Genomic DNA, 144,179 nt, shown 5'->3' with positions numbered 1-144,179 from the left:
TCTATAACTTTGGGGTTATTTCTCTGAGGCAAGTGAGGTCTTTGCTTTCTCTCTAGGGGCAGTCAGTTTCTCAGGCTGTGAAGAGGCGTCTAGGTTTTTAGGTAACGCTCCACGGCTGCCTTTAGTGTGTTGGATAGGATCAGGATTGCGGTCAGTATAGCTTCCACATCCCCAGAACTTGTCCTAACATTCTGGTTATATGTATCAGGTCAGTTTTGAGATCCTACCACCGGATCATAACAGTACAGCAGGCCACAAAGTGTTAATGCAGCAGAAGAGGGAGAAGAGAAATCCTGAAGTCATTTTTTTTTTCTTCTCTGCACTGTGTTTAGCCTCTCTCCTCCCCTTAATCTCTGGGTGGTTCTGAAATCAGCTGCAGATATGGACATTCAGAGTCTGTCTTCTAGTGTGGATCATCTCACTGCAAGGGTACAGGGCATTCAGGATTATGTAGTCCGCAGTCCTATGTCAGAGCCTAAAATACCAATTCCTGAGCTGTTCTCCGGAGATAGATCTAGGTTTTTGAACTTTAAGAATAATTGTAAGTTATTCCTTTCTCTGAGACCTCGCTCCTCTGGTGATTCTGTTCAGCAAGTTAAAATTGTTATTTCTTTGTTACGTGGTGACCCTCAAGATTGGGCATTCTCTCTGGCGCCAGGAGATCCTGCATTGCTAAATGTGGATGCGTTTTTTCTGGCGCTTGGAGTGCTTTATGAGGAACCTAATCTGGTAGACCAAGCAGAGAAGGTTTTGCTGGCTCTCTCTCAGGGTCAAGATGAAGCAGAGGTTTACTGTCAGAAGTTTAGGAAGTGGTCTGTGCTCACTCAATGGAATGAGTGCGCACTGGTGGCGATTTTCAGAAAGGGTCTTTCTGAAGCCCTTAAAGATGTTATGGTGGGGTTCCCCACGCCTGCGGGTCTGAATGAGTCAATGTCTTTGGTCATTCAGATTGATCGGCGTTTGCGGGAGCGCAAACCTGTGCACCATCTGGCGGTATTTTCTGAGCAGAAACCTGAGCCTATGCAATGCGACAGGATTCTGACCAGAGTTGAACGGCAAAACCTCAGATGTCAGAATGGGTTGTGCTTTTACTGTGGTGATTCTACTCATGTTATCTCAGAGTGTTCTAGGCGCACAAAAAGGTTCGCCAAGTCTGTCACCATTGGTACTGTACAACCTAAATTCATTTTGTCTGTTACTTTGATTTGCTCTCTGTCATCCTACTCAGTTATGGCCTTTGTGGATTCAGGTGCCGCCCTGAATTTGATGGATTTGTCATTTGCCAGGCGCTGTGGTTTTATCTTGGAGCCTTTACAATTCTCTATCCCACTAAAGGGAATTGATGCTACGCCATTTGCCAAGAATAAACCTCAGTACTGGACCCAAGTGACCATGTGCATGACTCCTGCACATCAGGAGGTGATTCGCTTTCTTGTGCTACATAATTTGCATGATGTTGTAGTGTTGGGTCTGCCATGGCTGCAGGCTCATAATCCAGTCCTGGATTGGAAAGCAATGTCTGTGTCTAGTTGGGGTTGCCAGGGAATTCATGGCGATGCTCCTTTGGTGTCAATTGCTTCTTCTACTCCTTCTGAAGTCCCAGAATTTTTGTCGGACTACCAGGATGTATTTGATGAGCCCAAATCCAGTGCCCTACCTCCTCATAGGGATTGTGATTGTGCTATAAATCTGATTCCTGGTAGTAAGTTCCCTAAGGGACGACTTTTTAATTTATCTGTACCAGAACATGCCGCTATGCGGAGTTATATAAAGGAGTCCTTGGAGAAGGGGCATATTCGCCCGTCCTCGTCCCCTTTGGGTGCGGGGTTCTTTTTTGTGGCCAAGAATGATGGTTCTCTGAGACCCTGTATTGATTATCGCCTTCTAAATAACATCACGGTCAAATTTCAGTACCCCTTGCCACTGTTGTCCGATCTGTTTGCCCGGATTAGGGGGGCCAGTTGGTTCACCAAGATAGATCTTCGAGGAGCGTATAATCTTGTGCGCATAAAGCAGGGCGATGAATGGAAAACAGCATTTAATACGCCCGAAGGCCATTTTGAGTCCTTGGTGATGCCTTTTGGGCTTTCTAATGCCCCCTCTGTGTTTCAGTCCTTCATGCATGACATCTTCCGAGAGTATCTGGATAGATTTATGATTGTGTACCTGGATGATATTTTGGTCTTTTCTGATGATTGGGAGTCTCATGTGAAGCAGGTCAGGATGGTATTTCTGGTCCTGCGTGCCAATGCCTTGTTTGTGAAGGGCTCTAAATGTCTCTTCGGAGTCCAGAAGATTTCCTTTTTGGGCTTTATTTTTTCTCCTTCTACTATTGAGATGGATCCAGTCAAGGTCCAGGCTATTTATGACTGGACTCAACCTACATCTGTGAAGAGTCTTCAGAAGTTCTTGGGTTTTGCTAATTTTTACCGTCGCTTCATCACTAATTTTTCTAGTGTGGTTAAGCCTTTGACGGATTTGACCAAGAAGGGTTCTGATGTGACAAATTGGTCTCCTGCGGCTGTGGAGGCCTTTCAGGAGCTGAAACGTCGATTTTCTTCGGCTCCTGTCTTGCGCCAGCCCGATGTCTCTCTTCCCTTTCAGGTCGAGGTTGATGCTTCTGAGATTGGAGCAGGGGCTGTCTTGTCGCAGAGAAGCTCTGATGGCTCTGTGATGAGACCATGTGCTTTCTTTTCAAGAAAGTTTTCGCCTGCCGAGCGGAATTATGATGTTGGTAATCGTGAGTTGTTGGCAATGAAGTGGGCATTTGAGGAGTGGCGACATTTCCCCTTAACTCACCGTTATTATTTGTGGGGGGCTGTCTATAACTTTGGGGTTATTTCTCTGAGGCAAGTGAGGTCTTTGCTTTCTCTCTAGGGGCAGTCAGTTTCTCAGGCTGTGAAGAGGCGTCTAGGTTTTTAGGTAACGCTCCACGGCTGCCTTTAGTGTGTTGGATAGGATCAGGATTGCGGTCAGTATAGCTTCCACATCCCCAGAACTTGTCCTAACATTCTGGTTATATGTATCAGGTCAGTTTTGAGATCCTACCACCGGATCATAACAGGTGTTTACAATGTAATAGTGACTGGACCTTTCACCAAGAAATGAAAAACTTCCCCTTCCTAGCCCGAAGACCCAGTTGCGCACCTAGGTGTGTGTGCTTAAAGAATGAAACCGAAGAGAGTGCAAATGTGCCATCAGGTTTAGGCACACCATGGCCACCACCTCTGGAGCACTTTTGCACTTTGAGATCTCAAATTACACCTGACCGGACCCCCTTACGGAAAGCACAACTAGTAAAGGAAATTAACTTATATCTTACTGGGAACCACTTGCTTTCAGTCATAAGAAGCATGCAGGAAGTTGTTAAAATAGTAGTCCTTAGAACTTCGATGCGCTGCACAGTGAGCTATCAATGAAAGGCCTGGGAAGTCATCACACATGAATGATGACAGTAACAACTCCCTGCATACCCCCATGACTAAAAGCAGGCAGCTCCCGAGAGGATATAAGTTCATTTCCTTGCTGTAGCCATAACCGTACTTTCAGTGAGGTGACCAGGCATAAATTTAACGCTAATCACCTTCAGATTAACCCTATATCTGCAGGTAAATAGCATTTTTGCACATGGCAGGGTCCCTTTAACAATTTTTGGGTCTTACTGCAGACAAGGAAGAGGGGGGAGGCTCCTGCTGCATTTAGTTCTCATGCAGTCAGATACAGAGGACATTGAGGTGGAGGAAAAGGTACCTGTCTGATATAATGGGACATATAAAAAAGATGTCCCCAATTCATCAAGACTGATGATTTTCTCGCTGGTATTGATGAGGGGGCATGGTCAAATTAGATTCTCCTGATTCATGAAGATGTGCACCCCTCTTCCGGAATCAGACCTGCCCTTGTTGGATTAAGATTTGTGGAGTAGCGAACGTCACAAATCTGACGAGTGGTGGTTGCCACACTCCATCCTGACCCAGCTCGGCCAACTTTGGGCGAAAACAACATGAGAACTTCAAAAGTTACAACATTTTACCGCAGTCTCAAGTTGTACCAAAGTTATGCAACATTTCAAAGCTTTTTAAATGAGAATACTGGAGAAAAGCTTTGATGAATCGGGCCCGATGTCTGTGCGTCTGTTTTCATGGCAATATGGGTCCGAATAGGATGAAAGGAAAGAAGGAGTTTAGAGGAGTTTTACAACTTCTGAGTTACAACGTACAAGTAGTGGTACTCCCAGATTTTGGCTATTGTAAGCAATCAGTGGTCTCTGCAGTCACATGCCTTACTACTGGCATCATTACTAAGCAATTGGAGCCAGCTGTACGACACGTGGCAGTAGAGACCACTGATTGGTCATGTGCCAACGTCTAAACAAAGACTGGTAGAACTTACATCAAAAAATGGCCACATATGCCCAAGAGACTCATCCGAGAGAATCTGATCAAACTCTGATCAAAGTCTACCCGCTCCACTGATGACCTAAGACTAGCATCCTCTATAATCTGAACCTCCCATCCCCGTCTGCAGGACTTCTCTCGTGCTGCACCATTATTCTGGAATGCACTATCCAGTTAACTCCAAGTATCCACATTTTTAAGCAAACCCTAAAAACAGATTTCTTTAGATTGTCCTTTCATCTCACCTCACTAATCTAGCGAATGTTCTCTCTTCCATGCACTCGGTAGAGCTTTTTACCTGTGTTTGTACAGATACTGGCTGGTGATATGTTATTTGACGCTCTCAATTTATTATACAGATGGGTGGACCATACACAATAAACACCTTCATTTTACCTTTTACTTTTCGCATCTCCCCTATTTCCTCATGGATTGTAAGCTTGCGAGCAGAGCCATCACTCCTTTTGCTATGCGTTGTTCTATGTTTTACTCTGTAAAGTCTTATTTTGTTTGTACAAGAGCCATCTGGATTGCTAAATGCTGGCACTCTAGAAAAAAAAATATTATTATATGACTATTTTTCTTATAATTATTTTTATGAGGGTAAGGATGTATGGACCCAAACGCTGGGATCTGCCAGGATGCGATTGTGTCAGAAGATATAAATTTTCTCATAATATCTTGGTATCTTTCTTCATCCTTACCAAACATCATAACCTTGAATGTCTGCTGATAACATCAGTGTCCTCTAGATGTTCCAATCCTGCATTTACAGATACCGTCTACTGGCGAAATCTCTGCGGTAGATCCTTGTGTCACCCAAGGGTTAATGTGTGTGATCAGTGCATGATGAGTGTGTGTGTGGGGGGCGCATCTACTGTGTGTTGTGACCGGTCACCTGAAGGGGCTGACCCCCTGCAGTGACACATCATTAGCGCATGTAACATCTGTAGCTGCAGTGTGAATTAATTCCAGTCTTTGTGGTGGGGCCAAAATATTATTCTAATGACCTTGTGCCAGGGGCTGGGGAGGAGCCGGAACGCAGGGTGGGGGGCACTGGATCACACTAATGAGATCCACCGGGAACCTAACTCTGTCAATCAGAGCCAATTCCTGACAGCAAGACTGGCATGAAACGCTGTCTGACAGCGAGCTGAGAGAAAGGATGAGAGAGATAGGGGCAAGGCGTAAAGAAAAAACAGGCAAGAAGATGGAAGGGTGTAAGGAAAAGAGACAGAGGTGGGGGGGATACAAAAATAGGAAACAAATTGGAGTAAAGGGAAAAGTGTCACACAAGAGGTGAGCTAGAAGAAAAAAAGAAAAATGGATGAAGCACACACAGCACCTTCACTGCGGCCATAAATCCTTGTGTACCTGTCAGGTGGAGGTTTACATAGTGAGCAGATTCCAGGAACACCTGGAGAGCCACGGGCTATCTATGGCCGATGGCTGATAATGACATGGCTTTTATTCAGTGGTTTATAGGAATTTCGATTTCCTAGAATATCAGTGGGACATAATGAAAGTATTTATTCCCAGGGTTAGCACCGCACCATAACAGTCCTAAGAACAGGTGCTCCATGTACTGTATATTAAAATATGGATATACCAAGGGCGGACATATGATTAGTGCAACCTGTGCAGCCTCACAGGGGCCCACGAGGTAAGGGGCCCACATCCACCTCCAAAGCAGGTGGCGCATTATGATAAGTGATTGGACGGCAAAGGGCCCATATACTGTTCTTGAACAGAGGCCTTCTCCTGTCTGGGTCCACCAGTGGGATTGTTTTATAGTAATAAATAGAGAAATAATGGTCTCTTTTAGGCTAGGGTCACATTTGAGAAAATTGGTCCAATTATGCTAATCACACTCTGATCAGGAGTTTGGTCACAGTGTGATTCTATTTTCTCAGGTGTGGAAAAGTGAAAATCAGACTGCACTCAGATGTCATCCAACTGTAGTCCTATGTTTTTTTCGGACTCATTGACTTGCACGGCCGAGTGCGATTTGATTTACGGATGCAAATTGTGCATGCTGCAATGTTTTCCTTGGAAAGATTTGGTCCGAGGAAATCTTTAGACATGTGCACAGCCACAACCCCATAGACTAACTTTGGTCCAAGTGTGATCTGATGTTTTGTTGGACCGAAAATACTGTTGACTGCATGAGCCCTTACTCTAATGCCGGCGTCACACTTGCGTGTGCAATGCAAGGAACTCGCACGAGTCTCTCTCATCAATACCCGGCACTCAGGACCAGATTGTGCGGCTCCATGTATTTCTATGCAGCTGAACACCCCATTACATAGTGCCGGCGGCAGTGCCGGGTATTGATGCGAGAGACTCGCGCAAGTTTGTCGCATTGAACTCCCAAGTGTGACCCCGGCCTTACACAGACTTTCTTTTTATCTGCTTTATTATGTTTTTGTTGCATTTTTGCCTTTGTTTTTGGTGGCTTTATTTTACATTACATTTTAAAGACACTTTCTTCTTTTCTTTTTTTAAAATAAGAATGCCTTATCTTAAAGGGAACCTGTCACCAAGAATAATGCTGTTAACCTGCAGATATGAGGTTAATCTGCAGGTGAACAGCGTTATGATGCTGTCTGGCGCCTTATTGCAGCTGAATGTAGCGGGAAGAAAATTATTATTATTTTATTATTATTTATTATTATAGCGCCATTTATTCCATGGCGCTTTACATGTGAGGAGGGGTATACATAATAAAAACAAGTACAATAATCTTAAACAATACAAGTCATAACTGGTACAGGAGGAGAGAGGACCCTGCCCGCGAGGGCTCACAATCTGCAAGGGATGGGTGAGGATACAGTAGGTGAGGATAGAGCTGGTCGTGCAGCGGTTTGGTCGATCGGTGGTTACTGCAGGTTGTAGGCTTGTCGGAAGAGGTGGGTCTTCAGAAAATGATCTTTATTCTCCCTGCCAGCATTCGGTACGGTATCGCAACAACACCAGGTGAGTGTTCTCACATTTCCTACCCTTCCGTTATCATCGGAAAAGACCCTATTGAGCTCTTTTGTCTCCTACTTCTTTCTTTTCCACTTAAGGAATCAGGCGCATCTTAAAAGTGGCTTGCACCTCCAATCTGGAGTAAGATTTTTGGTGTACGGTGAGCCACAGCTCGTCATGAATTAGACATGTCCGTTCCACCACTATTCCGCCCTGATTCCATCAAGCTCCAGAACCTGCATGAAAACACCAAATGTAGAAAAAATTTTGCACAACTTCATGTTGCAAAAGAATTTGGTGACTTTTCAAAGAGTTTTACGCAAGATTTCTGGTATCAACATTTAGCTCTAATTGACTTCTCCAGCAGTTCTATAGAAAATGAATGGAGCAGAGCTCAAGCATGAGCACCTACGCTCCATTCAAGACAGAGCTCTGCGGGGGAGGGATAACTGGGGTATCGCAATAGCTCAAGTATCCATGGCTATGACCACTCATATAGTGACAATTAGTTAGTTGTCAGTCGTTGTAACCTAAACTACTGCAATGCCCTGCACATGAGGTAAGCAACGTAGCTAATAAGGAGAACTATACTACATTTCTAATTGGAGGTATTTGCTAATATTATTATTATTACACTTACTACATATTGGATAGGATCTTGGAAATGGGAATACCTCTTTAACCTATTCCATATCCTGTGGATAAGAGGTGATACATTTTGTTTTTTTTGGATTACCCCTTCAGTAGAGATGTTACAAGCCCTCCATCACACTTCTACAAGTCAGTCTTTCCAACACTTTTCCTTTGTACTATTACTGATATCCGTATTATTATATGTTTTTAGTCTCTTCAACATGTCTGGCATTTTTAGTAAATTATGATGATATGCTATGTAGCTATTTTATCAGGATTATTATTATGTCTTCCTTTAGTTTATTATTATAGATGTTTTTCTGCATCTTGGTAGATCTAATTCACAATGAACTGCTCTTTTTTTAATTTCTTGAATTCTAGGAAGGGGCTGTAAAAAGAAGCAATGGAGCAGTGGCTAAGTACACCAATGTAAGCCTTAGTGAACTCTGGATGGCAGAAATTTTACAAATCAGCAGCCAGATTAGTTATACCTTTATACTGTCATAATTTACATACTAAAAATGATATGTTAAATTGGAACACCATCATTAGTTTGTACACAAATCTAATTAATTTGGCAGTGACAGGTTGAATAAAGGTTTAAGGGGTTGTCCAACACAGATTCAAAGTCTATGGCTTTGCTTTGTTCGGAATTTACCAGGACCACTGTAGATTGTGATTGACTGCAGCGGTCAGGTGACAAGAGAAGCGAGTCATTGGATGTTTCTCTTCTTTTCACCCAACCTAGCCAATCACAGATTGCAACGGTTTTACTTTCTTCAGAATGAAGTAGATATTGATTTCGGAGTGGGCGCAGACTTCCGGAGCTGCTGGCACAGGATTCATGGGGGTGAGGTTATCATGATGTTGATGATGCACATTAGGTTAAAGTTCAAGGACTCGTCCAGCTACTGTCACGCTCCACCAAGGAGGCAGATGGCGCACAGAGAGACGGATGGAAAGGAGAGCATTGCCACTAGGGAAAGATTAGAGAGGGACGCCCCTGAATTTTGCCCTGCGCAGCCCTGAGCTCCCTGACGTCCCTAGATGGGTTCTTTCACCCCATGCTATGATCATGTTCCTATCCCTGTCTTGCCCTAAGGGCAGCCCTGGCTAGTGTGCGGGGCAGCAGGAACGCTAGTTCTGCTCTATAACTCAGAACGGAAAGCGTTAAAAGCCAAGAAGAAGAGTTGCAACCAATGAACAAGGGAAATCTACCCAGCTAACTGGAAGACAAGGCAGACCCAACCAGTGCAGACGTGCATGTAGCCAAACGCTGCCATCTTCTGACTCCTGAAATAGAGGAGACCACTTTCTGCCGTGGTTTCCCGTGACAGCTACCTGATATGTAAAAAGGCAGTTCAGTAAATTTTGTAGGGCAGAAAAAAGGATCAGTCATGCTGGATTTCAACATGCCCAATCCTTTGTTCTCCCAGGAGATATACTGTGACCAGAAGTGCTAGGTTTTAATTTATTTCCCATCCCTGTTGAAATAAACTTCTGTGTTCTAATGGGAGAAGTAGAGATAACCATCAGCCATATGAGCTGACACCTATCTAATGCATAAGGTCAGCCTTCCCACATCACCCTGAAAGCTCCTAAGATAAGCAATTTGGGTTTTGTGTAAATAATAGGGGAATGCTTGCATTGGTGGTCTCCGACCTTAGGGTGCTTTCACATTACGTTTAGGCCCCCGTTCAGTGGCCAGCAATGAGACTTAGTAGACTTCATCTGGTTTTCTGCCTCCAGTAGGCATATTTGCCCGAAAACGATGCATGTCAGAGTGCACGTTCGCTCTGTCGGCACCATTATAGTCTATTGCCCCACCGGCGCATACATCCAAATTTTAAGTTTATTCTGTCAGATTCCATGAAATCCAATATAAATAAATATATATTATGTTCTATCACATAGTATATCACAAATATATTCTCTCCAAGAGACTTTGCTTCTCATGAACCATTGCCCTCTAATATACTGGCGACAGCCGCACTGTACACTGCCCTTGTGCCTATGTCTCTGGACCCTCACAGGTCTAATAGTAATAGTAATGACCTCCTTTAGTTATGGTCTCCATGTTAGATGGGGTCACCGACCTTCTACTGGTCCATAATGGCATTGCAGTGATCAGTGTATAGGCCCCAATACACATCAGATTAAAGTATGTTACTGGCTGGCTGATCATTATGCTAAAATATGCATTTTACTCCATACTGCCCATTATAATCACTCAACATGGCCATACATGTTCAGTGACACCCACCGAGCAACAAATTAATGATTTGTTTGGAAACATTCTTTAAAAGATTGTTCATGGACAAAAACAAATTCCATGAGCAAAAGATTTTTGTCCAAGTTTCAACTGAGAAAATCAAAGATGGCCGAATTAATTCAAACGATAGCGGTATGATCGGTTCACTAAAACGCTCGTTCATCCGTAAGATTTTTCCTGATGAGTGATCATGTACATTCAGATTTTCGATAGCTTAAATCTACAGCGTTTTTCAGATTTTTTGAGAAAGGTTCACCATTCAGGACCGAAACGTAGCCATTATTTGCTAATAAATCACCTTTTTTGCCATGACTTTTTGGATTGCTGCCTCTAGTTGTTTTGTGTCTGGGCGGTTTGGTCCTTGCCTGGGAGGCTTAGCGCCAATATTTCTCTCGTGCGGCTCCTGCTTTTCTTTTTATACAGAGTTTTGCTGATTTTTTGCAGTGTTTTAGACAACTATTTTAGGTGAAAATGCTGAGGCCCTTGCGGCCCAATGTACCCTTGAATTATTGAAAAGTTCACATAGATGGCGTTTTGGTTTGTGATATTTTGGTACCATTTTGCAGATTTCAGCATGCTCAGATATAGAGTACTTACTGGCATTTTTCCCATCCTATACAGGGCTTAAAGACAGAAAAAAAAATTCATGGTACAAATAAAACAAAATGAAAAATGTCACCAAGAATGGGAATATGCTTAAAATCCATAGTTTAAAAAGCTTGACAGAAAATTAAGCATAAGGGGCTCATGTCTAAGAAACCATGTGCTGCCATATCAGACCGATAGGATGCAATATTTGCTAAGAAATTCCCCCTAGAAAAAAAACTGACAGCCAGTCCAGCATTAGTGGTGGCTGTCAGTCAGTGCCGGGGGCGTGGTTACTGCTGTCCTCACTATGGACTGAGCGGTGACTGAAGCCGCACTGGCCCACCCTTTTGACTGAAAGGGCTCCTACTCACTTGCGCGAGACTCGGATGAGTCTCGCACGGCAATACCTGGTACTGCACCCGGCACTCAGGAGCGGAGCGTGCGGCTGCATGTATTCCTATGCGACCGCACGCTCCGATTTGAGTGCCGGCAGCAGCGCTGGGTATTAACATGCGAGACTCATCCGAGTCTCGCGTAAGTGAGGCTGTCGACACACTAGCAGCATTTGGTCAGTATTTTACCTCAGTATTTGTAAGCCAAAACCAGGAGTGGAACAATTAGAGGAAAAGTATAATAGAAACATATGCACCACTTCTGCATTTATCACCCACTCCTGGTTTTGGCTTACAAATACTGAGGTAAAATACTGACCAAATACTGCTAGTGTGACGGCAGCCTGAATAGGAGCCTAAAGCCTGAAGCTGCCGGGAGGGATAAAGTTCCTCAGAACGCTGTTAGCCCGCATATTAACCCCATATCTGCAGATTAATAGCGTTTTTTTACATGACAGGTTCCCTTTACATTCAATGCTTTACATTCAATGATGTGTCCTAATTAGTCATGAGCGAACGTGCTGGGATAAGTTGTTATCCGGTCATGTTCGGGCGCTGACAGAGTGTCTTCAGCGTGTTTGAAAGATATATTCTGCAGCTGCATGTCTCGTGGCTGTTCAACCTACCTAACGGACGATCTCGTGGCTGTTCAACCTACTTAACGGACGATCCCTATATGTGTTGTGGCTGTCGAACAGCCGGGGGGACATGCAGCCGTGGGGACTTGGACATAATATTCAAGTACGTCGAAGGCACTCGGTTAGCACATGAGCATGCTCAGATAACAACTTATCCCAGCACGCTCGCTCATCACTAGTCCTAATCCTTTTCTCCATATAGTGTATATTATTCACATGTGGCAAATTTGATGCAGAAATTTCTGCAACTGTCCCAATTCTTCTCATTAGGGTTTGTTGAAATGTAAACACATCCTATTGAGATGGATGGATATTTTTCATCTGCCGGAGGTACTGCTTTACATGCCGTGAATATCTCTTTATGACTGTGGACACAAACAGCATTTTCAGAATGTGCAAATGTCAGTCGTTCCGGCTATTCCAATCAGGCAGCTCAGCATGAACCAACCCAATGCTCCGACCTATGGCAAGACATAAAAAAACAGGAATAAGGAAAACTAATGCTTTAGGGTAAAACACAATTATCGGACGTAAGCCGTGCTGCATTTTTCCATGCAGTCTATGGGGGCCTGCGCCGGGATGCATTTTTTTTTACATGTTTGGTTATATTGATTTCTCCCCAAGACCTGACTACGTGCCATATTGAAGTCCAGTGTTGGCGGGGTCTGCTGGGATCTGTAGTTTGTAGGCCGAGTCGTTCCTGACACGAGATATTGATGACTATACGAAGAAAATGGCCTGGAGATAAGTTCTTTTAGTGGCCCATCTCCTCAGAGTGAATCTCTCAGTTTGGATTTTTTACTTTATAGAGGAAGGTAAGGCAATACATGAGCAGGATTCCCACCGCCCGGCTCAGCGGGTGCCAGTTCTGACTAATGAGTTCAAGATGTGTCTAGAGGTGTTAGGATTAGGCCGTGACAGAGCGCAGCCTGCCCTCTGGGTGTATTTTCTGCGGCTCCATGTCCTGTTCACCTCTTCTGTGATAATAGGGAGGTTGGGTAATTTATAAATGTATATTTATGTGATTATGCAAATGTCGGACGCTCCCCAGAGATCTAACCCGGCAACTGCCGGCCTGTTACATGCCATTACCATTCTACTGATTATTCCACTAATTGTGCTAACGATCTCTTTGCGGCGCGGGGAGAGTTAATTCTCAGATTCTGTAAGATGAATGGATCCTTTCCATTAACCACTCCGCTGCCACCGGTTGTCATGTCACGCACGGCGGAGGAATCAGAAGGCAGAGCACATTCTCCGGCTCTTGGACCAGTTCAATCAGAATATTTCATGTGGCCTGTGGGACCCTGTGATGCTCGGCTCCCCAATCCTTCCATCTGCCTGACGCTTTAATGATAAATTCATGAGTGTGTGAGCCACTGTGACACGGTGTATCGTTGGGATGGTGGGTGGTGTTTGAAGCCCTCGCCATTATTTACCCTTTTTTTTTGCTGTCTCTGTACCTGGAATCTCAAACTTCTACTTTTATCTCCGTCTTTATTATCTTAATTATCCCAAACCACATACTTCGAAATACAAAACAGAATATGTAACCCCCGGAACTTCGGAACAGGTATATGCTCGTAATCCGTACCTAAAGGGGTCTTTCAGGAACAACAAATTGGCTCCTATGGTTATAAAATAATAAAATGGTAAACTTTATAATATGTCATGCTGTTTCTGTATGATTCCCACGCTACAGGTCCGCTCGCTCGACAGCGATGTCTACAATCCCTACATGATGACAAGACGTTTACGGTGACATAACGCAAAATAACCGCGGCTGCCAGTCACCACCTGCCGCAGTCATCACATTGCCGACAGTGACCTGCCCTGATAGTCACGTTCTAGTTGTACAGGTATTAAATACATACTTTCAATAGGAAAGATGGCTGGCGCCTTGGATCTCTAGGCACAGACCGCCAATTTCAATTATATCTGCTTTCCTAGGATGCAGTATTAGGGCGCGACCATATAAATCAGACCGCAATGCACGGACTGGCTGGCGGCTCTCCCGACCAGAGTATGACGACTATATTTCTATGTGGCTGTTATGCTTGGGTCGGGAGACCCGCCAGCCAGTCCGTGCATTGCGGTCCCATCTTATTCTGATTTACACGGTCGTTTGACTGCGCCCTTAGGTGAATTCACATGTTGCAGTAGTGTGCTGCAAAGTGAACCCCTAACAAAGCTGCTAATTAGAGCAGCAGCGCATGTGCGACTTTATCACATTCTCCAGTCTAGTATTGCCCTCAATGTAAGTAAGTTGAGAGTTTTCATCTCTTCTCATATTTTCATTTAAAGTTGATCTGTTACCAGCAAACTATGAAATAAATCTCGTATACTTGATGAGGCTGGTCTACTTACTTTGAAAAATCATATGTCAGAATTGCTGTACAATTCTTTATGAACATTTAATCGGTCGCCAACCACCTAGCCTGATTGACAGTTCCTCAGTGTCCCTCCTAGATATGTCCTACGTCCTATACGTTCCCTACTCCGGAGCTGAGTGTACCACAGTTACCATGCAGCACACACACATTAGCATCAGTTGCTCTCACACTTTACATTAGTTACAACACACTCTATACATTTCACATGTCATCATAAAACACAATAAAACCGCAGGTCAATATTCACTTTACGCACTTTTTTGTCTTCAGGGGCAGGTACACGGCAGTCCCTGTCACACCCTGATATGAGTTGGTGCTCCATGTTCCGTCCTGCTATAGGCACCTTGTCCACTCTTTGTAAGCCCCTATTTACAATCTTGATTGATTTTATGGCCATGTATCTACAATTCCCACTTTGTCACCTCTGTGTTTGCTTCAGATTATGAGAATGTGATTTGCAATTGAGACATCCTTATTAAGAGGCGTCCCGTGGTGTCCGGCAGGTGGTTAATAATGTTTGTAACCTGTTCATGGTGATAAAAGGTTTACAATAGGCTGCTGAGCTTCACAAACTGTGTGATTATTGATTGTGAAGAACTGTGTTCAGGATGGTCACCCTCCTGTGATCATGGCGAGATTACACCAGAGGGCTTTTCTGGCGGCACCTCATTACCACGTTGTAATGTGGTTAGGATGTGCTACCACTCAGGTGAGCAATGATATGTCGGCTCTATTAACTGCAGCAGATAAATAACCTTCAGCAGTTCTTCTCCTTGGTGGTGAAAGGACAATACATGGATGCCCACCCCCCTATGCTGTGCTTTTGTAGGTTGGTTTCGCCAAAGGCAAAATTCATCTAATGTCCTCCTGGAGAATACTCACATGTGCTTTGTATCTGGCCGATAGCCACATACGTTTCCTGACTATTTCTACAATAAAAAGAAGTCAAAGTGCACCTCATCGCTTTTATCTATCTTGTGCCACGTCATTGAGAAAACTCCGCAGATACAACCAAACCCACCCGTTACGAGGACAATTTGGAGATTTCTGCATCTGCATTGCATTACAGATGTGTACATTATGCTCAAGAACTACGAACCCCATCATTCTAGTTACCTCCCCAGAACCCCAGGAATTTGGGAAGCCCGTATGACAAACCCTCATAAAAGTTGTAACGTGGGCTTTGTTGGTTTTCACCTAATTTTCTAGAAATAGATATAAAGATATACAAGCTGCTGATGTGTTTATAAAGTTGACAGAAGATGGCAAAATAAGAAATCACATGTATTCTAAAAGTTACATGGGTCAGCAGTTCTAGATTTTGATTGACCTCCTATATAATTGATGAGTGCTTGTTATGGGCAGTTCATACACCTGTGAAAAGGACGCTTGAAACCATACTTGCCAATTCTCCCCAAATATGTGAGGCCACTTTGCGGATGAGATGGCCAATTTCCCAGTTGCCTCCTCAACCACCCGGAAAGCTGCATTTCCAAAAGGCTTCATAGACAAACCCTGGCATCCAAACATTTGGGCTGGGTGGGGGATGCATTGAGTGTAGATCGGACGTGGCCTGACAAAATTCAGAACATGACGCAATCAATTAACCTCCTAGAAAGTCATCATACAAAGGTGGTACTGGTTGTCCAGCTTGAACAATTTATTGCCAGGCCGGAACACTGTTACGCCCACTAGAATGGAGCGGCATGGTGCATGTTGCGGCTCTATTCATTCTTTATGAGATTGCCAGAGCACTGCACTTTGCTTTCACCGGTAGCTCAATAGGGAATAAATGCAGCCAACCTGATCTGTTAGTAGGTGAAAACTTGTTCCAACTGATCTACTCCTGTGGTCAGATGTCTACTGCTTCCATACTGCCATGATACAAGATATTATGTACAGTATATTGGAAGGAGATGTAAATAGATTTTGCCAAAAAAATACCATTTCTTTTTCGACACAGAAACAACAAAGGACCTGGCATTAATGGTATCCTAGCAGAGCAGCTAAAACTTGTTCAAAGAGCCGCACTAACCGCATTATGCCAGAAGATCTGGAGGACCTGCATATGACTAAAGGACTGGAGAACACCAGTTTTCATCCCACTATGAAAAAAGGCAACACCAGGAACTGTGCCAACTATAGAACAATTGCCTTGATCCCCCATACCAGCAAAGTGCCTCTAAAGATCATTCAGAAGCACTTGGGCAAATTCCTTGATGGAGAACTAATGCCCAAACTGGATTCCGTAAGAGCAGAAGGACCAGTGATCACATCACAAACCTGAGATGTTTCATAGAAAACATGAGAGAGGAAGAAGCTCTACTGTGCTTCATTGATTATGTAGCGCCCCCACTGCCGCAGGGCCGAGGGGTACCCGGTACCGGGCCCCTGAGTCTCTGTTCTGGGGTTGTCACGGTGGCTAGGCCCGGTCCGTGACCCTGCTGAGGGGCGTACAGTGAGTAATGGATGCGGTTGGTGGTGGTGGTGCGGTGCAGTAAATAACGAGGACACCAGGTTGCAGTCTCTTTACCTCTTTACTGAAGATCTCTGAGTCCTCAGTCCGGAATACGGTTCACCAGGCTGCGCAAGTCCGGCCGGTCCAATGGCACCTCCAGAGTTCTCCTTGCAGGTGGAAATCTGTGCCTACCTGCTAGCGCTGTGTGTTGCGGTCCTTCCCTGCTGTGCTTACGGAAAGTCCTAACAACTGTTGTGTCCGTTTCTTAAGTTCCCTCACAACTCGATTAGATGATGTTCTGCTAATCCTCCGTCCCTCCCTGATGTTACGGTTAGGACGGCACCCGTATGACGGGTAGGCTCGGAGCTCTTCCGGGACCCTAGAGTCGCCCCTCTCCACAAGTTGCCCCGCAAGACTGCATAGGTGATTTAGATGAGACAGCCCGCCTTAGACTGACTGTCCTGCCGTTGGTTTGAAGTATTCCCTGAAGCTGAATATAGTAATACTTCCTCGGCGTTCCGGCCGCCGGTTGTGTGCCTCAGTAGGATGTTGCCTCGGTCTTACAGCACGACTCCTACTGGTATTCTCCTCCTTGCTTTGATCTCGTTTCTCACTCAGCACAATATATCTCACTTCTATTCCTTTCTTAGGGCACCGCCGCTATGCTGAGCAGGCACGGTCCCGTGACGTTCCTTCTTGTAGCCAGGCCTCTGTCAGGGTCCCAAACCTGACAGAGACCCTACCGAATCTTCCCCCACAACACCCTCTGCCACCAGGTGTTGTCTGGTCCAACCCAGTCAGCTTTCTGAACTAACTTCCTGCCTGACCCCCAGTTTACCCACAGTGGTGAGGAGTGGCCTAATAAATAGCACCCTTAGCTCCCCCTGGAGGCCCGACTGTGAAATGTATTGGTGTCTGTGATACCTGGTCAGATGAACTCCTTCAGTGCCATCAGACGTACCATAGCCCCCCTTAGCGGCGGAGCCACAGTACTGCAACGACCAGGACTCTGGGGCGCTGCAATTATGCCAAGGAGGAAGAACCATCAGCAATCTGACATAAAATTTGCAGATGATCTTGAAGTTGAAAGAAGAAAATGAGGAGATGGGACTTTACCTCCACATCAAGAAGACCAAAATCATGACTATAACCAATGAGTAAGTTCATATGATGGACAATAGTTAATAAATAGGAGTTGTCGACAGCTTCATTTTTCTTAGGTCCCTCATTAATCATAATGGTAGTATGACAGCATAGATCAAGCACTGGTGCATGCATCCATGGTGAACATGGACTAAATATGTAAGGGCAAGGACTGCCCAATCACTATCAAAGACTAATCACTACAATTGTGTTCCCAATTTTGACATATGGTTGTGAGATGTGAACACATGAAAGAAGAAAAATTGATGCTTTTGATTTGTGGCGCTGGCGAATACTTTTTCAAATCCCATGGACAGCTAGGATCACCATCAAAGATGTTCTTGATAGTGAAGATCCCCAGACAGAAACTGCCCAAATTTGGACATGTGATGTTTGCAAATTCTTTATAAATGAAGATGCTACTCGGAATGGTCCGTGTTGTAAGGAAAAGGGAGCCTGAAGACCTGTTGGATGGACACTATCAAGAATGACAAGAGAATAAACATCAAGCAATTGAAATAAGCTATGGAAAACAAGGAAACATGCCAAGAAACAACCTATAAAGTATCCACTGACTGAATGGATAGGAATCAGAATAATTTATTTCGCAAAATGGATTCTTTTCACAGCTCCTATTCTATTTCCTTCAAGAACCATACCAAGTGCATACCAAGGATAAAGACATTGAGATGTGTCACCAATCTTTTGTGTTGGCAATGATGCATGAGCATGCTGAGGGTAAAATGGATAATATAAGGTGTACACACTGGTATATAGGGAATGCTATTATAAAGAAAATCACGAGAGTCTAATGATTCAATACCAAATTTCTCATATTATGCACAACAATAATGTTCTGCACTTCAGGCTGAGCTTCTACTGGTCAAAGGGTTGGAAATATTCCAGAATTTCCTTTACAGTCAGTAAAAATAGGGCACTTTTTACCCTTACCCATAAAAAAATTTGATGTGTCTGTGATTTTTTTTTCGGCTGGAAAAACTTGTACAGGTTATTGCTCCTGTAATTATCATCATTTTATGGTTCACAGTGAACGTGCGCCTCAAGTAGTCATGGGCTGGAGCTGTAAGAGGCACATGACACTGATACTGCGATTTTCCAAGTATAAGCACTAACACGAGCACCAGTATCATTTCACTGTCTATTTAAAGGCTCGTCCTGGGTTTAGTGCCTATCATGAAATATGACACAGTAGGATGTAATCAGCATTCAACAATACAAACATGGCATTCCGGTGCCTTGATATTAAATATAACATACACTTAAAGGGGTCATCCAGACTGACACGATGAATGCATCTAACTCGTGACAGGTAACACTGGAATGCTCTAAAGCAGTGGTGATCCAGAAAGGGTCACCCTTATCTTTTGGGGAGGGGGGTAGGAACCAATTGATTTTGCAATTTTGCTGCTTTTGTTTTTTCTTTCCCTTCTTTCAAGAGACATAACTTTTTTTTTTCTGTCGACATATTTGAAGAAGGGCTTGTTTTTTGCCGGGCTAGTCATAGTTTTGACACCATTCATTGTACAGTATGACGGGGGAAAAAATATCCTATTGGGGTATTAATGTAAAAATAAAATGCAATTTTTTGATTGTTTTTCGAGTTTTGCATTTACAAAGTGCAATAAAAATAACTTGGCACCATGATTCTTCAGGTCAGTATATAGCTATAGCTGCACTTGAGAGGAGTACCAAGATGGCTTCGACGGGGTCCTTCAGCGGACCCTTGGCTGTATGGTAACCCATCATAATGGCGATCGTACTAGTGATTCTTTAGTGATTGACAGCAGTATTTAAATAAAGAGCAGCAATCGTGGTTATCGCCGATAACTGCTGTTACTGGCAGGTGCCGGCTTTGTATTACAGCTCTCTATGGAGCGGTCACAGCTGCTGAGCCTGCATCCTTGCTGTGATGTACATGTACGGAATTGTGGGCGATGGGGTTAATGGTTGGGCACCATGCATGTAAGGCCATGTCTAATCTAGGGGAGCTAGGTCAATCATTTAGGGTTCACTAAGTAGTGGTTAGATCTATCCTGTTTGCCACTTGGTGGTGAAGATCTTAAATAAAATTCCCAAGGAAACGGCAATGGTAGCAACTTGAGGAATTTAGCCAAATCATGAATCTTCTCTGCCATAGATGTCACAACCAGGCGCTCTGATTGTGACCCATTTCGATCTTTTTGTAGGGCTCGCTCTTCTATGCACTGAGAAGCCGGATCTACTGGATCTATCTGTTGGAGACAGTTACTCTCTCTCACACATTTATGAGAGGAAACAATGTGGAAAAACAGACTGTTCCTCTACTTTCGAGCTAAGCGAAAGGTCTGGCTTGTACGGAACAAGCTTAATTTTTGCTGTTTGCCACCCTTTAAAAACTATCTCCACACAAAGCCAAAAACAATGGATTGGGATAAAAATTAGTCAATATAGGGTCCAAAGGTTCCTTTACATAGCCTGATAATCGGCCAAATGAGCCGTAAGAACTTTTATTCCCGGCTTGTGTAAACGATCTAATTAGCCGACAAGCGGAATGCTTGTTTCTTGGCTAATTGTATAATTTGTGCAAGCCTAAAATTGTGTACATCAGTTGCACCTCTCCCCTTGCAAACGTGCTGCTGACAATATGCAAACTGTATGGGTCCCCATATAGTTTGCATTGGCTTGTTAAACCTCTTTGTGCATATAGGCATAACTGTTCATCCATACTGGGATGACCACATGTGGAAGGGGCTCAGGAGCTGAACTTCTTCCATGTGTGACAGATGACGGCTGTATTACAGAGCCGCCATCTGTCTATAACAGTGGCGCCAATTGCTGCTATAAACCATTTACATGATGCTGTCCAGGAGTATGCACCCGTGGCCCTTGAGTCTAGGAGTCTCAATAGCTCCCTGTGGCCCATATGAAAAGACCATTGCTCTAAAAGACTTGCAATAGTTGGTGGCCCCATTGGATCTTTTGCATCGGGGCCCACGGCCATCAAGTTACATCACTGCTGCTATCAGTCTCCAACACCAGCATTTAAATGACGTCACAGCCCCATGATGGAGCCACAGGGCGCCAAATCGATTACTATTACAGCTAGGATCCTGTTGAAAGCCCCCACTGCTGCCATCTTGGTCCACCTCTCTAGCTTAGTTATATGATAAGCTTCAAAGGAGACAGAGATTTTCACTGTACAGTATACTGTAATACTGCGGTATCGCAGTATATAGTATAATATACTAGTAATCGAACAGTCGCAGTTCTCGTCTTCTAAGAAGTCTTGCAAAAAAGTAATTTTTAGAAATATAAAAAAAAGAAGAAAATATGTAAAAAAAAATGAAATAACCCTCAATTGTCCCATTAAAAATAAGGAAATTAAAACAAATAAATATATTTGGTTTTGCCACTGTGGCACCCCAGGAGTCCTGTTGCCACAGTTGCATTGCCTCCCTCACAGGGGGTGATGTCATGCCTGGAAGGAAGGAGGGATCCCCTTAGCAGGTAACACTTGCATGCAACACTTTCCTGACTCCAGACCAGAAGGAGGAGCTCTAACACCTGTTTTAGGGGAGCTTCCCTATAAGTTCTGGCCTGGAGGCGGGGATAGTTAGTGAGTCTTAGTGTGTGAGTCTGAGAGGAAGGAAGAGGAGGCAAGTGAGGAGAACCTGGGTGATTGTAGCTACAGCTGAGCTCACTCCAGGACTGAGCACCAATGATCAGACACCGAAGTCTTTTGTTGTGTGGGAACTGCAGGCCCAGCAACTAAAACCGGAGGGCAGAAGATTGCAAGTCTCCTGGTCCCAGCTGACACCCTGAGGCACAACAGCATACAAGAGCCCGGAGTCACCATGAGGGAGTGACACCTGGAACAGGCTCAAGCTGCCTGCCATGCGGGGGATGTTCTATTTTATGGACAGACAATAATAGGGCCTTGTGGAGAGCTTAAGGCATCAAGGACCTAGGGAGCAGCGCAGAGGGAAGGCCTCCAAATCCACCTGGCTAGGTGGATCCTGAAATGCTTCCAGGCTGCCCGGACCTCAATGATCACCTGTCACCAGTGCTCCGGACTGCACCTGCAATTAAAGGTAAAGAAACTACATTCCTTGTGTCCTCCAGTCATTTCCTGCACCCTCATTCCTGCACCCTAACGTCCACAATCCCTCATAAACTGTTCTGGTAGCCCTGGGGCCCTGTTCCACCTGTGGGGAGCCAAACCATCTCAACTGCAACACCATCGGCGCCAGCAGTCCCCTTAAGCAGCGCCGGCCACCCATTGCCGAACAACACAGGTGGCGTCACGTGAAATCCCCTATAAAGATTCCCTCATCATGTTTGTTGCGTGCCCAGAGCCACGGAACGGGTCGCTGCTGCCGTGACCACCCCTTTAAGAACCGTCCGACCCGGTTCTGAGTACCACACGGTCCTAGCGGGCATTGCAGCACGGCCATAAAAGTCCTATCTTTAAAAATATAAGATTTATTATCCTGATCGATAAACACAGTAATAAGAAAATAAATCAAAACGCCAGGCTATCACACCACACCTCTATAAAAATCTAATATATAAAGCTGAATGTGTGTATGTGTGTATGTGTGTGTGTATGTCCGGGATTGGCATCTGAACCGTCGCAGCTACAGCCACAAAATTTTGCACAGTCACACGTCTGGACCCCGAGAGCGTCATAGGCTATGTTGTGAGGTGAAATTTTAACCCCGCGCTTTCCAATTCACCAAACAATTTTGCCCCTATCTACATAATGGGGAAAAAGTGAAAGGAAAAGTGTTGGAGGCGTCGCAGCTACAGGCACAAAATTTTGCAGAGTCACACGTCTGGACCCCGAGAGCTTCAAAGCTATGTTGTGAGGTGAAATTTTAACCCCGCTCTTTCCAATTCACCAAACAATTTTGCCCCTATCTACATAATGGGGAAAAAATGAAAGGAAAAGTGTTGGAGGCAAATTAACAGCTGCCAGATGTGAACAAGGGGGACGTAAAGAATGAGAGCGATGGCGCCAAAGAGTATATACTGTACAGTTGCTAAGGTGGGGCCCCGACATGGGATAATCACCACACCACCACGGGGATATGAACACACACACAAAATGCGCCACACACTACCACGTGCTCGAACACATATATCACCCTCAGCGCACATTTCACCACACATACACCAACCTCGCCACATAAAAGTCGAAACACAAAAGTCGCCGCTCAAAACTCGCAACGCGCAAAACTCTCCACATGCAAAACTCGCCACACGTGCAAAACTCACCTCATGGAAAACTCGCCACACGCAAAACTTGCACACGCAGAAAAATTGCCACATGCACAAAAGTTGCAACACATGCAAAAGTTGCCTCACACAAAACTTGCACATACTCAAAAGGCACCACACATAAAACTCGCCATGCGCAAAACTCGCCATGCGCAAAACTTGCTGCACACAACTTGCTACACTAACCTGTCACATGCAACTCGACACACAAAAAGTTGCTACACGCATGTCGCCACACAAAACTCATCTCACAAAAGTCGCTACATGCATGTCGCCACATGCAACTCAACACACACAACTTGACACACGAAACTCGCCCTAAAACACACACAAGTCTGGTATTATCCTTCAAAAATAAAAATCTGATTAATAAGCAGACAAACTACAAGAGCAACAAATGTACCATATAGGAATCCGGCAGCTGTCAGTCACATGACCAGTCTATTATGTGTATGTGTGAGCTAATATATACTGCCAGGGGGTGGGCTTACTGTTGGCTGGAGATTTATCAGGCTGCCAATTTAGCTTACAAATACTGAGGTAAAAATACTGACCAAATAACGTGTGAACGAGGTCTAATACAGGAGGAGATGACATACAGATATATACTATATACAGGAGGAGATGACACACAGGTATATACTATTTACAGGGGAGATGACACACAGGTATATACTATATACAGGAGGAGATGACACACAGATATATACTATATACAGGAGAGATGACACAGGTATATACTATATAGAGGAGGAGATGACATACAGGTACATACTACATACAGGAGGAGATGACATACAGGTATATACTATATACAGGAGGAGATGACACACAGGTATATACTATATACAGGAGCAGATTACCTACAGGTATATAGTATATACAGGAGGAGATGACATACAGGTATATGCTATGTGTAGGAGGAGATGACATACAGGTATATACTATATACAGGAGGAGATGACACACAGATATATACTATATATAGGTGAGATGACACACAGGTATATACTATATACAGGAGGAGATTACATACAGGTATATACTATATATAGGAGGAGATGACATACAGGTATATACTATATACAGGGGAGATGACACACAGCAGGTATATACTATATCCAGGGGAGATGACATACAGGTATATACTATATACAGGAGATGACATACAGGTGTATACTATATATAAGGGAGATGACAAACATGTATATACTGAGGTGAAAATGAGAGGTGTGAGGTGAAAATGAAAAGGTGTGAGTGCAAAATGAGAGGAGTGAGGGAAAATAGTGGAGTGATCGGAAAATGACAGATGTGAGGTCGAAATGACAAGTGTTAGGGGGGAATGAGAGGAGTGAGGGGGAAAATAAGAGGAGTGAGGGGGAAAATGAGAGGTGTGAGGGAGAAAATGAGAGATGTGAGGGGGAAAATGAAAGATGTGATAGGGAAAATGAGAGGCGTGATGGGAAAATAAGAGAAGTGAGGTGCTATAACTAACCACAGATATTTACTATGCCCAGGCAACGCCGGGCTCTTCAGCTAGTATATAATAAAAACCTATCAAGTGTACAGTGGCCGCAGGTGGTAGCCATGGCCGAGCTGCTGCTCCATAATGCACAGGAAAATCATGTCCAAGTCCCAATGTGGTCATGTGTGGGGTGGATCACTTTCACTTGTAGGCTGCAGGCCTCTGCTTTTTCTGGGCCTCCATCTTCTGGAGCTACCACACATAACTTAGGGGACATGTTATTTGTTTCAACAAGCAGAGGTTTACTGGACAGTTCGAGTTCATCAGATTGTAACATGCTGTATTGGGCACAACACTTCTTATTCATTGTTTCCTCTGTACAGCACACCCCCAGCATCGCTATCTGTTCCTCCTGGACTATCCCCACGCTCACTGGCTCCCTGAGCCCCTGGGATTTCCAGTCCTGAAGTCCACCCGGGATCCTTTACCTTCTCTTCTCACGGTTTCACGGCCATCATCTTCTGTACACCAGAGGATAAGGCACTCTCCAAAGTACCCATACTGAGCTCTGAGCTTCTGACAGTGCAGGAATGTCCACAAGAGATTCTAGTAAGTCCTCCCACTGCCATGATTGATAGCTGTTTGCCCACTGCAACTTGACCTTGGCTACTATGTCTCACTATCTGACTGACTATCAGGAAGTGCCTGCTTTTCACTAGAACTACCTCCTTCCCACTATGGGTTAGTTCCAAACATTAACTGTATTGTAAACTATACTGTGAGTTAACTACAGTTACTATCCTATAACAGTATGTACTAAGCCTATTGTCCTTGTCTTATGTCCTAGATCCTAATCTATGTATTTACCCAATGCTGTTCATTACCATATTACAGTCTATTCACAATATTCACTAATACAGCAGTGCCTAGTTCACATTTCACATAACACATGGTACATACAGTTAGGTCCATATATATTTGGACAGAGACAACATTTTTCTGATTTTGGTTATAGACATTACCACAATGAATTTTAAACAAAACAATTCAGATGCAGTTGAAGTTCAGACTTTCAGCTTTCATTTGAGGGTATCCACATTAAAATTGGATGAAGGGTTTAGGAGTTTCAGCTTGCTGGAATCAAGAGCAAAGATCCCTTCATGTGCCTAAACAGTGGAAACCCTCCACAAGTTACCTCATTTTGGAGGCTAGACCCCTCAAGGAAATTATCTAGATGTGTGGTCAGCACCTTGAACTTCCAAGTGCTTCACAGAAGTTTGTAATGTAGAGGCGTGAAAATAAAAATCATGTTTTTTCCACAAAAATGTTTCAGCTCCAAATAATTTATTTTCCCAAGGGTAACAGGAGAATATGGTATCCAAAATTTAATTTCTCCTGAGTGTGTCGAAATCCGCTATATGGGGGAAAACTGCTGTTTGGGTGCATGGCAGGGCTTGGAAGGGAAGGAGCACTGGTTGCCATGTTGCGTTTGGAGAGCCCCTGATGTGCCTTAACAGTGCAAAACCCCCGCAAGTGACTCCACTTTGGAAACTAGACCCCTCTAGGAATTTATGTACGTGTGATGAGCATCTTGAACCCTGAGATGCTTCACAGAAGTTTAAAACGTAGAGCCGTGAAAATAGAAAATTAAATTTTTCCCACAAAAATGTTTTTAGCCCCAAATGCTTTATTTTCACAATGATAACAGGAGAAAATGAAACCTCAAATTTGTTGTGCAAATTTTCCTGAGTATGCGAATATCCCATATGTGGGAGAAAACTACTATTTGGGTACACGGCAGGGCTCAGAAGGAAGGAGTGATGTTTTGGAACTCAGACTTTGATGGAATGGTCGGCGGATGTCATGTCGTGTTTGGAAAGTCCCTGATGTGCCTAAACAGTGGAAACTCCCAAAAAGTGACCCTATTTTGGAAAATAAACCTCTCAAGATATTTATCTGGACAAGTGGTAAGCACCTTGAACCCACAGGTGTGTTACAAAATTTTACAACGTTGAACTGTGAAAATCAAGAAATATATTTTTTTTTTCTAAAAAATGTTGTTTTAGCCCCCATTTTTTTAATTTTCACAAGGATAGCAGGAGAAAATGGGCCTAAAAATTGGTTTTGCAATTTCTCCTGAGTACACCTATGTTGTCAAAAACTACTTTTGAGGCACAGTGCAAAGCTCAGAAGAGAAGAAGAGCCAAATTGGAGTTCACATTTTGCTGGAATGGTTTGAGGGTGCCAGGACAGCCGAAACTGGCCATAAGTGACCTCATTTTACACACTACACCCCCCCCCCACCCAAATGAATTCATCTAGGGGTGAAGTGAGAATATTGACACCACATGTGCCTCACAGAATTTTATACCATTTTACCACTAAAAATTTGTTTTAGCCCCAAGTTTTAAATTTTTATAATAGTCCATGAGCCAAGAACCAAATTTGACGATATCGGTACCAAGCGGAGTGACTAATTCTCTTTGGTATTTTTAGGTAGATGCATGTCTGTAGTTTATTTTTTGATATGATAGCCCTTACATATACGTAGCTTATTAACCCCTTCAGCCCTAGGCCTATTTGTACCCAAGTGCCTAAGCCAATCTGACCTGTGCCACTTCATGGGCTAATAACTTTGGAACGCTTTCACCTATCCAAGCCATTCTGAGACTGTTTTCTCGTGACATATTGTACTTCACGTCAGTGCTAAATGGGAGTCAATATATTTTACCTTTCTATATAAAAAAATGCTAAATATTCGGAAATTTTGGAAAAATCGGCAATTTTTTAACTTTGAAATTCTCTGCTTTTTACAAAAATACTGATACCCCCCATAATAGTTATTAATTTACACTCCCCACATGTTTACTTCATATTGGCATCATTTTGAAAATGAAACCTTATTGTTTTACGACGTAATAGGGCTTATAGTTTTATGCGCAATTTTTCACATTTACAGCAAAACCCACTTTTCAAAGGACCAAGTCACTTCTGAAGTCACTTTAAGGGGCTTACATAACAGAAACCACCCATAAATTACCCCATTTTGCAAACTACACCCCTCAAGCTGTTCAAAACTCATTTTTAAAAACTGTTAACCCTTTAGGTGTTCCACAGGAATTTTAGCATGAGCCAAGAACCAAATATGACGATATCGGTACCACCCGGAGTGACTAGATGTAGTATTTGTAACAAAATTTAATCCAAGTTATGTAAATACACACTGAACATGTCATGTGCATATATATATATATATATATATATATATATATATATATATATATATATATATATGTTACTCCATAATATCTTCAACATCGGACTCTGAATCTGACTGTTGTTCTACTGGCTCGTCTTCAGTACCCTTGTTCTGGCATGTCTGTAATCTGCACATGTCTGTGCACTTCAGGCCATTGCTGAGGCAAGTACACTGAGGAAGTTCACATGACCGCACACACTTGCAGGACAGTAGCTGTATAATAGCTTCTGGTGCTGGTGCCCCTTGCATCCACTTGACAACAAGCTTTCCGTCGTTATCTATCATCCAACCGCAGTCTGTTGGGTTTGCAACCCATGGCTGGCTCTGCAGACTTCTCCTCCAGATCGCAGCCTGGTAGTTTGCACGCAGTGCATGCATGAAAAGGCAGTCCTGGCAAGGAGGGAGTTGACTTGACTCTACCACTCCACGTCTGGCACAGAACAGCTGATAACGGAGCCTGTTTACCTCAGTTGTTTGGGTAGTTGGCAGGTACATGTGGCAGGTGATTTCCTGTAACTTCTCAAAAAGTTCGGTAGACACTTCCCATGAACGACCAACTTCCTGAAAGGCATCCTGGTATGTCTTGTTCATCTTCAACTGCTTGAGTGTCGTCATCTTCCCACGGCCAGCGAATGCACTGACGGTGTCACAGCCTGTAAATGCATGCATACCAATCAATGAATCACATACGCTGCCTCCCAATGTTCGGCTCAGAGTGGTGATATCCAGGAATCTTGTCCGGTTCTGTGTACCGCATTTCTGGAACAGGTGGGATGGGATTTTGTGGCACATGCCCAGACACAGGACCATGACATCAGTATCCTCCGAAGTGATGATGACCGACTTGTAACCAGATTCTGCTGCATGAAGAGCATGGAGAAGGAGGCGTGTGTCTGCTTCTTCTTGATTTGACTTAAGGTCAGCAGCCTCTTCCCACTGTTCTTTGGTGATCTTAAAGCAGAGCTGCTCACATGTGACATACAGCTCCTTCTCCTCAAGCTTCTCCCTGTGGTGTTTCGCCTTCCATTCTTCTACCAGAAACTTTATGAGACTTGCCTTGTTGGAGGAACTACTTAGAAGCTTTTTCCACTGCTGGATGTTGTGCCCATGTTGAATGTTCTTGAAATGGATCCCTGTGCCTTCATATCTGTTGACTCTTTCTGTATCTTTGATGGATGTCTCCTTGTAGACGTCAAAGACAATATCAATGCGCTTGCTCTTAGCACCCTCATGGATAGCGCGACTCATTGCTGTGCCTGCTAGCTGGCCAAATGTTGCATTGTTTCCCTTCAGTTTCTGAACCAGGCTCATCCCATCAATGATGGTTGCAGAGGGCTCGGGGATCACTTCTGCAGGACGAGCATTCCTCTCCAACTCCCTTGCGAGGGCAGCCTTGTTGGTCTTGCGGATAGACCCATCACCATTGGCAAGTGCCCATGGCAATGGACCCAGGGGATGAGTCAAGACATCACTCATTTGTAGCTTTCTGTTCTCAGCTACAAGTATCATCTGGCCAAATAGGTTTCTGTCAGCCTTCAAAATTACCTCCTTGCCAAGACCTTGTCTGCGTGTCTTCATTTGGATGTTAGAGAACGTTTTAAGTTTGTTCTTCGTCATCTTGTCATGAAACAATGTAGTTGGCTTATCGGTACCCAAACGCTCATCCTTGAATGTTTGATATGCATCCTCTCCTATACTGTATGCCCCTTGAAGGTCTTTGGCTACATCTGGTGGTGCTACAGTCGCTGTTGACAAACTGATAAGTTCACCATTATGCTCTTTGTTGAAGGGGTTCACCCAACCTGTCTCCAGCAGTTGAACGAAAGATTGGACATCGGCTTCATCTCTTCTAATCCTAGACACCTGTAGGTCTGAATGGCTGAAGTCAGTATATTGTTGGCCTACCAGGGCCCTCAGCTGCCTCAAGTACATACTGCGGTACTCTGATGTCAGGTAGAACCTGGAAACAGCTCCAACTTTGAGGCTGAAGCCTTTTGTGCCCCCTGGTGTCTGGGTGTCTTTGTTGATTGTCTCTTCAATGGTCTGGTCCACAGGAATTCGTCCAAAAGGATTCTTGCTACCGATCTGGACCGAAAAGCCACCTTGCATGAAGTATTCATGGACCTCTGGGTGTTCTATGGGCAGCCGAGACATTGTGGCATAGTAATAGGTTAGGTATCGGGCATAGTTGACCTTGTCATAGGCAAAACACCATGGTATCATCTGTCGGATTGCTCCTAGGTGAAGCATCCAGTTGCCTTCTCTTGAAGCTCGAACCAGGGCCAGCATGGTCTCGACCATGTCCAAGTATGACATCCAGAATGCTGAGAGTTGTTCATTTCTGAGGGTCTCAAGATAAACTTGAAAGAGCTTCAGGGTAAGTGTGCAAGATTCATTATCCAAGAGCTTTTCGAAGGATCCCTGCGACACACTGATGCGAAAGTTTGTGATGTTCTTCAGTGTTTCATCCAGATGGTGAAGGTCCCTTGCATGGTTTTCTTCTAGCCATGGAAGGAAGTTTTTCCATGCAAGCAGAGGGAGATAGGAGCTCTGCAGAGAAGACCGGAGAGTCCTGTTCAGCACAGAACGTGTATGTGTCAGTGTGTGTGCGTGTGTTGGGGCACCTCAGGGTGTCTTCAAATGTGACATAGCCCCCTAGATTTCTTCCAGTAAAATTTGCACTCCAAAAGTCATTTGGCGCTCCTTCCCTTCCGAGGCCTGCCGTTCCCCAATACTGCAGTGTACGACAACATATCGGGTGTTGTTGTGTTCGGGAGAGATTGGTGAACAAATAGTGGGGTGCATTTTTTGCTGGTACACCTCTTAAAAATAAAAAAATGAGCCTAAAATGACACCTTCATGTAAAAAATGCACTTTTTCCATTTTCTCAACCAAGTGTTTCCAACTACTGTGAAACACTGGTTGGGTCAAAGTGGTCACTATACCCCCTAAAAGATTCCTTGGGGGTGTAGTTTCCAAAATAGGGTCACTTTTTGGGGTTTCCACTGTGGGTGTACCTCAGGCAGCCTTCAAATGTGACATGGCCCCCTAGATTTCTTCCAGTGAATCCGCCACCCAAAAACCACATAGCGCTCCTTCCGTGTTGAGCTGTGCTGTGTGCCCATACTTTAGTTTACGAGTACATGTGGGGTGTTTCTATAAACTGCAGAATTAGGGTAACCAAGTTTGGGTTTGCCGTTAACCCTTGCTAGGTTGCAGGTAAAATTGGATTACAATGTAATATCTGGAAAAAAAATGAAATTTTGAAATTTCGCCTTCATTCTGCTAAAATTCCTGTGGAACACCTAAAGGGTTAACAGTTTTTAAAAATGAGTTTTGAACAGCTTGAGGGGTGTAGTTTGCAAAATGGGGTAATTTATGGGTGGTTTCTGTTATGTAAGCCCCTTAAAGTGACTTCAGAAGTGACTTGGTCCTTTGAAAAGTGGGTTTTGCTGTAAATGTGAAAAATTGCGCATAAAACTATAAGCCCTATTACGTCGTAAAACAATAAGGTTTCATTTTCAAAATGATGCCAATATGAAGTAAACATGTGGGGAGTGTAAATTAATAACTATTATGGGGGGTATCAGTATTTTTGTAAAAAGCAGAGAATTTCAAAGTTAAAAAATTGCCGATTTTTCCAAAATTTCCGAATATTTAGCATTTTTTTATATAGAAAGGTAAAATATATTGACTCCCATTTAGCACTGACGTGAAGTACAATATGTCACGAGAAAACAATCTCAGAATGGCTTGGATAGGTGAAAGCGTTCCAAAGTTATTAGCCCATGAAGTGGCACAGGTCAGATTGGCTTAGGCACTTGGGTACAAATAGGCCTAGGGCTGAAGGGGTTAATAAGCTACGTATATGTAAGGGCTATCATATCAAAAAATAAACTACAGACATGCATCTACCTAAAAATACCAAAGAAAATTAGTCACTCCGGGTGGTACCGATATCTGGCCCGGCTCATGGACTATAAGGGCTAATAGGAAAAAATGGACCTCAGTTTGTTGTGCAATATCTCCTGAGTGCGCCCATACCCTACATGTAATTGGGAAATACTTTTCAGGCACAGTGCAAAGCTCTGAAGCGAAGGATTGCCATAGTATAGTGCAGATTTTACTGTTATGGTTTGCGGGTGCCATGACCCACTGAAAGAGCACCTGAGGTGCTAGAACAGCAGAACCCCCCTTAACTGACCCCAGTTTACAAATTACACCTCTCAATTCATCTAGGAATGCAGTGATCATATTGACACCACAGGTGTGTCACATAATTTTAAATCATTGGGCAGTGAAGAAAAAATAATTACATTTCTACCACCCTAGACTTTACATTTTTACATGGGAAAATTAGTAAAAATGGCACCAAAATTTGTCCCACAATTTCTGATGATCTTGGAAATACCCCATATGTTATTGTACAGTACTGCTTAGCCACATGGTGAGATTCAGGAGGGAGCGCAGATTTTCCTACAATAGTTTGCGGATTCCATATACAGAGCCCAAGAGTTCTAGAAGAGCAGAATTGCCCCTCATGTGACCCCATTTTGAAAATTATACCCCTTTGGGAATTTATCTATATGTGTAGTGACAAGTTTGACTCCATGATTGTTTTCCAGAAATAAGCAGCAGTGGATGTTGCTGAGTGAAATTGCAAAACTGCGATTGTAGTGCCCGTATTTTGTGCCCAGCTAGTGTTTCTGGAGACATGCATCCATAAATTAGGCCAGCTCTGATCGCTACAGAAATGCCAAACATGTGGACGCTATATTTGGATTTGGGAGCGCAGAATTTGCTGAATTTCTTTCTTTGGGGGGCAAGGTGCCATTTTGCTTTTCCAGACCTTTGTTCTACCAGTAACGTGGAAGCCCCCTATATTTCTGTTAACAGATGACGGGTCTAAGTGGGGACTTGCTTTTTTGTCGACTGATTTGATGCTTTTGTTGGCAACATTTTACATTTTGAATCACATTTATCCTGCGCTCTACGATGAGCACTTACTTTGGGGCTTCCACCTAACTCTCCAAGTGACGTTATTCAGATGAAACCACCGAGGGATCCATTCACTATAATGATGAAGCACAGTTACTCTGCCTCGTTATAGGGAATATTCCACAGGGAGTTCCATCTGAATGACATATTACAGAGATTTACACAGAAACCCCAATATAAGCGCTCAGTGCTCGGCACAGGATAAATGTGCGCTTAGATTTACTGTTATCTTTGGGAGGTAGAATGAAAAAAAATGAAAAAAATCAAAAGCAGATGAAAATGTGGCTTTATTTAATTTTCACGCCGTTCCTTGTGACCTGTAAGTCATTAGACCACTTTATTCTTCTGGTCGGTGCGATTACAACGATACCAGAATTATATCTTTTTTTATGTTTGGTTGCTGTCACACACTACGTAAAAGACACTTTTTATTGCTGCATTGCCAAATTTTGAGAGCTATAATTTTTCTAGATTTCTGCTAACAGAGTCATGTGAGGGATTTTTTGCGGGATCAGTTACCATTTTATTGGAACCACTTTTGGGCACATGACTTGTTTGATCGCTTTCTATTTAGATTTTTGTGAGGCGGAATTAACAAAAACCGGCAATTCAGGAATTGTTTTCTTTGGCTATTTTTTATGCCGTTCCGCGTGTGGTAAAATTGATAAGGCAGCTTTATTCTTCGCGTCAGTACGATTATAGCGATACCGCATTTATATAGGTTTTTTCATGTTTTAGCACAATTAAACCTATTTTGTAGAAAAAAAAATATTTTTTCATCGCTTTATTCTGAGAGCTATATCTTTTTTCTTTTTCCACTGATGGAGCTGTATGGTGGCCTGTTTTTTGCAGGACAATATGTCATTTTCAGAGATACCATATTTATTTATATTCATCTTTTTGATCGCATTTTATTCCACTTTTTGTTTGGTGGTGTGATGAAAAAGCATAGTTTTTTGCCTTGTTTTTCATTTTTTTTTCACTGAAGGGGAAAACTGGTATGACACTTTTATGAGGCAGGTTGTTCCAGACTCGGCGATACCAAACATGTGTACTTTTTTTACATAAAAATGCAAATTTATGGGTGCAATATATTTATTTTTTATTATTATTATTTTGTTATATATATATATATATATATATATATATATATATATATATATATATATATATATATATTTATTTACTTTTGGTCTAGCAAGCATGCTAGCCTGGTGATCTGGATGTCTTCATGACGACATTGGGTTACCACGGCATCGATCAGGCCCTCGCGATGATGTTGCAGGGGCGCCGATCGAAGGAGCCCCCTCCCTCTCCCTGCCTTCTAAATGCCGAGGTTTATATTAATGGCAGCATTTAGGGGGTTAAACCGCCGGCAGTGAGCTCTAAGTGTCAGGTATAATGATAGTTGAATACTCATCGGTGATTGCGCGCGCACAGGACATATTCCATACGTCCAAGTTCGGAGTCATTCTCTTCCATGACGTACGGGATACGTCCTAGGTCGGCAAGGGGTTGATCAAACCGACCTGGAGAATCAGATTTCCAGGTCATTTTTACAGTACAATGCACCCAGTAAAAACAAAACCCCCAAAACAACTTGTTTTTCAACATTTCATCACACTTAGAATTTTTTCCCGTTATTCAGTACGTTACACGGTAAAATGAATGATGTCATTCAAAAGTACAATTCGTCCCAAGAAAAATCAAGCCCTTATACAGATATGTTGATGGAAAAAAAAAGTTAGGGCTTTGGGGATGAGAAGGAAAAAATAAGGAATAAAATGAAACAAAAAATTAAAAAAATTGTCCGGTCCTGAATGTGTTAAAAGGACCATCAATGAGCGTCGATCAGAGCTCAATATGGCCAGAAATCTTCCTGTGTTCCTTAAGAAATATCAGTCTCTTCTGATCTCACCACCACATTCTCATAGATCCAAGGCAACATTAGGGAAACATGCACATCTACGTGTACTCGTGAGCCCTCGCTGGCAGGGTCCTCGTAGCTGTGTTTAGTTGTACTTTTTGTACCTTGTTATGTATTCTTAACTGATTGTTATGTATTGTAAAACCTGTTTTCACACTAAACTGCCGTGGATTTAAAATAAATTAGAATAATAATTGAAGATATTAAAGTTTAGGACCTTGGAAAGAAAGAAAAAAAATGTTTTTCTCTATCAGTACATACTACTGTATATCTTGTGTGACCGATCCCATGAAGATTTCATCAAAATTTAAAGGGACTGAACTGATAAACCCAAATAAATAAACCCAGATAAATTATGGTAAAGGTCAACTTTCTCAACCAATTAAAAAGTATTTTGCATCCAGGTCATATGAGGACTATAAAAACTCTATAGTAATATTATAATCCATCTATCTCCTACCCATTGCTAACCTATCAATTACCATATATGTTAGTAAAAAAGTAAGGAGTAACATCTCAGTGTCAGACTACACTAAGATTGTCTGTAGTCTGTTACCGTGGAGACATAAAGGTCTGCATAGGAGCTGTAGAAACAAATGATTTATAATTGAGATTATTTGCAGTGTCGCTTCATAGTTAAGATGCGTTGGAGCCAGGGAGGGACATATAATTGGGCAGGGGCCCAATTTCACCTCCAAAGCAGCTTCTTTCACAGAAACATTATTGGACTGCAAAAAAAACCCATATACTATTCGTGCAAAAGGGCCCTCTTCAGTCAAGTGTTTGCAATGCTAGCCCTATCCTTTAATTATGGTTCAAGTTTGAAGTCACTCTATGTGACTGCAGACTTGAAGATTCACTGCGAGCACACTGTGTGCTGTTAGGATTCTCACCATGTGGGCATATGACCTCATGTGTGCGATTAGCAATCACATGCCGACTAGACGTGCGCGGCTAGTGCATTGAACGAGGCTGGACACTTCGAGTTGGAATGTGGCTGCGATCACATTACCATCCGCTCCCGGCCTGGAGAATCCTGACAGCGTGCACTGTCTGCACTGTGAGGACTCACAAGTCTGCAGTCACATATAGTAGCTGCTGACTTCAACCTCAAAGCCTGGACAACCAACTCCTTTAATATTTTATTTAAATTAAATTTTACCAAAGCATCAGAGAAGAATTGATAGTTTAAGCATTTTTCATCATGGGAATGATCAATGCCCCAACCCACTGCGGCCTGTAATGTTATGTAAGGCGACAGGTATATTTCAAGTGTCTCCCAGGGCTAGTTCACCAAGAGGACAGCAGGCCCGCCTGGCTCATTAAGAGTCATTCTGCCGCTGTGTCACTTTACAGGTTGACCGTGTCACTCTTTTCCTGAGACTTTACTACTTGCACATAAACTGGCATTTTTTGTCATTTATATATACACTGCATTTCTGAGGGATTTTCCTATTCCGTTGAAGCAGGCGATTACCACATACCACATTATCACTCAGTGTAAAGGCTGTAAACGGTGAGAACTGTTTATACAGGTGAGATACTCCCCGGCTAGACTAACAACCTGGTAGAAGAACTGGCGTGCTTGGGGGTATAAAGAACACATACAACAAGAAGCAATAACAAGAAATACAACGCAGTATAGAAACAAAGAACTATGGGGGCGATTCATCACCAACCATTTATTCAAGTCCCATTTCTTCATTTTGTCTTGTGGTATGCACTGGCATTTTTGTTTTCTTGCATTAAATTCTTCAAAATTGGTGCAAACAAAAAATTATCCTTTTTTGGTGGGGGGGTTTGATAAAGCCTACGTGAAACGCGCGTCAGGGAGTGGACTGGGTTCCCAGGCACTAAGTTACTTCCATCATGGGTAAGCAACTTTGCTATTGAGGGCACTTCACTTTTCTTTTTGTGGGTGGTATACTGTCACTGTGGCAGCTTAGGAAATGTATTATGAACTGTGTAGTTCTATTGTATGGTGGTCAGTACTACAGGACTATATGAAATTTAAACCTGTCATTAATATATGTGGCTGACATCTAATATATAAAGCTGTGTGTGTAAAGTGTGTATGTGTGTATGTCCGGGATAGGCACCTGCACCGTCGCAGCTACAGCCACAAAATTTTGCACAGTCACACGTCTGGACCCCGAGAGCGTCATAGGCTATGTTGTGAGGCGAAATTTTAACCCCGCGCTTTCCAATTCTCCAAACAATTTTGCCTCTATCTACATAATGGGGAAAAAATGAAAGGAAAAGTGTTGGAGGAAAATTGACAGCTGCCAGATGTGAACAAGGGGGACTTAAAGAATGAGAGCGATGGCGCCAAAGAGTATATACCGTACAGTTGCTAAGGTGGGGCCCCGACATGGGATACTCACTACACCACCACGGGGATATGAACACACACACAAAATGCGCCACACACTACCACGTGCTCAAACACATATACCACCCTCAGCGCACATTTCACCACACATACACCAACCTCGCCACATAAAAGTTACATAGTTACATAGTTACATACATAGTTACATAGTTATTAAGGTTGAAGGAAGACTTTAAGTCCATCTAGTTCAACCCATAGCCTAGCATGCCCTAACATGTTAATCCAGGGGAAGGCAAAAAAAACCCATGTGGTAAGAGTAAGCTTCATCATGGGGAAAAAAATTCCTTCCCGACCCCACATACGGCAATCAGACTAGTTCCCTGAATCAACGCCTTATCAAGGAATCTAATATATATGCCCTGTTGAAACACAAAAGTCACCGCTCAAAACTCACCACGCGCAAAATTCGCCACATGCAAAACTCGCGACACGCAAAACTCGCCACACGTACAAAACTCACCTCATGGAAAACTCGGCACATGCAAAAGTCACATGCACAAAAGTTGCAACACATGCAAAAGTTGCCTCACACAAAACTTGCACATACTCAAAAGGCACCACATAAAACTCGCCACGCGCAAAACTCGCCATGCGCAAAACTTGCTGCACACAACTTGCTACACTAACCTGTCACATGCAACTCGACACACAAAAAATTGCTACACGCATGTCGCCAGACTAAACTCATCTCACAAAAGTAGCCGCATGCATGTTGCCACACGCAACTCAACACACACAACTTGACACATGAAACTCGCCCTAAAACACACAGTCTGGTATTATCCTTCAAAAATGAAAAATCTGATTAATAAGCAGACAAACTACAAGAGCAACAAATGTACCATATAGGAATCCGGCAGCTGTCAGTCACATGACCTGTCTAATATGTGTATGTGTGAGCTAATATATACTGCCAGGGGGTGGGCTTACTGTTGGCTGGGGATTTATCAGGCTGCCAATTTAGCTTACAAATACTGAGGTAAAAATACTGACCAAATAACGTGTGAACAAGGTCTAATACAGGAGGAGATGACATACAGGTACATACTATATACAGGGGAGATGACACACAGGTACATACTATATACAGGGGAGATGACACACAGGTACATACTATATACAGGGGAGATGACACACGGCATATACTATATACAGGAGGAGATGACACACAGGTACATACTATATACAGGAGATGACTTACAGGTATATACTATATACAGGAGGAGATGACATACAGGTGTATACTATATACAGGAGGAGATGACATACAGGTATATACTATATATAGGAGGAGATGACATACAGGTATATACAGGAAGAGATGACACACGTATATACTATATACAGGAGATGACATACAGGTATATACTATATACAGGAGATGACATACAGGTATATACTATATATAGGAGATGACATACAGGTATATACTATATACAGAAGATATGACATACAGATATATACTATATACAGGAGGAGATGACACATGGGTATATACTATTTACAGGGGAGGTGACATACAGGTATATACTATTTACAGGGGAGGTGACATACAGGTATATACTATATACAGGAGATGACATACAGGTATATACTATATACAGGAGATGACATACAGGTATATACTATATACAGGAGATGACATACAGGTGTATACTATATATAAGGGAGATGACAAACATGTATATACTGAGGGGAAAATGAGAGGTGTGAGGTGAAAATGAGAGGTGTGAGGTGAAAATGAAAAGGTGTGAGTGCAAAATGAGAGGAGTGAGGGAAAATAATGGAGTGATCGGAAAATGACAGATGTGAGGTCGAAATGACAAGTGTTAGGGGGGAATGAGAGGAATGAGAGGAGTGAGGGGGGGAAATAAGAGGAGTGAATGGGAAAATGAGAGGTGTGAGGGAGAAAATGAGAGATGTGAGGGGGAAAATGAAAGATGTGATGGGGAAAATGAGAGGCGTGATGGGAAAATAAGAGAAGTGAGGTGCTATAACTAACCACAGATATTTACTATGTCCAGGCAACGCCGGGCTCTTCAGCTAGTTATATATAATTGCACAAATGTTCAGTGCCTTGTATTAATACTATGATGATGTTCATTATTAACACTCTTTCTTATGCCTTGGACCCATGTGCTTTTTACTTGGGTCTTTTTCCTTGTTTGTACTTCAACTCATACATTTTTTTGTATTTTTTCATGATGTGTAATAAAGTATTCCTTATCTGATTTTATTATTGTGTATAGAACTCCAATTTTTTGTTTGTTTCTAATTGTATTGGGAGTATACATTTATTGTCCTGTAATTTACATGGGTAAAATTAGATATTCACTAGGATTTAAATTTTGGTTATATGGGACCCATGTCAATTCTGGGAGTTTGACTATATTAAGCATCTCCTTACAGAATGAAGCAAATGTGAACAGGAGCAAGCTGTTGTGACTGCAGTATACATACGCAAAAGTACAGAAGCCACTTTGTCCCCAAGATGTCTGCAAGTAGTCAATATATTAATACTGAAATACATTACTGCTATATAGATTATACTTATAAAATGAAGATTTTTACCGCACAACTTGGACAATTTGAGTGTGCCCACCAGCCAAGACAAGGCGTACCCCATAGAAGGTGGAAATGTATACTACCAGACTTATATCCTTTTGGCCAATGCCTATAAATTCAAAGGGTAAGTAGATTTCAGCTCTAATTAAAAAGACCCTTGGGGCTCATTCAGATGTTGTTTTTTCTCATAGACGTTCTTTTCAATATTTTTCACAGATAGAACTGGCATCTATTACATATAGACTATGGGGCTGCTCACACGTCCGTGAATTTTTACTAACCAAATGGTCTGCACAAAATCACAGAGACATGTCCTATTTTGATCCAACTCGCTAATGCAAGTCCAAAAAAAAAATCGCTGACTACCTTAATTCCATAAGTATAGTCTATATAGCAATTCTAGCACCAGCGTCCTTGCATGCTACCTCTCTTCCCCTGCATGCACGCTCCCTCTTTCTTAAAGGGGCCATGGGCACCACCCTAAACTGTCCCCAATAGCTGGGTGATGCCTTCTATTTAAGGCACCTCCTCCAGCATGGAGGTACCTGAGCAACGTGGTTAATTAACCCACATTGTCAGGTCCCAAGTACTCATCAGTCAGTCTACCTGTCTGCCCTTACTTGCTTGTGTGTCTCAGTTTCAACCAGTCCAGTTTGCACCTGCCAGTACATCACCTGGTCCAGTCTGCACCTGCCTATGCTCATCTGTACATCAGCTGGTCCAGTTTGCACCTGCCAGTGATCATTTGTACATCAGCTGGTCCAGTCCACACCTGCTTATGCTCATCTGTGCATCAGCCGATCCAGTTTGCACCTGCCAGTGCTCATCTATACATCAGCTGGTCCAGTCCGCACCTGCCAGTACATCAGCTGGTCCAGTCCGCACCTGCCTATGCTCATCTGTACATCAGCCAATCCAGTTTGCACCTGCCAGTGCTCATCTATACATCAGCCAGTCTAGTCCGCACCTGCTAATGCTTATCTGTATATCAGCTGGTCCATTCCGCTCTTGCCATTGCTCATCTACACATCAGCCGGTCCAGTCCGCACCTGCCAATGCTATCTGTATATTAGCTTGTCTAGTCTGCACCTGCCAGTGCTCATTTGTATATCAACCGGTCCCTGAGTTCCTTCAGTGCCTGCCTGCATAAGCTGTCCCTCCTTTCGGGCCGTTCCTGCTACCTGTCCCTAGGGGGTCAGCTGCCATGCTCTGTCCTGGAGTAGCAAATGGTGTTCATCAGGAAGCCTAACCCCACCATCAGGGGCTCTAGTGAAAAGTCAGAGTCAGGTGCTCACCTAGTTCCGACCCTCCGGGCTCTTCTTAGACCATGGCACAGAGGTTCCTCCACCCTTGTTACAGTGATATTACAGTTTATGATTCATATATGCATGTAAAGCGGTGTGCCATGGAATCAATGGCGCTATAATAATAAATAATAATATATCCAAGTTTGCGTACATTTGGCACATACGGTTTTCTGATGCACTTTTTTTTGCACCTAATATTTCTAACTAATGGTTTTCTATCTACCGTTTACTCTTAAAACTGGATTACATTCCTTGCACCAAATATATTATGCATTTAAGACTTTTTTTGTGACTCACTTGATAAATGCGTGTGTCTTAGAGGAAAGGGCATGGTTTAGTAGAAAAGGCAAAACTTAAAATGCTACATTAAGTGGAGTAGTGTTAGACAAATGTGTACCAGATGTATCATCCTGCATGAGCCACTGTGGGGAAAACCTGTGCATCCTCAGACTGTCTTGTCTAAGTTCACACTGACTAAATATAAGAAATGATTAGTAAATCTGCCTCCATACCGTTCTTTATGCTTGGTTGTCTGGTTTCACCTTCCATTTCCTTCTACTCGTTATCAGGTAATGAATAATTACAACGTGAGATTTCTATTTAGACCATATTCACACATTCAGTATTTACAATTACTGATGGAAAATACTGGCCAAATACTGAACGTGTGAACATGGCCTTAAAGTGACAAACAAATTAATACTCTGTAAGCGCTAAGATGTCTGCAAACATTGAATATATGACTTTTAGACTGCATTACTACTATATGGAATATACTTATAAAATGAAAGTACTTGGAGCACAAATTGGCAAATTCATGAGAGCCCATCAGCCACGACAAGGCGTACATTCTTTGATGGAACTCAAACTTAATATTTATCAAACATGACTCTCTCGAGCTAAAAGTCTACAACTTAAAGGGCAGGTAGGATCCAGCATTATTTAATAACAGCCTTAGGCTGATGGGAGGAGTGTTCAGTCAGAAAACGAGGCAGCCACCAGCTCCAATAGTATACTACAAAAAACACTGAGCAGCAAAATTGGCCAATTTATGCCCTAAGTACCTTAATTTTTATAAATATATTCTATATAGCAGTAATGGAGGCCAGATTACTGTTTGTATACATCTTATGGCTTACAGAGGCTGCTGTATTCTCTTGTTTATATATGATGCAGTCACAGCAGCTGGCACCTGTTCACACTTGCTTTATTCTGTTAGGAGGTTCTGGTCAGTTTTTTTTTAGTTCTCTTTAAAGTGAACCTTACGGCTGTTCTAGCCCCCCTAAACCACCACCATGTGTGTAGAGTGACCTATCTTGTGTTTTAACAAGCCCCTTTCTTTGGCTTAGTGATTGCGAAATTAATATGAAATTAACCTTAGCTGCTCTTGTGCTTTGCAAATTAGTGGTTGACTAGTCGTGGGGGAAGTTGATTAGCAAAGACTAATCCTCCCTCTAATGATGACCCTTGGGCGTGATGACCCTTGGGTAAGCATGACCCTTGGGCGTGAACTCCATGATTTCCTGGAAATTTGCACTGAAGACAGGTATATGTCTCCAGCTTCATCCAAGTAAGCAGCACGGACAGCCACGGAAGAAGTTTACATTTACCGGCTGAAAAAGTCAATGTCAATATATTTGTCACGGGTGACTTGTGTGTTTTTTTGTCTGCTGGTAAAATGTGGAGCTCCGCTGTCCAAGCCTTAGTCACTGCTGCCTCCCAGGAAATGTGCAGTGCGCGGATGAAGCAGGGGAGGTACACCCGGCTTCATTGCGCATTCCCAAGGAGGAGGAACATTGCGCACATGCACAATAGTTGCAAAGAGTTGGTGGTGACTTTGTACTTGAAAATCATGCCGCTCTTGCCCACAGGGGAGTGCTCACATGATTAGACAAAGGATTAGTCCGGGGCAATCAACACCCCCCCATTTTAGAATGCTGGGAAGGGTTGCTATACATAAATGGTGGCAGTTTGGGGGGGGAGCTAGGGCAGTTTAATACAAGTGATTCTGGGATCAGATAAAATTAGTCAAAATGTAATAAATGACCTTTCCTTCTTTGCAAAATTTTGTACAATTTTTTTGCATTTTTTTCCTTTTCCCTATCCCTTTCCCTCTCCTTATAGTTTCTAGTTTCCCTATCTCCTTCCTATTTATTCCCAGTTTATGTCCCTTAGTAACGTTTTTATTCCCCTTCCCTAAAAATGTTGCATTTCCAATAAAAATAATTTAATGAAAATATATAAAATAGTCTAGAATACCAAAAGCGCCATTACTTACCTAATTAATGCCTTATTGCTCCAATCCCATCAGAAAGTGGTCGGGTTGTCATACACTAACTACCGACCTAATCGTTGTAGCCAATTACTGAGTTCTTCAATCTTGAGCAGCCACCGCTGATGCCAGTGATTGGCTGCAGCAGTCAGGTGTATAGATGGCACATGGCAGCTGCAGGGAAGCAAATAGGGACTGCCGTGGCACACCAGAGCAGGGAATTATCATGTAAGCAATGGCCTTTTTTCACCATTTACTATTTTTTTATATCATTTAGACTAATTTTGGGTTATCCCAGAACATCAGAAATAAAACATTTATTTTCTTATTTCATAATATAGAAAATAATTTGAATCTAAATAACATAATTTCACTAAATGTCTTGTAAATGTATTTTTTTTCTATCTTTCTTCCTAAGGCTAGAAGTGTCCTCCGTACCAAGGAAGGTTGATCTGTGTACAGACACTCTGTATTTTATAAGAAGAAGGCTGGCACAGAGGCAGGTATTTAGCAGACAGCTGGCAGGATGTGTGATGACATTAGGGCATCATCCCTGTAATACGCCCGAGGACTTGGCACCCTGGATGGGCAGCTTTTCACACTCCACACAAAAAAGAGTAACAGGAAGAAAAGGAGGCAAGTGTACATTGAGCTTCCCATACATAAACATCCCCTACATATTTTACCATGGGTGCCACTGTCCTGTAAGTAACCAGTCAGCCCTTACCTGATAATAAAAAGAAAAGAAATCAATAAGAAGTATGAAGATCCTTATACGCTTAAAGGGTTTGTCTTATCATCACAAATGATTAAAATTGTAAAAATCCTATCCGTTCTCCAGAATAGGGGGATTTTAAATTCTATAGTTTACTGCTCTGCTTCCTTCACCTCAGTCCGCTGCCCTCTGTTGTGCTCCACATCGGGTTTTGAAGGTTTCTCCGATATGGCTCAGTGACGTCATCTCCCTAATCCTATTTAAGGCCCATTAGGACACACACTTGTGTTTTAGGATTGAGGTTCAAGACTTTCATTTTGTATACTCCACCTTCTGCATGTATAAGAAGAGACTTGTCAGTCACTAACAGCTGGCTGAGAGAAGCCATCAGGTACCCGCCTTTATGACCAATCACACATGTGGTTAAGTCCCCGGCAATTACTAAAAGTCAAACATACAAGGCTGTGATCTCACAGCCGGTGTCTATGACATGCTGCCCACGGTTTGGCCAGCATGTATCACCCGTCAGATTCCCTTTAATTTCATCCGTCCTACTTCTCCAAATATTCCTGAGTGTGACAAGTCCCCACTATTCACGTGCCCCAATGCTTGGGGTCCTTGTACCTGCCCAGACTTGAGGCTTAGAGGATCCATCTTACCAGGTACGTGGTACGCCTAAGCAACTGCTCATTGACTAGGTCACCGGACACCTCTGCATACTATTAGAGGTGGCAAGGGGAAACTCTAGTGGAAGTACAAAACAGTCATATGCAATAAGCGTGGTGATGCTTAGGCTGGGATCACATCATCTACTAAACCTATAATCTGATCACAAAATCTAACAATGCAACAATAATTGAAAAAAAAAATATATATATATATATATATATATATATATATATATATATATATATATATATATATATATATATATATATATATATCATAGACTAAACAACAGACACATTTCCAGTTCAGACAGAAAAATCCATGAAAACATAAAAGGAGAAATTAAGTATATCACCTATGGTAAGGTCCAGACCAAATATTTTACATGAGTACATCAAGTACCAGCACCAAGCCTGCAACTATTGATTAAAGACATCTAATCATGTATCTTAGTAATAAATACACATTACTTAGTAAACTTAGTAAACAATCATCAATTAAGATATTATATAGGCAGGTCCTGGCCAGAAATAATCCAATCAAAATCACTCGTCCAGAATTAAGATTTTTAAAATACTATATTCCCTGATGACATGTAGTGTAACCCCTATACGGCAAGTAACACCTTGACGCATGTTTCGCAGTCTTTGTCAGGAGGACAGGAGGTGGTCAGGCTTAAGGTACCTTCACATTAAGCGACGCTGCAGCGATAGCGACAACGATGCCGATCGCTGCAGCGTCGCTGTTTGATCACTGGAGAGCTGTCACACAGACCGCTCTCCAGCGACCAAAGATGCCGAGGTCCCTGGGTAACCAGGGTAAACATCGGGTTACTAAGCGCAGGGCCGCGCTTAGTAACCCGATGTTTACCCTGGTTACCAGCGTAAAAGTATAAAAAAACAAACACTACATACTCACCTGCGCGTCCCCCGGCGTCCGCTTCCCTGCACTGTGTGAGCGCTGGCCCTAACAGCAGAGCGGTGACGTCACCGCTGTGCTTTTACTTTCACTTTAGGGCCGGCGCTCAGTCAGAGCAGGAAGCGGACGGCGGGGGACGCATAGGTGAGTATGTACTGTTTGTTTTTTTTACTTTTACGATGGTAACCAGGGTAAACATTGGGTTACTAAGCGCGGCCCTGCGCTTAGTAACCCGATATTTACCCTGGTTACCAGTGTAAAACATCGCTGGTATCGTTGCTTTTGGGGTCAAACCTGACGATAAACGCCGGTCTGACGACCAAATAAAGTTCTGAACTTTATTCAACGACCAGCGATATCACAGCAGGATCCTGATCGCTGCTGCGTGTCAAACTAAACGATATCGCTAGCCAGGACGCTGCAACGTCACGGATCGCTAGCGATATCGTTTAGTGTGAAGGTACCTTTAGGCAAGGTTCCATCATGTTTGAACCCAGACAATGTCAGAGGCTAACGTCTGAAGCCCTGACAATTGGGATTCAGATAGAAAATCCTTAATGGAGCCTTTCCCTATATTGAAGCACTTAAATGTGTCAAACCTTCATTCAAGCAGTGTCCTTTTTAAGGCGTGCTCAAAGGTCTGTTAGATTGTGCATTTGTGTCTACCTAAAAAGATGGACGTTCCATTCTAAAAGGAATAAAACTGCCCAATTATGGGGATTGGTGCAGGTCCCAGCCATCAGACAGATCATCAACTTATCAACTTATCAACTATCCTGGTGATAGGCAACTTGTATTCAAGGGACAACCCAATTAAAATAACAAATGCTCTGTGTACATTTTGCTTTAAAATGCTTCCGTCTCTATCAGTTTGACAATGGATTTGTTTTTATTTTACAGAATGAGAATGTGTAGCTGTAGAAGATTACACAAACGTTGTGAACCATCATCTGCCACTAGTGAAGGAGGGGATCCAATGCCTTTGATGGACAAGATGCTTCCGATCCCACACTAGGTGCCCAGCCCTAAAGAGTGGTGCCGGCACATAATTATAGAAGTCTACATTAATGGTGAACTCTCATGGTCATCACTAACGAACATTAACAAATACATGAAAACTAACCAGACTGATCAATAATTTGCTGAAAACTGTGTTCTTCGAAATGGGTAATAATAAAAGAACATACTCGAAAATAACTCGGTATAAACAGGGCCACTCACATCGGGAAACTAATCTACGATCTTGAGGAAACAGAACCTGACAAACAAACTGTTAAAAAATTGGCACCCACTGTAGGATTAAGATCCAGAGCTGCCACATTTTGACAAACACACATGTAGACGGAGAGGAGGTATTGTTATATAACGCACCGGCAGCCAAGGGGAGTGGAAGGTCTCGGTACTCCCTCTGCCTCGCTGGAGAGGAGGTGAAGTCACAGGATAGTAAGAGTCTGATTCATTGTTTACACACCCAGCAATGCCATCAACACCGCTCAGCACATACTGGAGCTGAGAGCATTGTCCCGCACAGTGATCCTAGGGTCACACCGGTGGGGAGTAACTCCTCCGCACATGCTGGGCTCTGACCATGGCATTTGAATTCCATTTTTCATTATATAATACTATGCAGGGCCAGGACAAGGTACTGTATTTTGGTGCCCTAGGCAGATGAAGCCAATGGCACCCTCACCCCTTGCCCCCAATTCCTGACCCAAAGCAAAGAAACTGGTCGGAGACTAAGGCAACAGTATTTGTAAGAAAAAAAGCCAAAACTGATGTAAAATATGGACCAAATACTGAGCGTGAGAACGTGGCCTAACCATTGCAATATGTGTACTGCACCTACAAAACACTAGTTTAGGGTCTCGTTCACACTGTCAGTATTTGTTCAGTATTGTACATCAGTATTTGATTTGCGGTAATGGCACAAGTTGGCATGCTTTGCAGCTGTATTAATCCCTTATGACATATTATGTGCGCCATTTGCTGTCTCCCTGTCTCTCTTCAGAGCCTGCATCTTTCCTGGCAGATGATGACTGTGATAATCTGCCATCATCTGCCTCTAACATCTGTGCGTGGAGCAGAGCTCCGCCTGTGGCTATTGACCTGTTAAATGCGCTGTTCTAACCACTCATCAGCGAGCCTGTGATGCGATTGCTGGTTGCTGATGGATTGCCATGATGGCCAGGGGTCTGCTGAAGACTCTTGTGCCTGTCGTGATGGTATTCCTGTCATAGGAGACCATGATTATTACTACATACAGCAATACCGTGACATTGTTCTATATAGCAAAAGCGATCAGATAATTGCTAATTAAAGTCCCCTGAGGGGACTAACAAATACAGTGAACAGTAAAAAATAAATGTTTTAAAAAATATGAAAAAATATATATAGAAAAGTTCATATTATCTCTCTTTTCCCGCATTACACTAAGAGATAAAAATAAAAAGTCTGATGTATCAAAGTATAAAATAAATTAATCCAACCAGAAAACGACGTAAAAATCAAAATGGCAGAATAGCAGTTTCTCGGCTGCCGCAACAGCACAAAAAATGTAATAACTGGATTAAAATATTGTATGTACACCAAAAATGGTACCAATAAAAATGTCACTTTAGGACATACAAAAAAGCCCTCACACAACTCCAGACCCTTAAAATTGAAAATGTTACAGATCATGGAAAATGGCAACACAAGCAAATTTTTTTTTTCTTTACAAATTTGGGAATTTTTCTTCACCACTTAAATAAAATGAAAACTATACATGTTTGGTATCTGCATAATTGTACTGACCCAGAGAATAATACTGCCAGGGAATGTTTAATTATTAAAATTAATAATGCAAATAAAAAGCCCCAAAAACAAATTTGCTATTTTCAGGTCCTCACATGATAAAATGGATTTTGTCATTCAAATGTACAACTCATCCCGCAAAATAAATAAAACCTCACACGGCTATGTTGACAAAAAAGAAATAAAAAAAAAGTTATGGCACTTGGAATAAGGGGAGGAAAAAAAACAAAAGAACAAAAGCGAAAAATCACTTGTTCCTTAAGGGGTTAAAGGGATTGTCATTATTTATGCCACATGAGCACTGGGTCCTTCAATTTACTGCCTCACGCTGGAAGGCTGCAGAGCTCCTGGGACATCGACAATGCTATTTATTGTTGAAGACACAGAGATTGGCGCAGATGAGCGGAATCGGCCTGAAGCAAATACGTTTTTTCTAATTTTACTGAACACACTGGGGGCACAATTAGGGCGTGTCAGACGTCCGTGATTATCGCTCCAATGTCGTATCGCAATGCATCTCCTGACCTGAGCGTGACACCGCCATATATTTCTATGAAGCATGTCACGCTTGGGTCAGACGTGCGGCCAGTCCGCGCATTGTGGCCCAACATTGGACCGATAATCACGGACGACTGAAAGAGCCTTACTTGAAGGCCAGACAGCAGCCACTGTGTCACTATACTCGGCCATCTACATACACTATTGTTACACTCGCGCCCGGACTGTGTGGTGCGAGCGTGGATCGTAGATCCACTGTGCCACGGACCAATGAGAGTCTGGAGGGGCGTGACCAAGTGCCTCCCCAAAACTGACACCGGATGCACAGCAAAAAGACATCAACAAACTGGAGCAAGTTCAGAGAAGAGTGACCAGAATGGTGACCGGTCTGCAAACCATGTCCCATGAGGAACGGTTACAGGATTTGGGAATGTTTAGTTTGCAAAAAAAGAAGACTGAGGGGAGACTTAATAGCTGTCTACAAATATCTCAAGGGCTGTCACATTGTAGAAGGATCATCTTTATTCTCATTTGCACAAGGAAAGACTAGAAGCAATGGGATGAAACTGAATGGGAGGAGACACAATAGATATTAGAAAAAACTTTTAGGGTGATCAATGAGTGGAACAGGCTGCCACGAGAGGTGGTGAGTTCTCCTTCAATGGAAGTCTTCAAACAGAAGCTGGACAGACATCTGTCTGACATGGTTTAGTGACTCCTGCTTTGAGCATTGGGTTGGACCAGATGACCCAGGAGGTCACTTCCAACTCTACCATTCTATGATTCTAGACGGAGCCACAATCCAAGGAGAGCCCAGGGAGACGATACTAGGTGCTGTACCAGGACTGACCTCAGTCACACAGCAGCTGAACCATCAGTGAGATGAGAAGGTGCTAGCAGACACGACTGCTATACAAGCAGGCAGGTATTAGTCCAGTCTGGAGGGACAGGAACAGTTTCAGGAAGGACTGGGTCACTGGCAGGAATGGATAAGGACCTAGTTCAGACTGGACGGACAAGAAGCCACAGATGCAGTCAGGGAGGGAACCGCAGACGCAGAAAGGCAGTGAACCGCAGATGCGGACAGGACTCTGTTCACAAGGAGTAGACAGGGTCAGGTTCACACATACAAGAATAGGTACAGACCAGACAGACTTGGAGAAGTTCACACAGGGTACTTACAATGAAGTAGCAAGTGTACTCACTAAACGCTAATGTTGCACAGCGACAACAGTTTACAGATAGGCACTCGTTCAGACACTGCAGGTTTCAGAGATTGGAACAGGTTAAGATACTGCAGGTTTTAGAGATAAGTACAGGTACAGACATTGCAAGTTTTATGGATAGTAGCAGGTTCAGACACTGCAGGTTTTAGGGACAGGTACAGGTGCAGACACTACAGGTTTAGGGAAAGATCCAGACTTAGATACAAACAGGTTCAGGGTGCTATTTCAGACAAGACAGACGCAAGTACAGATTCAGAGTTCAGTCCTGGGTATTCAGCCCCTGGGTAGCAGAAACAGGAAAGATCAGATACAGGTACAGATTCAGGGTACAGACCTGGGTATTTAGCCCCCAAGGTAGATTGAAAAGGAATGGACCAGGCAACTCAGCAGCTGCACACACGCTTAAAGACATGTTGCTCAGGCACCTCTCAACAGGTGGAGGTGCATTAAGTACCAAGTGCCACTCAGCAATAGGCTGGGGACATGTTAGGAGCGCACGCACTTTCTCTTTCTCTGTAAGAATCAGAAAGTTCCCGCCAACCAATAACCATGCACAGCCAGTAGAGGACATAGAGCTCACTGCACGGCCTGGGGTGGTGAATACATCGTTGTCCCTGCATGATGTTTGATGGGAAGCCATGCAGGGATGCAGGCAGTGTTGTTACAACTATTACATTTATACAAGTTTAGACTACTGCATAATGCAATCAAATATATAGATATACACACATGTACATACTTATAGACACATGTACATAGCAAACACATGTACACAGCATGGCATTAAGGCTATGTGCCCACGTTGTGCTTTTTAAGCGTTTTCTAAGCGTTTTTGCGGTGTTTTTCCACTTCGGAAACGCTTAAAAAACGCTTACATAAAGCCACTCTGGGGAGATCGCAAGTTCGCAGTTCATGCTAGACAGCCCAGGAATTTACAGGAACTGGAGGCTTTTTGCCAAGAAGAGTGGACAGCTTTATCATCTGAGAAAATAAAGAACCTCATCCACAACTACCACAAAAGACTTCAAGCTGTCATTGATGTTAGAGGGGGCAATACATGGTATTAAGAAACCGGGTATGTGAACTTTTGATCAGGGTCATTTGGATGTTTTGGGTTGTCATTATGATTTAAAAAGAGAAAACACAGCAGTTTGACAATAAATGGCTTCACCCAACCACTAACCATGAGTGGATCATGTTTTTTTTGGTGGAAGTGAAACAGTTGATCTCCAGGGTCCTTTATGTGGAGCTGGGGTTAGATCTAACTATATATCTATTAATTATTATGCCTAGAGGGATGGGGAACAATTCAGCTAAGGCCGGTTTCACACATCAGTGGCTCCGGTACGTGAGGTGACAGTTTCCTCACGTACCGGAGACACTGACACACGTAGACCCATAAAAATCAATGCATCTGTTCAGATGTCATTGATTTTTTGCGGACCGTGTCTCCGTGTGCCAAACACGGAGACATGTCAGTGTTCGTGGGAGCGCACGTATTACACGGACCCAATAGAGTCAATGGGACATTCTCCGTCTGGGGTCCGTGTGCGTGCAGGAGACAGCGCTACAGTAAGCGCTGTCCCCCCCACATGGTGCTGAAGCCGCGATTCATATGTTCCCTGCAGCAGTGTTTGCTGCAGAGAAAATATGAATAATAGTGTTTAAAATAAAGATCTATGTGTCCGCCGCCCTCCCACCCCCTGTGCACCCCCCCGCTGGTCAGAAAATACTTACCCGGGTCCCCCGTCGGCTGTCGCTCCTTCCTGGTCTGGCCGCGGCTTACTGTATGCGGTCACGTGGGGCCGATCATTTACAATCATGAATAGTCGGCTCCGCCCCTATGGGAGGTGGAGCCACATATTCATGACTGTAAATGATCGGCCCCACGTGACCGCATACACTAGAAGCCGCGGCCAGACCAGGAAGGAGCGACAGCCGACGGGGGACCCGGGTAAGTATTTTCTGACCAGCGGGGGGGCGCACAGGGGGTGGGAGGGCGGCAGCCACATAGCGGCGGCGGCGGACACATAGATCTTTATTTTAAACACTATTATTCATATTTTCTCTGCAGCAAACGCTGCTGCAGGGAACATATGAATCGCGGCTTCAGCATGATGCAGAGTGGGTACCACACGCTCCGTGTGGTACCCACTCGCCATACGGGCGGCACACGTGTGCCGCACGTATGGCCTCCGTGAGTTCCCAGGCACACGGACACGGATAACTCCGGTACCGATTTATTCCGGTACTGGAATTATCTGGACGTGTGGGACAGCCCTAAGATGTTACTACATATTCTTACTGTGGCTAGGTGTCTGATTGCCCTTAATTGGAAACAGGCCTCTCCTCCCGTGCATCAACATTTACTACATAGAATTAACGATATTCAATGGATGGAATATATGACGGCTCTTCGAAATGTATGGGCCCCTTGGGATTACTATTGGGCTCAGAGAAATGTTTGGGTCATCTTTAGTCCATTTGGTCCAACCTCTTCTCTGATGTTACACTCTACCCCTTCCTCCCCTTCCTTTTTGTGGGTGTCCTGTCTTCTTGTCCATATATTTGAGGATTTTCTCATGATAATCCCCTGTTGTTTTTCTTTGTATGCTTTTTGCTGTAATTTTCTAAAATCAAGGTATAAGGGGGGATTCTTAATATTGGAACATATTGTATAAGTGTCTTAATGTGCGAGGGAGTTTCATCATCTATTGATTTCCAACACTGCCTTGATATTGTAACCTTTTTATTTCATAGGCCTTTGATTGTTATTGTATGTCTGGACTTATGCCCATTTGATAAAAAAAGGTCTAAAACTCTAATACAAATTTACAGTTAAAAAAAAACTTTCTCAATAAAATTTTGAATTTGAAAATTTTTTTGCCCCCTTCCCGATTGCCTCTTCTTTTGCATGTGTGTCACAATTGAATGTTTCAGATCACCAAACAAATGTGAATATTAGGCAAAGATAACACAAGTAAACACAAAATCCAGTTTTTAAATAAAGGTCTTTATTATTACAGAGGCCAATGAGCACTGCTATCATTCAGATGGGGGAGGCATTCAGTGGCCGGTGTTCTTGTCCTTCACTGCACGCTCCTTTTTTAATGGCAGGAAGAGCCGCATCACAGCTTCACAAAAGTGTGCCCTCACAACCTGTTATGATATGGCGCCGTAGGCAGGTGCCTACCCTGCCTACCCCTCATTCCGGCCCTGTTACTATGTATTAAATCCATAGCGTAGGTAACAGTCACTCCTAGACTCTAGTGTCCAAGAGCACACATCGTGTGAATGCACATGGTCAGTTGGAACCCCCGAGGAGACATTTTGGATGTAACCTATGACGCTTGGAGAGAATGGTAATCCTAGTGGATTTTATGTATTGGAATTCAGTTGGGATAAATACAATACAGAATCATCAAATAAAGCAGGTTACCTTTTGGCAAATGGTTGTGTAAGAGGTGGTAACCGTGGTCAAGGTGCTTGTCTCTTGTGCCCCAGACCGTAACATGAAGATGGGGGTCCTTGCTGCGACCACATGTGGGGGCACGTGTAACTGTTGACGTTGGTTGACCAGATGTTTGACAGTTCGATGAGGGAGACCACCAGTGAAAAATAAACTTTTTACTCAATGATAACTTGGTGGGGATTACATACAGTAAATAGCAGGTACACAACTTGATGGATGTTTAATTTACAATCCGTGGCATTTTTTACAAATTCCTTCCTCTTTACTCGTTTGTCCAATACTTCACTGTTCCTTTCTTTTCTTGGATTTCTCCATCTTTTTCCATTCTTTCTTCTTTCAGTCCGTGAAAATCGGACTGCATTCGGTTGTCATCCAATTGCAGTCAGATTTTTTTCATAGACCCATAGATTTGAATGATAAGGCACGCATCGGAGGGAAATTGTGCATGCTGCGGACACACGTACGGCCGTATTGATAAGCATTGGTCCGAGTGCAATCCGATGTTTTGACGGACTCCGCACTCGGATCGAAACTACGGTCATCTGCACTAGCTCTAACACTGCAGCGTTCTATGAGAAAATCCTCAACAAATATCCACCAAATTGCTGCCGATTTCATAAAGGGATCAGTCTCGCAATATTGTACCGTAAGGGATTTAGAAATCCTCTTATCTATTGCAAAGAGCGCTGAACAGTCACAGAGAATGTCTTTTGCCCTAGATGCTCATTCATTTATTTAATAAGTCCTTCCTTTTAATGAAACCTGTGTAATGCTACATTTATCCTGCGGTGGCGCTACAGGGATATCAAACAATTGTTTGCAACTCCCTCACGGATTATAACTAATCGATGGAGGTTACAGCTGCAAGACACCTTTGAAGCAGCTGATAGTTGCTGACCCTTCAAACAAAAAGGGATGGTCCAAAGCGGACAACCCCTTTAATCATAATGAGTAGTGATGAGCGAATATACTCGTTACTTGAGATTTCTATTTTTTAGTGCTCGGAAATTTAGTTTTTATTGCCGCAGCTGAATGATTTACATGTTAGCCAGCATAAGTACATGTGGGGGTTGCCTGGTTGCTAGGGGGCAATATATATATATATATATATATATATATATATATATATATATATATATATATATATATATATATATATACAGGGTGGTCCAAAAGTAGGTGGACAGTATGTGTAATAGGGTTAGGAAGGGGCAGATTTATCAACCATGGTGTAAAGTGAAACTGACTCAGTTGCCCTTAGCAACCAATCAGATTCCACCTTTCATTTTCCAAAGAGTCTGTGAAGAATGAAAAGCGGAATCTGATTGGTTGCTAACGGCAACTGAGTCAGTTTCACTTTACACCATGTTTGATAAATCTCCCCCTTCCTAACCCTATTACACATACTGTCCACCTACTTTTGGACAACCCTGTATATATTTCTACATTTTTTTTTAAACTTAAATGCATGTAACTGGGGATAAAACATTTTTGCAGTTAAGCCTCATTAAAAGTTTTGCAAAGTGTGGCTTCTATAGCCTGTTTCTCTGTCTATTGCTGGCTGCGGAACGAATTAACTCAGAATCTGCCAGTGAGCTCATTTTAAAGGGAGAATCTTGGAACTCTTTCATCTTTCCTTTTCTGAGCTCCTCAAAGCATCAAAGTTGAAAGTGCAGGGAAACAAATAGCCAGTAAAGGTCAAACAGTGCCTAATCTTAAGGGTATGTGCACACGTTCAGGATTTCTTGCAGAAATTTCCTGACAAAAAACGGACATTTCTGGCAGAAATCTGCATGCGTTTTTTATACATTTTTTACGCGTTTTTTTCGCGTTTTTTCCCGGAGCTTCCCAATGCATTAAATAGCAGGAAAAACGCAGAAAAAAACCCCGCAAAATTAATGAACATGCTGCTTTTTTTTTACCACGATGCGTTTTTTTCGCAAAAAAAAAACGCATCATGTGCACAATAATTGCGGAATGCATTCTAAATGATAGGATGCATATGTATGCTTTTTTTATGCGTTTTATCGCGGTTTTTATCGCAAAAAAATGCAAAAAATCCTGAACGTGTGCACATACCCTAAAAGTCAATCATCTGTCTGCAGGATTTCACACCCCAAACTATTTATATGTGCTTGTAGCTCTTTCAAACATAAGTCAAATTATACCTTTACATGACTGGTATGTTCCTCTGTTACTGAAAAATCAGCATTTGAATATGAAAACGAGACTGAAGAGCTATGGTAGATCTGAAGCCTCTGTCACCTCGGCTCTATTGCCCCACCACAGTTGCTTCTTCCTGCTTAACTGACATCCTTTATTCAGTGTCAATTCAGGCAAAGCAGCTGTCAGTCCAGCAGGAGGAGGCGGCACTGGGTCGGTAATAGAGCTGGAGTGACAGAGGCTTCAGATCTACAAATAGCTCTTCGGCCTAATTTGCATAGAAATTCAACTACTTTCTCAGTGATGGAGGAACGGATTAGCCTATAAAGGTATTGCTGGACTTGTCTTTGAAAGAGTTGCATGTGCAAATAAATAGTTTGGGGCATGTAATCATGCTGACAGATTCCCTTTAATGAAATCCAAAAATGATTTCCAACTTCAAACACATGCAGTTAAGTAGAAACAAAAAAAAATTGTCCCAAAAGTGGACAACTCCTTTAAGAAGTTAGGGTATAGCAATACATATTTTAATCATTTTCTATGTTAAAATTCTCCCAGGAGACCCCAGAAATTACATCACCAGAAGAAAAAGGAAGACCCCCCCCATACTTGCATAATACAATCTAGTGATTGCAGCGTCTAATGACTCCTAATGATGGAGACCTGAGCACTTTGCTATATTGGAAGCAGATCCACCTCCACATTGCACAACAAATTGACAGTTGTTACAGTGATGTGATCCTAAAACAAATAAGGGTACGCTTGTAACAATGGTAATCCTCACTGTGGTCAGATTGAATGGCGGGGGCCCCAGGGTGCCCTTCCTCCTGCATACCAACCACAGATGAGTATGGGCGCATAAATAGAAGAAAATTGTATTAGCGTTTGTCTTATGTAACATCATCTGTATGGCAGAATCCAGCTTTACTAAATAATATTTTCATTCTTTAACCCGTTTACTCCCATGAAGCCAATTACATCCCCCATCCAGGAGAGACTATTTTTTTAATGCATTCTGTTCTTTCCACGCCTAATTCACATTCTAAACATCCCCTCCCCAGCAATTACCCCTTTATCCTCCTGTTGGGACAAACAGAAAATTATTAGCCTGAGAGACCCCTCATTAGGGTGATTCTATCTAAGAATTCATTAACTTTGCACCATCTAACTTTAGGCTATTCTACCACCTTCCACTATGTTTCCCGTAGGAGGGAGTAGAAAACATGGCAACTGTTAATATAAATAGCATTTCACATTAAAAAAATAGTTAAAAATTATTTTTCAATTGCTAAATTGCTAAGATATTGAAGGGCAATCAGAGAGCCATCAAATTTTTTTGTTGTAAATAGTCAAGAGGGTTGCAAACAGGGGCATAAATACCACGGTCGCAGAAGTCGCGCCTGAACCAGGCCCATACAGGTGGGGGCCTGTGCGGGTGAGGCATCAATCAATGACTGCACAAACTTCAACTGGATGTGCGTCCTCAGTCGTACATTCAGTTGAAATGTAATGCGGCGCAGAGACCATTCGGAGGTTATTAGCTGACATCGGCATGCACCTGACTGAGGACGCATGGCAGTGATGTCATGGCACTCTCCTCACTTGCACGTTGAAGGCAGCTGCCAGCTTCAGAAGATGATGCTGCGCTGCGAGGGAGCAGAGGGAAGATGAGTACAATTGTTTATTTTTTTCTATGCATTAAAGAACAGAGGCAGAATGGAGAACATAAATACTAGAATTGGGAATATATACCAAGATGGGGGATACATATACCAGGATGGGGCACAGGATAAGGAACATATATTTCAGGATGGGGGATATATATACCAGGATGGGGTCCAGGATAAGGGACATAAATACCAGGATGGAGAATATATATACCAGTATGGGGCACAGGAAGAGGGCCATACATACTAGGATGAAGAGGATATATATATATATATATATATATATATATATATATATATATATATATATATATATATATACCAGGATGAGGTACATGTATACCAGGATGGAGGAAATACATATATACAAGGATGGGGGGGGAGCCCATTCCAAATCTTGTCCTGGGGCTCATAGGACTCTACGCCACTGGTCGCAAATAATGAATTGAGAAAAAAGACGCATATTAACTGCCAAAGAAGTGATAAGAATCAAACATGGAGCGACCAGGAAACCATTATCCTCCAGTGCTGTCATATTCCCGAACTGAACTGAAGCCTCCATGGAGGCCCAGAAGTACAAGGTGTTCAGTGCTCAGAGACATGGCCGAGGTGAGGAGGCTGACACCCGACCACCACTGAGCAAGACAAAGAAGTGGGAACGTCAAGACTGGGCAAAGAAATATCTGAAGACAGATTTTTCAGAGGTTTTATGGACTGATGAGATGAGAGTTACTTTCGATGGACCAGATGGATGGGCCCATGGCTGGATCAGTAAAGATTAAAGGTGTTTCTACTTAGACCCAAGCAGAGTGGAGGTGGGGCACTGCTGTGGGCTGACATTATTAAAGATGAGCTGTTGAAGATGAACTTAAAATCAACTCCCAGACCTAATGCCAGATTTTAGAAGACACTTTCTTCCAGCCATGGTACAGGAAAAAGTCTGCATCTTTTAAGAAAGTCATGACTATTATTCAGGACAATGCTCCATCGCATGTATCAAAGTCTCCACTGTTTGGCTGCCAATAAAGGCCTGATGAAAGAATAATGACATGGCCCCATCCTCATCTGACCTAAACCCTATTGAGAACTTGTGGGCCCTTCTTAAAGAGATTTAAAGTGAAGGAAAACAGTCACCTCTCTGAACAGTGTCTGGGAGGCTGTGCTCAGTGCTGCCCAAAGAGTTGATCGTCAATAAATTAAAAAACTGACAGACTCCATGGACAGAAGGATTATGGCTGTTATTGAAAAGAAGAGCAGCTATATTGATCACTGATATTTTTTAAGGAAATGTCAAAAAATTATTGTTGTACATTTTGAGTTGTTTGGTTATTATTCTCACTTTAACTAGTTATAACAAAACAATTGGCATGGGAAAATTTTCATTTTTCATTTGGTTGCATAAAAAATCTGCACGCTAATAGTTGCCTGATAATTCTACACACATAGATATTGTCCTAAGAAAGACAAAATCTCACTTTTACTTTATTAAATATTCAAGTTTACTAATATCATGGTTCCTCCCATCAGTGTGTCTGGGATGCAGTTACTGACAGCTTGGCTGTCCAATCTGGTACAGGTACTTTGATTGACAGATTGACTATCCAATTTGTGACTGGGAGGTGTCAGCTGTCTCCTAGTGTTCACTATCCCGGGTAATTGCCATGCTACTTAACAGAGCAGCTTCTCCCAGACCTCTGCCCGACGTACATTCATCTAGTAGGTCTGTGCTCCCTGTGCCTTGAGTTCTGTATGCTTGATCATTTGCTGCCTGATCTTGGACTTAGTTCTAACCATCCGACTGTTTAACCCTTTCTGCTGTGATCCGTTATCCTCCTGGTATTCTGACCTCGGAACGTTACCTGACTACACTTTTGTCTCTTCCTTCTGTTTATCACGTACCCTCCTGGCTTCTGACTTTGGACTCCTTGACCATTATGACTCACGGCTTGGCCGTGAGAAGTGACTAGCGTCACAACTAACCTTTTGGACTGACCGACAATACCATAGTTGTTCAATATTAAAATAAATCCTCAAAAAATCTAATTTTGATGGATATTAATAATAGGTCACAACATTCTATATCATATCCCCCCTCTTTTTCCTTTTGTCTGAGTCTGTGTTTGTTCGTTCATGAGCTTTTACACTTTATATATTTGAAAATGTTTAACCGAAAGTTAAAGTTTAGTTATAGAGTAATATGGATTGACAACCTATAAATGTTAGTGAAAAATTTTAAATGGCTATTTTTTTTTCTCTTACTGTAAAAATTGAAAAATGTATTACAATTAGATTATTATTATTACAATTACAATAAAAAAATACAAATTGCCTAATAATTGTGCACATTGTGTAGAAAACATAAAACTTGACAATTTGGATTTCTTAAGGGATCTAAAAATATACAATCCCTATTTGTTTAAAGTGTCTCTTGACAAAACACTCAACACAAAATATTCCCCTCCTAGGACTCCCTGCAATTAGATATGAACTCTGGCAGGGGCGGAAATATCATTGGTGCAACCTGTGCAGCCGCACAGGGGCCCAAGAGGTAAGGGGGACATTTCCAAATCCAAAACAGGTGGAATTGTGTACTATGATGAGTTATTGGACTGCAAAGGGCCAATATTTTGTGGTTGCACAGGGGCGTCTTCTGCCTGTATCCGATCCTGATCTCTGGGGTGACCTAAGTATTCATTATACCTGCAGCGCCACCCCAGGTAAAATTAAAGATTACACAGTGTCTATGCCAATCAATGGCTTATCTGTGTAAAGCAGGACAGGACGGGTCCTCCAGAGTGAGAGACGCTCTTTGTAACTATTGTCCATTATGGCTAAGTGATGTAGATCTTCAGTAAGAGACCCTCCCTTGTCCTCGAAATTCATGAGGATGGGTTCAAATTAGACAACAACTTTAATTTTCCCGTACGACCATGTAATTTTTACTTTTTTGCCAATAACAATTGCTTTCGACAAAATGTTGCACGTCAAGTTACTTGCATTCAGGTTAGAGGGTTTTTTTTACAATTGTTCTTCTTGCCCCCTATCATAACATTCCAATGACAGGAGACAGTTGGATCGCTGTGTATACAAGGGGATGTGCTAATCACAAGCACTGATTTTTTGTTGTCAGCATCAAAGATACAATTAAGCGAATTAGCGTTAGTCATTGGAAAGTGTGGACTGGACAGTAATTGTGAATTGTGTGATTGTTTGGCCAATTATTGGCCAGTGTAAAAGGGCCTTTTACTTATTCATACGCACTTGCAGGCTTTTAGTACATCACAAAGGCTATGTTGACAGTTTTTTCATGTTGATTTTTCAGGCTGAAAAATCCATGTCAGATAAACACTTTAAAAAGCTTTGGAGCTTTTTTGTGTATTTTTGTCTCGCTTTTTTATGAATAAAGCATTTTTTCTACCCCAAGTGATTACAAAGTCAAAAGTGGATATTTTTTTTTAAGCAGAAACACTCAAGGTATGTGCACATGATGCTTTTAATCTGATTGCGGAGCCGCAAGAGTTTCTATCACAAGCCCGATACAGGAAAAAGCCGACTATTTTTCACCTGAAGCTGCTCATCTGGCAGTTTTGCCGTCTTTTTCACATCAGCTCCGCAGCCGGCGTCTTTCTCCTGTCTTTAAATATAGCATGCAGTATAAACATTACTTCTTTAACTACTACACGGTTTCCAAACCCTGAAGTGATATAAGATGGAAAACGTGCACAGCAATGTGGTTTTGACATCGCTGTGCACTATGTTCATTATTTTCAGCGGTTTTGTGGCCATTCCTCAGGTATAATCCAGCTGAAAAAGACATCATATACACATACCCTTAAAAGCTAAATGTTATATTTTTTCCATGTGTCTTTTCCCATTACAATGAATACAAATCTTCTTTAGAAAGAATCTGAAGCTTTTTTAATGTAAATTTTGCCCCAGAATATTCCAATGGATCTTTCTGATGAGGATTTTTCAGCGGATCTGCTTTAACACCCACTTCAAAGAATATGTAAAGTTTTTGTTTTTGAAGTGAAAATACACATATTGAAATGTTCGTATTTTTGTTGTTTTTTTTTTATGCAGATTTCGAAACAGATCACCTTCAAAATCACCATCAAAAATTTCTTCAAATGCTTAATTTTGGAACAAACCAAGCCAGACATGTCACTCAAAGCAAGGATCACCAGGCTACGACTTGCCAACTTTGGACACATCATAGGAAGAGAGCAATCACTGGAGAAGGACATCATGGTCGGAAGAATAGAAGGAACAAGGCGAAGAGGAAGACCAGCAATCCGATTGCTTGATATAATCAAGATAATGGCAGAGAAGACCCTGGTGGACCTATCTAGGCTTGCACGGGATCGATCTACTTACAGAATGTTCATTTGTTAAGATCGAACTAAAGACCGTTAAAATAAAAAAAAAATACTTTTGATTTTAATGGGAAACCTACATTGCTGTTCGCACACTGAGTTTATTTCCAAGTTTTTTTCATGTCACCTCTTTGATGTGGAATCATAGAATCCTTTCCTCAAAACTTGTCAACGTCAAGTCAAAGGGCTGCAAAAAAAAATTGTAAGGGAAAAAAACATCCTCTTCGAAAAAATTCACGAAGTGGATTTCTTTTGAAAACTCCATCGTCAAAGTTGATAATAAAACATTGGCCAAGTATCATTTTCTCTTACGTTTTTGTGACTAGTGGGTGAAGGGTTAAAAGAATTGGCATGGCTTTTTTTTATCACTGGTAGCTTCATAACTGCTCCACACAATGAGAACAATTAGTTGTCCTTGCACCTCGTTAAACAACGCATTAGCCAGAGAATAGTTAATTATACACTAAACAAAACACGTTTCTTTCCCAGCAGAAGCTCAAGACCATGAATGCAGGGAGGTAGAGCTGGATAGGTGGATTAAAACCATGGATGGGGGTCGACAAGAAGCCCACCGGGGACGCTGGGCACAGTATATACATACCCATCACCTGCATTGTACAGCTGAAACATTTAATAAAGTGTATCAAGTGGGACATGGCAAGAGATAAGCCGTATTACACATATTACCAACCAATTTTAATCAGTCGTGGGCAAAAGTGGTAACTATAAGGGTAGGTGTCATCTGATTTTCTCACGGACCCATAGACATAAATGGACAAGTGTCATCCGAATCATGGAGGCAAATCAAGCATGCTGTGATTTTTCCTCGATTGGTCTGAAGAAAATGATGGACATGTGCACGGCCCCATAGAATAACATGGGTACAAGTGCTGTACGTCAAAACCGCGGATATCACTTGTTCGATTAAAACAGTCGTCACTAATAATGGCTATCCTGTAAGTAGGGTGGCATGCCAATTGTGCCCTCAATGTCAGCTCTCTGGGAAGAGGAAGATCTTGCATGAGCTCAACACGCTCAATACTGTCCCTGGAGGAGTTCAGAAGAGCGCAATTTGCAGGCTTTATTGGCTCCATGGTTCGCTTGAGTTTAGATGCACTAGTCTGGATCGTAAATCAAATCAGTCTAGAGCAGAATGTAATTTTTTCCACTAAAAAAGTCAAGTCTATGTGTAAAATATCCCATGTACACGGGGCACAAGTCTAACAATGGTTCTTGGGCTGTCCATTGCGCACATGGACAATTCACAGACCAAAAATATGCTCGGGTCACCTTAGGCCTCATTGCTGTTTCACCAGTTTCTGGGAGTAATTTTCTCCTTTTTTAGTGACTTTAGTATTTGCACCTTATTCTCTATACATTTTGCTTCACTTTTTAAGTTTTCTTTCTTATTTAAGCCTTCTTTTATTTTTTCTTGACAATTTTGCCTATCCAGATGTTTTAGACTGATACATGAAATGCAAATATCGCTATTTCTTGATGCCTGTCCAGGGTAAGATTTTTGGAGGGGTTTTCAATTTGGTGCATTTCTAACTTTTTTTTTAGAGTTTTAACAAATTTTGTTGCAAAAAAAGTCGCAAAAACTGGATGAAGAATAAAAAGTGTATTTTTTAGCTTGCTCCAAATTAATGAACAGAAGACACTATTTTGAAAAATTTGGCGCAAAATTGTCAGTGAATAAAACGAGACAAAAAAAGTCACTTCAATAAATTGCAGACGATGTATAGGGCCCTTAGATTTTTTTGAAATAAGCATGCACGCTTGGCTGAGAAAATCAAACCTGTTTATGGTGGAATCGGATGAAAATGTTTTTTGTTTGACACCTATTGCATGTATATGGCCTGCTTAAGGCAATAAACATTTTGGATCTTGAGAAAAAGCACCATCAGGCTCCATACCACCCAGCTGAAGACAGCAAACACATAACTGCCAGCATCAACATAGTTCTATATTATGTGACCATTCTCCATTATATGACATCTGATAGAGCATTACCAAGTTGTTGGTGTTGAATTATGTGATAATCCAGCAAAATACAAATATGTGTAGGCCTCAGAAATCAGAAGCATAGAGAAGTACTCCAAAAATGTATTTGAGGGCTTTATGACTCTCCACCAGGTACAGACTGGGGCTGAAATTCAGTCCTGGCGTTTGAAATCACACAGGTCCATGTTGTGTCCCCAAGCACCAGATGGGATATATTACTAATATTACCCTGGATGGAGGAAAACAAGATTTACCAATATTTCTAATGATACCTGTGGCCTGCTAGGGTAAGTGACGGAGTCAGCGACTTTGTGCTCCGTCACAACTCTTAATAGTATGGTGTCTCGAGAACACCGATTCTGTCAACAACCAACGTAGCAGACAAGGTGGTCCATGATCAGACAGGCCCTTCTGGCAGCATTTGCCAGAATTCACAGATGGCCAGTCCGACCCTGGCCTGGCTCTACCGATGTTGAGGGAGATAAAGATTGTGCACTTGGATTTCAAGTGTCCAATTCTTTTGTTTTTGGGTACTTAAACCATCTCTAACGGTGTGTGACGACATACTACTGTCTTGCACTACAAGAATGTTTGGGAAAGCCGAGCACACATGTGTGGGTAGAGAATGATAGCAGCTGTCAGCTATATAATGTACATGGTCATCTATGTACTTGTAACATGGCGGTGTGTATGAGACATTGTGAGACGTTAGCCATGTGTTTGAGACTTTAGATCATCTAGACAATTACTATCCAATTTGATTTTCCAGTACAGAATCCTAACATTGGCCAAGCGGGCTGACATTCTAAAGTTTATCCTTTATCTTTCCTTCTCTAGGAGATAAGCTACCACCAGGGATGTCTCACACAGGAGAACTACAGTGTTTGGGAGTGCCAATTATGGTCGTGGCCAACCGAACAAGTGGCTAAACTTATCGTTCAATCAACATCCATCTAAAGTGTATGGCAGAATTAAGAGCTCATTTAGAAGCGTTGACCATGGCTGTTAAAGTATTGCCCGATTAGCTACGTGGAAGCAGATCTTTGGTCATTTAATAGTCAGGCCGGCCGACCACACTACAGTTCTTTGCACAGCACTATGTGCAGCCGGTTACGATGACTTTTCAGCATGCTTAAAAATCATCTCACCCGACGATCAATAATCAGGAAACGATTCTCATGAACACTCGGTTCCTAAATTGTTGGCCTATTTAAGTGGACGTTAAAATGTGAGTACAGATATCAGGGATCATCTATCACACTGCAACGTTGAAGCATTTCAGAGCCTGTTTAAATAAAGTTTATTTATATCATTCTAAATGTATTTAGATAAATCCAATCTCTGGACTGTAACAAGATTGCGGCTGAAGCCACTAGTCCATAAGGAACTAATCACTGGTAACAGGATAGGCAATAAAATGTCACAAAAGCGTCTGTTTCCACTGTGTGCAGCAATTGTCTCAGCAAACAGGAATGTGTAAGGCATTAATTAGAGATGTGTTAATTCATTTAAGGCATTGACTAAACTGGTGTTAATATTGTGCTAGTGAAAACCTCTGGTTCCCTGGAGCTAGGAGAGACGTATAGAGTGTACGTTACCTATCAGGAGGGGGGTTTGGAATATGGATGACGAGACAAGATGATGAGTTTAGTGGATACCCCTCATAGGATGATTTTTTTTTTTGGGTGACAGGAGTTGTGGGGTACTTACAGGAAATAGTGAGCCCAAAGAAAAAGAAATCGGGAGCATTTGAACATAAATGAGACAGTAGATATCAGTAACAGTTTTCGTTATACAAAAATGTTTCACGTGTGCGATTGATTAGAAAGCGCAAAAAAATATAGCTGCGCTCTGAAATACAAAGCATAATAAATGTAGAATATTGGAACTGCATTACTGCCTTAGAAAATAGGTAAACGCTACATTATGTACATATGGAATATTGGAACGAAGGAACTGCAATATTGCTATAGAAAAATAGGTACTTGGCCAATATATGAACCCCACAGCCATCGTCAGGGCATCCCTTATTGTTGGGTCCCTAAACTGATAAGTCACCTCTCCTAGGATGAAAACCCTACAATTTATTGGGCACGAAGGAACCAGCTGATGGAAGTAGGAGTGAATGTGTCATAGGAGATTGTTACAATCAGAAATACTGACCGGCACATCCAAACTAGTGTGAACAGGTGCCAGATAAGACAATAGTTCTAAGAAAAAATATCGGCCCTCTGAACAATACATTTATTATTTTTAGTATTTCAGAGGGCAGCTATATTTTTTTTAGAATTATTGCTCTAGCTGATACTCATCTATCTTTGCATCTTGTACTCCCTCAGCATTACAGTATGTGCAATGACACTAGGTGGGGTTCTTTGTATAGTACTGATCCTGCAAGCGCATTATGAGTCTGCATATGAGTGCAGCCGGCATATGAGTGCAGCTTATCTATGGTGTTGGTCTGATAGGACATTTATGATCATGAGCCTGCGCCGTTTTGCTCTCTCTGATATGTTTGTGTGCACTGCGTCAACATACAGTAACAACACAGGCATGACTACTTCAGGGGTAAAATATATATATATTTTTTTATTATTATACAACTTTATTGTCAGTACACCGCTCTGGTGAATTCACAAGATGGCCGCGACCAGTCTGCTCCATGTGCCTTCCTCACTGCTGTTTCCTAACAGGTGAATATCATTTAGCTCATTAATTCGACATAAATATCGGATCGATACGACACACAGTATGCTACCTCTCCCTGAGGAAGCCGCAACTTTTGTGGCGATACGCGTGGGTTTCTTTTCCCACATCTCCTTCCCTCCTCTCTTTTCCATCGGTACACACATGGCCCTAGCCTGATCTCAACATTTGGATCCCACATGGTGTATGTATTTGATTCTTTTTTGACATGCAGGACCTTATCATACTTTGTGGTCTTTTCATTTAGCATGGCTGCACTGGGTAAAGGCCGTTTAGGCATTGATCTTTATTTGCCTGTGGGGTCCATTGTTTTCCATTGATACCTATAGGGCTATATGGTGCTGTGATACTAGCAGGTCTACACTTATTTGCTCATATTGTTGTGTTGTTTTGATCTGTGAAATATGTACATATAACTAATTGTTTCTGTATACTAAGCACATTGTATATGGTTATACCACAGGCCATTACATTGTACTGTATGACCATGCTGGAGTAGTTGGGGATGCGGGTTGTCACTCTTTTCCTACATTATCATATTAGGATATGACTTGTGTACAAGATTTGTGCTGTTGCTGCACTTTTAATGTTTTTATCCGTTTTTCTGTGTGATGTATCTTTTTGTGTGTTGCACTATTTTTCGTAAAAGCTTACTAATAAAAGATTTTGTATTTTTTACATATGGTTGAGGTGCTCCCTTCCGTGTGGACTTGATCTTTTTCTATGGGTTAAGTTATCTAGCTGGCACGTGTACACACTAGTTTGGATGTGCTGATCAGTTTTTCAGATTAGAAAGCTGTCCGTGCATGTGGCAAATAAATCTCTTTGTACCGGGACAATGTGCTTTGGCATACCTATTTTTTAATTGTCTAGGAAAGCATAGTCAATGGGAGATATATAGCAATACAGCTGAGTAAGTCACAGCCTTCAGAGCATACAATGGATTGCAGAAACCTTGAGGCCACGTGCCCACAGTGAGTTTTTGTGCATTTTGGAACCTGTGTATTCTCATTTCGTCAAAAGCACAGTTTTTTACAGTACCAGCAAAGTGGACGGGATTTATAGAAATCTCGTGCCCGCTGTGCTTCTTTTTTTACTCAGCATATACTGACCTGCGGTACGGATTTGAAATCCACAATATATCTATTTCTCTTGGGTGCGCTGAGTTTTATGTGCAAATTTCCTTCCCAGAATTACATTAGATGTGGAAAATCTGCAGGCTGTGCCGCTGGCTGGAACTGTATGCTGTCTGATGATGTTGCAAGCAGAGGCAACGTTACCTCTGCAGCATCACATTAGCACATGGTGTGATCAGGCCAGCTTCAGAGCAGCGCTTGCAAGATCCATACCAAAGAGTATGTAAGTACTGCCAGGCTCGGACTGGCCCACAGGTGAACAGGAGGATCCTCCGGTGGGCCTCTGTGCACAGGATTGGCCACTACCCTCTTATATGAGCAGTACTTGGCACAATACTCTTGATTCACTATGTACAGACAATGGTCGCATTCTTTCTACTCAACAATCAAGCCATTTTATTGCTATAGAAATTTGTGAATGAGGGTAAAGTCATATTTGCATGTAGTTGAAAATTTAGGCCCTGGAGACTAAAGACTAAAACTGTTCATCTTTCAGAATTTCATTGCTAAGGCTGCCCATTTTAGCTTTATGTAGTCGCTGCTCAAGATTGGTGAAATTTGAAAGGGTGAGGGCCAGTGACTTATCTTCCTGTCATCTCCTAAAATATTTCCAGTCAGATCTTATACATGTTGTGAAAGTTACAGGCCATTCTCATTTACATGATTTTTTGTGGACAAAACTATGCACAGAAAATCACAGAGATACATCCAATTTTGATCAGAGTGACGGACCAAAGTCGATAATGCTTGTTTGTGGGTCCATGAAAAAAATCGGACAACACTCAGATGACATCCAAGTTGGGTCCGATTTTCATGGACTGTCACATAGGAGAAGGTGGAGAAGCTTTCTTTTTTTATTTTCTCCACATTTGAGAAAAACTGATGACACTCGGACCACATTCTGATCCAAAAAATCAGTCCGTTTCTCTTGTACGTGGAAAATACTGACACGTGAATTAGGCCTAATGGTGACTGAACCCACTGATGTGGATGTTTTTTGCCAACAGGTTAGTGTGCATGGGGGCCCCAGAAATATCATTGTTGGGGGAGATAAGTATCCAGCATGTCTGATTTTGGACTGCTGATCTTTTTCGTTCTCTAAAGATGAAGTCTGGCCTGGTCTGGCTGAACAAGCCCTCCTGAGAATGGGAGAGTTGGCAGAGATAGCTGCTGGCTGAATGATCAACCACCATCTAAGATGTGTGGGAATTTTAACATGAGAGACTACCACTATTCTTCACTTTTGACCATTTTGAGGTCCATGCATGTCCCATTAGTGATAGGACTGGGTCGTTTGACAGATCATTAATCAGGCTGTTTATGGTACAATGTATGGCACTTTAAGATCTCTCTACTTCTGTAATCTCAAGCACATACACATATATTCTGAGTCATAGGAATTCAGGAAGTGATCCGAATTAGTGGGAGGAATGTCCAGAAGAACAATTACACATAAGTCCATAAAAACTTGTAATATTTGTCACACCGTAAATCAAAGTGTGCTTTCAGTTTAGAAAACCAAATGGGTTCTGAGCACATCTGTGTGATGTGCCGAAGCTTCAGCACTGAGCTGGATCTGTAGTGTGACAGACCAAAAAAGTGCCCAATGGACCACATTGAGTTATAATAGTGTCTCTAACAAGGTTCTCCATCAATTTACTAGAATGATGCTGAAAGTTGAGCTTGTCATCAAAAGTAAGAGAACTGCCATCGGGGGCTCCAAACAAAAGTCGAAATCAGACAGTTTGATCATAAGGTAATACTAATGGGCACCAGTAGACCCTCCAGGGTCTCCATAATTTTGAGAACAGAGAATTGGCCAAACTCGAATTCGTCAGCTTGCAGAACAAGAATTGGTTGATAACTTTTGGCAAGTGGTTTTCTAACGCCATTGGATGGTTTTCGATACATTCCTGTTTTTGGTGCAAGCTGTTGTGCTGAGTGTGAATGACTTACCCAGGGGTTCTACTCACTCTCCCAATTATTTTAACCCACGGAGAATTGCACAGATGTGTGCGCTCATCACAATGAACAGAGAAAAGGACTGAGGGGGGCTGGTAAACCAATGATTAATTGTCTGCACTCAGAGCTCGCTTGTGTTTTTTTTCTCTTTTCCAGGGATTTCCAAGAAAGAAACATTGTTTTCTGTCACTTTCCTTCCAGCTTTGGCTGAGACGCTGACAGATCTGAGAGACCCCTCCCATAGAGCGCGGGTTTTAGGGAGGTAGAAGACTGGGAGAGAATGGGAGGAGGAGATAGCAAGTAGGGGAGAGGAAGGGAGTTGAGAGAACTTACTTTGAGAGTATTATTTTAATATGGGGGGCTTATGGTGGTCTCATCATGGCCGGTTGCTCCAGTGAAAGGGGTTGTCCAGGTTTAGGGTACAAGTCTGCAGTCACTCTACATCTCTGCTGTTCCTCTATACATCTGATTCCTGTTTTGTCTCATTCCCTAGGATCTGATAGACAACAAATTCAGCCTGAGGTTATGTGGGACACCTAATTTTCTTTATTTTCTACTTCCAGCTTAAAAAGTTTGTCGAAGATTGGTTGCTTAAAAAAAAAATCACAATCAATGTCCAGAGGTTTTGCCTGGTATTACGGCTCAGCCCCATTGAAGTTAAAGTGGATGCCACACACAGCCCCTGGACGGGCGTGGGGTTGTTTTTGGAAGAAAGCAGACATGTTTTTCTAATCCTGAACAACCCCTTTAAATAAAAGTCACCGCGACAACAAAAGGCAGAGAAATGAAAGGCAGACTGTGAAGAGCACATCACTCAGCTGAAGTGATTTCCTATTCTCTCTGTACTATGACGATGCCTTGAAATCCCTCTGAATATCTCCTTTACTTCCCATTATTCCCGGTGCATACAGTATTTATCACATTCTTATAATCCCCCCTTCCCCCGAGTCTCTGCTCTTCCACATCTCTCAGTTCTGAAAACAGTGACCGCTGTCGTTATCGCAGATCGGACGTTACGATGTTAATCACCTCACAAAGAATATTTCCAAGTCACCGTCCATCGTTAGTCATATGGATTGGGGCACATCTCTACCATATTTTATGCCACTTTTGTGGTGTAAATTATTAAATAAGTCCGGACATGAAGGAACATAGGGGGACGCAGCCATTACAAGATTTTGGTGTGACTAGTATCGGTTACGGGCACTTTAAGGGAGTTGGGGGGTCAGAGGGAAAGAAGGTGTCATGAAAAAAACACTATTAACCTGCAGATATGGGGTTAATCGGCATTTAATAATGTTCTGGAGCTGCCCGGCGTCTGCACTGAGAGTCCCACTGCCGGGACATAATGAATGTTATTTCTCCCGGCAGCCTCGTGCTTTCAGTCTTAGGGGCGGCGCCGGCGTGACTTCAGTCACCAGTTAGTGCATAGTCATAAGTGAGAGTCACCGCGCACCAGGCACTGACTGACAACTGGATCTAATGCTGAGCAGGCTGTCAGTCAGTGCCAGGGGCGCAGTTATAGCTGCCACTTTCTATACACTGAGCAGTGACTACAGCCACTCAGTGTTGGGGGCAGGGTTACACAGATTAGCTGGACTATCTGGCACGAGACACCTAGTCCTCTAATGATAATCTCCACCTCGTAAAACACTGATTGTGTCGAAACTACAGCTAACTGCTGAGCAAGTAACAGATCCCTGAAATCAGGCTCTCTGCCACTACATAACCTCTTTACACGGGGCAATGTGATGCTGATAATTACTTTTAAGCTGGCTTAAAACCATCGCAAGTGTTTTGCCTGTTTGTCGTGTGATTACCGGCCAGTTTAGAATGCTCATTCCCACAAATGCTCATTCCCCAATGGTCGACTTGTCTCTTACATACATACAGCAGTGAACATATTCAGGATGCTGTTCTACTGAATGCATATATTTCCATAAAAAAGGAGTCTCCCTTTAAGGAAGTCCAGTTCTTCATTCCAAAATAACTATTGGGGCATTTTGGGGGCTACTAACTTCTTAAAGGGATTTGTTTTCCCCATTCTTATCCATGGGCTGTATCTAATATTGCAGGTCATTTTTATTTATGTAGATCTTATGCAACCACAGATACTGGATATGAATATTTTATCTTAGACATTTATGGGATGCAGGTTCCACCTCGAAGACTTGCGCCTATTTCAATAACAGGGTTCCCACTGACTCCCATCCTGCCTTGTGTCACAGCGACTGTCGGCATATCCGCTGGATGAGAAAAAGAAAACACCCCTTTAAATATTCATGATAAGGGGCTATTCCCATCTTTTGACATTATCACTATCCATACCATAACTGATAACTTTCTGATTGTTGACGGTCCAAGCACTGGGATCTCCACAGATCTCGAGGATGAGGCTTTGCCGAGCCCACCTAAATACAGCAGTAGTAGCCGGCTACCGCTCGATTCATTACCTATTGGACTGCCGGAGTTATTTTAGTAAAGAGATCACCTTTTTCAGACAGTCCCATAAAGAATAAATGAACGTGCAACTTTTACGACCACTCTATGCCAACTACCCCTCTGCTGAACCCCGTTCTTGAGATCCGCGGGGGTGCAAGTGGTCAGACCCCCACTGATCAGCAAGTAATCATAATATTTGAGATTCTGTTATATTTTCCATAGAAGAAAACAGAGCAACATTCTGCAATTTGCATCATGGTAACATGACCAATGCCATTACTGAAACCGAACGGACCCCATTATAGGCAACAGGGTCCATCTGGTGACACTTGGAAAAAAAAAGTCAGTAGATATCATTGTGCAATAATCCTCAATTTTATAGTCTTGGTCAACTAGGATAATATGAATCAGCCATGCTGACCTTGTGTATTTATGACAATCAGTATTTTATATGATGAATATAACTTCCACATGATGACTCACGTGGAGCTTTACTAACTTTATCAGACCCTTAATCCATTTTTATGGTACCTGCATTTGTTCAAGCTGCCTAGTCATTGAATGATAAGTTTAGATTTCGTGCTTCTTCTCACATTATGTTTACAGGATCAGCAAACAACTTAGAAAACTTACTACTAATACCAACATCCAGAAAAAAAGAAGAAATCAGCGCAGGAGTGATGACCATACGCATTAGTCAGCTGATCATTCAGGCAGATATTTCTCCCAACTCCCCCATACACAAGAGCCACTGCCAAACCCTGCTGGCAGCCCCTTAACTCCCCGCCGAACAAAACGATTGGGCGATTAAATTCCAGCTGCCTGATCTTTATGTCAGGAGCCTCCCATACACTTAGTGGTTTCTTTTTTTTTTTGTACCAGCAAATTTCATGCTCACACTTGTTTTTTTTATATCTTGCATTTTTGAGCTTCTGGGCATTTTTTTTTTCAAAGCCGCAAACACGTCAATTTTTTCACTATGTTTCACCAATTTTAATGAATAACAAGAAAATAGAAGCAAAAATACACATATTTTCCATAACGTTTTTCCTGTCTTTTTGGTGCAGAAAAAAAACACTGCATGTGCACGTAGCAGTATTTGGTCAGTATTCTACATCAGTATATGTAAGCCAAAACCAGGAGTGGAACAATTAGAGGAAAAGTATAGTAGAAACATGTCACCACTTCTGTATTTATCTATAAACCGAAGAACAAAATGCGGCAGCACTCACCAGTGCGGTGCAAAGACGATCCTTTATTTAGCAGACAAGACTTGAAGACGACATCTTCACGGCATCGGGGGTGTGTACATGAAGGAAGAGGTGAGCAGGGAACAACGACGGCAACCGTTTCGCGCTAACACAGCGCTTCTACGGGACCCGTTAGTCTTGTCTGCTAAATAAAGGATCGTCTTTGCACCGCACTGGTGAGTGCTACCGCATTTTGTTCTTCGGTTTATATATTTATACAGACTTTGTTTCTTGCGAGCACCTCCAACATTTCAGAGGAGTACTCATTCATAGACACCGCAAGTGGACTGAATGTCCCTCGCTCACACAACAGTGGCTGTGCGGCTTTATTTTTCTCTTTTGTGATACTTCTGTATTTATCGCCCACTCCTGGTTTTGGCTTACAAATAGTGATGTAAAATACTGACCAAATACTGATAGTGTGACGGCAGCCTTAGATGGTCAGTCAGTCCCACTAAAATCCTTTGACTCTTATGTAATGTGGATGGGGCCCCCTAAACGATGCCTAAGCTTGTAGGGTGCCTACAAATGCATCTACGACCCATGTTATAGAGGAAATTGATGCCACAAACCCAAGATGGAAGACCAAAGAGAGTCAAAGATGGACACAGACAAAAGTTAAAGTTGTGGAATGGGAACAAGATAAGAACAATAGGGTGTAGTGATGAGCGAGTATACTCGTTGCTCGGGTTTTCCCGAGCATGCTTGGGTGTCCTCCGAGTATTTTGGCATGCTTGGAGATTTCGTTTCTGTTGATGCAGCTGCATGATTTGTGGCTGCTAGACAGCCTGAATACATGTGGGGGTTCCCTAACATACAGGCAATCCCTGCATGTGTTCAGGCTGTCCGCAACTGTAAATCATGCAGCTAAGTCGACAGAAACTAAATCTCCGAGCATGCCAAAATACTCCGAGGACACCCGAGCGTGCTCGGGAAAACTGGAGCAACGAGTATACTCACTCATCACTAGTAGGGTGCTGTCCAGATAATAGTGTTGCGGCAAAGCGGTGGCGGTCACGTCATTTAGTTGTATAAGAGTGCTTTCACATTGCGTTTAGACACCCAATCAGTGGCCCCGTTGGGGTTTACGTCCGAACCCCTCGCAAAACAGGATGTATGTGATGAAGGGGCCATAGTCTATAATGATACCGATAGAGTGAGTGTGTGCTCTGCCGTGCATCATTTTTGGGCTGGAGGCGAACACCCAGACACAGTCTACTATGTGAGTGTCCATCTCCAGTAGGCGTACATGCCCGAAAATGATGTACGGCAGAGCAGACGTTCACTCTGTCAGCACCATTATAGTCTATGACCCCATCGGCGCATATGTCCGAATCCAGATTTGCGGGGGGTAAGTCCCGACTTGAGCCACTGAGCGGGTGCCTAAACGCAATTTGAATGCACAATACAGAAAAGGCAGAAAACAACGTTCCAGCTTCTAGTCTTTCCTTGTGCAAATGAGAATAAAGATGATCCTTCTACAATGTTTTTTTGTAGATTTGTAGACAGCTATTAAGTCTCCTCTCAGTCTTCTTTTTTGCAAGCTAAACATTCCCAAATCCTGTAAACGTTCCTCATAGGACATGGTTTGCAGACCTGTCACCATTCTGGTCGCTCTTCTCTGAACTTGCTGCAGTTTGTTGATGTATTTTTTTAAAATGTGGTGCCCGAAACTGGACACAGTATTCCAGATGAGGTCTGACCAAAGAGGAGTAGAGGGCAATAATGACTTCACGTGATCTAGACTGTATGCTTCTGTTAATACATCCCAGAATTGCATTTGCCTTTTTTGCTGCTGCATCACACTGTTGACTCACGTTTACTTTATGATCTATTAGTATACCCAAGTCTTTTTCACATGTGCTGTTGCTTAGCCCTATTCCTCCCATTCTGTATATGCTATTTTCATTTTTATTGCCCAGATGTAGTACTTTGCAATAGCATCTCTTTGGTTCTCCTGAAGAAGTTGGATTACTTCAAAATGCGTAGACAATAAACCAGACTAATCACGTTTGATTTGACTACTTGATTGGATGTACACAAGCAGCGCAGGAGACCCGTAACCTTCCAATAACCCATAATAGTCAAAGATGGACATAGGCAAAAAAGAAGTGTGTTTCGACTCACCAATCCTTAATTTGTCCACGCACATGAGATATCTGAGCGTTCAACAGATATCTCTCACATCTACCCAAAGCATAGAAATGTTTGGCTCACCCAGAAAAAAAATATTATATATTATTATAATAGTATAGTAATTGATCAGATGCATAGTTTATTGCATATTTACTGATTATTTACATGCTGGGCCTCCTGGCTCTGTGGACCACTGCACAGCTTTGGCGCCATTTTTCAGCTAGGTAATGGGCACAATATTGGAGCTCAGATGCAGTACCTGCATTTACCTGTGATAGGAGTGGCACTGTTCTTTATAAAAATAAAAAAAAAATCTCCATTCAATTCATCGGGGTTCCCATTAAATTCTTTGGAGGGGAAGGCTTTTTAAAATCCTGGCCGTAGTCCATAGAGGTTAGTCAGCTACATCATGGACAATGGTTCTGTGAACTGGACAGCCGCTCATTGTGGGAGATTCATTACCAAAATTACTCAAGGTTTACAATGCTTTGTTACAGAACATCGCATTTATGGACGCCTCCCGTCTCTTTTACTGCCCAATAAACAGTTGACATTTGGGTTGGCGTAAGTTGGCACAGCTTTCAACGTGCTCTATTTTTTTTAGTTAGAAAAATGACGAACAACCTTGTGTGGTTCAGGCATCTTATTCATGACTCCTTAGAAAAGTCACACACCATAGTGTAAATTCTAACTGGCGTACCTTGTGTGTGGTATTCTAGATTTTTCATGGTGTCCATCATCTTAATTACAATAGTAGTGCGGTGATATTCTTCCTGCCAGACGTGACCGAACTGCCGGTGGAGTATCTGATACGTATGTTTATAGCCTTGGAGCTCGTTTGGACAAGCATACAATACGGACGTGTGCTGCTGGTGCAAAAATCGGATGGCGCACTTAAAAAAGTTATTCCATACGGCTGTTCAGATGACCGAGTGCCAATGTGAAAAAAATCGCAGCATGCAGTATTGTCTTCCGTATATCAGATGAGACTCACCTATGCAAGTCTATGGGTGCGCACAAAAAGATCCCATGCGCAACATCCGTATTGCATCTGATTTTTACGACCAATTTGCCATTATTAGGGCAGGTGCAGACCATCGTATATCTTCTCATCCGAGAGAATCAAGTCCAATAAGGCAGGTACAGATCGGCGTATATCCTCTCATGTGAGAGAATCAGGTCCATTAGGGCAGGGACAGACCAGAGTATATCCTCTCATCCAAGAGAATTGGGTCCATTAGGGCAGGTACAGATCGGCGTATATCTTCTCATCCGAGAGAATCAGGTCCATTAGGGCAGGGGCAGACTGGCGCATATCCTCTCATCCGAGCGAATCGGGTCCATTAGGGCAGGGACAGACCAGCATATATATCTTCTCATCTGAGAGAATCGGGTCCATTAGGGCAGGGACAGACCAGCGCATATCCTCTCATGTGAGAGAATTAGGTCCATTAGGGCAGGGACAGACCAGCGTATATCCTCTCATCTGAGAGAATCGGGTCCATTAGGGCAGGTGCAGACCGGCGCATATCCTCTCATCCGAGAGAATCGGGTCCATTAGGGCAGGTGCAGACCAGAGCATATCCTCTCATCCGAGAGAATCAGTTCCATTAGGGCAGGTGCAGACCGGCGCATATCCTCTCATCTGAGAGAATCGGGTCCATTAGGGCAGGTGCAGACCAGAGCATATCCTCTCATCTGAGAGAATCAGGTCCATTAGGGCAGGGACAGACCGGCATATATCCAATTATCCGAGAGAATCGGGTCCATTACGGCAGGTGCAGTCCAGCATATATCCTCTCATCCGAGAGAATCAGGTCCATTAGGGCAGGTGCAGACCAGCGTATATCTTCTCATCCGAGAGAATCGGGTCTATTACGGCAGGTACAGACTGGTGTATATCCTCTCATCCGAGCGAATCAGGTCCATTAGGGCAGGTGCAGACCAGAATGTATCCTTTCATCTGAGAGAATCGGAACCATTAGGACAGGTACAGACCGGTGTATATCCTCTTATCCGAGAGAATCGGGTCCATTAGGGCAGGTGCAGACTGGCATATGTCCTCTCATCCGAGAGAATCGGGTCCATTAGGACAGGTGCAGACTGGCATATGTCCTCTTATCCGAGAGAATCGGGTCCATTAGGGCAGGTACAGACCGGTGTATATCCTCTCATCCGAGCGAATCAGGTCCATTAGGGCAGGTGCAGACTGGTGTAAATTCTCTCATCTGAGAGAATCAAGTAAATTATGCAGATCAAAGTCTGATCAGAGTTTCAGCAGAGTGTGATCATAGTGTAATCCAATTCTCTCTCATCGGAGAAGATGGAGAAAAAAATGTCTCCACCTTCTCCATTGTGCCAGCCCATAGAAATCAGATGTCATGGCCAAGTGTGATCCGAATATCAGATCCAAATCGGGCATGCAGCAATTTTTTTTTTTCCCAGACCAGCTTTGTCCGAGGAAAAAATGTGACATGTGCACGGACCCATAGCATAACATTGGTCCGGGTCCGATATGATGTTTTGTCGGATCACACTCGGGCCAAAAATACGGATGTCTGCACTTGTCCCGAAATTGTGTTTGATCATTTACATTTGAAAATGTTGCTGTGTAAATAGGGAAGTCACATGGATGTAAAAAATGGACACATGGATGGCACATGGCTGACAATTTGGATGAAAATTGTACAAGTTTTCTGGATGAAAATCAGATGATTTTTTAGACGCTGAACTTTGGAAAGTGGTTCCGTTGGCAAATTGCGGAAATGACGGCCCTCGTGGCCTTATCCGCATAGCAGATGGGTGCAGGAACCGCTTACTATTTACCTGCACTAGTTTAGTCCGTTAATTAGGCCAGACAAGCTGGAATTTTTTTTCCATGGACCTGAGGGCTGTTAGAAAATGGCACATAGGCTAACATTAGTGCTTGGGTGGTCTGTCGCACACATAGACAACACACAGACCGAAAACACGCTCGTTTTTGCATACCCCTAGGATGATCACACTCGCGGCAGATACGCAGAAGATTTTCCAGGCGGACGAATGGTGGATGAGATCTTACAGATTAAATATTTACAACATGTCAATTATTGTTTCAGATTTTGCCGTACATTTGAATATTCTACGTTTTTTGCTGAGGTATTATGGCTAATTAGCCCTGTATGTAAATATCCATACATAATCCATGATGGATAGGATAGATCTGCTTTTCTACAGGCAAAATAGTGCTGCAGGATCCACTGTTCTGCAAAAAAAAAAAAATTGAAACCATGATATCAATACGGAGGTAAAATTATTATTTGTCCAATAAAGGCTGATACTGTATAAATTTAAAAAATATATATCTGTTCTGAAAATTTTTGAGAGAGAGGTTCAATTCTATTTTTAGAAATCATTCATCCCCTTAGTCAGTCAAGAACACAGATTTATTAATTGTGACTGACTTTCACCTATAGTCTACAGTCAGATTTAGGGCTCCTGCAGACAACCATATTTTCAGAGTGAGATCCGACAAAATATCGGATCGCACTCAAACCAATGTTATTCTATGGGGCCGTGCACGATAGATTTTTCAAAATTTCAAATAGGCGTATATTTAGATCACACGCCGCCATTCAAGTCAGTGAGTCCGTGGAAAACATCTGACTGCGCTCGGATGACATCAGAGTGCAGTCCGATTTTCACGGACTGACATCATGGAGAGGATGGAGACATTTTTTTTTTTTTACCATCTTCCCGTCATACGAGATAATGAAATCACACCCCTGATCAGAGTGAGAGAAAATATGCTGACCGTGCCCACGATGAGTTTTAGGTGCCTCAAAAAGGAACATCAAGAAAAAAAAAAAGTACTCAATAGGTGCAGAAATGCTGCAACATCAAAAAAGTATCTTGGGAATGTATCTATGTAGTCAACTGACTAGAATACATAAACAAGCAAATAAAACAAATAATTAAGAATTATCTATTAATACAAGATACAAGAGCATTATAAATTCTGCTAAGAGCCGGATAAACATTTGTAATACGATGAATATTCTGTAACGTTGGATTGCAGCTCTGCATTAAATTGCCAATGCTTTGCAGGCTTGTGCTTAAAAAAAATAATAAAAAAATTGTAATGGCAGCAAGAGTGTTAATGCACCCCCCAGTGAAGAGGCAGAAGGGTTAATCTTGGCCCCATTCCCTCAATTGTCCATTGAGCAGTTCTTTTTCACCAAGTGTCAGTTTGCATGTGCAGACTCCTCCCCTGGGCTCTGGCTGGGGATCCTGCTCCTGCAAGTCCTCATTAGAGTTTACCCAGGGAAAGAAGCAGGATCTCAACCAGATCCTACAGGCTTGGGGGGGGATCTGCAGTGCCCCCTCCCATCTACCAAAAGCCAAAGACTCGGGAAGCCCCTGAGAAGAAGACTGGAGCTGGCTGGGAGGAAGAAGCTGGGAATCTGTGCACTTCTGGAGCTGTGATTTGCCTTTTTTTTTTTTTCTTCTTCTTCTTCTTTGTTTATGCAACTTTCAAGGAACTTCACAGCCCCCCTGGATCGGAGAGGGAGGCGGCCGAGCACTCAAGGGGCTCCTTAGATTTATTTTTAGGGGCTCAACTTGTTGCCAAGACTGAGGAGTTTGGATTTTGAGGGGTTCTGGGCTGGCAGATTTTTTTTTGTTATTTTTTTTTTTGGTTCTGAGTCTTTTGTTTGCAATGCTGAGCAGATTGTAACATACAAAGACATTCTGTTAGGGAAAGAAAACATCTCATTCCTTAGGAGGCTGCAGGAAGTTTGCTCTGAGGAGGAGGGGGAGGCTGGCTGAGCATTGTAGTGGGGGGGAGGGAGGCTGTGCAGTGTAATGGGGGCAGAGGCTGCCTGTGCACTGGGGTGGGGGGGCTGAGACCCTGCATACAGGGGGGCTTGTCGGATTGTATAGGGGCCTGCTGAGGAACACTTGCTGCAGATACAAAGTTTCTCTGCGAAGTTTGAGCCCCCCCTGATTATGGTTTTATAGCAGCCTGGGGGCACTAGGGAAAAGTTAGCTGCTTGGGAATTAGGAAGGGGGCTCGGTAGTATTGGGCTTTTACTGTGGGGGGGCCTGGCAATCATGCCTCAACTAAATAGTGGTGGGGGGGATGAGTTGGGGGCTAACGATGAGCTGATCCGGTTTAAGGATGAGGGGGAGCAAGAGGAGAAAAGTCCCGGAGAGGGCTCTGCAGAGGGGGATCTGGCCGATGTCAAGTCCTCCCTGGTCAATGAATCGGAGAATCACAGCAGCGACTCAGACTCCGAGGTAAGAATCGCTCCCAGACTGTTCTACAGGTCGGATACGATTTCTATACGATCGAAAGCTGAATTCCAGCCCGGACTCTGTTGCAAAGCTTGCCCGACAACTGTTGCAAACCTTGCCCTACAAATATTGCAATTTGTCACTACAGTGTTATTGATTTCTAGAGGCTGGTCAGCTTGGCAAATTGTGTTTTTACTTGTTTATAGTCCTATTTTGCTATTGATTTGAGTATTTTCTGCATAGGGCTACATTCCCTCCATGAGTTTCTGGCCCTATTAATTGCGTTTTTTTTGTTTTAAAATCAAATACTCTTCGTGGGAACATAAGCCCTAAGTTTGCTCCATTGCATCACATTTCTATTACTTTTAGGCCACAGTCACACGTTCAGTATTTTTACATCAGACTTTGTCAGCCAAAACCAGGAATAGGTAAAAAATCCTAAATTTGTGTACATTTCTATTATACTTTTTTTTTTTTTTTTCCTCTGAGTGCTCCACTCCTAATTTTGCCTTACACATACTGTGTGTGACTGTGGTCTTATTCTAATGCTCAGTTGTGGTGACCCCAACCATAGTCTGCACATCTATGGTGACAATTGGCAGAAGTTCTGATCACTTGGACCAATCCTCTTAGTGTAAGATGTTCCTTGGCGGGCCCCTAACAGAAGTGAGGAGCCCATGCCCTGGTGAACTTTTGCCAATATGTTATCTCATCAGAACAAATGTCTCCCTGAACTCTACTTCATCTTCCCTCCCGAAAAAATAAACATGGGTCAGGATCAGGTCCATCTATTCTATTCTTGGCCAAGACTAAACCACCTTCTTCCAATTTCCAGGTGGAGAGACGTCCTCCTCCAAGAGAGAGTTTTGAGAAACCCAGGGATTACCTGTCTGAAGGTGAGGCATCTATTTTTTTTTTTTTTTCTGTTGCATATTTAGAATTATTGTAGGTATTTTCTTTGACATCTTTAAATTTTTTTTTATTTTTATTTTTATTTTTTATTTTTTTTTTTAGGTCATGAATGTAACTAAATAGTTTTGGTAGTTTAACCTTTTATTAACCTGAAATTGCATTCTAATGGGTGAAGTAAAAGGAATTGTCAGCTTTTGTGATCACTAAGAAATTCCAGTCTATGGATTGGGCCAATGACACAAGGCTGAATAGTCACTAATGGATGTGTGTATACTTTGTTACTGTGTATTTAACACTTTTTTGTTTGCCTACTATCTCTGTTTGTGTTTTGCCTTCTGTTATTTGTAAACATTGGTTGATATATGGAACTGGTTTGTCAATTTTGAGGTTTATATGCCACGTTTTGGTTAAAAAAAAAAGATATCTATTGTATATGTTTACATTTTTTGTGTTGTATATCACTACTAAAGCATCTATACGGTCTGTCGAGCCCGACTGTTAGTTTTTGATAACAAGTTCTCATTTAGTCCTGATTTCTCGGGATGTTATGAATGTACCATATTTGAGATATATTGACTATTTTTTTACAAATCACAGCACTGTACAATCTATGGTTTGCCTTAATAGATACTTTGTACCCCCAATATTTGGGTAAGATGCTCGCATTTGGTACTGGTCATCTGTAGGGTTAAGCTGAATAATTCCATACATGAGGTCTCGAATGTTATTTTCTTCTACAATGATAAGTTGATTATCTTCACAAGATCCATTGTGTAATAAAAAGGACATCCTCGTGTGCACTGGTTCCAGTCTAGATACTAGGTTTGTGAGTGCAGCCATGTTTTACGCCCCGAAAAAAAAAATAAAAATGAAGCAAGGATGGACATGCGCGCACCATCAACAAATTAAGCCCTGGATACAAATTGGCTGTCAAAACTCTTAAAAGAATATGAAAAATGTAATATTAAGGATGGCTATGTATACTGGTGTGAAATATGGCCCATTAGATTTTTTATTTTTTTTTTTCTGGAGTAAACTGGTCCTTTATATTCTGTCCTGGCCCACCAAAAAAACCCTTTAAGAATAATTAGGCATCCAGTTTTATTGTCAAGAACGTGCATCCGGTCATGTGGTGGTAACTGCATAATCGCTGTCGTCATAAGTCATAACTTGAGATATATTGCTAACACTTTCTCCTCTTTTACCCCCCTCAGCATTTAGGAGGCAGCACCAGGATGCGGCTTTCTTTAAAAGCTCGCCCTATGCAGGCTACCCATTCTTGATGATCCCTGACCTTGGAGGCCATTACTTGCCCAATGGTGCCCTATCTCCCAGTGCCCGCACGGTAAGCATTTCTCCAGATCTATTCTGCGTGTGTCTTGTGGTGACTTCTTTATTGGAATTTTAGTATTTGGAAACCACAAGTTGTGATTGGCATGGCATTGTGAGGGTTGGCTTGTAAGGGTCACACAAGGGCTGAATTGTTGTGCCTGCAGGAACGTCTGTCTCTTGACTTGATATATAGTCTTGTGTTGACCCGGTCTGTGGCTGCCATAGTGCACAAGTGACTCCAATGTTGTGTTCTTTGCTGCCCTGTGGTGTGACTGGTCCAGGGTTGCTGTTCAAACTATGGGATGGGGGCGCTCTTTAAATAGTGCAGTCACCTGTCACCATCTGTATACCATCAGTGTCAACCTTCCCCCTTAGACAAACATCTAATTATTTATAGGTCTACCCTACAGGGGTGTGCAGTTGGGTCTTGATTTCAATCTTTTGTTGGTCAATTTTGTATATTTATTTTTAAATCCACCATTTTGGAATATTCCGAGCGGTTAGCGTTGCTGCCTTTTTTATTTTATTTTTTTTCGTTTCTTATATCTGGTGGCACTAAACTAAGAGTTGACAGGTAGACACCATCTATACAAGGCCGGGTTCGCATCACGTTTGGCAACAAAAGCTCCGTTGGGGCTTCCACCTGGAAAATAAAAAATGGGAGTGACTGATCCGCCAACAGAGTCATTGACTTGACTGAAGCAGACGAAGTCGCTCTGTCTGAGCTCGTTTCGCCTTTTTTCATAGGGCACAAAAAAATGCAGTCAACGACATTTTTCTGCCCACCTGAATAAGCCCTATACTGCCAAAAATGAGGTCAGCCCAGAATGTGACTGTATACCTCACTGTTTACTGGGCCGGCCAGATGATCCTTCTAAACCATGGTTTTTGGGGCCCCGACTGAGCCACTGACGTATGTCAAAAACATGGTGTGAACAAAGCCTTACACACAAGCGCTACCAAGCTGAAGCTGGTAGGAATGACTACCAAAGGTTACAGGTGACTTTACCCTGTAGCAACTATGGTATTCACACAAAGGAATCCAGGTTTGCTGGAGTTGATGTTGGCTGCTATATTTTTAATTTTATTTCTATATTGAGCTTTTTTTTTTTTTTTTTTGACAGCTAAATTGGTCTATTCACTATAGTGTCCCACAATCTCGAGTTACAAATCCAGCTGTAAAGTGTATCCTTGTGTGCATATTTGCCCTGTCATATCTATTGTGAGGACTGTTTACAGACAAGGTACAGAATGTTGTGCTGTGCTATAGAATTAAAATGGCACATTTCAGACGTGTAATCTGATTGTGAAACCACTAATAGGCTTGTGTGCAGGCAGCATGGAATTCTTCTGTTTGACTTACGGGTACTTTATGGTTTGTGTTTCTGGATGGGGCTTATGTTCCAGGGAAGAGCTCTGTGAACTCCATGCCATGCTACTGACTACCAAGTGTGCTCCCACTCCATTTCCAAATGTAACCATCATGAACAGTTAACAAAATAATATATAGTATATATTTTTTCACTAAAATAAATTAAAAAAAAAAAAAAATATATATATATATATATATATATATATATATATATATATATATATATATATATATATATATATATATATATATATATATTTATATATATATTATTATTATTGTTTTTTTTTTTTGTTTTACTTTTATCCATGTCGATCAATGTTTGCAGTGTCGGAGATGATACTTGTTGTTGTGGGCAAAGAAATTGATGTTTGTACAGATACTCAGTACATCAATTATGGTGAAGTTATTCCAATCATCCCTATATTTTTTGGTTGTGTAAAAATGTTTTGAGTCATTCTTTTTAACATTTTTTAACAATTTTTTTTTTTTTTCCATTCTACGTAAACCATAATACTTTGGAATAACTTTTTTTCCTTCATCATTCTGACCATTTTTTTTCTTAAAGGAGGGAACTATTTTATATTTATTTTATTATTTATTATTAACGGAGTGACTTGGTTTTGGATTTGTGTTTTTTTTTTTGTTTTTTTTTTTTTGCGCCTATAAAATGTGCCAGGTTTATTAAGGGGGTATGCACTAATTAAAGGTAGAAAAAAGCCAGGGCAACAAATTAAAATTTATAGATTAAGCGCGTCTTCTTACAAGTTACAACATTTTACATGTGCAAAATTTGGCATATCTGCAGACTTGTCAATTTGGGCCATTATTTGTCCATTTTTTTTTTTGTGCATTAATAATCTCTTTCTAAGCCACGTGCACATGTTGATTATTTGGTGGTTTTGTTTTTGTTTTTTTTTTACCTCAGTACTTGTAAGTGAAAATCAGGAGTGGGTGAAAAATGCAGAAGTGGTGACGTGTTTAGTGTTTCTTCTGACTGTTCCACTCTTGGTTTTGTCTTACAAATACTGAGGTAAAAAAGTCACCAAATACTCACCATATGCACGTGGCCCAATTGGAAATTAGATTACATGATGGCCACCAATGCGCTCTAAGCTGGTGATGCCCCAACGCCGCGTAAGTTGAAGAGGTTGAATATGGCTTCCACTCATGTTGTCTTTACTGTATGAGAACAATGGAGCCACTAGATGTTCTAATATTGAAACTGCCCCTTTAATATCCAGATGGGGCCTGAATAAGGCTGTTTTAGTTGGCGTTTGACTGGGGGCTGTGTGCCCACGTTGAGCCCAGCAGCGCAGGGCTAGGTGTTTCGCTCCTTGCACAGACCAGGCTTTGTTGCTCTACTCTTGGGCCTATGTTTGTTTTGTGCCTGAATAGTGAATTATCTCGATGCAATGGATCTGGTACCCCAACATGGGGGGAGGTGGGGGACAAATGAGGGTTTGTCTTGCGGTTGAAGTACGTTAAATTGATGTGGTGACTTTAAAATGGATGCCTTATTATGAAACGTGTGGACGAGCACGTGGCTTATGAAATGTGCAGATGGTAAATAAGTTTAAAAAAAAAAGAAAATTGGAAATTTGAGGGGAAAAGGAAAAATTTAAGATTAATTTCAGTATGGGACAAAAAATTGCTTGTACTATTTTATTACATTTTTGTATTTTTTTTTATTTTTATTTTTTTCTTCACCCTTGGCTAGTAATGAGAATGGAACATAAATGAAAAGTAGTAAATCCATTGCTGATGGTCTATGTAACATGGGTAATTGGTGCAGATGTGTTACGGAAACGACCCTTTCTGGTAGTGTTACTTCTATGATGGTTATAATTGGTTACGAGGACTATAAGTTTGTCCTAGGGTCCCGAGGATCCTGTCCGCACATCACTTTTTCTGAGTGTAGCTCCATTTGAATGTTATATGGTGGTTAGCAGACAATGGAGCTGTTGGTGGGATTATTGGACCCTCTGCTTTTGTCAGTCTCTTTCTTTATTATTCAGATGCCCCCTTAGCTACCTCCCCGAGTGCTGTTAATGAGCTGGCATTGTGTGCTCTGTTTTGGGAGGTGATCAGGGTGAATTGTCTGGTTGCAAATTAAATTCCTCTACAGACACAAATGATGCATTCCCCTCCCTGTGTGCATTGCAAATTGCCTCGCCCCGAGGGACAGGAGGAGGGCCTATAAGTCATCTCAAATCTACCCCAAACAAGACTCCATTACAGCACATTGCTGGGAGCTAATTAAAACCCCATACCTGTCTCAATTAACTGAAATGTGTCCCACGTCAGCAGGGGAGGTCAAGAAACGTCTGTCATTGTCAGAGGGAACTTGACAATGTAACATCGGTCCGTCCCATACAGGGATACGCTCCATGCTCTGTTCTAGTAACGCGGGGTACAGGCCGGGGGTGTACAGAAGTGTCACCTCATGATGGGCTGCGGTGACTTGATCTCACGGCACATTCAGATGCATCAAGGCGAGGGCCACTCAATTGAAAATTTGGGTGCAAACGTCTATAATGGGGGACCACGCGCATCAGAGAAGTGACTATGGCGGACCAGCTTCTATCCTGACCTAAACTCAAGAAAAATGTAGTTTTTGTATTGCATTTTTAGGATTTTGGCAAATTTCGTTTTGCATTGTTTTGAGCGCCCTACTATTTTATGGCCCGTTGAAAACTTTTAAAATGCCTCATGTTCTTGTGTGGCTTCCGAATAAATAAAAAATAAATAAATACAAAATAATAAATATATATGTATATATATATATATATATATATATATATATATATATATATATATATATATATATATATATATATATATATATATATATATATATATAATATATTTTTCTTCATGTCAATCTCTCTATAAGGCTGACGGTGGCACATAGAAATGATGCATGCTGGCCTACAAAAAAAGACAATATTCATATAGCGCAGAATCATAAACTTTAGTCCTATAGCTTAATTAACGACCGCCCACCCCCATTCCATCACTAATTGAAGATCAGACAGTGGAGAACTCCAGGACATGATCAATAGAGCAAAGTACAAAAATAGAGTCACCATAAGCAACCAATAAAATTAAAAAGGCTCATTTATTGAAACAATTCACTTAATTATTGTTCCGTACAAATGAGTCCAAAAAAGGAGGAATAAGAACTCAAGCACCTGGTCTCAAGGAATCATAGGTTGTGAAAAGGGCCAAATAGCCATATCCTCCCCCACCATGGGTAAGAAACAACTCGTCTAATTCACCTTTTTTATCCTATTTTGTCTGTCAATTTGGCCCTTCTTACAACCTATGATTCCTTGAGACTGGGTGCTTGGGTGCTTTGCACACTTTGTGCTGCTTTATGGATTGGATGTATTCTTATTCCTCCTTTTGTATGGTAATAAGTGAATTGTTTCAATTATAATCCTTTTTAATTATGTTGGTGGTTTATGGTAACTTTTTTTTTTTTCTATTAAAAAAAAAAACCGTAGAAAACTGCTTAAAGGTACTCTTCACAAAATGACAGTTCAAACCAAGCACAGACGCTCTGTGCACCTTTCAATGTGGCCAACCGCTTCAGTGCACTTTCCTACAAACTTGTTTTGCCTCTCTCTGCACCTTATATTCCTTGACTGACTGCTCTGACCTCTTCTGGAGTCAAAGGATGGAGGAGATGGATGGAAAATATAGGTGGTAAGGTGTACTGAGAGGTTCGGCCATGCCAGTGCCACGCAGAGCACCTTTGCTTGGTTTGGACAGTCATTTGTGCTCTTACTCCGTGTAAAATGACATACTTTTTTTTTTAAATGTAAATGCTCTACATGTGAATACAGCTCAAAAATAAAGCCATGCATAGATATGTAGATACAGTGGTCAAAATTATGGTTATTGTGAACGTTTAAGCAAGTTGAAGATGAAATGATCGCTAAAAGGCCTAAATATAACATTGTATAAATATGTATTTAAACTTTTACATTTTTAAAAATTTACAAAAAGAAAAATGGGCCAGTGCATAAACATTGGGCCCCCTGCATAGTTAGTACCTACTAACATCCCGTTTTGCAAGTATCACAGCTTGAAAACCCTTTTTGTAACCAGCTAAGAGTCTTTCAATTCTTTTGTTAGGGATTTTCATCTATTCTTCCTTGGAAAATTCTCCCAGTTCTATGAGATTCCTGGGTCGTCTTGCATGGACTGCTATTTTGAGGTCTAACCACAGATTTTCAAGTCAGGGGACTGTGAGGGCCATTGTAAAACCTTCAGCTTGTGCCTTTTGAGGTCGTATTGTGGATTTTGTGTTTAGGATCATTATTCATTTGTATAAACCATCCTCTTTTCAACTTCAGCTTTACAGATGGTGATATGTTTGCATCAAGAATTTGTAAAAATTTAATTTAATCCATTCTTCACTCTACCCATGAAATTTTCCCCATGCCGTTTACCTGCATCACAACCCCAAAGCCTGACTGATCCACCCCAATTCTTAATGGTTGGTGAGATATTCTTTTCCTGAAATTCTGAGCCCTTTTTTTTGTTTGTTTTCTCCACACATACCTTTTGATAATTGCGGCCAAAGAGTTGTATGTAGCCTCATCCGTCCACAGGACTTGTTTCCAAAATGCATCAGGCTTGCTTTAGATGTTCTTTTACATACTTCTGACACTGAATTATATGATGGGGACACAGGAGATGTTTTCCTCTAATGACTCTTCCATGAAGGCCATATTTGTGCAGGTGTCTAAGAACAGTAGAACATCGTACCAGAACTTGTAATTTTTAAAATGTAAAACTTGCCTAACTGTTCACAATAACATTAATTTTGACCATGGGTGCCCAAACTTTTACATGCCACTGTATGGGTAGAAGATTAACTGTCTCATCTGGGTTTTAAGGCTCCTATACCATTTTAGACATCAACATTATAAATGACCCTACTACAGACCTTTCTTTGGTGTCCAGGAGATTTGTCTTAACCTTTTCAGGTTATGAGTATAACTTGAAGTGGACCTCTTGTAGAACTGACAAGGTGAGCTGCCACATAAAGACTCCTTGTATCTATTAAAGAGCATAATGTGGTATGAAATGGGGGGGGGGGAAATGATCTAAAGCGCAGTGCACTGTCACATTAGAAAACTTTAGACGAACTAGAGCATTGGTTATTGTAACTGAAGTGGAACATGTTTGCACTCTTTGGTATAGTATGCTGGTATGTAATATTATGAACCCCAGAGACTGGTTGGGTACCATACCAGCTGACATGGTAGGTGGGTGGAACATGCTGTTTTTAAAGACGACATAATTTAATACTTGTAGGTGGTGTTGATTTTTTTGGAGTAGACCAGTCTTGTAAATATGCAATTATTATTATTATTTTTCTTTTTTTTATGCAGCAGAATGGTATGGCAAGGGTTAACACTTAACGCTCTAGCCTTTCCTACTTGCAAGCAGATATCACCATTCCTCTGTACATGTACAAGAACTTTGTTGAAGGCCCAAAGCAGCCTTGGATTTACTCCCCCGTGAATCTGTGCCAAGTCAAACCCCAACCCTCACTCCGGTTACATTCTCAGCCTTACAATTGTACAAGCCCTGCCATTTTCCTCACCTCCTGTCCTGCTCCGATAGCAGCTGTCCTCTGTCTCTCGCCATGTGTTCTGTTTCTTCCTTTCATAAGTGGTAAGCTCTAACAAGCAGGCCTGGGGTATTGCCCTTCTCGTATACACCACCGCTGAATATATTTGTGTTGTATGGAGAACTCTGCAGTGCTTTAGCAACATCGAGGCGAGTAGGGGGCCACTACTAAAATCATTGATTTTATTTATGGAACTTCCATAACACAGATCACTGGTACGTAATATGGGGAGCTAAAATATATCTGACATTGGTAGCCTAGGCTGTGAGAACCCCTCTTCTCTAAAAATCTGTTCTCCATGATAAATCGGCCTAGTTATGCAGCCACACTGGCTATCCCGAGTATGGTTTTACTATGATCTGGACATGTTAGGGGCATACAGTATGTTCTTTCATGCTATGGATCCATTCTACTGAGGGCCATTTAGTAAGTTTAATTCCCATACTAAACATGTAGACTCAAGCCTAAGAGGAGAGCGTTATATTCCTCAGCACTGTCCTATCTTTCATAAAGGACATCATGTGTTGCGGGTCGCCCTGCATGTTTTCTTTTTATCTAACTCTTCCTTCCCAGAGCCCAGCTTCCTTCCCGCTTTCCTTCCTAAAAGTCATTTTTTTTCTTCGTGTGGGTCCAGTTGACACTCCATGTATAAACAGACATGTAAATTCTGCCTGTGCGGCCTGTAGACATTGTATTGTGGCATATCCCTTTTGTCTGTATCTTATCCTTTTCAGCTCTGGTTGGGTTGGGCAGTATGAGACCTGTCTCCAGAAATGGTGTTTATTTTATTCTAAGCTGTTAGCTCTTAGGTCCACCCCTTCCATAAAGTCTGTGTTTGGCGTCTCTTATCTGCATTGGTTTCCTGCGTGCGTGTCCTGGGCATAGGCCTCCATGTTTCTACAGAAATGACATCTCTACTAATTGGGAGATGGAGGGGCGGTGGTAAAATGTAGACCTCCTGTTCTGGGATTAACAATAGGTGTTAAGTGAATGAGAGCAGGGGGTGGCTAAGTATACAGGGTCTAAATTTTACGCAAAAGGCACCCTTTGTTACCTACCATTTACAAATCTGAGCAGGGATTTAGAGAGGTTGCACCTGTTTTCCCCTTGTGAAAAACTATATTTGTACATGGGTTTTTAACTTTTACATTTATAATATCAAATTTATTTTTATTTAACACTTGAGTGACAACTTTAGCGATCTTATGGCGGGCAACCATTGATGGTTATCCAACTTTTCCAGAAAAGATGGAAAATATGAATGTAAATCAAGGATCTTTTTTTTTTTTCACGGATCGAGGACAGATGTAACTTATTATCGTCTGTTTCCATGTACTGTACAAAGAATGCATTGTGGTTATGTGGTTCTTCTTCCAGCCATGGAGTTTTGCTTTACCTTTAAAGGAATTAATGACTCTAACAATATTTGGCATACCATGGTAGTGCCAGTATTTTTGGTGGATTTTTTTTTATAAGTTTTAGAAAGTTGGAATGATTCTACAAGAGTCTTCACACATTTGTTTTATATATTTTCTGGCGCTCATATGAAAACTATATTTGTCCATATGGCTGTCCTAATATGCTCTTCTTGAGATCTCAACAAAATCATGGTTTCAGGATGAAGTCCATAGTTGAGTAGCCTCCCATGATCAGCCATGGTTCAAAATGTGTGTGTGCCATCAATGTTGAAGGCTCCGAAGTGAGCATAAGGATCTTCTAGTTTGGGCTTGTCAAATTATTCGAAAACCACAATTTGGGAACTTTGTGAGCTTTGGCATTGTATGGTGTCACCTGTCCAAGCTCAGCAATCGACATGTTGGGAAAACCTAAAACTGTCCTTTGATACTTTCAGAATTTAGAAGGTATAATTGAGGGCTCCAAAGGATTTCTCAAAATTGGATGAATAAGTTGCAAAGGGAAAAATCTGGTTATGAAGGTTTGCCTCATAATAAAATCTTAAAGAAGATCTGGAGGGGACAAATGCGCACTGATAGGGCCATACTAAAAAAGAACAAGGTGACGATCAGGTACGGACTGGGGCTGAAATTCAGCCCTGGCATGTGGAATCACACAGGCCCATGCTATCAGATCCCCCAAGCACTAGATGGGATATATTACTAATATTACCCTGGATAGAGGAAAGCAAGATTTACTACAAGACCAATATTTCTAATGATACCCGTGGGCTACTGGGGTGAGTGACGGAGTCAGCAACTTTGTGCTCCTTTACAACTCTTAACAGTATGGATGTCTTGAGAACACTGATTCTGTTAACAATGTTGCAGACAAGGCGGCCCATGACCAGACAGGCCCTTCTGGAATTTGCCAAAATTGCCAGATGGCCAGTCCGGCGCTGGTGACGGTGATGGTCACCTGTTAGGGTTGTGTAAGGACACGCCACCTTTTAGAAGCCTGCAGCCCTGTGGATTAGAGTATCACTTGGAAAAGCGGAGAACATCACAATGTGTAGGGTGCACTTGCGCAAAGGATGCGATCCGGAGAGTATAAACACGAGGTTTTAGGTGTTTTATTTTTAATTCACCAATGTCTTTTGATGCTTGAACGGTAGATAAAGAACCTAGTGTGATAATATAATCTTAGGCTCTGTACCGATCAGTGAGGTTTTTTTTTTTTTTCCCCTTCCATTAGGGAATGAAAATTACATGGTTATGGTTCAAATGACCATATAGGAAATTGAGATCCTCTGAATTTTGATTATGGTAACTAAAAATGTATATGTAGTTTCCCCCTGTGCAGGATGTCCTATTGTAATCTGGAATGACAGTTTATTGGAGAGAAGTCCTCCGGGGCTTTTCATTCATTGCACACCTGTTTGGAGATCATTTTACTTTCTTAACTGTTTAATATATCTTTTTCCCCTTCATTTACCAACGGTACGCAAAAATATTTTATACTTGTCTTGTGAGTATTGACGACTGTGGAATGAAGAAGAAGGATAATTCCAAAACAGGAAAGTTAACCCTAAAGGCATTCTAGGATTTCTTTTAGTTAATGACCACCCCTCAACACAATGAGCTGACCTAGCATTGTCCAAAAAAGACTTTGCCAGATAATCTAATCATTGATTGCATCCTAAATGACACTTAATTCCACCCTTGAGACTCGCTGTAATTTGGGCCGTTGTCAGAAAACTTGCCTTGTGCAAACATTTCAGAATAAATAGACCTCAGCAAGTATGTGTGTTTTGCACATCGGTAAATGAGGTCTGTCTGTAATATTTAATTAACACTTTAAATTTATTTTTTTGTGTGTGTCTCTTACAAACTAATTTTAAATTTAGAGGGCTGCGCGCCTTAGTAAAATGTGTATGAGGCATTAGGCTATGTGCACACGTTCAGGTTTTTTCGCGATAAAAACGCTCTAAAAACTCTATTAAAAACGCATGCATAAAGCATTCTATTATTTAGAATGCATTCTGCATGTTTTGTGCACATGGTGCGTTTTTTTCCGCGAAAAAAACGCATCGCGGTAAAAAAAGCAGCATGTTCATTAATTTTGCAGATTTTCCCGCGATTCTATGCATTTGGAAAAAAACGCATCAAAAACACGGTAAAAACGTGGAAAAAAACGCGGTAACATCGCGGTAAAACCGCAAGCGGATTTCTGCCAGAAATCCTGACGTGTGAACATATCCTTAATGCGCATGATCGCTAAAATGTTCTGTCTGGTAATAGTAGAGCAACAGTTGCTAGTGGGTGTTGGTTTATATGAGCTGAGCCATAGGGACAAGGGGCTAATATTGTCCCCATGGATGTTCCCTCTTTTTGATATGTGAACTAATATATTCTTTTTTGATCACATTCAGAAGATGGATGAATGGATACCCTTTACTTGGGACATAATTTAGAAAAAAAAAATTACAAAAAGTCAGGCTGCAAATTCTTTTTTTTTTTTCCCATTAGATATTGCAATAAGACATTGTGACAATAGTAACCAATGCTATAGCCAAGGTTTTCTGATGATGATGATAAATAATTTAAAAAAAAAGCTAAAAAGACATGTTGGGTGCCTGTGTGAGCATGTGCAGTAGGAATCTCCTTTGATTGACTTGGAGCAAATCTACAGGTCATAGCAGCATTTCCTACTGCACATGCTCACAGGCAACTGTGCAGTCCAAACACTCCGGTACCTTGAGCGATTACCTCCCTAGACAAAAATTTAATGTGCTTTTGCTACATGTAGGAATTCATAAATGCATTTTGTATTTTGTACTTTTTTTTTTGTAATGCTTTTTTTTTTTTTCAGTTATTCATAGATAGTGCAACACCTTTTTACTGTTGTTGAAACTGTTTTCTGGGGTGAGAGGTGGGAACAAGTCTTAACTGGTGTGGCGCCCTGAGGCAAAATGCAGAAAAACACATCCTAATCCTTTCCCAGAAGAACCTTACCTCTCCAGACAGGCCTGGTCTACATAGGTATAGGACGACATAGTGCTGCTTCATTAATTACGGTACTTCTCCAAAAATCGTATCTCGGGCCACTGTCCCTCTGGTTTAGGAAAGTGCAGAACTAGGTCAGTTAAGATAGTGGGAGGTGGTGAGACCTTTTTACACCAGTGACGTTCTGCAAGCAAAAAGCTGCACCTTACATGAGGGGAAACACTGGCTGGCATTAATGCAATACCTTAAATTTTCTTTGATATGCCAGCATTAAATGGAGGTGAAAATCAACAGTAAATAATAGCATATTATATATGTAAGTGTGCTGGCAAGACAATTGTTTTACCCAGTTGTATAGCGCCATTAATTCTGCAGCGTTTTACACACATTATCTTCGCTGTCCCCATTGGGGCTCACAATCTAAATCCCCGATCAGTATGGTATTTGGAGTGTGGGAGGAACCGGGGAACCCGGAGGAAACCCACACAAACATGGGAGAACATACAAAGTTCTTGCAGATGTTGTCCTTGGGGGGACTTGAACTCAGGACCGCAGCGCTGAAAAGCAACAGTGCTGCCCATACAATCTCTTTCGGCCTAGATTTATTGGACTGTGCTCAGTCATGTTTTACATGGTGACCGGTTTATTTGATCGACCTACCTGTAATTTCTTAATGCAGCAGTTCAAAAGAAATGAAGAAATAAAGTGGATTGTCACAATAAAGACCACAATTTGGCTGCCCTTGCAACACCTACAGGCGTATAAATCAGGCGTGTGCGGTCTGATTTTTGATCAGACTCCATACTTACCACTCTGGGTGGGGGGTGACAATCTCAGGATGTCCTAATTTCTTCAGAGTCTCAAATGAGACTCAACCATTCAAGTCTATGGGTGTATTGAGGGGGAAAAATCAATCCCTCACAGAACATCTGATTTTTCCAGATGAATTTCTATTATAAACCTAAGAAACTTTATTTGATCATGTATCTTTTTTTTTTTTTCTCCTCTTAAGCTTGGATGTATGAAAACGGATCAAACAAACTTCACACTGACATTAAAAAAAAAAAAAAAACCTTCAAGATTTCATCTTGGGCCATATTTTGGATAGATGGCTATGGTCAGCCATTTTTCTCGGTGCTTCATGGCGGGGCCAGTCATTTATATACACCTTCCCACCAGCTTGGTTTCCCTCAGTCTCCACCACCTCTTTTGTGAGAGCCCTGGGTTCATAGAGCCAGAGAAGGGTGGAGATAGATGGAAATCTATGGTAAGGTATAGATAAATGTTTGGCCGTGTCGTGGTCGTGATGCCCCGAGCGCCTGTGCTTGGTGTGAACACTCGTTTTGTGCCGACAGTCCCTTTTAATAATCACCAGAATCCTTCACTGGTTTAATTTGTCCATTTATTGGACTATAGATTTAGTATCAAAAATGGTGTTATACGAGGGATATAGTTGAATACCCCGTTTCCCCCTTCCTGTCCTCTCTTCTGTTGCAACAGAAATGACCAGTTGCGCAAAAGGCCTAACAATGCAGTCAGCGCATCAGTGGCCATCTCCTTGTTGCTTCCCTTTTGCCTGTATTATCGGAAAGAACATGAATTGGTATAACAAAGAAAGGGGAGCCATTCCAAGAGGGTGAGCGCCACAAGGGGCAATGCTGAGTTTTCTACATTGTGAAAGGCAACGGACTAAACTGCCATCGTATAAGCTGTAGTAAGAAAACGAAGGAAGTTTTGGTTATTATCAAAGCTTTTTCTTCTGTCTGGGACTGGCACCATCCTTGGATGTTTAGGGAGCAAATGCGTCGGCGTATTTTCAGGCTGGCGAGTGACTTGGCCCCATTAAAAGATTGGGGTCTACCCTGCTCACCTGTTGGATTCAGCAGCTGTTGCTGGGCCGTCTGGTACAACTATTGTGCCGCACATTAAGATTGGTATCTACAGTACCAGAAGGACATCATCCCAATAATTTAGATTTTCCAAAACTGCTTTAAGGGTTTTTTTTTCTCTTCACAGTAGCTGTTCACCAAGAAGTTTCTAAAGTACACCATTGTCTAGTCGGCCTTTTGAGTGTGCAAGGCCTAAGGTAGTTTCCAAGCCTTGTAACTGCAGAAGGGAATCTTTTTTTTTTTTTTAAAGAGGAGTAAGCGTTCTTTGCCTAGGAGTGTGTTGAGGTTTATTTTTTTTCCAGCGGCATAACATAAATACCTTCTATCTTATTAATCATGTGCCCGAAGGCTACAATGGTAGCTCATTCTGTCTACAAACATCCTAAAAAAAACTATGTGTGTGTGTATATATAGAAGGAACAAAGTGAAGAAGACGACCAGCAACCCAATGGCTTCATACTTTCAAGATTATGGTGGAGAAGACCCTGGTGGACCTATGTAGGCTCACACAAGATCGATCTTCCTACAGATCGTTCATCCATCAAGTTGCTGTGGCTCAAGATTTGAGCTGTAGGCCGTTAAAATAATAAATACGGTATATATATTTTTTCCTCAAAATAGTGTGTATGTATAATATTGTAATAAATAAATATTACATAAATTATTTTTTACGTTCACATCAGTATTTAATTGGCTTACTTTACTAATGTTATAATCTCCACACCAACGCCTGGTTCTTATCCGTAGAAGCCTAGCCATCGGAGCTTGCAATCTGAGTGGTCTGGGACGTATCCCCGACGTGGCTGGTTATTGAGTGCAGATGGAGAGTATGTATGTTTTGTCCTTGCTATCCCCCCCTACTGTTCCTCCCCTTCTTTGCTCCATTGCTAGGCTGTGCTCCTGGTTTGTGTTTTTTACAAACTGAAAGGGGTCTGTGTTCTTGCACCCTCCGCCTTCTCCTTTCCCTGACATGTGGAATTTCACAGCACTACACAGCCTAAAATGAGTGTGTCACTTCTGCATCCTGTGCATGGCCTTCCAAAGTTATGTATGTGCGTGCTATTAAAATGGCGGTCAGGCAGAACGCCACAAACTACTTTTTTTATTACATGTTGTCTTTTTAAGAACATCGGTGAGGCCATATTTATCTGAACATGAGACGTTCTATTTGTTCATCCTCTTCTAACTTTACTTTTCCGGTTTGATTTTGGAGGGGAGCAGTGTTATGCCCCCAATACCTGCACTACAAGAGTCTAGCCAATGAAAGGTTAATGGGGCAATGCTCTGCAGTGTACCCCCCTCTCTCCCTCCCCAGGCTGTGCACACAGCTTCTTGTCTCACAGGCTGAAAGGACCTATTCATTCTCACAATACACAGCGCAGACCATGAAACCAGCTGAGCAGGATTCAGAAGCTGCAGGAGAACCCCCCCGACCCCTCCCAGACAGCCCCTCAAAACCAGAGCATTCACAACCCTTACAATGACAATCCCCACCATGTGCCTTTTTGCCCAGGTACACTTCGGCCGGCGGTGAAAGTTATTGCTTTCAGCTTGAACAGTAAAATGCATTCTGCAAAATAATTTTTTATGTGCCCCTATAAGTATGGGATCACTAACTGTACATGAAACACAACTAAAGATCAACTTCAGGTCTAGAGTAGCTAAATATTCAGGCGATTATTAACAATCTACCTTTTATTTCTAAAATTTTGGGAAATTGGAAATGATCTAGTGCCAGAGAGTCCACAACCGGTGTCACTTCTGTCACTAGATCGTTCTCAATTTTTGCTTTATTGGAGATTTTTGTAATAAAACACATCAGAAATGTTACACGAAGACGCGCAACGTTTCACTGCAGATGGCTGATTGTATTTATTTATTTTTTTGTTGGTGTATTGTGTTTAATGGGAACACAGATCTGGAAGATAAGGGGTTAATCCCCCTCCTTCATATTGGTCACCGCTACACGCTCACAGACAGCTGCAAGGGCACATCTGGCTCGTATTATTTTGGGGAATGAGCGTCTTGGAGGGGGGCTGTGAGCGTATGCGTGAGGTGGGGGCCGAATGAGAGGGGGTCCTTAATTATGATTCCCATGCAGTAAAATCCAGCTGCGCTCATAACTTTCTCTGCTTTGTTTAACCCTCTCTGAGTGCTACCTTTTTTTTTTTTTTTTTTACTGAGAAGTATTGTCTGGATTGCACAATGGGGAGAATATTTGCGTAAGGCTACTTTCACACTAGCGTCGTTAGACGGACGTCGCAATGCGTCGTTTTGGAGAAAAACGCATCCTGCAAAGTTGCCCGCAGGATGCGTTTTTTTTCTCCATACACTTGCATTAGCGACAGATTGCCACACGTCGCATCCGTCGTTCGAAGGATGCGTCGTGTTTTGTTGGACCGTCAGCACAAAAAAAAAGTTCCATTTAACGTTTTTTTTGTGCATCGTGTCCGCCATTTTCGACCGCGCATGCACGGCCGGAACTCCGCTCCCTCCTCCCCGGACATTACAACGGGGAAGCGGATGCGTTGTAAAACTGCATCCGCTGCCCCCGTTGTGCTACTTAACACACTGTCCGTCGGGCCGACGGTTTGCGACGGCCCGTACCGACGGACTAGTGTGAAAGTAGCCTAAGCCGACGAACAGCGTCACATTTACCTATTTTAGATTACCATGTTGCGTAGCGGATGGTAATTCCTAAGGTTGGCTTGGCGAACCCTATGGCACAGAAGGGTCCATACTTTGCAAAATGATTAAATGTGTTCTTAAAAAAGGCCAGTCCCCAAAATTGGGATATAATCTATGGCTGAACATGACTGACTGGGGAAAAACTTGGATATATATATATATATACGTTTGAGTTTTTCTTAAACTCGTTGGGGTTGGGTTATGATATTCGCTCTGCTCTACTCTTGCAGAGCGTCATCTCTGTAGTCCAATGCAGCTGTATAATTCACATGCTGTATGGGTACAGGTTTCCATATGGCATCCAGTTGGCCCAGGAAGTATGCCTACGAGCCCTGTGTAATTTCACACCCGTCAGTGACTGGAGGTGGAGTGTAGGCTTCTGGGATAATTGACACTTCAGGGGCAGCTGTGAAACTGCTCTCCCTTCTTTACAGTCCTCATACTTCTGCCCCACTCTAAACCCCATCAGCTCATAGTTGTTTTTTTTTAATATTGTAGACCAGAAGCATTTGGCCCAAGAATACCCCCCCACCCCTTCCTCGTCACCCTCCTCTACGCGCCCTTACACCAGCTGTGTCCGATGTAGGGGTGATAAGGACAAGGATCTTGTTCCTGAGCAGTGGACATATAAATTGATTTATTAAGTGACAAGAGGAAGTGGTGAACATTACTTACCATGGACCCAAGTTCCAGGTGACCATAAATAGGCCACGGCTGGGGTGAATTGCAAGACTCAAAAGATATTTGACCTTTGCTGGTAACCTTTATTTTCTTTTTTACTGCTTTTATAGATGTAGAACCTAGGAGGAATAACTTTACAAATCCCATTTAACCATTTCGGTCTTTCCATGGTGGTACAACTGAAACTCTTATTATGATCTTCTTGATTTTAAATTGGATAATTTGCAGCCACATTTAACGTTGAGAAACTTCCTGTTTTTTATAGGTTTTGGAATACCGTATTTTATATATATATATATATATATTTTTTTTTTTTTTTTTTTATTTTTTTAAAGATGATTTACAACATAATCTAGAAATTATGAACCTTTTGTTTCTTGGAGGTTCTTAAGGTCCATAAAATCTCTATGGTAGTTGGATCGACTTTACCGTCTATCTCGTTATCTAATTTGCATAGGGGGAGGCAAGAACAACATTGGGGTAATGGGTTGGCTATGGGAAGGGGGTGGGTGATTTGGGTGACACAATTGATTCAGTGTTAGAAGGCTGAGGGGTGATGGAGTATATTGCAGAGATGCAGATGGAAGAGTTAGCGGAGAACAGGAAGTGGGGATATTGGAGGGAAGCATTAAATAGCGTGAACAGCTACGGGGCATTTCTGAATGATGGGGTTCAGATTTCAGTATTGAGAGAGAGAACACCAGAGCGGAAGTGGGGCCCCCACCTCTCCTTCTCAATAGCCCTTACTAATAACTTCTAGGGGTCTAAAGGCCCCCATACATATTAGACTTGGGTCTAAGTGGTCTGCATTGTATTGTGAAGGCAATTAACCACTGCACAGCCGGGGTTAAAGGGTTAATTTTACCTTGTCGAGATGCTAAACTTGCAGAGAGAAGGGAGTCGCATGGTTCAAAAGCTCTATGTATTCTGGGCACATATTGACATTTTATATTTCACTTTTTGGTGAAAGACTTGTCCACGGAGCATGTAAATAACCAGTTTGTTGTAGTGGAGAAATGGTGTTAGCCAGTGTACATATCTAGTGCTGACGTTACCTGATGGGCTCCGTAAAACAGTAACTCTTGTTAACGCTTGTTAGTGATTTTTTTATTTTATTTATTTATTTTTTTAATACACTCCTTCCACCCAAGTGGTCATTTTTCATGCGGAATAAGCCCTATAACAGTTTGTGCTCTTTCTGGCATACAGTAGGTGCCACGCTGGTAATCACTGCTAGAACACACATGCACTGGCGGACAGACAGAAGAGGGCCCCTATGCAAGAACAGTATATAGGCCCTTTCCAGTCCAATAGCTCATCATAATGCACAAGTCCAACTACTTTGGCGGTGGTAGTGGGCCCTCTTGGGCCCCCTCTGCACAGGTTGCACCAATGATGTGTCCGCCCCTGCACACCTGTCAGGGTTGCAAACTTAACTTTTTTTTTTTTTTTTTTCTGGACAAATTAAAAAAAAAATAAAAAAAAATCATGGACATATTTTTTTTTTTTTTTTTATAAACTCCTTGTAAAACAGTGTTATTTATTATAAGGGATGCTTTTCTCCAGCCCATTATTTTGATAAGACATCAGCTCCACTCACTGTAAAATAAGTCAAAATAATCTGTATACATTTTTTCAACTTCAAAAATCCAGACACCTTTATTTTAATTTAAGGACGGGGCAAAAAAAAGTGCCTTATATTTACGGATTGTCTGGGAATTTCTGGACAGTTGGCAACCCTGGTCCATGTCCCAAATGTTGTGGCCCTCTCATTATTTTAATTACATACAGTAGAGATGAGCAATTCGATCCCCACTATTGGTTCAGCGTCCAGTCTGGTCTTCCGAGGAAGCCTTTCTTCACTTTTGCAACTGTCATCCTAGGTGCCTCTGATGCTTTTACGAAGTGCCATAATGTCGTAGGTCATAGGAAGCACAAGAGGTCCTAAGTATGTTGGTCAAAGAAGTGAAGAATGGCTGCCATAGAAGACCGGGGTAGCGCTAATCGAGTCGCTCATCCCTACGTAATTTTTTTTTTTTTTTTTTTTTTAATCTTTTTTACCATCTTTTAGGTTCCATTTGCACCAACTTCATGAAACGGATAGACTTACGCTGTCCATACACGTTGGATAGCTGTCGGCTGAGCTCTACGAGGGGTCTAGTCTAATGACCCATCCCATCATTGACTGCAATAGAAAAGAACCAAAAGTCTGCACTGGTAATACATTTCAAGGTGCATTGGCAAGTGGACGGCCATGTTTTTATAGCGTACATATCTTCATACAGCTGACCTTTTCTGTTACTCAAGTTTGGGAGAACCTTTCTAAAGCCAAAATGAGCACCTTCTTGAGCACTCCTTGCCCTCCCTTGCACGCACACTATTTCTTCCTTTTACTAATGGTTCCTATTGTGTCTAAACTAAGAAGTGTCTGCTTCTCTTGTGAATAGGCCTGGTTTCCATGGGAACCCAAGCCAAAGGCCTGGTTGACCTATAACCCACTGATTGCAATCACCCCCCCCCACCCTTTTCCCCATTTGATTGTGCAGAGAATGGTGTATGTCATTTAACGCTCTGTGCGCCTTACATTTATAGGCCTGCTACATATCAGGCCAATTCAAAATGGCTTCTAAACTCAACCGTCAACGTTTTTATCTCTTCTAAACACTCAGTCGCAAATAGAGAAAGGGTTAAAGTCAGTTTTTGACCCACTTCTGTGATTTTTCTTACTCCTAAGGCATGTTGCCCTGGTGCCCCCTCCCCATCCTTGGGGCCCCCATGAGCTCAGCCTGTACATTCCTCCCTATAACTGGATTTGCAGCTGTTTTTAAGAAGGAAGAAAAAAAAAAACTTGCATGAGAAATCCTAAACAGCTTGTCCCACTGTCAGGAGAGAAGGGAGGGGGAACAATATGGAGAAGGAAGGGATACAAGTGAGGCAGGGAGAGGGATGAAGTAACCTGGGGCTAGGAGAAGAGATGACTAGTATCGAATCTGCCCATAAAGTGGGCCTCCTTTAGGTACTAGTAGATTGTGAGCTCTGCAATGGCTCAAACTTCCAGCTTCTTGGGTCTCGTACATCTTATCTGGTTTATTTCGTTCCATTTCGATCTCCTTGTGCCTTTTTCCTCTCCCTCCTTTTCTTTGCAGCTGCGTTCTGTCCTTTTCCAGCTCAAGGAATTCTGCAGATATTTCATCTCTCGGACATGTTTTATTTCCAACGGAGAAACTTCACTGAGCACAGAAAAGGAGGATCCCAATGAAACGTGAATTGGACCAAGATAATATCTTTGTATATGGCCATAAATTATGTCTTGAGACGTGTTGCAGGCAGGATGGTGGAGGGATTGCTCATGGTGTGTCAAGGTATATCTGCGCAACCAGGTCTGCTTAGTAAAATGACTAAGTCGTAATTTACACCCACCGGATTTGGAGTGAGCGCCTTCTAATTCAAGCTTTGAGACTAAACTTGTAAAATAGCAGGTTGTGTGGTATTTGTTGTCTGTGGGTGACTTTCTTGGAACTGCATATATGATGTGGAAATGGACTAAATATGTTCCTACAGAGCCCATCTAGAGTATTTGCTTATATTTAAAGGGGCACTGTACTGTCTGACCGATCAGGCCTACTGGTGGGAGACTGGAAAATGGGGGGCACCATTTTATGAATGTACATGTCTCAGTACTTTCGATGCACACCATCCTATCCATTAGAAATATAAAAATACAAATTGTGCTTAATTGAACAGTTATATTTTTTTTTTTTTTTTTTTGTGCGCTGGGAAAAAAAAAAAAATAATCCGCTTGAATCCATTGTGTCCATTTTTAATCCATGTGTCATCTATATATATATTTTTTTTCCCCTTGTACGCGCAAAAAAAATTGAATTGTTTAAGTTTCTCCACTCAAATTTTTCAGTTTTGACTCCACGCAACTGCTAGGGCATACACTCTACTGACTACTGAAATGTTGTTCCCTGTGGCCTCCCATTTAGTACTCTTGCACCAGTCTATTCCATCCTTCTCTTTGCTGCCCGATTAATCCAACTCTCCCCTCATTACTCATCTGCCAATCTCTCTCCTGGCTCCCTACTGCTTGGAGAATAGTTTCCAATACGAACCATGACTTCTAAAGGCCCCGTCTCACATAGCGATTTACCAACGATCACGACCAGCGATACGACCTGGTCGTGATCGTTGGTAAGTCGTTGTGTGGTCGCTGGGGAGCTGTCACACAGACAGCTCTCTCCAGCAACCAACGATCAGGGGAACAACTTCGGCATCATTGAAACTGTCTTCAACGATGCCGAAGTCCCCCTGCAGCACCCGGGTAACCAGGGTAAACATCGGGTTACTAAGCGCAGGGCCGCGCTTAGTAACCCGATGTTTACCCTGGTTACCAAAAAAAACAAACAGTACATACTCGCCTTTCGGTGTCCGTCAGGTCCCTTGCCGTCTGCTTCCTGCTCTGACTGAGCCGCCGTACAGTGAGAGCAGAGCGCAGCGGTGACGTCACTGCTGTGCTGTGCTCTCACTGTACGGACATCAGATGGTGAGTATGTAGTGTTTTTTGTTTTTTTTACATTTACGCTGGTAACCAGGGTAAACATCGGGTTACTAAGCACGGCCCTGCGCTTAGTAACCCAATGTTTACCCTGGTTACCAGTGAAGACATCGCTGGATCGGTGTCACACACACCGATTCAGCGATGTCAGTGGGACCTCAACGACTAAAAAAAGGTCCAGGCCATTCCGACACGACCAGCGATCTCGCAGCAGGGGCCTGATCGCTGGTACGTGTCACACATAGCGAGATCGCTACTGAGGTCGCTGTTGCGTCACAAAACTTGTGACTCAGCAGCGATCTCGCTAGCGATCTCGCTATGTGAGACGGGGCCTTAAGGCAATCCTTAATTTGTCCACTTTGGGTTTTAAAACTATAATCTCCTGCTACCTACCCATATATATATACTAACCTCAAAAAACTATCATGCCTAGGTACAGCTAGCTCATATAGAACATATACATCCAAAGAAGCAAGAAGAGCTATAGCTTTAAAAGTATAAATACTTTATTTAAATCAACAATAAAAACATAAATAAAGATAGGAAACAAAAAAGTTTTTTCTGTAGAGACACTGTGCACATTATAAACGGACCAGCCTGTGAAGGATATGGTGCTGAAAGGGCCTTGTAATTAAAGTCAGATGCAGCGGTAAAGCTTGCAAAGATATAATGAATAAGGTGCAAGTGCGACTTAAGATAAAGATAAAGGGTTAAATAACCTAGATGTAAAGGACCCCCAAAATTAGTACATTTGCTCAATAGCATAAACACATTACCTCCGTGGGCGTGGACCGGTTCCCCGACGCGCGTTTCGCGTGTAGCTTTATCGAGGGGTGAGTGTGAGTATCCTTCACAGGCTGGTCCGTTTATAATGTGCACAGTGTCTCTACAGAAAAAACTTTTTTGTTTCCTATCTTTATTTATGTTTTTATTGTTGATTTAAATAAAGTATTTATACTTTTAAAGCTATAGCTCTTCTTGCTTCTTTGACCATATATATATACGGTAATCCCCAGTGATCACAAAATGTCATTTTCCCCTCTTGTCTCCTCACATCCCAGATTTTCCCCGTGTGTCGCCTGTATTTTGAAAATCGAAGAGAGTTTGATTGGATGAGGTAGTGTCTCAAAGTCTTCAAACTTAGCCTGAAAATTCAGCTCCTCAAGAATGCCTACGAAAACCCCACCACCACATTATTAGCTCCTACCCTCACTTACTGTCTCCTTCCCCCTTTTTTTAAATTGTAAGTCCTTGTGGACAGGGTCCACTCTTGTATTTTACCAGTCTGTCACTTAGCCATGTAAAGACTAAAGATTTGTAAAGGAACTATAAGTTCAATGAAATCTGCAAATACAAGTGAATCTGTAGTGGTTGGGTCATCAACAGGTGTGACTCGAAGACAACTGGAACGTACAAACCGACCAGAGTATGGATTTTGTAAGCTTAGGCTATGAAGCCTATACTTTCCTATTGAATCTGTACCCTGTTATGTGTCCATTCTGGTTTCCTTCACGCTTGTCGGAAGTTCTAGAGCCATCGGTAGGGGTCTCGGGGCCTGGACCGCCAGTGACCCACTTGTAATTAAAACTAGTTTTGTATCTTTCTATGTAATGCTGAATAATTGTCTTGTAAACCCTGTTTTGTAGGGCCAGCACCGTGGAATTAAGAGGGCTAGAATAGTAATAACCGGTATGTGAGAAAAGGACAACAAACACCACGAGATATATACCGTATTCTGCCAAAACAAACAAGAGTAGGACATGTCTTCACTGTTTTGTCTTATGTGGACCATTGACCATTGAGCCACCACAATACCATAGAGTACCATAGAGTATAAAGGGTCGTCTGCTTTAAAAAAACAAACAAAAAAAAACACCTCCGTGCACTTATGTATGACAAACACTGACTTGTAGTAAGAATAATCGCTTGGCCTACTTAATAAAAACTTCCTATACTTCCACGTAAACCTCCGTACAATTGCAACTGCTTAAATTACCCTACAAGTCAATGGTTTTGGGGTCCTCCCTAAGAAACGGCTTATCTATGATCATGTGTTTTAAGGATTACTTGCATTTTTTTGCCAAGGACCGTTCTGTGAAGGAATATATAATAGGATACTAGTCATACAATGAAATGGAGCCAATTTGTATTCACACTCTGCTGAGCCAACTCCTGAGTTATTGCAGCCTTCATGTTACAGCCTGTTGCATGAACTCACATGTCTAAGTTTGAGAAGACTGAGCTGCTATTATGTTAATTTTTATTTCTATATCGCCAACATATTCCGCAACGTGTTACATTAGAGGGGACTTGTACAGACAAAAAAGACATAAGAGTAACACCTAATTCAACACATATCAAGAGGAGTGAGGCCCGTGCTCACAAGCTTACAATATGAGGAAAAAGGAGACACCTATGCCCCCCCCCAAAAGGTGAACGGTAAAAAGTTTGTGTTGTGTGGGCCAGCCATCAATATAATAAATAGGGTTAGAGAAGTGGCGCAGCTCACGAAAAGTCTTGTAGATGGGAGTTTCGGATTATTGAGGATGTTGCTTAGGTCATTAGCGGAACAGAGACACTGGTTGGGTGATAGATAGAAATGAAAGAAGAGATGTAGGGTGGTGCAGACCTGTGGAGCATTGTGGGTGACAGTGATAAGTTTATATTGTACACTGCAGCGGATGGGTAACCAGTGCAGTGGCGGGCACAGGGTAGAGGCATCGGTGTAGCGGCTGGACAGAAATATGATTCTTGTTGATGCGTTCAGGACGGATTGGAGAGGGGAAGAGTTTAGTAAGAGGGAGACTGATTTAATAGTTTCAGTCGGTAGTCCAGATGAGAATTGAAGAAGAGTGACAGAAAGCGTTTTTGCAGAATCAAATGTAAGAAAAAGCTTGAATTCTAGAGATGTTTTTGAGATTTAGGTGACATGAGCGAGTGATCGGATGTAGGGAGTGAAGGAAAGATGTAAGTCCAATATGACCCCAACACATCGGGGGTGCTATAGAGGAGTAATGGTAGAAACACACACGGAAATAGCAATATTGGTTTTGGGAAGGTAAGTGTAGGGAGTAAACCTAAAGAGTTTATATTTTGACAGATTCAGTTTTGGATAGTGAGGACATGATGTTCGAGACAGCAGAGAGACAATCGCTAGCATTTTGTAGCAGTGCAAGGGTGATGTCAGGTGACTGTGTATAATTGGGTGTCATCAGCATAGAGATGGTACTGACAACCTATAAACGTCATTGTGTTAATTAAGAAAAATATAGATGTCTCATGAGCAGCAGTGCGTTTAGAAGAGCTGTCTTACCAGCATTCATACAACAGTTTTGTGTTTCCTTATGGCACTTTGTGTATCTAGTCTCACTTTAAAGGGGATTTCCAGTTTTGGGTAAATTCCGTTCCCCTGTTACGGGGTTGTTTTATGAATTTGATAATATACGGTAGGTTTCCTTTCTATCAAAGTTATCAAGTCGTCTAGAGTTCTGTTGTTTCATTGCACAGATTTTGTAATGCACGTGGTTGAGTTATGGTTGAACATGGCTGTTTCCGGTTTAAAGGTTTTGTGTTTTCTTTCATAAATTTGTTAAATTGCTGAGATCCGGCCATTCCTTCTGACTTGTCTGAGAATTTGGGAAACCTGTGTGACCCATGTATTTACCTGAAGAGGAGACTGCTTCCCCTCAGGTCATTTTTGTGAATGTGGGTCGACTAGTTACATGAGACAGATTATATTCATGGGATGGTATCTCTAGATCACTGTTTTTTTTTTTGACTGCAGGGCGACTTGATATCAATAGATATCTTGGGAACATCAGGACTTGCCTGTATTTCTGAAAATTTCAAGACTGCTAGTCTTGGGCTCCGTTGTTGCTTCCGCCTGAAAAATTGGATCCGTAGGGAACCACCTGGAGCGAGCGTGGAGTTAGTCACTTTATGCTCTCGGTGGCCTGTTTTGACAGTGTCCTCCTTCTTAAAGCATGCATTAGTAGCCTTCCTCAAGAAGGCACTGCCAAAACAGCATAAAGTGACGGTATTCCCATCTCCAATATCCTATGCTATTATGTAGTGGGTATAGTAGTAGTAATATTCGCAAATACCTCCAATTAGAATTGTATGGCTCTTCTGGTTATGTTGCTTCCCCCATGTGCAGGGCATTGCAGTAGCTTGGTTATCCATAGTTACTCATATAATGACAGCTGTTAGTGGTCATAATAACCATGGATATCTAAGCTACTGCACATGGGGTAAGCGACATAACGAATCAGAACTGCACTATGTTTCTAATCCAAGGTATTTGCTAATATTGGGATATGATCTTGGAGCTGGGAATACTGGATAGGATCTTGGAGATGGGAATACCCCTTTTTCAGTCAGTTGTCCCATTGGGGATCCACTCAGTGTGTCAAAGATCCAATGAGAACTAGGTCTAGTGATGTTATGCGCAGACATTTGACCTAATGGCGCTAGAGAACCAATATTTTTGTCTAGACCTTAGCCAAAATAGATGGCCCTTCCTTTTTTTGTGTGTGTGGTGATGTTTTGGTTTTTTTTTGCTCTGATTATATAATGAGGCACAATAACAAGACTATCGCAGAGCAGATGAGCCTTTGCACAAATTCTATCCCACTATGTGAATGCTGCTTGTGTGAGGAGCCCACCAGCTGTCCGGCTGCTTATGTAATCCTATAAATGTCCTTAGTTTTCTCTGTTCAGGATTGGATTGTAAAAGTTGAAACGGGTGGAGCTGTCCGATTCTCACCCGTCCCTCCGTGCCTGTAGGCTCCTCTGCTACATAACATTATACACACCTACAAATTTTAATTGCGTCACACTAGCCAATGAGTAAAAATAAATCACAATCTTTATTAAAAACTATTAATCATAATAACCACGAGGTATAATAAAAAAAGAAATGAGTCACTCAGGATAAGGCGGCATCACCGGAGCGACGTGTACAGGGTTACGTATAATGTCACACAGATATAGCATGTGTTGTAACACACTGAGCTGTTTCCAATGAATAATGAAGTGTGCCCGTGCCAGCAAGATTTACAACATAAACTGTCAAGTGGTCAGCAGGGTTGCTTTACAGCGCCAGGGTCTTGGGGTTAAATCCCACCAAGGACCACATATGCAAGGAGTTTTTGTTTGCATGGATTTCCTCCAGGTGCTTTTAGTTCACCCCCCTTTTCCAAAGAAATATGTAGGGAGTTTTAGATTGAGCCCCAATGGGGAAAATGAATAATGAGGTCAGTAAATTTGTGGAATTCAAGAGTGTAGTTATTCATAGTATTGAGTGTGCTTTGTGGAGGTAAACATACGTGTGTGCCCAAGGGTATGTGTTCTGCAGTGCTGATGACCTGTTGAATTGTCCACACAATCCCCATCCACCATCCGCACTCGGTAATAAATGTCATACGTTGCCTCCAAGGGATGGGAGAGGGACTCCGACCTAACACAGATGTGCAAAAGTAAATTATTCTCCATATGTCTCAGGAACCCGTGTTTTAAGTTGGGTTGTGTGGCTTTAAGATGAGCATCCATTTGTGGATGGCGGTTTTTGGAGTGGTGGGGGGAGTATGCGCTAATCTTCATGAAGGTGTAATCCCTCTGGAATGAGTTCTGTTTGCTCACCTTGTTTTCTTAGTTGAGAGGGGGGCGGGAGGAAACTGAAGTAGGGGGTTATACAACTAGATTATTAGGCCTTGTCCCACCCTACCAGTACTTTTTTTTTTTTTTTTTTTTACACTGATTTTTCCTGGGAATGTGGGGCTGAGGCGCTATGTGCGTTGACCCTTAAAATAAAAGTCCATGTGACCTCATGTGCATTGTTGATCTCTCACCATTTTAGACATGTTCATTCAGGTACAAAAACCAAGTCTGGGAAAGAAGACGTTGTCGTGGGCTCTTAATAAAGATCTACGGCTCAGGATAGTCCTAATTATGGCAGCTGAAGTTATTGACAGATATATCGTCTGTGAGGGACGTTGCGCATTTGTCGCACATGGTTTGGCTGGAGTGTAGATGGCTTGGCAGACTGGATTTGTGACTTTGGTCAGACCTACAACCTAAGGTCCTGTTTATGTGAAAACAAGCCATCATCCTCAGGCCTGTGGTGTCTGACTCCATTTTGGTAGAGTTGGTATAAAATGGATCGACTCCTAAAATATATAATAAATTGCAGGATGTGCTGTAAATTTTTTCATAAGAATTGGGGAAATTTATGAAATGTTTTATTCCTTATCTAGGCTTTTAGTTGAGATGAATCTGTGCTGCACTTGATGTACATGTTTAGTAGGGAGGCAATGCTGTGGAGACAGTTGGGAGTCGGGGGACATTGAGGAGTCAGAGGTTTGGCTTACCTACTCAAGCCCTGTACATCCTAAAGTCCCCAAGTAATTAGTGATGGCTCCAATTAAAATATATATATATGTGTGTGTGTGATAGATAGATATAGATATATATATATATATATATATATATATATATATATATATATATATATATATATATATATATATATATATAATTTTATTATCTCTTTAGATGTCTCCGATAAAGTAGTGATCATGAGAGACTTCTTCATTGAACTCCTCCTATTCATGGTCTTCGTGATGAATTTTTGAGTCTGTCCTTTCCTAACCTGAAATGGCCGCTTAGGCCTCTTTCACACTTCCGTCTTTTCAGATCCATTGCAATGCGTCGTTTTGGGTAAAAAACGGATCCTGCAAATGTGCCCGCAGGATCCGTTTTTTTTTCCATAGACTTGTATTAGCGACGGATGGCCACACGTCGCATCCGTCGAGCGACGGATCCGTCGTATTTTGGCAGACCGTTGTCTGGAAAAAACGTTCAATGTAACGTTTTTTGTCTGCGTCGGGAAAACGTGACGCGACGGATCCTGCGGCATACGTCGTTGACTAGAATGGAAGCCTATGGACGCAGGTTCCGTTGTGACACGTCGTGTGACGGAATCCGTTTTTTTACACTGAGCATGCTCAGAATCAGGAATTTGTAGCCAATTGGCCAGACAGGCCCCAAATCTATATAAACCTGGCCTGGGGCGTCACCCCCAAATGTGCCAGCAAGACTCCTGCCGGCCTGAAGACAGCCAGCCAGTCAATATATTGGTTTCCCTATTTTCTAGTAGCCAATCACATTTGGGAGACTCCCATTTTTAGGCTACTTTCACACTAGCGTCGTGCACTGCATGTCGCTATGCGTCGTTTTGTAGAAAAACGCATCCTGCAAAAGTGCTTGCAGGATGTGTTTTTTCTCCATTGACTGGCATTAGCGACGCATTGCCACACGTCGCAACCGTCGTGCGACGGTTGCGTCGGACCGGTGCCACCAAAAAAACGTTGCATGTAACTTTTTTGGTGCGTCATCTGCAGCATTTCCGACCGCGCATGCGCGGCTGGAACTCCGCCCCGCCTCCCCGCACCTCACAATGGGGCAGCGGATGCGTTGAAAAACAGCATCCGCTGCCCCCGTTGTGCGGCGCTTTCACTGCTAGCGTCGGTGCACCGCAACGTCGCATAGTGACATGCAGTACACGACGCTAGTGTGAAAGTAGCCTTAGGCATGGAAAATGGATCCGTCAAAACAGATGGTAAAAAACAAATGTAACGGATCCAGTTTTTCGTCGGAACCGTCTTATCGGATCCGTCGAAATACTGGATGCGTTGCAGACGTTTTTCACTATTTTTGACGCATCCGTCGATACGTCGCGCCGACGCATTGTGACGGATTTAAAAAAAACGGAAGTGTGAAAGTAGCCTTACAGGGAAGGAACAAGAACAATTAGATTTAGTTTTTGTTGTGTTTTTTGTTTTGTTTTTTAATCCACACTGAATCATGGTGGTCTTTATAGCAGCTTGCAGATGCCCTGCAGGGCCTGTTAGAGTGAGAGTTAACACTGCCCTCTCCTTTTGGAGCCGTAAGGAGGGGTCTGGGGTTCCCTGTTTGTATTTTTGTCTCTTTGCCAGATTTGGGGACTCCCCCTCTCTACCCAGTTCTTTCATCCAGCGCTCTGTAAGCCGCATCAAAGGCTGTGCCGGAGGAAACATCACCATGAGTGGGGTCAGGGGAAGGCTGTCTGCAATCCCAAATACAGCCGCGCCACCTTGCACTTGGCTTGTACAGAGAGTATGCTGCTTTTTATAGCTTGCTGGGGGGGATAGATGAGAACATTTCTAGTAGTTATTTCAGTACCTAAATTAAAGTTAACCTGTGACCCCCACTGGCTATTGATTTCGGACTCTTTAGTTCCCCTATGTACAGTGCCGTCGTTAAATTTGCTTGCATAGGTTTCACCTTCAGTCATTTTCCGTCTGGGAAATACTATCCTGTACAACATGTTCCTTCCATAAAGATAAGGCAACATGAAGGTGAAAATTGATGGCGCGTTTTCAGTTTACAATTCGACATGGATGCACAATCGCTAAATGCCCCGCAACTCTCTAATACCGAGAGAAGTAGGAAGACTGGACATCCTGGGATCTGTAGCTTAGTACTGTTGTAGGTGACAAAGACAATGTCCATAATCCATTATACTTGTACTTGGTTCATGTCAGTCTTCTGGGGGTTCTTGTTAATTCAGTTGGGTCAATTGTGAATAATAGTAGGATTGATCACATTACCCATATTTTTGTTTTTGGTGCAGATCACTTGAAAAGCCCCCGTCACACTAAGCGAGGTCGCTAGCGAGATCACTGCTGAGTCACAAGTTTTGTGACGCAACAGCGACCTCAGTAGCGATCTCGCTATGTTTGACACGTAGCAGGGACCAGGCCCCTGCTGTGAGATTGCTGGTCGTGTCGGAATGGCCTGGACCTTTTTTGATCGTTGAGGTCCCGCTGGGTAGCACACATTGCTGTGTTTGACACCTTACCAACGACCTCGTTCACACAGGATGTCCCTCATCGAGGTCTGAATCGTCATAATAGCTGCCATGTGACAGGGTCACAACGACACGACACAACGTCGTTGGGAAGATCTCACTGTTTGACATCTCACCAGCGACCACATAGCGACACAGCAACGATCCCTGACAGGTCGTATCGCTGTCGGGATCGCTTTAGCGTCGCTAAGTGTGACGGGGCCTTAACATTTAACTTCACACGAGATATGTTGACTCATGAAGAAAAATAAGGAAAAAAACAAAACACTGAAGATGAGGGTGTGAGATAACAGCTTTGAAAAAAGACTTACAGGAGTTGTTTATGCTGTATGTGGCCACCAGTGGTTTCAATGTGAATAGCAGCAAAAACCTTTAACAAACTGCAATGTTATGAGACTGTACTCAAAAATTGGAGGTGTAAAAGGGTTATTCTCAAAAGGTAAAGGGTTGTGCCACTACTTTATTGATGGGATATCTTTATCACGTACCTCCAGCAATTGGTAAATTATCCCCTATCCAATGGATAAAGAATAAGAGGTTGGCTGCTACTTTATTGATGGCCATCTACATTTGATCGATGAGAGGAGTCTGACACCAGGCAACAGCGTCAATGGCCTGTTACCAGCACTGGTGGTGCACGGAAGTTCTCGAATGTTACCGGAAAACAGCAGCTCCGTCATTACTATAGTCACCATGGCTGGGTCCTGCAGATCCACACCCTATGCAAGTGGTCTGCAGTACACAGCCGGGGTCACTCTAGCTTTGACTGAGCTATTGTGGTCTGGCAGCATTCAAGAATTTCCGACCGCTGCTGGTAACAGCTGATTGATGGGGGTGCCGGGTGTTGTACCCCCACCGATCAGATATTGATAGCTTGTCCTAAGGATAGGTCATAAAAAATAGTAGTGGCCAAACTCTTTGGTGATCTTTCCAATTGCTGGAGGTAGGTGGGGGCAACCCCTAGGCTCCTGGTCTCAAATGTAGCGGAGGTGCACATGCTCTCTTCATTCCATTCTTTCACTATTGGACGGCTTTGGCCTACTTACTTTGGGTGGCAGCCCTGTTGACAATGGCGATGGAGCATGCACACTTCCTCTCCATTCACAACTGGTCACTGCTGAGCACAGGTTCCAGAATCTTGATCTTGGGATTGTGGGTTCTTCCAGGAATCTGACCCCCAGCGATCAGTAAGTTGTGACCTTATCAGTAGTCCCATTTATTTACCTGGAAGACCTGTTGACTGCTTTAAGATCCAAAGGTCTGAACCCATAGAGCCAATAAGAGCCCTTTAAGCTATCCATACACATTAAATGGCTGTCAGCCTAACAATGCTTTGGTTGATCGTTCGGCTGGCAGTAATCTCGGATGACTCTCGCATGCACAGTAACATTTGTTCTGTTAGGACATGTCTCAGAGACTGTAGCCCTTTCTCCCGACCAACCACCAGCCAGCTCCACCATGTACGTTAGCCCTTCAGCCAAGCCTGCCGATATCAGCAGGTTCAGCCTACATTAGTCTGTGTATGGGGTGCCTTTAGGCGGCTTCATTTTAGCATATGATGGGGGTTTTTCCTCTCAAATACTTTATTATGTGCCGAAAGATGAGGGCAAACCTTCACTAAGAGACCCGTGTTGCCAATTTTGGCCCTGGAAGGCTATTTCCATCAGTCCACCGACTGGCCAACCTGTTAACCTGAACCGAGACGTTATCTGGGCCCAGCCTATTATGGAAGCCATCTTCCTTCCCGTTGGTCGCTCCGTCTTCTGAAGTTGGTTCCGTGGTCGGTGACTAGAGGACTTTTCTTTCTGTGGCCTTCCCTGGCGTGGCCCTCTAGGGAGTACACACCATTACAACTTTTAGGAAGACTTAGCAGCATATAGCAGCTTTGTGTAACTGCATCCCCTCCCTGAGTCTCCCTCACTCTCTCCTTTTTCCACAGCTATAGGTCTAAGCCCAGCCAAAGTAAACATCCCCAGGGCAGCAGTGACTGGGAGACTGTGCCACCGATGGGGGGTGGGGATGAGGAGGCGGGCAGAGAGCAGGGGATAGAGGGGGAGGGTGGGAGGGGAAGCATTCCTGCAGGCTATAGCAAAGAAAACAATTCAGCATTAAGAAATCTGTCTGCATGTTACTGTCTGTATAGCTGTGTCCGTTTACGCGCAGAGCAGTGCTGGTTCCTGTGTGCAAATATCCACCGGTGCACAGGGAAAAGTGCAAATGTATTGAGCTTTGTTTGCAGTTTTGCTTAATATTTACACAATTTCTACTTGGGACAAGTTTGCACTGCTTGCATTTTTTGGCACTCTGGATAGATTCTTGTGAGTCCTCATTAAGTTACATGCATTACTTTCAGGTCAGTGCTTATGAGTGTTGCAAAGCCGACTTAGAACAGCGAGTTTTCGCAAGTAGTTAACACCACAAACTTACCCGCAGCCCTATTCATAGGAAAAAAAAATTGGATCACGAAGTTCTACTATATGACAATCACACCCTGATTCAAGAAATCTAGAAGGATTTCAGAAGACAAGCATGGTCACAATGGCAGACCGATCTATAGACAATAAAGGCACTTTGTCCTAGGAAAGTTCTTTCTTTAAAAAACAAAAAAAACTATAGCCATATGGAAAATGGATAAATCATAGTTGCAGTAAATGACAAGTCAACTCTGCCACGTCTGTATCAATGGTGGATACGTGTTGGGTACACTTAAAGGGGCACGTCATAGTCAGTTTTGCTCTTCTTTTATTACCACTGCTCCTCTGAGTATGTGTTTTTATTTTAAAATCCTTCATACGGGTCCAGAGATATGGAACTATTATTTAGTGCCATTTTTATGGTCCTTATCAAAGGGGTGTTACTCATGGGACTCCCTGGGGGCATGTCTTTAGGTTGCTCTGCACACTAAAGCAAGACCAAAAATTGGTAACGCATCCACTTTAAAAGGAAATAATATTGCAGATGTTTGCATACCCTGATGCTCTAAAGCAGTATTCTCCATCTCCAATCTGTGGCTCTCCAGCTGTCAAACTACAACTCCCATCGTGCCCTGACAGCCACAAATATGGAAAAAGCTGGAGCGCACTGCTATGGGGATTACAAATGGTGTAGCAAAGATGTCCTTTCCTTGTGTAATATTAATTTGTATTTCTAAAGCGCCAATCTATTCCATTAGAGGGGCCTTGTACGGACAATACAGAGTAACACAACTTGGATACCAAGAGGAGGGAGGGTCCTGCTATAGTCTATGAACACAAGTTCACGTTTATGCAGAAAATCACCTTTTAGAACTTGTCATGGTGTAGACATATTGCTTACTTGAGACAGTGGCATACCTAGGAGTCATGGTGTTCTTGTCAGGATCACATCCATATCCCCCTGATAGGATGTCAGTTGGGTTTTGCTGAATTCCTGCACACGTGCCACTTCTCGTGTGCTCTGAGAATGTACTTGGGTTTGATTGTTTTGAGGAGCTGCATCACTATGGGATCGATCCGGAGCATACACAATGGCTAAATGACACCACGGAAAGCATGACAAACGCCATTGGGTGTAGGGCATACACAATAGCCAAGTGGCGCCAAGGAGGGAATACTAAATCACCATGGGATCTGGGGCACACATGACGCAAGGATGGCACAACTAAATCTCCATGGGATCTGGGGCACACATGACGCAAGGATGGCACGACTAAATCTCCATGGGATCTGGGGCACACATGACGCAAGGATGGCACGACTAAATCTCCATGGGATCTGGGGCACACATGACGCAAGGATGGCACGACTAAATCACCATGGGATCTGGGGCACACATGACGCAAGGATGGCATGACTAAATCACCATGGGATCTGGGGCACACATGACGCAAGGATGGCACGACTAAATCACCATGGGATCTGGGGCACACATGACGCAAGGAAGGAACGACTAAATCTCCATGGGTTCTGGGGCACACATGACGCAAGAATGGCACGACTAAATCACCATGGGATCTGGGACACACCTGACGCAAGGATGGCACGACTAAATCACCATGGGATCTGGGACACACCTGACGCAAGGATGGCACGACTAAATCTCCATGGGATCTGGGACACACATGACGCAAGGATGGCACGACTAAATTACCATGGGATCTGGGGCACACAATGGCCAAATGCCTATGCCAAGTTGTCGATATGCATGCACAGGATTTCTGATGTCGGAAGACCAGGAAGTCAATTGTGGAAATATGGGCCACCATGACTCTCCATGACTTGGCTCCTCTCAGATGACTCCAAGTTACCTGAAGCGTTCCAGTGACACTTTAACTGAAACTGACTAATGGAATCTGTTCCTTTTATTAAAACGACCATAGATGCATAAATTAATTTGTACCATATAACCCCAGAGGAACCGCTGTGGCACCGATCTATCGGATATGATCACCAGGCAAGGTGTGAATTACAATTATTGTACTCGGTAGATATTTGCCACTGGCTAGTCATAGCCGGCTCTACAATAACAAGCCAAATACTTCTTTATCACAGGAACTGTTCCATTAAGCTTTTTAGCCCCTTGCTTTCTGGAGTTATTTGCTTATCTGACTGTATGGAAGAGGGTTTAAAATTGGAAATCTTTTTTTAGTAAAGTGAGGGGGGGAGCATGTTAGAGGGGGTCTGATGGGGGGCGACAATGCCATTTGTCTACTCCAGTTCTGGAAATTGTCATCGGGAACAATAAGGACATTTCCTGCTGGATTCCAGTCACTCCGCAGGCCTGCAGAACCCTCACCCTTCCCCCAAAACACCCACACAGCACTCTCCAGAGTGGGGGCAGGCCTGGCACTATGCGTGCCTAGTCTTTGCTGGGTATGGGCCCTTTTTTTTAGGTTCCAGCATAGAAAGATTAATAAACTTTAGCAGCTTGTGCTGGAAGGAGGCTGTAATGTGGTGGCTGCTGTGAGGAGAACAAGGTCTCCAGTCACTTAGGATGAAGTGGAATCTCACAGCTGGACCTTGTCTTGCTCTCTGTTGGTTTTACTACCCCAGTTTTCTTTCTCCCATGTAAACATTCCCGGGATCCTCCAGGATTTATATCTGCCCATGCTGGCAGTTTCCTGCTACCCCCCTGCCCTTCACCAAATCCCTAAATCCTCCCCAGCACTGGAGCATCTGTGGGAGGAGGACGGGTCAGATTTCCTCCATAGACTGAGCTTTACAGGCAGCTAATTTGACAAATGGACTCTATCATTACCTCATTTTTATTCCCTTTTGACAAGACATATACTTTTTATTTATTTTTTTTTCTCCTCTGTGAAAACTTAAAAAAAAAAAAAAAAAGTCCATAAAAGTATGAGCTACTTTGTCATTATATGGTTAAGAGAAAAATGAGGGAAAATCTGTGTAATGGGTTTGATTACTTCCCAGTGGGATCTTCCCCTCCGGGAAGCCGGGACTGATGTCATAGCTTGTATACCTAGCACATGGTTATCATATGTGTGGTCTGAGTTATTCCCAAGAACTTTTAGGAAACCTATGACTGATGCTTATATTCTCATTTTTATGCTGCTTTACACATGCTGGTGATTAAAGACTCAATCCCACCGCACCCATAGACTTCCTATACTCCAGAATTCTCCACCATACAGATTCTTACTACTGTGACAATAGTTTAGGCTATTTAGTGTGTGTGTGTGTGTGTGTGTGTGTGTGTGTGTGTGTGTGTGTGTGTGGACCATGGCCGCCCTGATATGTTAACATTTCTAGCAACTTTTTCCTATATAGTCTGCTAAAACAGCGCCATCTAGATGGTCTTCAGGAGAATTGCAGCTTTCAGGAATGTTCATCTGCACAACTTTTCTATTCATTGCCTGGATATATTTTAAATAACTTTTCTATTTTCTTTTATAGTATTTACAGATGAAATGGCCTTTATTAGACGCCCCCAGTACTGCCGGTTTGAAGGATGCCAGGTCGCCATCACCTGCGCACCTGGTGAGTATCTCCTAGCGGTGAGATGCCATGGAGGTGAATATATTGGCTCGGATTGGTCCATATAATATATGCTTGGAGACTTTAGGTGTATAATGGCCACACAGATGTTTTGGAAGGATAGCTGTCCTTAGACCTATGATATAGCATTAACCCATACAGGTACGATTCATTCCATGCGAGTGGAGAAAGTCTATGAAATCTGTTTACTTTTTCCCAATCACGTGTACAATCTGAAACCTTGCTGATCTCTCCCTTCATGGACCCATTGACTCTGTTGATTAGATGAGGCTGCAAATTCTGACCATGTATGATTTGCTCGTGGGACATTGAGGTATCAATAGCTTCGTGTCACATCTGCAGTGAGCAGACATTGCAGTACAAGGGTTGATCTAACAGAGGGATTCCTATCTTTGGCCTTGCTCCAGTCTTGTAGAGCCGGAGAACCTTGAGGTTTTCTTTGAGATCTTTTAATACAAATCTCACATGTGAGAAGACTGCTTTTTAGCGGAATGTCCTCTTTTTTAAAGTGTCCCATAAACACATATAACACATAAAATGGGTGAAAATAGAATGGCGAGGGTTTGACCACTGGGACCCTTCCAATTTCAAAAACTGGTCCCAAAGTCCATTTGTAGGAGTTGTGATGAGTATGTGAGACCACTGCTCCATTCACTGTCGTTGGAGGGGGGGTTGCACATCATGACTATTGCTCTGGTTACATAGGAGACTTTGGGGCGCTCATTCTCAGGATCGGTGGGGGTCCCAGCATTTGACCACTCGATTATCACAAACTTATTTATTGTTCTTCTGATAGGTGATTTACAGTGGCATTTGATGTCTTCAAAATTTTTCCATATTTTTGCAAAAAAACGTGACCTAAAACTACATGAGATTTTAACACAAGTCCTAAAGATAATGAGAACCAAATGAATCAAACATTAATTATTTTTAAAAGAATGCTGCCACATTAAGAAATGCTAACCTGCAGATATGGAGGTAACGGCGTTCTGAAGCTGTGCGGTCGCCGCGTCTTTGGTCCGTATATAGTAACTAGCGGCAGTATCCCGTCTGACTGTTCTGTACTGATGCACTGCGGAGGAGGTGGCTGTCAGTCAGTGCTGGAACGCGGTTACAGCCACTGCTCGCTACATAATAAGCAGTGACTGAAGTCGGCAGGAATAAAGTTCCTTTCCTCCCGATAGCCGAGCCTTAGTGTTGTGGCCACACGGCTTCAGATGCAATTAAACCTGCAGATTAATGCCATGTATACAGGTTAATAGATTTTTTTTTTTTTTTTTTACATGACAGGTTCCCTTTAAATCCTGATCATGGGTAAATGAATATAGTGTCTTTTTAGGCTTATTCCTCCTGGAACCCAAGTGATAATGTGCACCATAAAAATAACATATTGCACAGTAAACATTGCTGTATACATGTTCGCCATTTTATATCACAAATATTTTTTTCACTGTTTCAGAGTGAAAGTGTCATGCAGCAGCTACAGGGAGAAAGTGAAGTTTTATTCCTCCTGCAGCCGCTTGCTTCCAATCATCGGGGCTGCAACAGTGACCGCTCACTACAAAGTGAGAGCGGCTGTGATCGCTCCCAGATACGTTGGTTTGCAGTCTGCTCACATATGTGCCACAAAGCAGGTCATCAAAGTGCTGGGCAGTGATTACAGCCGCTCTCGCTGTATAGAGTGGTGACTGTAACCCGCTCCGCACCGCCCCAATGACTAGAAGAGAGGGGCTGCAAGGAGGATAGAAAGTGTGTTTTTTGTTCTCTTCTTCAGTCGGTAAATGGCAATTCTGCATGCAACAATTGTGTTGTATTAAGTGGGGGAAGGGAAGAAGGGGGATGTAGAACCTTAGGTGATGGCGATGGGAGTTAAGTTGACATAATCTAAAATTCGTGTAGATCAAAAGTCGTAGCCATCACTTATTGGTGTCTGTATGTTTTATACAGATAGTGACATTATTCTGGAAGTCGCCATCAGTCTGTGACTGGATCCTTGGGTCCCAGACACCTCAAAATATTTCAAGAGAATTGGATCTAGTGGCTTCAATTTTTTCATACAATATTATTAGATTTATTCGTCTTTTCACCTGATTTATCGACCATGTATTGGTTTTCCATTGTCCGGCTATGTGATTTCTAGTTGCCATGGTAATATACAGGTCCTTCTCAAAAAATTAGCATATAGTGTTAAATTTCATTATTTACCATAATGTAATGATTACAATTAAACTTTCATATATTATAGATTCATTATCCACCAACTGAAATTTGTCAGGTCTTTTATTGTTTTAATACTGATGATTTTGGCCTACAACTCCTGATAACCCAAAAAACCTGTCTCAATAAATTAGCATATTTCACCCGTCCAATCAAATAAAAGTGTTTTTTAATAACAAACAAAAAAACCATCAAATAATAATGTTCAGTTATGCACTCAATACTTGGTCGGGAATCCTTTGGCAGAAATGACTGCTTCAATGCGGCGTGGCATGGAGGCAATCAGCCTGTGACACTGCTGAGATGTTATGGAGGCCCAGGATGCTTCAATAGCGGCCTTAAGCTCATCCAGAGTGTTGGGTCTTGCGTCTTTCAACTTTCTCTTCACAATATCCCACAGATTCTCTATGGGGTTCAGGTCAGGAGAGTTGGCAGGCCAATTGAGCACAGTAATACCATGGTCAGTAAACCATTTACCAGTGGTTTTGGCACTGTGAGCAGGTGCCAGGTCGTGCTGAAAAATGAAATCTTCATCTCCATAAAGCATTTCAGCCGATGGAAGCATGAAGCGCTCCAAAATCTCCTGATAGCTAGCTGCATTGACCCTGCCCTTGATGAAACACAGTGGACCAACACCAGCAGCTGACATGGCACCCCACACCATCACTGACTGTGGGTACTTGACACTGGACTTCAGGCATTTTGGCATTTCCTTCTCCCCAGTCTTCCTCCAGACTCTGGCACCTTGATTTCCGAATGACATGCAAAATTTGCTTTCATCAGAAAAAAGTACTTGGGACCACTTAGCAACAGTCCAGTGCTGCTTCTCTGTAGCCCAGGTCAGGCGCTTCTGCCGCTGTTTATGGTTCAAAAGTGGCTTTACCTGGGGAATGCGGCACCTGTAGCCCATTTCCTCCACACCAGACTCAGTCCACTGCTTCCTCAGGTTCCCCAAGGTCTGGAATCGGTCCTTCTCCACAATCTTCCTCAGGGTCCGGTCACCTCTTCTCGTTGTACAGCGTTTTCTGCCACATTGTTTCCTTCCAACAGACTTACCATTGAAGTGCCTTGATACAGCACTCTGGGAACAGCCTATTTATTGAGAAATTTCTTTCTGGGTCTTACCCTCTTGCTTGAGAGTGTCAATGATGGCCTTCTTGACATCTGTCAGGTCGCTAGTCTTACCCATGATGGGGGTTTTGAGTAATGAACCAGGCAGGGAGTTTTTAAAAGCCTCAGGTATCTTTTGCATGTGTTTAGAGTTAATTAGTTGATTCAGAAGATTAGGGTAATAGGTCATTTAGAGAACCTTTTCTTGATATGCTAATTTATTGAGACAGGTTTTTTGGGTTATCAGGAGTTGTAGGCCAAAATCATCAGTATTAAAACAATAAAAGACCTGACAAATTTCAGTTGGTGGATAATGAATCTATAATATATGAAAGTTTAATTGTAATCATTACATTATGGTAAATAATGAAATTTAACACTATATGCTAATTTTTTGAGAAGGACCTGTAATCAATAAGACGACAAGTTTTATTATTGGCGTTGATTGGTCTGTCACCTAAAAGGAGTATTGTCGGTGTAAGGCCGGTTTCACACATCAGTGTCTCCGGTATGTGTAGTGACAGTTTTCTCACGTACCGGAGACACTGACACACGTGGACCAATTCAAATGAATGGGTCTATGCAGATGTCAGCGTGTTTTCACGGACTGTGGGTCTGTGTGCAAAATAAGCTGACATGTCCGTTTTTGTGCAGTTGCACGGATCACACGGACCCATACAAGTCAATGGGTCCGTGTAAACACGTACCGCACACGGATGCTGTCCGTGTGCTTTTAAGTCATAGTGTATTGAAACAATTTTTTTCAATTTTAACCCTGACAGAACACGGACAGCATACGGATGCTAAACACGGACATCACACGGATCCCACACGGATGTACCACGTGAGCACACGGATATCTCCGGTACCGTATTTTTCCGGTACAGGAAATATCTGGACGTGTGAAACCGGCCTAAGGGGTAGTTCCTTTTTCAGGACTATATTAATTAATTTTATTACAGCCTTCCAAAGAGATTTCACTATGGGGCATGTACACTTCACACCTGGTGGATCTCCCACGTCAGTACATCCCCTGAAGCATTTGTCTGAAATTATATGATAGATATTGTGTAGATAACTGGGAACATGATGAGTTGTATGGAATAATTTATGAGACGTTTCACTGAGTGAGATCTGATTGCTTCCTTTTAAAATGTTTTCATAACATTTATACCATCTCTGAGGTGAACGGGTGATTTGTAGGTCGTCTTCCCATTGGTTCATGGTTTTTATTTTCGAGCCTTCTCTGGGATGATGAAGTGTGATGTATAGTTGTGTTATGAGGCCCTTTCCCAGTGGGTCATGTAAGCATTTCAGTTCGTAATCGGTTGGTTTTGGATTCAGCGTGTTAATGGTTAAGGTTTGCAGAAAATGAAATATTTGTTCTAATCTGAACTTTTCCGACATTGGTACTTGGCATTTCATGATTAACGTTTGTTTCGACATTAATTTAAAATCTGTAGTTAAGCGCTGCAATCTAGTTATCTTATTTTGTTTCCACCGAGTATGATTCCTAGAAGCTACACCCGAGGGAAACATGGGATTATCAAACAGTCCCAAAAGCGGTGATGGATGGGATTGTAGGGCGAATTGAAACCTGTTAGCTCTCCATAGAGTTAATGAATGAGATATGTATAGGATTCTCATTTAAAAAAAAAAAAAACACTTAGTATAATTGTACAGTGCTTGTAAAAACTTTTTTTTGTGTGTGTTTTGCTTATTGCCCAGGTGTTACCGGTCACCTCTGCAGTTTCAGTGGAGTCCTGTCTTCTAAGTAAAGAATGCACTCTCACTTTATTTAGGCCAGTTATTGTAGGCCAGTTGCACAACCATGCCGCTGGATTGAACTGTCACTGATTGAAAGTGCACTGCCACTACTGAGCAGGAATTCAGGAGACAGGGGAAAGGTGCACTCCTGAAATTAGACAATTCCATTATGGGATTTTTTTATTTTTTTTTTTCTTAAAAGGTTTAAAAAAAAATAAAAAAAATCTCCCATTGTGATCCTTGACAATGTCCCGTAACTTGGGCCTTTTCTGCTATGTTTGTGTAGACCGATCTTTGTTTAGATTGTAAATGGGAAAAGTATTTTAATTATAGCAAGCGGTGTTGAATATAAATCAATTGTCAGAAAATGATGGATCATTATGAGGCAGGACAATATATAATTGAGGCTGAGTATGTACGCTGATTGTATGCACTGACAGGGGAGACATATATTCGTGCTCGGTCTTGCTGCACACCATGCACACACATACACGCATGCTTGCATAGCTTTACACGCTCGCTCATGCTTGCATCTAGATGTGTAAAATGTTTCTCGTCACACACGAGGCCCCTTTTGTTCCTCCTTTGTATACCTGTATTAGCACCTGGATTCCTGTCTATTCTTTTGGCATTAAGCTTTCAGCAGAGCGCTGAGCTGCTACTTAATGTAGGAGAGGGGGTAGAAGAATGGTTGTAGGGTGAGGCCCGACTTGCTCAGTGTCTGCCTCCCAAATACTAATGGAACCGTAATGGGGCTCCGTTAAGGGGGAAAGTCCTGCAGATGGCGTAGATTACACTCGCTCCTTACAGGACTGCTTTGTCAGTATCTTGTGTTCATTTGGGCTAGTAAGAATCAACTTTTTTTTGTTTCTTCTTTACTTTTTAGCCTAATAATGATGTATGCACCTTTTTAAAAACCGTATTCCAGTTAGTCATCATCTATTCTCTGGATTAGTGATGATTTCTTCTAAATCTGTGGGGGGTTGAGTTTATTTATTTTACTAATGTATATAGCGTCGTTAAATTCACTGCTCTTTACATATATTATCATCACAGTCCCTATTCCCTATCAGTATGTCTTTGGAATGTTGGAGGAAACCGGAGAACCCGGAGGAAACCCACAAAAATCCGGGGAGAACATACAAACTCCTTGCAGCGCTGGGGTTCAAATCACACCAAAATAGTGCTAACCTCTGAGCCGCTGGGATGCCCTGCGGTTCAATGAATGGTCCTGTGGCCATGTTGGCAGTCTGTGACCACCGATACAAAACCCTATGAACTTCATCTTGCATGCCAGGTTTCCTTGCTTCTCTTCTAATTAGTAGGCCTAGCGTGACGTTATAATTGCAACGTGACACACTTATGACATGGTGCCCAGCCTACTGATCATAAGAGGAGGTGGGCATGGCTCTGAACTGTCATGGACTACCGATGTGGTCGCTGGACTGCAAGTCTTTTTGCTCAACTCTAGTGAGGGGGGGGGTCCAGAGATGGACTATATATGTCCTGTCCACTAGTGTATTGTAGACCCCCCTACCCACCTTTTTGAAATTTTATTTATTTCTTTTTTTCTTTAGTCAAACAAGGTGCCAGTTGTCCAGCATCCCCATCATATGCACCCTCTAACACCCCTCATCACCTACAGCAACGACCGCTTCTCACCAGTGACGCCTCCTGGACATTTGTCACCTGAAATAGATCCAAAGACTGGTAAGACTTAAGTTATTGTACAGTCTATTGAAATGTGTAGTTTTTGTTTTTCTGTTTTGTATAGTATGTCCCATTAAGCTTTCATGTTTACAGGCATCCCGCGCCCACCTCACCCGTCAGAGCTTTCCCCATACTACCCGCTGTCCCCAGGAGCTGTAGGACAGATTCCCCATCCGCTGGGCTGGCTGGTCCCACAGTAAGTGTCTCCTCTATATTAGGATTATATTGCTTTCTATTGTTCTTGTAGGGCAGTTTGTTTCATAGACCTTTGTCTCAGACAGGGCCAACCTATGTATTCTATCCCTCCCGGTGGATTCAGGCACCCATATCCCGCGCTGGCAATGAACGCCTCCATGTCCAGGTATTCTACTGTCCGGTCATACCTTCCCTCATTTATCTACTCTTTCATATAAAACAAAGGGCCCGACTCCTCAATTGCGGTTTAATTATCTATTGTCTCTTTTTTTTGTCTTGTGCTTTAGTTGTTTTGTTTTGTCTTTTAATGTTTGACTTTTTAGCACGTTCCTCTAAAATATCGGAACATTTGCACACTAAACTATCAGCAATACATAAAAATCAATCCAGGGTGGACTGGCGTATATTTGTGCAAAAACTTCAACTTTTGAAATGATGATAACAATTGATGAAAAGCTAAAATTCTCTGAAAGCCCCATACCCTGCCCGCAATGGCAAACAAAGCAAAAACAGGCAAACGCGTATAAAATAGAATTTAGAAAAGACTCAAATGAAAAACGCCAATAAATATAGTGCAAATGCAATAATGAATTGGTCTCTAACTTTTGTTTTTTGTTCCTCAGATTAAATTAATTTTCTTTCTGCAGTTTGGTTTCCAGCCGATTCTCTCCACACATGGTGCCCCCTCCTCACCACAGCTTGCATACCTCCGGGATACCTCACCCTGCCATTGTCTCGCCAGTTGTAAAGCAGGAGCCGTCCTCTGGAAATCTCAGTCCCAATCTAAACTCGTAAGTCTCTATGGGTGCTTTTATCTACACTGGACAGTAATTTGGAACAAATGTTCCTAGGACCACTCCGTTCTTAATAATCGGACTGTTTAATCAGGTTGACAGCAAAATGGAAACTTAATAAAATGAGATGTTTTTGAAAATTTTCTTTCCATTTTTTTCACATGCATAAATCCCTGCATTTACACACCTCGGCTGCTATCAATGAGGTTATTAATGGTTGTCTGAGGAATGTTCTGCTGCACTGAATGCATTTTGGCAAATCATCAAGATCCGCTGCTGGCAGCTCCTTTTGTAATTGCTGACCAATGAAATCCCAGATGTTCTAGATGGGAAACAATCCCAGAGACGCTGCAGGCCATGGTAGCATGCATAGGCCATGCAGGCTGCTTACAGTAACAGGACCGATGCATGGCCGGATGCTGTTGTGTTGAAAAACTGGTGAATAAAGAGGTTATGAAAATGCGGTTTCCATTTTTCCAGAACTTGCATACCATTACCATGTCTATCCTTCCTGTGTTTTCCATAACTCCAGGCCTCTTTTTTTCTTTTTTTTTTTTCTTCTTGCTGTTGCGACTTCAATTTTGATGAATGTAAATGGGCTGTCCTTATACCGCAGGACCAGACTGAGCCTTCAGAGAAAGAATCCCTCTGCTTCCAATCTCTATACAAATAGATAACTTTTTTTTTTAGAAAAAGACCCTTATTTCAAAGCAAGTCCTGTAATTCCTACCAATCCCTCAGGTTGCTGGTTCCCTAAAAAAACAATGTTATTGTCATTGTTAATACAGCAGTCATGGGTCCTTTTGCATCATGACTGTATTGAGGATTTTTTTTGACCCTCTTGTCCTTTAGGAAATCCAGCATGTCAATTAAAAAGGAAGAAGAGAAGAAGCCACATGTTAAAAAGCCGCTGAATGCCTTTATGCTGTATATGAAAGAGATGCGAGCCAAGGTCGTAGCAGAGTGCACACTTAAGGAGAGTGCAGCCATCAATCAGATCCTTGGTCGTAGGGTAGGTGTTTCTTCATGTGGTCAGTGAAACGTGAATGTCGTGGTATGGTAGGTTAAGCCTGACTGTCATTTCCCCACAGTGGCACTCTTTATCGCGAGAAGAACAGGCCAAGTACTATGAGCTAGCCAGGAAAGAGAGGCAGCTTCACTCCCAGCTCTACCCAACGTGGTCTGCAAGAGACAACTATGTAAGTGTGACCTCCACATGGATCCTTCGACTCTAAGGATTCCTAGCTATTGTCTATTGAAATTCAGTTTTCGTACACTAACTTGACAATGCACATTAGATGAATGTTGGCTGAACCTGACGATTTTTGGCAGGATCTACCAACCATCCAATCTGTATGGGGAGTGAACTTTCCCCCACTCCTTGTCTACAGATGTTTGGGAAAAGAAGGGTCTGCCATGTTTGACTTCAACACATCCGAACATGATTTCTGGATACGAGCTGGACACAAACTAAACTGGCTATATGGTCCAACTAAAATACTCAACGCTACGTTACTTTGGTGTTAAATGGCCACAGTTTTATTTAGAGGGTTATTCCATCTCCAAGATCCTATCCCAATGTAGTAGGTGTAATAATATTAGCAAATATTTCCAATTATAAATTAAATATAGTTCTTCTGAGTCGCTATGTCTTTCCTCGTGTGAAGGCATTGCAGGACCTTAGGTATCCATGGTTACGACCACTGGTATAATGAGTTAATTAGCTAGTTGCTAGTGGTCATAACCATGGATACTTAAGGTCCTGCAATTCCTGCACATGATGAAAATGATACAGCGAATCAGAAAAACTATACTACATATATAATTGGAGGTATTTGCTAATAATAATTATTATTATTACACCTACTACAATCATATGACAAGAACAGTAAATCACAGTAAAGACTACATTTACACGTCCGTATTTTCGGTCAGAATGTTATTCAGTAGGACTGTTCAGATGTGCGGGGTTTTTAGGTTTTCTTTTCAATGACAGAATGTCCCCCGCCCCCCCCCCATAAAAAATGCAGCATTTATTTTGGATGATGTATTGCATCCAATTTTGTACGGATACATTGCAGTTCTTTAACATTGGAAATTGTTCTTGTAAATTGTAATGCTGATGCATAAAAGCTGATGCTAAATGAATTAAAAATGGCTAATAATAATATTTTTGCCGGGAAAAAAAAATATATTAATAATAATTATTTTTAAATACTTTTTGTGACGTTTATTCAAAGACACCATGAGCTGCCCGACATAGACCAAGGGGCAACACGCTCTGACTTGTCACATTAGCAAAGCCAGTCCACGTCAAGCCCTTCAATGAGCCAGTCAAATATCCATATTCCCGTGCTTCCTCATAAACCGCCCCTGGATGCCGTACAGGCGGGCCACCAAAGCTTAGACTATCTCTTTTCCCCCCATTGTTCAACAGCTTTTATTAATTAAAATGAGTCCACCATAGCTATAGGGAACCATGGCTGCTGGATTTCTCTTCTGTTGGGCTTAGGCTACTTTCACACTAGCGTTAACTGCAATACGTCGCAAATGCGTCGTTTTGCCGAAAATACGCATCCAGCAAAAGTTCTTGCTGGATACGTTTTTTTCGTCATAGACTAACATTAGCGACGCATTTGCGACGCATTGCCAAACGTCGCGTCCATTTTGCGACGCTTGGGCGTGTGTTAGCGGACCGTCGGGAGAAAAAAACCTTACATGTAACGTTTTTTGCTCCCGACGGTCCGCTTTTTCCGACCGCGCATGCGCGGCCGGAACTCCGCCCCCACCTCCCCGCACTTCCCCGCACCTCTCAATGGGGCAGCAGATGCGTTGGAAAAATACATCCGCTGCCCCCGTTGTGTGGCGGAGACCACGCTAGCGTCGGGAACGTCGGCCCGACGCACAGCGACGGGTCTTTCCCGACGCTAGTGTGAAAGTAGCCTTAGAAGGGTAATATCAAAATATTTTCAGAATTATCAGATAGCGCATGTACAAACAAGATAAAGGATTCAGTGATGCATAAATCATCTTAAACCTGGTAAACTGTCAAGTAAAATATCAAATATACTATTCCACAGTTTACCAAGAAAAAAGGTCAGGCGGGAGATGAGAGAAAGCAAGAGACGGTGAGACAGGAAGTTGCATCTCTTCATAAACCCGTCCCTCCTCAGTAAAATGCCGAGCACACAGACGGACTCCTATTCGCTTATATCCTTTTTGCTTATTTTCCATAAAAACAAAATGAGAACCCCCCCCTCCCCCCTGAAATACGAATGGCTCATGAGGTTAAGTTTGGGTCAGGAAGCCCATTGCCGGTCTGGACATCGCAGCCTGTACTAGGACTGTAAAAGTTGGATTTGTGACACCGGTCCGACATTTTATTCATATAGGGAATATTAGTTGTATATATGAATAATACAGATTTTCTTTTTCAGGGCAAGAGAAAGAAGCGGAAGAGAGAGAAACAGTCACAGGAAGCAGAAGGTATGAAGCACGGCTACAGCTCTATAGCTAACCTACACAACATGGTGGTCTATGATTCGGTGGTAGTAGTGGTTTACATTAACTTCAAAGTAGAGGAACGTTTGTTAACCTTTAGTTTGAACAGTCATGCTGTGCTGATAGTCCCTCTTAATAATGCAGAACTAAGTCCCGCTGCTCGTTGCTTCATGGCGGGGCCAATGATTTATATACAACTTCCCACCTACTTGTTTTCCCTCGATCTTCATGCCCTCCGCCACTCCCCATCTTCGACAGCTCTGGCTTGATGGCACCAGAGCTTATGGTGGAGACAGATGGAAAACCATGTGGGAAGATGTAGTTAAATGTTTGGCCTTGCTGTGATGCACCAAGCATCCGTACTTGGTCATCCTGTGCTGACAAAGTCCATTTAAAGAGGATATTTTTCACCAGTTTGAGCAGGTTAAACTGGCCACAATAATGGTGGCTGCAGAGCTGAGTAAAATGTATTTATTTTGTGTTTTTTATTTTTGTCCTCTCAGTTGTGGACATTGTCTTTTAAAGTATTTAGCTTATAATTTATGATAAGCCCAATTGGGTGTTGCCAAAAAACAAGAACGTGCTCCCACACTAGCTTAGAAAAGCAGACTCATTACATCTCTCACAAAAGAGAAAGCCCATTCTAACTAGTCTTGCTGTAGAGCGATTACAAAGTGTAGGGAGAAGAGATTGATTACTAATACTTCTTTAGCTTTCATATCACAGCAACAAGTGTGGGGGGAAATCTCAGCCCTGCTCTACTGCCTCGCTTCCCCCACACTGCCTTCTGTGGTACGAAAGCTAAAGAGGTATTTGTAACTAATCTCTGCCATACTCTCAGTACTTTGTAATCAGGCACAGCTTTAAGGTGACCTCAATTAGGAGAGGAGAAAGTCTGTTGTGGGGTATGTTTTTTTTTCCCTGCATGATGCCTCCTGCTTATGATTGGTCAACATCATACAGGGGTAGAAGTACACGCCCCCAATCATAAGCAGGTAGTGTCCTGCAGCGGGGGAAATGGCTTACAACAGGCTTTTTCCTGTGTGAAACATGTAATCACACACAACTCTGCAGTGATATCAGTGAGGAGAGTAAAGTGCTAGAAGTTGAGCACAGAAGAGTGTGATTACGAACACTTCTTAGCTTTCACCTCACAGCAGCCACCATGAAGGGTTAGGGGAGACACAGTACAGCAGAGCTAAGCTTTGTATCCATACAAACACTTCTAGCAGCTCTCCTGTCACACTGCTGTCAGCTCTGCTGTACTCCACTACCCCCCACACTGGCTGCCATGAGATGTGTTAGTAATCATTAGAAAACATTTAGTGATCTCATTGCAGAGTGATTAAAAGTTCTGGGGGTAGAGCAGAAATGAATGTGATCAATGAGGAGAGTAGACTTGTCTGTCATTACATGTCTCACACACGAGAGAAAGCGTATTCTTCTTTTGTTCCCCTGCATAACACTTCCCACTTGTTTAAGGTGAATCCCATGGTGATCTCTGCAACAGAGGAGAAATTAAAAAAAATAAATAAATACAAAATAATTTTTTTTTTTACTCAGCTCTGCAGCCGGTATTCCATAGTGTGGCTAGTTTAACATTGTCAAAGTGGTGAAAGGTCCTATTTAATGAGGGCAGCGTGTGAACTTTGACCAAATGCATAGGTAATAGAAGGGCTGTCAAGAGTTAAGGAGATTAATATCCTACCATGATGCTACACTTAGTCTTGGGTAGGAATGGCCACTATAAACTTGACTGACCTGTTTCTACAGAGGGGTCAAGAACAACACTGACTCGTTTGGTCACCTATGTATTCCCATAGTGATTGGATAATTATTGCTCAGTTACCTGTCTATACAAAACCTAAGTCTTCTCAGTGTACAGAATTGGAAGCGCAGCCTTTGCTAACGTGTATATGATGTAGTTATACTCCTCTTTTTTAGGTGTATTCGCTAATTGCTTATTCATAGGACCACCATGACTGTATAATCGCTGGGGGTCTGACCTCTTCAACCATCACTAATCCTGAGAACGAAGAGGCTGCAGCACCGTTTTAGGGCTATGTCCTCTTCAGTTTTTCCTCTGCACAGGGGCAATTCTGATCCACATGGCAGTGAAGGGAGTAGCTGCAGTTCCCTGCACTGCGAGGTGACCGTCTGCATTGTGAAGGGGGACACGGGGCTGAGCCTTTTTGTCAGGATCATCTGCAGTCCCACCCTGTCCAGCCTTACAAGCATTTAAAAAGGTTTTCCTGGAAATGTAGCTAAACTGAAGGAAAGACCATGACATTCTGAATAAATGCTGAAATAATTGGCAAATCCCATTCTCTTGGCCTGTAGAGGTAATTGCTATAATACACGGACTGAATCTTGTCCTAGACTGTGAAGTAGGGAGTCCGACTCTGTGACCTAGAGGGAACTTATATGTCATAATGTCAAGTTATCGCTGGGTCATTGAGCTTCCTTTTGCTCATGCTCAATAGGGGTCCTATCTGTCAGATCCAAGGTGGTATCTGGGGGTCCCAACAGCGATTTATATATTGGCCACCTACCTGGAAAAAATCTAAAATTTTTCATTCCCGTTGCAGTTTCCAATTGTCTAAGCTGTTCCCCTTTTTTGATTTTTCAGTTTCTAAACCGAAGAAGGTTTGTATTCAGCATCTTCCTCCAGAGAAGACCTGTGACAGCCCAGCCTCTTCCCATGGCAGCATGTTGGACTCGCCAGCAACACCCTCTGCTGCTCTTGCGTCTCCGGCGGCGCCCGCTGCCACCCACTCGGAGCAAGCCCAACCGCTGTCCCTCACCACCAAACCAGAAGCAAGAGCACAGTTATCTCTCAGCCACTCCGCAGCCTTCCTGGCCTCCAAGTCTCCTCCGTCCTCCATCCTATCCGGGCACTTGTCTTCTGTTGGATCGCCGTTGCTCTCTCGGCCCATCCCACTCACATCCTCTGTATTGTCTCCACCCGGTGTCTTTCCGTTACCCCTATTGCAGGCACAACCCCTCTCTTTGGTGACCAAATCCAGTGACTGACATGGGGGGAAAAAAATTCTATGGCTGGGATCGTTTGACGTAAAAGACATATAAAAGGAGTTGTACTCTGCGGATCGACACCTACTCTGCTATGCACTAGTATATGTATACTGGATTTTGCTCGGCACGGATTGGTGTGTGTGTATATGTGTATAAATATATATATATACGCTCTACCAGCGGGGACCACTTTTTTTTTTTTTTTTTTTTTTCCTGCTCTGCGATTCAACTCTTCAGCCACAGACTGTACTCTGTGGATATGGACACCACCATATAATGGTGCAGATATTTCAAGACGTTGGCCGCAGAGGTTGCGCATCACTTGACAAGGGACTTGTCTTCTGCGTAGAGTCGGAGCGTTGTGGTTTACTAAAGTGACACGTTCATCAGAATGTGGGGCCGCTCGGGTCACATGTTCTCTTTAGGCGGATTACAGCTTGTACCTCCCCTCCGGCATGCAGCCACTTATCGCATTGGGCCACAAGTACACGAACCGCATGCATTATTGGTCAATATTTGATCTTGCGGTTTTATGCTTAACTATGGTTTTCTTCTTTTCTTAAATTTTTGTTTTCTTTAATGAAGTAAAAGTGGAAATAGGAAAAAAAATCCATGTATATTGTACATACAAATGTGCCCGAGTAGGGGAAACGGGGTGTGCATGTTTCTATTTTGTATGTCCTAAGGAAAAGTTAGGAGGAACAAAAAATAATTATTGGTCCGTTTTTTGAGTGCTAATCTAGGGGCAGCAAGCTACTTTTTCTTTTCTTTTCTTTTTTTTTTTTTTTTGTTAACCTATCTGGCATTCCCTGGGTTACTATCACCTATACATGTATTTTTTCTCTCTCACTTACTGAGTCCTTTTTTTTTTGCTTTGTTTTTGTTTTCCTCTCCACCATTTCTCCATTCCATTCTTCTATACAGTTTTATGTATTTTTTCTTTTTTTTTATGGAAAAGAAAATTCTTGAAAAATGTGACTTTTTGTAACAAAATAGAAAATATATTGTGTTTTAAAATATAAGGGTTTGTTCGTGTTTTTGGTACAGTGTGCAGAGGCTGCGAGCAGTGAATCAAATGTTGGCTTGTGCCCCCTAGTACAGCTTCATGACAAAGACCTGTGTTCAATGGAGACAATTGAAACCAAATAAAAGCACATGAGACTCTCAATCCTCAGTATTTGCACTATTGTGTATGCGTATGATGAAATGTATAAAACATTTTTTTTTTTTTTTTTTTTTGAGAACCGGAAGCCTGCAGATCCATCTTATTTTAGCATGTGCCGTCAATCTTTTGTATGACCACCACGGACGGATTCTCGGCTGATTTCGCCAAATTATCCAATCTGCAGAACCATCAAATATATAGTGTATGTCTAGTAAGAAGTGATGAGTGAATGTTTGCTTACAGAGTGTCTTCGGGGAGCTCGAATAATAAGTTTGAGTCCCCGCGACTGCATGTCTTGCTGTTACAGGGATTACCTAACAAACAGGCTATCACTGCATGTGTTGTGGCTGTCTAACAGCTGCGAGACATGCAGCTGCGGGGACTCGAACATACTATTCAAGCACGCCGAAGACGCGCAGTTATCACACAAGCATGTTCTGATAACACCTAATCCGATTACGTTTGCTCATCACTACTAGTAATAAATACCAAAACACCAATAGCAATAATGGGATGTAACAATTTTGATTTAAAAAAAAATAAAAAAATAAATATATATATATATATATATATATATATATATATATATATATATATATATATATATATATATATATATATATATATATATAAAAATACACTGCTCAAAAAAAAATAAAGGGAACACTTAAACAGAATCTAACTCCAAGTAAATCAAACTTCTGTGAAATCAAACTGTCAACTTAGGAAGCAACACTGTTTGATAATCAATTTCACATGCTGTTGTGCAAATGGAATAGACAACAGATGGAAATTATTGGCAATTATCAAGACAGACTCAATGGAGTGGTTCTGCAGGTGGGGACCACAGACCACATCTCAGTACCAATGCTTTCTGGCTGATATTTTGGTCACTTTTTTGAATGTTGGTTGTGCTTTCACATTCGCGGTAGCATGAGATGGACTCTACAACCCACACAAGTGGCTCAGGTAGTGAAGCTCATCCAGGATGGCACATCAATGCGAGCTATGGCAAGAAGGTTTGCTGTGTCTGTCAGCGTAGTGTCCAGAGGATGGAGGCGCGCTACCAGGAGACAGGCCAGTACACCAAGAGACGTGGAGGGGGCCGTAGGAGGGCAACAACCTAGCAGCAGGACCGCTACCTCAGCCTTTGTGCAAGTTGGAACAGGAGGAGCACTGCCAGAGCCCTGCAAAATGACCTCCAGCAGGCCACAAATGTGCATGTCTGCACAAATGGTTAGAAACCAACTCCATGAGGATGGTCTGAGTGCCCGACATCCACAGATGGGGTTGTGCTCACAGCCCAACACCGTGCAGGACGCTTGGCATTCACCACAAAACACCAGGATTGGCAAATTCGCTACTGGCTCCCTGTGCTCTTCACAGATGAAAGCAGGTTCACATTGAGCACGTGACAGAGGCTGGAGATGCCGTGGAGAGCGATCTGCTGCTTGCAACATCCTTCAGCATGACTGGTTTGGCAGTGGATCAGTAATGGTGTGGGGTGGAATTTCTTTGGAGGGCCGCACAGCCCTCCAGGTGCTCGCCTGAGATAGCCTGACTGCCGTTGGGTACCGAGATGAGATCCTCAGACCCCTTGTGAGACCATATGCTGGTGCAGTTGGCTCTGGGTTCCTCCTAATGCAGGACAATGCCAGACATCATGTGGCTGGACTATGTCAGCAGTTCCTGAAAGATGAAGGCATTGAAGCTATGGACTGGCCCGCCCATTCCCCAGACCTCAATCCGATTGAACACATCTGGGACATGTCTCGCTCCATCCACCGATGTCACATTGCACCACAGACTGTCCAGGAGTTGGCGAATGCTTTAGCCAGGTCTGGGAGGAGATATCTCAGGAGACCATCTGCCCCCTCAAGAGCATGCCCAGGCATTGTATAGTAGGGAGGTCATACAGGCACGTGGAGGCCGCACACAATACTACTGAGCATTAGTGATGAGCGAGTGTACTCGTTGCTCGGGTTTTCCAGTGCACACTTGGATGGTCTCCGAGTATTTATGACTGCTCGGAGATTGTTTTCCTTGCCGCAGCTGGATGATTTACGGCTGCTAGCCAGCCTGAGTACATGTGGGGGTTGCCTGGTTGCTAGGGAATCCCCACATGTAATCAAGCTGTCTAGTAGCCGCAAATCATCCAGCTGCGGCAAGGAAAACTAAATCTCCGAGCAGTCATAAATACTCGGAGACCACCCGAGCGTGCTCTGGAGAACCCGAGCAACGAGTATTCTCGCTCCTCACCACTGAGCATCTTTTCCTTGTCATGAGGCATTTCCACTGAAGTTTGTTCAGCCTGTAATTTAATTTTCCACTTTGATTTTGAGTATCATTCTAAATCCAGACATCCATGGGATATTCATTTTGATTTACATTGATAATTATGTTTTATTGTTCGGAACACATTCCACTATGCAATGAATAAAAATTTGCAACTGGAGTATTTCATTCAGAGATATCTAGGATGTGGTATTTTAGTGTTCCCTTTATTTTTTGAGCAGTGTAGTTACATTTATGACATGGAAGTAAAAAAAGAACAATAGGACATAAAAACAGAAAACTAAAGAACAGACGTATACCCCACTAGATGACTAGACATACATTAGATAACTATTGGGAAAGTATAAATTGACAATATGTCTAGAAATAAAAAATGTAAGTACTAAGTGTCTATCTGAATAGATAAAAGATAATATCAATATTCAATATGGTAACGAAAAATAGCCATGTGAATTACCAATAGGTTATGATAGACAATTGGAACATTAGAAGCCACTGGTATACAAGTAGAGACAGCCAACAGGACATGGCACGGTATCACAGTAAAATACTGAAGCACATGAAGTTACATGTAGATAGTACCTATAGCCATAGTTGTTGGGGTATATTGGATTTGATGTGGACTTTCTGCATCAAAATCTGCACATAACGTGGATTTCTGAAAATGTTTTTGAAAATTTTAGAGACCGCAGTTCATACAGCACAAAGAATTAACATTCTGCGGGTCAATTTATGTGCAGAAAAGTTGTGTAACATGTAGATGACCTTTTATCAAAAATCTGAATAACTTTGCTGTTGTTTTATTGCAGATATGCTTGGAAAACCTGTACCCTTAGGCTACATTCACATGGATGGATGTTCTCGGATGAGTTACCCCAGTTAGGGTTCAATTAAGATATGGCATAACTTGCTGATCAGTTAGGAGTCTCACCAATGTGGTCTTGACCCACTCCCAAAAATCTGATAGGGCAACAGGCCCCGTTTATTGATTTTAACGGGTCTGTGCCATGTTTAAAAAAACAAAATAAATACATTCTTGTGCTATGACCCCTGATCTGTGAAGCTGCAATTTTACCCCTATCAATTAGTAAGTCAAGGGATATTCTACCAATATAATTGACCCCAAATTTCAAAATCCTTTTTTTCGTGATATCACCTACAGTTAGGTGTTGCACCGTAGGCTATGGCCAATTTTCAGTCAGCTACACCCATTTATCACTAAGCCACACCCCATTGTCAAGTGAGGAGACTTCTGGTTCCTTTATCTTCGTAACTTTCCAAACTACACTACAAGGAATAAACTTTTTTTTCTTGCCTCTGTGTTATTGCGGCTGCATGTCTCACAGCTGTTAGACAGTACCTGCATGTGTTGTGGCAGTTGAACAGCCACGGGGACTGGAATATATTTTTCGACCACGCCGAAGACACTCGGTTAGCACTCGATCATGCTGAGTTAACACCTTATCCGATCACGTTCGCTCATCACTACTGTATAAGCTTGGAAATTGCTCCTTTTCATTCCGGGAACTTGTCCATCGGCTGTGCTGAGCTGCAATTCTGGACAGACAATGAGCAAAAGTGTTGCTATTTCTACTGAAGAAAAGTAGCCGAATATTTCTAATATCCTGTAACAAATATTAATCTTTATTGTAGCCGAAATCCCATATACTTTGGGCATAGAATAAACCCTTTATTTATTTTGCTCACATTACAAAGAAGTGCTGCATTTTGTATTTTAGGATTTCACCCCTACATTTGACGCGCCCACAGGGCAGTGGGATACTCGGTACAGGGTCCGGTCGCAAGGGGGGATGTCACGGTGGCTGCAACCTGGTCCGGGGCCCTGGGCCTCAATGTTAAAGGGGAAAATGTTCAAAGTTTGTCATGATGCCACCTGTGGAGTTCGGTCAGTAGTTGGACCGATCCTGCATTAAAGGGGTCCCCTGGGGGATATTGCGGCAGCCCAGATGTTGCACTTCCCACAGGTGAAGCGGGGTCCCCAGGGGCCATATGGAGTGTGGCGTAGATGGTATAGCCGGTGAATAAATTGAGGAGACAAGTTATAAGTCTTTACCTGGTTTACTGTAGGTTGCTGGCCACAGTCCAGGGTACCAAGCACGGAGGCAAGTAAGAGTTCTGTTCCAGTAGAGGTCCATGAGCCTTTCCAACTAGCGCCTTTCAAGGTGAGGTTTACTGAGAATGGTCCGAAAAAGAAAAAAAATCCAGTGAGCGGCAGTTCTGTGGGCGGAAATGCCTTGTTGATGCCAGAGGTCAGAGGAGAATGGGCAGACTGGTTCGAGCTGATAGAAAGGCAACAGTGACTCAAATCGCCACCCGTTACAACCAAGGTAGGCCTAAGAGCATCTCTGAACGCACAGTGCGTCGAACTTTGAGGCAGATGGGCTACAGCAGCAGAAGGCCACACCGGGTACCACTCCTTTCAGCTAAGAACAGGAAACTGAGGCTACAATTTGTACAAGCTCATCGAAATTGGACAGTAGAAGATTGGAAAAACGTTGCTTGGTCTGATGAGTCTCGATTTCTGCTGCGACATTCGGATGGTAGGGTCAGAATTTGGCGTAAACAACATGAAAGCATGGATCCATCCTGCCTTGTATGGAGCATCTTTGGGATGTGCAGCCGACAAATCTGCGGCAACTGTGTGATGCCATCATGTCAATATGGACCAAAATCTCTGAGGAATGCTTCCAGCACCTTGTTGCATCTATGCCACGAAGAATTGAGGCAGTTCTGAAGGCAAAAGGGGGTCCAACCCGTTACTAGCATGGTGTACCTAATAAAGTGGCCGGTGAGTGTATACTGACCGCAATCCTGATCCTATCCAACACACTAAAGGCAGCCGTGGAGCGTTACCTAAAAACCTAGACGCCTCTTCACAGCCTGAGAAACGGACTGCCCCTAGAGAGAAAGCAAAGACCTCACTTGCCTCAGAGAAATAACCCCAAAGTTATAGACAGCCCCCCACAAATAATAACGGTGAGTTAAGGGGAAAATACAAACGTAGAAATGAAACAGGTTTAGCAAATGAGGCCCGCTAACACTAGATAGACAGAAAATAGATAGGAATCTGTGCGGTCAGTACAAAAACTATCAAAAATAAACCACGCAGAGAGTACAAGAACCCCCACACCGACTCACGATGTGAGGGGCGCACTCTGCACCCCAGAACTAACCAGCAAGCAAAAAATCACATAAAAGCAAGCTGGACTGAACTCATCATATACTGAGAAACGTTTTCAAGGAAATAATGAGCAAAATGAACAAGCAAACTTAGCTTCTCCAGCAGGAGACTGGTCACAAGGAATATTCAGGAGAGCTCAGAATCAGGACTGAATACACCGACAGCAGGCAACAAATGAAGGTCCAGGTGAGTTAAATAGGCCCAGCATAGAAGGAAATGAAGCAGCTGAGCCCAGCCATATCGCTAAAGGCCACCAGAGGGAGCCCAAGAACAAACTCACACAGTACCACTCATGACCACAGGAGGGAGCCCGAGAACGGAATTCACAACAGTACCCCCCCTTGAGGAGGGGTCACCGAACCCTCACCAGAGCTCCCAGGCCGATCAGGACGAGCCGAATGAAAGGCACAAACCAAATCGGCCGCATGGACATCGGAGGCGACAACCCAGGAATTATCCTCCTGACCATAGCCCTTCCATTTAACTAAGTACTGAAGCTTCCGTCTCGAAATACGAGAATCCAAGATCTTCTCCACCACATACTCCAACTCGCCCTCGACCAAGACAGGAGCAGGAGGATCAACAGAAGGGACCACAGGCACCACATATCTCCGCAACAATGACCTATGGAACACATGAATGGCAAACGATGTTGGGAGGTCCAAACGAAATGACACAGGGTTGAGGATTTCCAAAATCTTATAAGGACTGATGAAACGAGGCTTGAACTTAGGAGAGGAAACCTTCATCGGGACATAACGAGAAGACAACCACACCAAATCCCCCACACGAAGTCGGGGACCCACACAGCGACGGCGGTTAGCAAAGCGCTGAGCCTTCTCTTGGGACAACGTCAAATTGTCCACCACATGGTTCCAAATCTGCTGCAACCTATCCACCACAGAATCCACCCCAGGACAGTCAGAGGGCTCAACCTGACCCGAGGAAAAACGAGGATGAAAACCAGAATTGCAAAAGAAAGGTGAAACCAAAGTAGCAGAACTAGCCCGATTATTGAGGGCAAACTCAGCCAATGGCAAAAAAGTCACCCAATCATCCTGATCAGCAGAAACAAAACATCTCAAATAAGTTTCCAAGGTCTGATTAGTTCGTTCGGTTTGGCCATTCGTCTGAGGATGGAAGGCCGACGAAAAAGACAATTCAATGCCCATCTTAGCACAAAAGGACCGCCAAAATCTGGACACAAACTGGGATCCTCTGTCAGACACAATGTTCTCCGGAATACCATGTAAACGAACCACATTCTGAAAAAACAGTGGCACCAAATCGGAGGAGGAAGGCAGCTTAGGCAAAGGTACCAAATGGACCATTTTAGAAAAACGATCACAAACCACCCAGATGACAGACATCCTCTGAGAGACAGGAAGATCCGAAATAAAATCCATGGAAATATGCGTCCAAGGCCTCTTCGGGACAGGCAAAGGCAAAAGCAATCCACTGGCACGAGAACAGCAAGGCTTGGCCCGAGCACAAATCCCACAGGACTGCACAAAGGAACGCACATCCCGCGACAAGGAAGGCCACCAAAAGGACCTCGCCACCAAATCCCTGGTACCAAAAATCCCAGGATGACCCACCAACACCGAAGAATGAACCTCGGAAATAACTCTACTGGTCCATCTGTCCGGGACAAACAGTCTCTCCGGTGAACAACGGTCAGGTCTATTGGCCTGAAACTCCTGCAACACCCGTCGCAGATCAGGAGAGATGGCAGACAAAATCACCCCCCCTTTGAGGACACCAGTCGGTTCAGAAACTTCCGGGGAGTCAGGTACAAAACTCCTAGAAAGGGCATCAGCCTTCACGTTTTTCGAACCCGGAAGATATGAAACCACGAAATTGAAACGAGAGAAAAACAGCGACCATCGAGCCTGTCTCGGATTCAACCGTTTGGCAGACTCGAGATAAGTCAAATTCTTGTGATCCGTCAAGACCACCACACGATGCTTGGCTCCCTCAAGCCAATGTCGCCATTCCTCAAATGCCCACTTCATTGCCAACAACTCATGATTACGAACATCATAATTCCGCTCGGCAGGCGAAAACTTTCTTGAAAAGAAAGCACATGGTCTCATCACAGAGCCATCAGAGCTTCTCTGCGAAAAGACAGCCCCTGCTCCAATCTCAGAAGCATCAACCTCGACCTGAAAGGGAAGAGAGACATCGGGCTGGCGCAAGACAGGAACCGAAGAAAATCGACGTTTCAGCTCCTGAAAGGCTTCCACGGCCGCAGGAGACCAATTCGTCACATCAGAACCCTTCTTGGTCAAATCCGTCAAAGGCTTAACCACACTAGAAAAATTAGTGATGAAGCGACGGTAAAAATTAGCAAAACCCAAGAACTTCTGAAGACTCTTCACAGATGTAGGTTGAGTCCAGTCATAAATAGCCTGGACCTTGACTGGATCCATCTCAATAGTAGAAGGAGAAAAAATAAAGCCCAAAAAGGAAACCTTCTGGACTCCGAAGAGACATTTAGAGCCCTTCACAAACAAGGCATTGGCACGCAGGACCTGAAATACCATCCTGACCTGCTTCACATGAGACTCCCAATCATCAGAAAACACCAAAATATCATCCAGGTACACAATCATAAATTTATCCAGATACTCTCGGAAGATGTCATGCATGAAGGACTGAAACACAGAGGGGGCATTAGAAAGCCCAAAAGGCATCACCAAGTACTCAAAATGGCCTTCGGGCGTATTAAACGCTGTTTTCCATTCATCGCCCTGCTTTATGCGCACAAGATTATACGCTCCTCGAAGATCTATCTTGGTGAACCAACTAGCCCCCCTAATCTGGGCAAACAGATCGGACAACAGTGGCAAGGGGTACTGAAATTTGACCGTGATGTTATTTAGAAGGCGATAATCAATACAGGGTCTCAGAGAACCATCCTTCTTGGCCACAAAAAAAGAACTCCGCACCCAAAGGGGACGAGGACGGGCGAATATGCCCCTTCTCCAAGGACTCCTTTATATAACTCTGCATAGCGGCATGTTCTGGTACAGATAAATTAAAAAGTCGTCCCTTAGGGAACTTACTACCAGGAATCAGATTTATAGCACAATCACAATCCCTATGAGGAGGTAGGGCACTGGATTTGGGCTCATCAAATACATCCTGGTAGTCTGACAAAAATTCAGGGACTTCAGAAGGAGTAGAAAAAGCAATTGACACCAAAGGAGCATCGCCATGAATTCCCTGGCAACCCCAACTAGACACAGACATTGCTTTCCAATCCAGGACTGGATTATGAGCCTGCAGCCATGGCAGACCCAACACTACAACATCATGCAAATTATGTAGCACCAGAAAGCGAATCACCTCCTGATGTGCAGGAGCCATGCACATGGTCACTTGGGTCCAGTACTGAGGTTTATTCTTGGCCAATGGCGTAGCATCAATTCCCTTTAGTGGGATAGGGAATTGTAAAGGCTCCAAGATAAAACCACAGCGCCTGGCAAATGACAAATCCATCAAATTCAGGGCGGCACCTGAATCCACAAAAGCCATAACTGAGTAGGATGACAGAGAGCAAATCAAAGTAACAGACAAAATGAATTTAGGTTGTACAGTACCAATGGTGACAGACTTGGCAAACCTTTTTGTGCGCCTAGAACACTCTGAGATAACATGAGTAGAATCACCACAGTAAAAGCACAACCCATTCTGACGTCTGTGGTTTTGCCGTTCAACTCTGGTCAGAATCCTGTCGCATTGCATAGGCTCTCGGTTTCTGCTCAGAAAATACCGCCAGATGGTGCACAGGTTTGCGCTCCCGCAAACGCCGATCAATCTGAATGGCCAAAGACATTGACTCATTCAGACCCGCAGGCGTGGGGAACCCCACCATAACATCTTTAAGGGCTTCAGAAAGACCCAGGGCCAGGGCGCACTCATTCCATTGAGTGAGCACAGACCACTTCCTAAACTTCTGACAGTAAACCTCTGCTTCATCTTGACCCTGAGAGAGAGCCAGCAAAACCTTCTCTGCTTGGTCTACCAGATTAGGTTCCTCATAAAG

At 42.6% G+C, this 144,179-nt stretch overlaps 1 protein-coding gene across 2 annotated transcripts; it reads left to right on the top strand.

Annotated features, from left to right (window-relative positions):
• Positions 1-79,773: 79,773 nt before the first annotated feature.
• On the top strand, positions 79,774-134,634 carry TCF7L1 (transcription factor 7 like 1). 2 transcript variants are annotated; one of them, XM_077262794.1, is made up of 12 exons: positions 79,774-80,759; positions 81,592-81,652; positions 82,883-83,013; positions 119,038-119,121; positions 125,811-125,943; positions 126,037-126,139; positions 126,221-126,304; positions 126,786-126,929; positions 127,785-127,944; positions 128,024-128,131; positions 130,370-130,418; positions 133,063-134,634. In XM_077262794.1, the coding sequence occupies exons 1-12, from the start codon at positions 80,574-80,576 to the stop codon at positions 133,464-133,466; spliced, it is 1,647 nt and encodes a 548-aa protein (XP_077118909.1). In that variant the 5' UTR covers positions 79,774-80,573; the 3' UTR covers positions 133,467-134,634. The 2 variants fall into 2 exon arrangements, with proteins under 2 accessions (XP_077118909.1, XP_077118908.1); XM_077262793.1 differs by having other exon boundaries at positions 80,431-80,759; positions 126,022-126,139.
• Positions 134,635-144,179: the final 9,545 nt, after the last annotated feature.

Source organism: Ranitomeya variabilis, chromosome 5, assembly GCF_051348905.1.
Source record: "Ranitomeya variabilis isolate aRanVar5 chromosome 5, aRanVar5.hap1, whole genome shotgun sequence".
NCBI lineage: Eukaryota > Metazoa > Chordata > Amphibia > Anura > Dendrobatidae > Ranitomeya > Ranitomeya variabilis.
The sequence above is the reverse complement of the archived record's forward strand: the minus strand, read 5'-3'. Positions and strand labels throughout refer to the sequence as shown.

What these genes read in the sequence shown, in the direction of transcription:
- TCF7L1 (XM_077262793.1), top strand. Translation starts at nt 80,574, where the DNA reads ATGCCTCAACTAAATAGTGGTGGGGGGGATGAGTTGGGGGCTAACGAT. An exon ending in CTCAGTCCCAATCTAAACTC is followed by an intron (nt 126,930 to 127,784) that starts GTAAGTCTCTAT and finishes CTTGTCCTTTAG; the next exon opens with GAAATCCAGCATGTCAATTA. An exon ending in ACAGTCACAGGAAGCAGAAG is followed by an intron (nt 130,419 to 133,062) that starts GTATGAAGCACG and finishes TTGATTTTTCAG; the next exon opens with TTTCTAAACCGAAGAAGGTT.